The sequence below is a fragment of the Dreissena polymorpha genome, chromosome 13 (assembly GCF_020536995.1).
Source record: "Dreissena polymorpha isolate Duluth1 chromosome 13, UMN_Dpol_1.0, whole genome shotgun sequence".
Taxonomy (NCBI): Eukaryota; Metazoa; Mollusca; class Bivalvia; order Myida; family Dreissenidae; genus Dreissena; species Dreissena polymorpha.
The window spans coordinates 9,108,387-9,230,282 of NC_068367.1; the positions used below are offsets into that span (position 1 = coordinate 9,108,387).

General features: G+C 36.0%; 1 protein-coding gene and 1 long non-coding RNA gene across 5 annotated transcripts; one reads left to right on the forward strand and one right to left on the reverse strand.

The window, feature by feature from the left end:
• The first annotated feature begins 22,162 nt into the window (after nt 1-22,162).
• LOC127854920 (fibrocystin-L-like) lies at nt 22,163-120,530 on the forward strand. 4 transcript variants are annotated; one of them, XM_052390026.1, is made up of 67 exons: nt 22,163-22,413; nt 38,907-38,975; nt 39,346-39,493; nt 40,127-40,223; nt 40,556-40,613; nt 41,180-41,276; nt 41,550-41,603; nt 42,316-42,426; nt 43,922-43,992; nt 44,607-44,732; nt 45,234-45,323; nt 45,841-46,076; nt 46,475-46,542; nt 47,016-47,178; nt 48,163-48,268; nt 49,590-49,718; nt 51,774-51,934; nt 54,143-54,343; nt 55,061-55,164; nt 56,693-56,901; nt 57,177-57,355; nt 58,737-58,833; nt 61,714-61,868; nt 62,523-62,645; nt 63,434-63,548; nt 63,819-64,082; nt 64,542-64,678; nt 65,156-65,294; nt 65,698-65,890; nt 67,334-67,466; nt 68,068-68,182; nt 68,912-69,094; nt 69,584-69,681; nt 69,968-70,046; nt 70,297-71,676; nt 71,941-72,106; nt 73,082-73,223; nt 73,413-73,578; nt 74,500-74,579; nt 77,805-77,934; nt 78,986-79,059; nt 80,812-80,981; nt 82,965-83,101; nt 84,273-85,816; nt 86,104-86,272; nt 86,422-86,682; nt 87,028-87,288; nt 87,577-87,831; nt 88,562-88,732; nt 90,116-90,349; nt 91,698-92,423; nt 92,734-92,884; nt 93,322-93,464; nt 96,058-96,147; nt 96,699-96,956; nt 97,781-98,329; nt 100,072-100,092; nt 104,205-104,291; nt 106,525-106,679; nt 107,779-107,992; nt 108,536-108,705; nt 109,057-109,222; nt 109,532-109,759; nt 110,526-110,701; nt 111,003-111,132; nt 111,907-111,936; nt 118,892-120,530. In XM_052390026.1, exons 1-67 carry the CDS (start codon nt 22,353-22,355, stop codon nt 119,104-119,106), a joined length of 13,218 nt encoding a protein of 4,405 aa, XP_052245986.1. In that variant the 5' UTR covers nt 22,163-22,352; the 3' UTR covers nt 119,107-120,530. The 4 variants fall into 4 exon arrangements, with proteins under 4 accessions (XP_052245986.1, XP_052245985.1, XP_052245988.1 ...); XM_052390025.1 differs by lacking the exon at nt 111,907-111,936 and adding an exon at nt 112,683-112,733; XM_052390028.1 differs by lacking the exon at nt 111,907-111,936.
• LOC127854921 (uncharacterized) lies at nt 85,273-94,659 on the reverse strand. The gene is made up of 4 exons (XR_008037199.1): nt 94,122-94,659; nt 91,751-93,471; nt 86,088-87,860; nt 85,273-85,845 (listed from the first exon to the last, which is right to left on the reverse strand). It is a non-coding gene; the product is annotated as an uncharacterized LOC127854921 (long non-coding RNA).
• Nucleotides 120,531-121,896: the final 1,366 nt, after the last annotated feature.

Genomic DNA, 121,896 nt, shown 5'->3' on the forward strand with positions numbered 1-121,896 from the left:
AAATATGTTGCGCATATTTTTTTTAATACACTCATTTGTAAATTTCTAGCATTTTCGTTATACACTGTTTTATATTATATTTAAATAAGCCCAAACCAAGGAATTTTGATTATTGAGCCAAGAAAATCACAACATACGTATTCAAGAAATCCACTGCAGCATTTCGTTATAAATCAACACGCAATTATTTTATCAAAATGTTGTCGTTTTGTGACCCTCATTTGATCAGTCGCCAAATCGACGGCACGCGTCCCGTCCGTATTTCGAATATTGTTGTCCTGCTTCGATTGGCCGTATGTGTCAAGTGCATGGCGTTAATAGTATAGGTGTATTGATTAAACTATGAAATAAAGGTAATAGGCCATGAGAAAATGATCGCGTATTTAATGCAAAACTTTATCTTTCATTCAATGCAAAACGAACACGTTCGTCAGTTTTCGAGTTGACGTGATGAAAACCTGTATCCATCTTTTACACGATTATGTCCAAAATCCTTCTTTATTTAATTCAATTAAAAATCGCTTGCTCGTGAGAGTTGCATATTTTGTAATTCAGTTCAAACAGTTATCTATTTCAATGAAGTGAGAAAACGTATATATTCTGTCTTTTTTACCTAATAATATGTATCTATATATAGGGCAAGTAGACTTTCCATAAAGACTAGTTGATATAATCACTAAACGCACATGTTTACATTTAAATAGATTATTCCCAACGACAGCAGTAATGAAAAAATAATACCGGTAATTCTGAAACCGCATCAAATTGGTTCAATAGTACCACAGTTTTATTTTGACAAAAACATCGCGCCTTTAACCCATTCATGCCTAGCGTCCTGAAAAACGACATTGCAAACAGCATAGACCCAGATGAGACGCCGCATGATGCGGTGTCTCATCTGGGTCTGAGCAGTTTGCTTAAAGAAATTTCTGTAAGAAATATTCTAAATATAGAAATAAATATACCAGACACCCCTACTTTTGGAAATAAATTGATCCAATTTAGAAGGATGGGATAGTCCACTAGACATAAATGGGTTAAATTCATTGGCATTCATGATTCTGTCTTGAAATAAGATCACACACGTCTTTTTTTAATCCTCAATTGATCTCTTGCAAAAATAAACTTACTGATTTCGCTGAGCCTTGAAATCAATATATTACTTATTCTCATATATTTAACAATATTTACATGTACTGGCGCTCATTATCCTCTTACGTCGCAATAACAGATTACGAGATAGAGAAAATTCTGAAAGTTCACCACAGGTCTTAAAAGTACTTATGCAAATGACGACCTTATTAGAAAAATCTTAAATAAAACATAGCATTCGATCTATCTATTTATATTTGAAATAAATATTCATTACAAAACCAAAATACTCCGTTTATTATCATATCTGGCGCCACGTTTCATTTTCAAACTACTGAACCGTATTCATTTGCACCATTAAAACGTACACAAAGCACACGACACATGTTTTACACACGAATCCCATGTTGTTGCTTTTTTGTATGTAAGCCCCGGTCTTTGATACATAAAACGTGAAACAACTTCAATTATTAAAACACCGCAGATTGATTTAACAATTGATGATTAAAATCAATGTTCTTCTCATAGTCATTTCTAAATAGATCTGTTTAGGGTTACGGAGTTTTTCTCAAATATTGTATTCACACGTATTAAAAATTACTATATTTTTTATAATTATTAAAAAAATCTCTATAGCCCGCAGCAAATAATGTTTAGCCATGTACCAAACGTTATTAATATTGTTGATAGCATACCTTCTGTAGTAAAAATTATCTTAAAAAATAAATAAATTGAAACAGATGTTAAAAATGTGGCTTTTAACTGGGCTATTAATATGCAGTAACAATATCAAGAACTATCTTTAAAAAGATATTCGGCGTATATCCTGACTTTGAAATAAAGGTTGAAATTTAATGCTGCTAAGTTTGAAAAATAAAAGCAAAGAAAACAGATTAAAAAATAAGTATCGCAGCACAACCGCTGTTGTTCAAGTGTATATTAATAGCAGCTTTGATTAGCGATTACTAGTTCTGTCGGTGGTTTTATTTGTTCAATTATCGACTGATGTATAAAACTTAGATAAAATGTCAATCAGTTGCAGAAAAAGAGATAAAACATGAGCAAAATGGCCAGTTGCATCAAGAAAACAAGATGCAATTAAAGGATTGATCACGTATTATTAAGTCAGGAATTTTATTGAATGCCTTACATGATATATGCACATAGAAAGAAACACGTACGTGAATTTAGGTAAAGCTATACAGCTTTGTAAGAGACTACGTCAATTAGGCATTCAAGGGGCGGTTGAATACACAGAAACTTCGGTAAAATATTATAAATTATTTAACACAGTACATGTACAGTGTACTGTCAATATTTGGATCGTATCGGTGTCATATACGATTACATCGTCACGTTGTTCCGTAGTGAGCAAAGTAAGTACTACCGGTGTATTAAACGTTCGCTTTCATTGTTGTGTTTACCCGAGACAAAGCGATAAATAATATTTTGTACCTTCATCATTTTCATATATGGATGCATATACATGTTGTATTATTAATAAATCCACGTTAAAAGTATTATTGTCAGATATGCCATATACGATAAAATTGGCTAATCATTCAAACCCAAATTATCGATGCATATTTCAGCCATATTCAGTAAACATGTCATGCATACATAAACAATACCCATTACGCAATTCAAACTGTTTCAAATGCTTATGAATGCACTTGATTATGGTTATAAATACACTGCGGCTTATAGTCTGGTACAGAAGAGCAAAATCGTATGACAACAGCTCATTATACATAAAAAATATGGCCAGTACTGAACCTTGTACGAGACCATTACTGAACTAACATGAATATTATTGAATAAGGGATCACCGTCATAGAAATATCAATGCAGTCCATTGGGGTAAGACTTGTGTTTAATTATGTATTAACCCTTTGCATGCTGGGAAATTTGTCGTCTGCTTAAATGTCGTCTGCTGAATTTGTAAAATAAGCATTTTCTTCATTTTTTTTCAAAGAATACTATCAGAATAGCAAACAGTTTGGATCCAGATGAGACGCCACGTTCTGTGGCGTCTCATCTGGATCAAACTGTTTGCAAAGGCTTAAAATTCGGTTCCCGAACTGAAAGGGTTAACGAGTTTGCAAAGACTTATAAGTTCACACCTCAGAAACAGTTTCTCTAAGACTGCTCTAAAGTGTTGTTTACAACGAAATACATGTAGTGGTTTTCTGATTTTATAATGTAGTCATTTGCACCCCCTGTACGTCGATAATCCAAACTGAGTAGGATAATTCAAACTGAAGAAACACATGGCGACAGAAATAAAGACTTCAGTCATTTATTTCTAAGAACACATTTATTTATGTTTAGTTGTGACATGATAAACGTTTCTTTTTTATAAAATGTTATTTGCCGGATACAATGCGCTAATAAACCCATAACAATTAAAAACAATTACGTCAAGATAAAATGAATATGTTTGAAAATCTTGAAAAAGTAAATGAAATTGTCGAAAGGTTAAGGCCAAAACAATTGTAATCGAAGGTTTTTAATGCTTGGACTTAAATGTATTTACCTTTCATGAATGTATTTAAAGAAGAGTATTGGCGTAAATGCTCGAAAACGCGATATATTCCTATGTGTTTGGGACAAAAATATTCAAAGTGGATAATGACCTAACTAGTGTATGGATAATTCCAGACTAACATCAAGAAGTCGATGGATAATGACCAAACTGCCACATGTCTTTATGTCAGTTTGGAGTTATCCATTAAGTTTAATACCCGTCCTGCAAACACATGATTTTAACACTAGGTGTTGAAAGGATTTTTTAAAGGACATTCCTGATATAATTTGGCATATCTCTGTTACAGTTTCGTTCGCTCTTTTTGTCAATTAACGTGTAAATAATTCAACACATAGGTCGCATTTCATGTAAATTAGCATTTTTCAAAGACAAATTTATCGTTTTTTACTAGAAAACCATTAAATCATTGCAAAATTCAAAACGCCTGTGCGTGTCAGACATTCACTATCACATATGTAGAACAATTACGTCATTGTAGTTACTAAATTAGCAGAAATGATAAAATAGTCATCTACCTTTAAGTTTCAGTTTCGGCAAACATTTTTGTCTCCAGTTTGAATTATCCACCTGAGTTTGGATTATCGACGTACAGGGGGTGATTTGAATTACTTTGAATAAACGGTTCGGAAAAATCCATATATTTAAAAAAAAAAATTATCGTGAAAATACCCGATTCAATTAATTGACTCCAGACGGCTAATCTGTTCATGGGTATTACTGTTCCGAACTCCATTTAAATATCGGACATAGGTACTTGATCGGGAGTTTGACTAGAAGTGGGCAATTTTAATATTTGGTCATTTTTCCACACAAGTTTAAGTTTGTTATTTGAATAAAGTTCAACGCACTGTAATTTAATTAATTGCAACATGTTATTTGACACTGCCCTTTCCGGACCATTGTTGTTAAGAAAACAGATTTACTATTGACGTCATTGTACTCAACAACATTCACGGCTGAGCATTTTTTATAATTTCTATAACGACACTTGACTTACTTCTAACCTTTTAATTATACCTAGAATGACAACGCTTTGTTACACTAGACAAGATGTTTACGTACTATACTTATATTTTCCAAAAACATTTAAACATACCTTTCGGTAATATGTTATGTCAAATGCACTGCATTATTTACCAAGTGTTTTTTTTATATAAAACTAATGGAGATTTCTTTACGGCGCAAATGTTAACGCACTGCAGACGTAACGAGAGCGCCGACGACATTTAAAGTATATTGGCAAGATGCAGGAAAGTTTCTGCTGAAGTAAATGTTCAAATGAACGGTTGAATGAATGTAAATCTGAATGCTATTATTTTAAATAACGTAATCTTTTCATCATTACTATTTACGAGACTATACGACTTTTTCATTCGGAGGCTAAAGTCAAAGTACAATCTTTTTTTCTTGTTTGTTTTGTTAGTTTTACACTGTTACGACCACTTAATTTTCATTTAAGCAGAAAGGAACATTTCGTTGTTGTTGATGATGATGTTGTTGTTGTGTTTTTGTTTTTGTTATATTTACAGACTTCGTAATATACGCAAAATATAATCTGCAATCTTTATTTTGGAGCACACGTTCTGGAGTTGTCAATCTTTATTCTTATAATTTCAAATAATATGCAACATCGTTTGTTTAACCCCCTCTCTTTTCGCCCAAGATCGCAAGGTAAATATTTGACGTCACAAAGTTTAACGATATTACGGTCCTAAAAAGACTCGACAGTATTCTGCAAGAAACAAGACAATTATTTATCCGTTAAAACTATTTAAAGTAACGTACACAGTCCTAAAAAGACTCGACAGTATTCTGCAAGAAACAAGACAATTATTTATCCGCTAAAACTATTTAAAGTAACGTACACAGTCCTAAAAAGACTCGACAGTATTCTGCAAGAAACAAGACAATTATTTATCCGTTAAAACTATTTAAAGTAACGTACACAGTGAATATATTCTACAGTATGTTATATGAAAATCAAACACGACGAGATTCATTTTGTTAAAAACAGAAAACTGAGTATGCACACAGTTAGCAAAAAATGTTAGAAACATAGTTATTGTGTTTATTTGAATGATGGTAAATATATTTTGAATATATAGACTAGTTTCTATATTGCTGATATGGCTGGAAAGTGAGCGCCATTTAAAACATTAAAAAATGTACTAAGTAATAAAGGGTATAAAACGGTGAAAAATGCCTGCCTTGGCATAGGCGTCGCCATCTTGACTATCGCGTGATTACCCGATCTGTATAGTAAACTATATAATCTTTTATCAATAATTGAATTGTTTTACGAACGAAATTTGTTAAATTTTCTTAAAATGTTTTTTCTTTCAAATGAAGACAGAAAAATTCACTAAAGTGCGTTGGTGGTTTAAGTGTCATAATTAGATTTTCGACCTCAGTATGAAATAGAACTGGACTTTACGTAGTCATCAAAATACATCAAAATGCATCAAATGTGACCTTGTTCTTTCAACGAAGAGCATGTGAATTGTACATATCATCTAGGGGAAAGTTATATTTCTGAAAAGGTTCGGGACAGACACACCAATAGACGATCACTGAAGGTTATGCTAGAAAGCAAAGCATTACATAGCTGTTTAGCTATTCCAGTAACGTATTTTATTTCAACTCAATCAGATTCCACGAAAGCCATCATACTTCATACAAAAACCATACGCAATATCTCTTAATGAAAAATGACATAATATTATTATTACCCAATTCTATTCAAGCTCCCTATCAAGTGCCGATGTCTGATATTTTAAATGGAGTTCGGAACAGTAATAATAATAACAAGATTAGCTTGAGTCCATTAGAATTGAATAACGAAGCGCGCAGCGAATCCTTATACATGTAGTTATGTTGACAGTGTGTACGGTTAATACGTTGATCGTTAAACAGGTACATGCACACTAAGAAACCCATTTTGCACTGTTACAAAACTGAATTAAACGTTTTTCGATTTCAACTTCATTTAATATGTTACAAAAACATAACATATAAGAAATTCGATTATGTAAGAACGTTAAATATTAACATATACCCACTGAGGTAAATATCATTTAGTGTTTATCTTATAGGCGATACAAGTGCATCTGTATCAATCTGTCAAAAAAAACGCCTTGTAAATTACATCAATCATCTTGAAAATAACCATTAAATTCGAATTAGATAGTATTTAGATATCACACGTGGTTTCTGTAAGACGATTTAATTGATTGCAAAAATATGGAATTCAAATCCAATAAAGCGTGAAATACATCGTAAATAATTCAGTTATGTAAACGACCAAACATTAACAGATCAAAGATGTACTTATTAGATGAAACGAATAAAAGATTTAAGAAAATATTCTGCAAAATTCTTTTACTTGAAAGTACGCGCTCGTATATTTATAACTTTTATGTAAGACACTGTTGAATAATAATTCACTCATTGGATTTAAGCAATCCAATTCTATATTTCGTTATAAATCAGAGCCTTGTTATTCATAATTATTTTATTAAAATGTTTTCGTTTTGTTACGCCCGATTGACCATACGCCAAATCGATGGCAAGCGTCAGCATTTCGAATATTGTTGTCCTGTTGTGGTTTGCCGAAGGTACCGAAAGTGCCTTTTTGTAAGTTACGTGACATTAATATGTTAAGTCTCTTATTAAATTATCAAAGAAAGGGCTATCATAACAACTAAAGAGATTGCTATACTTTTTTGCAAGCAAATGTCCATCAAGCTCAAGCTTAATACGAAAACAGTGGTCACATTTTGAGTTGACGGAGTGAAAAACGTCTGTCCATATTAAATGTAAACGATTATGAGCGTTGTTCTCTAATATTTAATGCAATAACACTTGAGTTTTGGACATATTATTATTCAGTTAAAAAGTCTTACAATTACATGCAGTGTAAAATACGTATATATTCTGTAATTTTTATTTTACGGCATGTAGATACCTTTAAAAAAAATTGATAGACATATATATATGATAAAACAAAAATATGTCCACATTAAGATTCATTCAAATGGTATCAAAACTACAGCAATTATCATAGAATAATACATGTTTTCACCGCTTTTAGACAACAACATCTCAGCTATACATACAAATAGCAGTCATGATACTATCGTTTAATAAGTTCACGCTCTACTTTGTCACAGCTGCTAAGCCCGCTTTGATGTCTTGTTAAAATAAATCTACTTAATGGGCTGAGCCATTAAACCAATTTATTACTTATCGTTTAAATCTTATACAATATTTACTTGCTCAAGTAGTCATTATTTACTTTAGTCCGTCGTACAGATTATGAATTTGTTTAGCCCTTTGCATGCTGGGAAATTTGTCGTCTGCTAAAATGTCGTCTGCTGAATTTCTAAAATAAGCATTTTCTTCGATTTTTTTTTCAAAGAATACTATCAGAATAGCAAACAGTTTGGATTCTGATGAGACGCCACGTTCTGTGGCGTCTCATCTGGAACCAAACTGTTCGCAAAGGCCTTCAAAATTCGGTTCCAGCTCTGAAAGAGTTAAATTCCTAAAGGTCATTACATGTCTAACATGGCGTCTATTAATCTTAAATGTGCTTATGCAAATGCAGTCCTTATAGGAAAGATATGAAATTACAACTGTACAATATGTGTTATTTTGTATTAAATTATTAAACAATCCAAAAACAGATAACCCAAATGTTGTAACATGGAGTGTATACCTTTCATCCCTGAAACTACTTAACAATATTAATTTGCACAATAAAGCGAACATGGAGCAAACAAAAAATCTTAACACGAAACCCATGTTGTCGTTATTTAAAATTAAAGCATCGGTCTTTTTAGCGCATAAAAATGAAAAAAAAAACGGATACACAATTTGATACATCGCAGATCATTGTATAAAATAATGCATATAACGTTTTATCATGAACTGACCGTTTAGTATAATAAACAACAATTATTAATCAATGTAGAAACCATGCAAACCCAAGCGCGAGATTTTTCACGATAATCGAGAATACAATACAACAGTGGAATTTATATTTGTTGATAAAAAGAACGATTTTCTCTGATTGCACTGGACCCTATACAAAATATTTCTCTTGATTTGATTCGATGTGTGACAATTGTATGCACATTGAATTAAATCCATTGTCCAAATCGCTCTTATTACCGTATTTTGCTTAATATAGACTTAAAATCAAATTCATTTTGATAAATATTCATTTAAAGGGGCCTTTTCACAGATTTTGGCATGTTTTGAAGGTTGTCATTAAATGCTTTATATTGATAAATGTTAACATTACATTTTAAAAGCAAGCTCCAGTAAAAAATCAAAAATAAAATTTAAAAAAGGAAAAAAAAAGTAGGCCGCAGCAGGGCTCGAACCATTGACCCCCGGAATATTGAAGTAAAAACTCATTAGCCAACTGAGCTATCCTGCCAAGCATACATAAGATGTGTATATTATACATTATATAAGCAATATTCGTAGCTTCACAAATTTAAACGACAACAACAGTACTCTCCACATTATTCAATCGTTTCGCGTTGCAACGCTTTATAATTTTTAGGTTTTTATATCGTCAAAGGATGCATATAATGGCTATATAAGACCATGGCAAATGTTCAGTAATACTGTTTCCTCACAAATATCATAACTAAACCAAAAATTTGCGAATCTGAAACAACTTTTTTCAATTTTCCAAACCGTGAAAAGATCCCTTTAAATCTTTGAGTTCTTCAGTCGGAAAAGGTTGCCTTCAACATGATTAAAAATTACATATTCAAATGATGATAAATCAAGATTTTCATATTCTTACATTATATATTTTGCAGTTGCATTTTTATTTGAATAAGGATTAATATTTATTCAAGTAGACCGCTGCAACAAAGCACAGGCTTTAATTTAAAACGCATACGAGTCCGCGTTTCTAAATATTAACCCCTCTTATCGCATCTTTAGTGCGTTTTAAACTGCATTTTGTTTGCTTTTCTTTCTTTTATTAAAAATGTGTCACATGCTCTTTTATTGAATCGTCGGTGAAGTTTATTATCACTTATTAATATATTAATTGTATATTGAAAGGGGTTCACCCATTCGGCTTTGTTGTTCAAGTTATGTCTTGCTCTAAGGATTTTGTAGGATTCATTTTCTTTTGTAAACATTTTCTTCTGTAGATCTTATTTAGGCAAAGCTTTGGAATGTATTCTATTTAATTTTGATCTTGATTCTGTGATGTTAATGTTCATGTGCACCCAAATGTTCAATAAATAATTCTGTGTCAACAATGATGTTTTGAGCTGCGAGAGCATTCACATTGGTCGTTCCAAGGTGATGAACCAACTTCTTTTGTTCATGCTTGTGCGTTTGTTATGTACGAGTATTTATTGTATAGTGCGTGTTTGTGTCTCTCTGTTTGTTGATTTGTTCCATATATAAAAGACCGCACTTTATAATACAGTTTCAATTCCTGCTAGTGTTGCTGGAATTTCTCTAAATGTGTACATGTATTTGGTAAATATGATTGCCACTTGATAATTCACAACACCATTGGAATGATCTGCCTGGCAACGCTTATTTACATCATTGTCTTCTAGTTTTTCCAAAGAACACCGCCATTTACGACAAAAATAATTATTTGGCTACAACCTTATACTAGCTTTGTTTTGTTTTGTTTCGTTTGGTCTCTGTGTATAATACTGCAATTGTCTGTGAGAGGAATATACCAGTATGACTCTTTTGGTGTGCGTGAAAACAAGATATACAACCGTATCAAAGCTTCCGATTTCGCTTTGTAATTACTTCAGTGTTTTCTATATATGAAATTGCTGTTTCTTTTCAACAACTAAGGTACACACTTGCCATACCGGCTTAACCTTTTGGGATGGTATTGGTTACAGAACCATCAGACATGAATAAACACGGGGTTTTGTTAATAAATCAATGCAATATTATGGTTTCGCTTGACATCTTCAGTTCTTTTCTCAATAAATTTAACTTATATGCAAGTTATTACTGATAATAGATAATCTTCCAATAATTTTAAAGTGTCAGCTACACACACTTAGACAAGTAACTCAAACTTCTAAGGCGAATGCATTTTCCTTTTGTTTCAATCTCTCAATCCTCATGGGAGTATATATTTTCTTAAATACTTTTTGTGCAGCCGTGTAATGTTATTCCATATGATGGTCAGGACGGCAGTCATATGTTTAAGGCAGGCAGAATGATTTTGATGTTTGTTCTTTCCTTGGTGTCGTACACCAGTTACTTTTTCTTTGTGCCGTACACCACTTTCGTCTTTCCTTTGTGTCGTACACCACTTTCTTCTTTCCTTTGTGTGGTTCACCAGTTTCTTCATTCCTTTGTGTCGTTCACCAGTTCCTTTTGCTTGTGTTGGATTGGTTTCTACTACTGTATAGATCCTTTTTTGTACTTTATCTATTTATTAAGACGTATGCATATACACCCAAGCTTCTTAATTGTGCAGTTTGCAACATGTACAACTGCTTCTTTTTTAAGTGCATTTCGATGATCTAGAATAAGGAACATAGGATGCAGGCATCTTTCAACAAGAATTGATAGAGCTGATATGTGGTTTATTTCATTTAATCGTGCGTCAGTCATTATGTTGCTCTGGTCTATTTAAACAATTGAGTAATTACATTGCTATTAACTCGAATTTATATTGTGTTTTACTATAATTTAATTTGAAATGTGATGCCTAGCGAGTTTGTATTCAAATTGCATATTTACACACGTGTTTTTTTTATATTTATACTTGGCCGTGTAGATGTGTTCGACCGTTCCGTAGTATATTGTCTTTAGCATCGGCTCATAAACATCCATGTTGTCCCACGGAGCTTAAGCATAATCCAAGGATTTTGTCGAGCCTTTCATTCTGTGAGGACAATTGCTTGTTACTTTACACCCGCGAGTGTAAATAGTCTGTAATGTAATAATATATATCTTTATCACATGCTGTGCCCTGCTTCCCATGTAATACAACCATTACATATTTTTGTTATTACACATGTGTAATACAACATTTTAAAGCGTGTTCATTTGCTTAGTTTTCGTTTATTGACCAATCGCATTTTTTATTTTGCTGAAATGACGTTGCAACGTCAAATGCCGTCACAAAATGTAATCAACATTCGGGATTTATCATTATGTTTGCGTGAATATTTATTTAATTTGCTAATTTAAAAGCATGTTATAAAAATATCTGACACTCGTTGTCATATCATACCATATTTTATTAAACTCGTCCAGGAAATTCGTTAGTAATCTCGCCAAAGGCTCGCTTAATAACAAAATTCCTGAACTCGTTTAATAAAATATGGTATGATATGACAACTCGTGCCAGATCCTATATGTAGAAACATGTTAGTTTATACAAAATGTAACTATATTTCTATTTATCAACGCACAAAAAACTCATTTAAAAAATGCTTAAATAAAACTGATTCGATGCAGAATTACGAATAACAAAAATATATGTCATATAGATCGTAAGATACTTTGGCCCACATCAATCAGAGTCTTAACTAAAACAAACAATCGCACGTATGAATTAAAACGACAGCATACAATCAAAATATAGGTTCACCGGCGTTTGTGTCAATGCTGCTTCATAGTCACATTGTACGCATTAATCTACTGAATTTGGTTAGCTTTTAAATTCCTTTGTTACATATTCCTTACGCCTGTAACAATATTTATCTTTACATCGGTAAGTCACTTTTGACTTATATGGATTATTTTGTTGGACTTGCGAATGTATCGAAAGGTCAGCTAAGGTGCATTTTTATTATCTATCGATCCTGTGAAGAAAAAAAAATTAATTAGAATTTTTCTAAATTAAATTATTTACATATTGTTATGTTTATTTTATGAAATTATCATTAATTACAGAAAAAGACAACCTACATGTTATCATTAGCTGTAACATAATTCAATCTATATTGTTTTGCAATAATCATTTTCCTAATAAACACCACGCAATGCAAACATAATGTTCAAATAACAAATTTACGATTCGGTTAGGACCTTGATAATGGAGTTATCTGTCATACATGATAAACCTTTAGAATCGATAGTATTTTAATACAATCCCGTTTTAGCTCACCTGAGCACAATGTGCTCACCTGAGCACAATGTGCTCATGGTGAGCTTTTTTGATCGCCTTTTGTCCGTCTTCCGTCGTGCGTCGTAAACATTTGCCTTGTTAACACTCTAGAGGCCACATTTATTGTCAGATTTTTATGAAATTTGGTCAGAAGATGTGTCTCAATGATATTTGAGACGATTCGAAAATGGTCACGGTTACTTGAAAAATATGGCCACCAGGGGGCGGAGTATTTGTCTTAATATGTCTATATATGGCTATAGAAAAGCCTTGTTAACACTCTAGAGGCCACATTTATTGTCTGAACTTCATTTAACTTGGTCAGAGGATTTTTCCCAATGATATCTTGGACGAGTTCGAAAACGATTTTGGTAGGTTGAAAAATATGGCCGACAAGGGGCGGGGCATTTTTCATTATATATCTATAGTATGTTGAAAACATGGCAACCAAAAGGCGGGTTTTTTCCTTACATAACTATATATTTGGCTATATTAAAACATTGTTAACACTATATTGGCCACATTTATTGTCCTATCTTCATGAAACTTGGTCAGAAGATTTTTCCCAATGATATCTTGGAAAAGTTCAAAAATGGTTTTGGTAGGTTGAAAACATTGCCGCTTGGAGGCGGGGCATTTTTCCTAATATGGGTATAGTAATAACTTGTTAACACTCTTAAAGTCACATTTAATGTCCAATCTTCATGAAACTTGGTCAGAAGATTAGTTCTAATAATATATTAAACGAGTTCGAAAATGGTTACGGTTGATAAAAAATACATGGCCGCAACGGGGCGGGGCATTTTATTGTATATGTCTATATATACCTATAATAGTAAACCCTTGTTAACACTCTAGAGGTCCCATTTATTGTCTGATCTTAATTAAATTTGGTCACAATGATATATTGGACACGTTCGAAAATGGTTCCGGTTGGTTGAAAAAACCTGGACGCCAGTGGTCGGTCCATTTTCTTTATATGTCTATAGTAAGAATTTGTTAACACTCTTATTGTGACATTTATTGTCCAATCTTCATAACACTTGGAACATTTTTGTTGATTATATCTTGGATCAGTTCAAAAAAAAGTTCCGGTCTGTTGAAAAGCATGGCCTCCAGGGTCGTGGAATTTATCCTAATATGGCTATAGTAAAACCTTGTTATCACTCTATAAGTTACATTTATCTTCACTCTTCATTAAACTTGGTCAGAACATTTGTTATCTTGTTAAATGATATCTTGGGGCTTCACTGAGCAGGTCAGTTCCTTTTTATCTCATGTTAGCGACTTTGGGCCTTATAGGCCCTCTTGTTTATTTATCCCCTCGGGTGACTTCTTCTCTAACACATACACTCTCGGTCCCATGCCGGTTCCGTGTATTTGTTAATTTTGATTAAAACGGATTTGTAAAATGTTCATATCCTATTCTTCATTCGCAAGACGCACATTTTGAATGCTATTTCCATTTTAGTATAAACATAAAGTGAATATTGCTTTGTGTAGACTCATAAATAAGTAACTGACTCATCCATGTGTCACAGTGATTTAGTCAGTATTGGCTTATATAAATGTCTCTTCTGGCAGTTCCCTACATAAACAACAACCTCTGTATATATGCCATCATAAGTAAAATTATATATTTAGAGACCATATTTTCGAAATGTAATAAAATTAAATATATCCGCTGCAGAATCCCTGTTCTCTTTATATAAAAATATATTGAAGATCAAAACACGAATACCGACCACAGTTGTATGAAAATGACAATAGTAAATGAATAAATGTTGTCCAATTCCCGTATTTTAATCATATTACTATTAAAGGGATTCAAGTATATTTTATAATTAAAGCGCCGTTCTTGTTTTTACCGCGTTGCAAGTCTTCAACAGTGACATTTATACACGAATTAGTTTGATACTCCTGTTACGTCTCTCAAAACTATATATTTGAAAGGAAACTTGGAAGATGTACATAAACCTTAGGTTTACGTATCAAAAACGTCATTGCACAAAGATTACGCACACGTTTTTATGGCATTCCCGTGGTAAAATGAAGTCCTGCTGATAAGTTTTAGCCTTGTGTCGAAACAATTAAAGGGGTGGATAAATAAACAAAAACGCCGTTTAACGCTGATATCATGTGAATTGGGAAACAGATTATTGTCAATATTTGGTTCTTACCGGCGAAATATACCATTTCACTTTAACAATCTTCTATATACATCAGACTAAGAAGAACTATTAAACTTTCAATTTCGTTTTTATTTAAACAAGGCTAACCATATGTGCTATTGTTTACCCATTCTGTTCAATTACTAGTAGTGTAAGACAAATGTATTGGTCTGTATGCAAACGGCTTAATGCCAACACGAAAATGGTAAACACTAATTATGAACCTTAAGAAACAGCAGATGGAATACATACTTGTCGGTGTAGCGATTGTTAATGATACGTATCCAGCACAAAAAGGTCACGCCCTTCAATGGCGTATTACTTAAGTCTAGTGAAATAAAATACCAGATAAGTGAACATCATCGAGAAATGACATTCCATGCTTGTTTCATTAATCCTTTTTCAGCTCAACTGTTTAGAAACGGCACATACGTATTGTAAACAATTTGATCTTTAATTAAACTTTTTGGTTAATCTCAACGACCAATACCAAAATTGTCTATTCATTAATCATTTGTATGCAATAAACATGGCTTACATTCTCACATATTAATATCAATGTTTACTTATCAAACTGTTACAAATGAGGTTCATTTCCGCGTAACGATGAGAATTACATTGACATCTTATTTATAAAAATAACAACGACATTTTTTGCTATTCTTATTCCAAACCATAAATGTACCCGGATAGTTTTATTTTGCTTCGTACATATGCGCATACAGTAGTAATCTTTTCACATTAACGCATTCTTAAAAAAAAATGGACATTTAGATCTTAAGTCTAGGTAATTGTAGCAATGAGAACGCGTCATAACATTTTGCTGTATGTTTAAAAAAGCTTTTAATGGATTTATTTAAAATAACGAAACTCAAGAAACATTATCAGGAGGTCAACTATTGTATTGTATTAAAGGAAAATGTCCAAAAAGTACAATAGCAATATGGACATTACACGCAGCCCACAAGTAGGCATAAATATGATCACCATCAAAATACCCGATCAAATAAAATAAATACAAGTATCAACAAAATCCTTGCAAATTTGAAATTATTTAAGCATCATATAATACAATGACAACTCTTTAAAGAACAGTATCAGTATAGTCAATAGCGAACAACAATACGGGATACTTTTAAATCTTTTGAAATTATTGTAAAAACGAAACACAAACTTTAACATCATTTAATTTGGGTAAACACTACTGGAATGCTTAACCCTTTTAGCGCTGGAACCGGATTTTAAAGGCCTTTGCAAACAGTTTGGACCCAGATGAGACGCCACGTGGCGTCTCATCAGGATCCAAACTGTTTGCTAGTCTGATAGTATTTTTTGAAAAAAATATAAGAAAATGCTAATTTTAGAAATTCAGCAGACGACATTTTAGCAGACGACAAATTTCCCAGCATGCAAAGGGTTAATGCAGTCCCGGAATAGGACGACTATCAATCTTGTTTGTAACGCGTTTACAGATATTCTTCATAAAATAATTTTTTCCAAAGACATGTGATGTGTTCAATAACACATTTTAATATGCAACAAGTTTTCATTCGCATTAAAAAAGTCATTATTTGGAACATGGTTACAAACACAAGCAATATTTGATATATAAGTGTTTAAGTTTTCAAGTACAATCTTTTTATGGAGAAGCTTATTTAATATTGATTAACACAACATACTCTCATACTACGTCGATTGCCGTACAAAAACGGTTTCCTTCTGTCGGGAATTGATACTAGATGTACAAAACGACTCTCTTTGAATATGCGAGTGAGCCCCAGTGTCGTGAAATAGTGTGATTGATTCGATTAATTGTGAGATCATTGTATCATCTGCTTTGAAAAGCACAATTATTTACCTGTATTTATCCTATATCGTATGATACACTACTTTTAACTTAAAAATGATTGATTCACATTAGACGAACCAAACATGTTTCGCAGTGGTGTAGTGGATATGGTGCCGCCTAGAGATCGGGAGGTTACGGGTGCGATCCTTATTGTGGGAGCGTTCTTTAGATCTTCCCCATAGGTACCAAGTACTGGGTCTAGTCTCAGGAAACAGACTCGAGAGCATTATACATAAGCCTTAGCCTATATATGCAATCGAGATAAATAAAAAAGTTTAAACTAATATGACATTAGTAATGACATATTTGGCACAGCTCTTTTTATTTGATTATTTTTGTTACATTTTGTTGCATGGATTTATTGATGAACAATATAAATAAAGACATCGAGATAAAGGACTTTTCAACCGAAATCGGGCTTTTGAGATCAAAATCTTTCCTTTATCACAACTGTCATAAGTAAAGATGACGCAGCTTATCGCTGGACTGATAAGTGACAGTTGTGCACTTACATGACCATGCATTTAATCGACAGAAAATGCGTACAATCTTATACAAGTATGTGGTTATCACCTGCTCTTGATGTGCAAGATGCTTTTCTCTCGGTGCATTGTGATCGACAAATTAGGCTCAGAAAAAATCTAACTGTCAGAAACTGTTCAATGCGATCAACTCAAATAATACTTGACAGCATCGATTCTGTCGTTTGGCATTACAAAATATGAAACATGTATATGTCTGTCTATTACTTTTGTAGTGATGTTCCCCACCAAAAATGTATGCATGTTTGAGTTCCAATAATTAAAAATAAAATTGCTCTTGATAATAATACACGATTCTGCTCTGATAGGTATTTAGCGATTGAAAGTCACGTAATGGTATGGTATGCACAAACTACTTGTGCTGTTTTTTAAGTTGGGGCTGATATTTCTGCATTTAAAGTTATGATAACAGTATCGCGCCTAGTTTTATAAGGTCCATTAAATAATAAGTAAATAATAGCAGGTAGACTTAATTTTCTTGACGTATAACACTTTTTAAAACATTAATTCACAATTAAGAATAAATAATGTCAATTTAATAGCAGTTAAATAACGTTGCTTGATATTTTGCATTCTGATGTCTACATTCTGTGTCTTGGTGTCTACATTCTGTAGCATAACAACACTTGTCTTCGATATAAAAACCAATTTTTAGCGCGTAAAGTTTATAGGTTTGTCATATACTTTGAAATACTGGGGAGTATTTATTTTATAGTACTGAAACACAGTCCACATTACACACACATTATACAGAAATCATTCCTATATCGAAAGTGATATTGCTCCTCTTGATGAACACATTTTCGTATTTGTTGAAGGTATTGCCCATTTTCGTATCAATCGTAGGAATGGACTATTTTCGTTTCCTTTTGCAAGTGTTGAAATGTTCCGAAATTATATATATATATATAAAAGTATCTGTCTTAAAGCAATGTACACATAAACATAAAACGTAACATATGACTATTTCGGATATGAAGTCATGCAATTTTGAATGTCTTACCAAACATTAACCCATTTATGCCTAGCGTCTAGAAAAAAGGCCTTGACAAACAGCGTAGACCCAGATGAGACACCGCATGATGCGGCGTCTCATCTGGGTCAACACTGTTTGCTTAAAGATTTCTGTAAGAAATATTCTAAATACAAAAATAAATATACTAGATATCCATAATTATACTTATGGAAATAAATTGATCCAATTAAGAAGGATGGGAGTCCACTAGTCATAAATGGGTAACATGATCCGCTTCATTCAAAAATGGGTCTTATATCATATGCGCGTTCGCGCTCATTGATCGGGAGCTACACTGTTCTCTATAAAGTGGTTCAAGGAGACATGGTCCTATTGGAAAACAGGTAGCTCCTGACCAGACTGCGCGGGTCATATACTCAAATGGAACAAACAGGCGAAACGTAGTATTTGCAATAAATCATTATGTTGTAAACGCTGGGAGACTAGTTTATGACCTTACAACTCAACTACATTATGCTCTTTGGTTACTTAATATTTCTATTTTAAATATTCGGGTTAACCACATAGTTTGTTTGTATGAATTAATTGTACAAATATTTAAACATTTAAATAATCAACAGTCAATGGAACGATGTACGTATACTATTTGCATATTATAGATTTAAGGTATAAATCATTTTATACCGACACTGTTTTTGTTTAACTGATGTTTATATGTGTTAGGGTACTCAAATATCAAAACCTTTTACAAACACTTAAATGCTAATTAAACAAGGCCCAGAAACGTTCTCACACTACAAAATGAATTGCTTTGTGAGAAAATAGCTTTCTTTTTTTAACAATTCAAATGCTGCAGCATATAGCTACTTTTTTTCTTTTTTTATCATAATAAAACATTGTTAAATTATTTAAACGCATCCGTTTGAGAATTAGTATGTCTGAAATATTAGTAAGCGCACAGTGTTGCGGAAACTGGAACCTTCCTATATCATAAAAAAACACCGGTTCACTTTGTGCCAAACCATTCGCGGAGCAACCCTTAATTTAGGCACCTATTTTAAGGAATAATAAACTAGGATGCACTATATTTTAAACATCTAATATCAATAAGAACATGCATGCACTATGCTGTGCCCTTGAGCAATAATACGCTGTCCGAGCTTAAACCCCCAACTGATAGAGACATGTAAGATATCATGGATAATCATACTTTCAATGCAGTAATAATATTCCTTTCTAGTTTTTAACAGGATATTTAAGTGACAAATACAGGACAGTAATATTAGGAAACAAACTGCTGCGTTCTATCAATGTTAATGCCGCCGCTATAACCCTCATCAGTTTCGATTCATTGGCCTATTTTTAAAGGGGCCTTATCACAGATTTTGGCACGTTTTATAGTTTGTGATATAATGCTTTATATTGATAAATGTAAACATTGGATCTCAAAAGCTTTAGTAAAAAAATCAAGAATATATTTTTTTAAAGGTAACCCTTAGCAGGGCTCAAACCACTGACCCATGGTGTCCTGCAGTAAAAAGTCTACCACTTAGACCACTCGGCCATCGTAACTCATACAAAGAAAGATGTATTTTATACTCCATATAAGCAATCTTCGTAGTTTCACAAAATATAACGACAACAACAGAACTCTCCAAATTATGCAATCGTTTCGCGTTGCAACGCTTTATAATTTTCAGGTTTTTAAATCGCCAACAGATGCATATAATGGCTATTTTAGAGCATGGTAAATGTTCAGTATTACAGTTTCCTCACAAATATCAAATAACTAAAACGAAAATTTGCGAATCTGAAACAACTTTTTTCAATTTGTCAATTTACCAAAACGTGAAAAGGTCCCTTTTAAAGTCCTAGTCACATTCATTTCACGGTCAATGTCTACATGAGGTCAGGTGAATGTTCTTATAGTTAAATAGAAACATCACACCTGTCAATGTCTACATGAGGTCAGGTGAATGTGCTTATAGTTAAATAGAAACATCACACCTAGTAAGTAGTTTTGATGTTGATCAAAAGGTCAATATGGATTAGCCAAGAACTTTGACCATCTTAGATGACGAGGCAATAAAACAATGTATTAATAAAAAGAAACATCAGCCGTATTGTTAAGAAAGTAACATTACCCATGACATGATGCTGTATCCCATTTTAGATTGACAATACAATAAGAACAATTCTTATTTCAAAACAATAGCGATCACAGCATTTGCTTATCAGCAACATCAGCGGAACTTGAAAACAATGAAAACAATGAAAACAATACCTGTTTTTCAAATGGAATATTTATACGTTTTTCACACCAAACAGAAGAACATGCTGTTTTTTTTTATTCTTGTGGTGGATCAATCTAAAAGAAAAATACTGTTTCAAGAAATTGTCCACCCTGTCCCCATTATGTTTTGTTATGCGGTGGTCAACATGACTCACTTTTGCACGTTTTATTGTTTTGGTTATCTCTGCATAAGTGTAACCTTTGTTGTTTAGATAAATACGTGTATTCTTATTGACATTTGTTATGCTTTAAATATGTTCTCTATAGATATATATGATTTATACTATAATAATAATAATAATAATACGTTTGACATTACCTTACTTAATACAAAGTAGTTTACTTATTGCATATTTGACAGTTCGCATTGTTGTTGTCGTAATATAACTATAGATATGTTCTGCAAATTTGCGTCGCAATCACCGCATTGACGTACGTCTGTGACATTACAATGCGTGATGTCAAAGTATTAACTCCACAATTTGTTCGTTAATTCACACATGTTTTTTTCCCGTCCAAATGTTTATGAATGCATTACAATACAACTGAAGATACTTGAAAGAATTAACAGATATAAAACCTCTATCCTATACCGATACCAATCGAGATGGAGGACCTATATTTCGGGTAGGTTTGATAGTTTGCCTTGTTAACAGTTAATCAAAAAGATATCATGCCAATAAACTAAGCGCTGCTGTGGGATTTGAACAATGCATTAGTTAAATGGGTTAATGACATTGTGAGCTTTAACAAATTTTACAACTAAACATTTTGGCCTTAACGGAATGTAATTGTATCACTTTATTTAATTAGGGATAATCTGTGATTAGAAATACAATTTGTTATATTTATTTTTTAAATGTCGCACGTCATACTTGCAGTGTTTAAAAACCAAAATATTATAAATAATATAAGGTCAGAAGTCTCATAATTAAACACGTGCATTATTTATTTGAAGCAATCTTATTTGACAACACGTGTTTGAATTTACCGGTACACGAACTATGGTGTCAATCTTTTATTTGCTTTATCATTATATTTAAGAACATAATGATGCTTAATACAAATATCTTTTCAATTAACATTATTATGAAAAACTAAACTAATTGCCAGCATTAAAAGTATATTTATATAAGTGCAGTAATTATGCTCAACGAATCTCTTGAATACCCACATGCCGCACATTCATTTGCTAAAGGCACGTATTACATATCACGAAACGTTATCTGGCGACACTTGCAGCGAGATTGTTTTCAGATACAAACACCGCATACATAAACCGCAACGCATAATTAATTTTCTAAAAACACTGAAAATTAATTAAGTTGAACATTCGCTAATCATCAAGAGAGCCGCTAATCATAAATAAGAACGTCACTGATCTGGAGCGTAGCGGCTTTGATCCCGCAGTAAACCCATGAATAACAAGTGCTATTTAATATACCCGCTTTGTATATAGGTGCCAATCAAATTTGAAATCAATAAAATGGGCTGGACGGCAATCAAACCATATAAATAAGCGTAACAGATCCAGTTTGTATGTTTCGGATCGATTGTCCTGACTTGGGACATCGATGATAACAGTGTCGCAACAGAAATATATCAGTGCGGCCTATAATAATTTTTATTTTAAGAATTTTAATTAGACGGTGCAAAAGGGAGAAACAATACTAGTGCCGACTGTTTTGCTTCGTTGGCGTTGCACGTATTGCACGCAACTTCGTTTTGGAACCGCACGTAAGGACACGATGTATCTTCTGGCGGCATGCGTGTGTCTGATGTCGGGATTCGTGGTTAGTGGCACACGAGGTAAATTTTCATTGACTCTTATTATCTTGCCGTCTTGTCTTAACCCATACCTTAATGGTAATTATCATTATCATTTAATTAATCTAAAGAGTATTTCTCACGTTCTGTGCACAGCGGCCGTATGCTAGGTTTATGGACTTAATAAAATGTTGATACAATCAAAACACTTATCAGCAAATAATACAGTTTGTCACATACATGCATTTATTATTTTAAGAGAGCTTATATTGAAGATGTCGAATTCCCGGCACTGTTTACTATCGACAAATTATTCTTATATGATACATAAATATTATACGTATTTACTGCCATACTGCCTTATTTGCTATAATCTAAAATAATTTTAAAATCAAGACGAATAAGTATTTAACAATAAATCATCGGGATTGAAACCTGGGTATTTTTGGGGAATTAAATGCCACGCGCTCACCGATCGACCGATGAAACGATATTTATCGTTAAAACAATTTTGCTAGAAGAGCAAATACTAACGAAATATGTTTTATGTATCCCAAAGCAATAAGTGTTATATCGCATTTTTGAATAAAATAAATGTATTTCGATCTTCAAAAAAACACAACACAATTGTTTTATTATAAATTTCGGATTTATTTAAAATGACAACGTCAGTTATATAATATACATATCTTTATTACAACCGCTACAACTGCTTACCCGACTTCATTATTACTATTTTGTATTTGTTTGTATCATTATTTAATTATTTTAAAATTACACGTATGTTTGATAGATAGAGTACAAAGTCCGCATGTTATTAGTTTTTTTAATGAACTCGTCTTGTCCCCGCTGCCTTGCAATTTGTCCATCGCCATGACAAAGGTTTTGCGAACCTAAAAGGTTTCAATAAAACAGGACACACAGTTCACGCACGACCTCTGGTCATATAGTACTTCGACATTTGTAATTTGAAAAATCAAAGTCAAACATAGCTTGCACATAAAATGCAAATGTGGGATTGCTGTCATCCTACATGATATATTTCAACGCGTTTTCTCGTTTCTACATTCTATAACAACATGATTATTTATTGACACTTTAAGCAAAATAACTTTTCTAAAACCGCAAGATATTTTATTAGCATGCATCCACAAAATGTGTCTCAAATTATTACCACTTTTAAACTGGCCACATGCTGGGAGCACTATCAAAAGGTTAATATTTATTGTTCTCACCAAAATTATTGTAATCATGCTCCTAGGGTCCAAATTGGGTGCATCATGTGGGGTCACATGATATATATAGAATTATATTTCAAAAGAACTTTAAATCATCTTTTTACTTCGAAACCACAACGTAGTATTTGGCATATAACAATGTACAGTGGTCATCTTCAATCGGTTATAAGCCCAAGTCTCACTATTGTCGGTAGAGCCCCGGTCCATCCCGGTTTGCTAACGCCGGTCGACCGGCGAGAACCGGGATGATTCGTCGAATTTTTTTAACGCGGTCACCTATTTCCCGATGCCGCCACGGTTGAAGCCGGTCAACAACTCGGCAAAGTCCGGGTCATCCCCGGGCTAGCTACGGTTTATTCCGGTGAAGCCCCGGCAGAGCCCCGGTTGTCGCCGGTGATGCCCAGGTGGAGCCCGGTCTACCGTAACTCCGCCGGCACTCACCGGGGCTGTACCGGCATCAGACCCCGGCAGAGCTACGGCAACGCCCCGGTTTAATCGCGGTCGTCGCCGGTAAGGCCCAGGCGGAGCCCCGGTGAATGCCGGTGGCGTCCCGGCAGAGCGCCGGTTTACCGATGTACCGTAGCTATACCGGGACTCTGCCGGCATTCACCGGGGCTCCACTTGGGCACCACCGGCGACAACCGGGGCGTTGCCGTAGCTCTGCCGGGGTCTGTATTGGCCCCGATGAAGCTACGGTGCCGTTCCGGTTGTTCCCGGTGCCGTCCCGGTTGTTCCCACTGCCGTGCCGGTCGTTGCCGGTCCTTCCCGGTGACTCCTGGTTCATCCCGGAGGTATTTAACAATTTAATAGTTACCCGGTGGAGCCCTGGTTGTCCCCGGTCGTCCCCGGTTCATCCCGGTCGTCCCCGGTGGAGCCCCGGTTCATCCCGGTAGAGCCCCGGTTCATCCCGGATCACGCACCGGGGCTCCACCGGCATCATATTGAGACTGGGCCTTTAAAACCAGGCCCCGTGGTCAAAACTAGCCACGCCACACGTATAACATTTGTGTATCAAGCTGCACGCCACACGTATAACATTGTGAATCAAGTTGCGATTTATTTTTTTCAAGCGGTGTTGATGTTATTCTTTGTTACTAGCTTTATCATTATGTGGTCCGAGAAATCGGATTTTCTTGTTCTTTTTGTTCTTTACTACGGCATATTTTCTTTATATTAATTTCAACGCCGATTGTCTTTTTAAAAAGATATTTCTTGTATTTGTTATAATTTAACGTTAATTTGGGTTTCTTCTGAGTTTATCCATAATGCCTCTTTAAACGGTCATTGCCCTTACACCTAAATATTACGTGAAGGTAAATTATCACGCGAATGAATTTTGACTGACAGTGAAATAAGAATGTTTAACATAAATTTGCATAGTTAAATAAAATGTGTGATAACACTGTTTTGGAATTACTACTTTGAAATACTCGTGTCCGTTAGTGTCTGTTAGTGTCGCGTATCTCATCCCTTTTATTTGTTTAAAATCTGTCTTAAAATTAAAAGCCAATAATTGGTGACTGGTTGACGTTCATGCAAAATAACTATGATCGGTTAGTATTTAACAAGTACATGATAGTTACTTTGAAAAATAAAACCGAAAATATTTGCAATTTGCAATTGTGACTTGTAATACAATCCATTCTATTTTATGGACAAAGAAAATGTATGTGGTCTGTAGCGGAACAATGTTTTATCATTTCGATATTGCAATATTCAAGAGACCGTGCAAATTAAGTTGAATACACTGCACTATCTAAGTGTGCGCATTGGGATTTAAATCAAAATTCTAGTAAATACTAAGCTTATTAAATTACAATGAAAACACAATGTTTTCTTCTAAGCTGTTTATATTTACACTAATGCTACGTCTACGCACTGTTCCCAATGTCAAAATATATTGAACTCTGCGCATTATTTTGACGGTGTAACAGGCTGTAGAAATGTGCACTTTAGGTCAGCTGACGATTTATTGCATAAATGAGTCGCGTTCTGAGAAAACTAGGCTTATTGCATGTGCGTAGTGTCGTCCCAGATTAGCCTGTGCAGTCCGCACAGGCTAGTCAGGGACGACACTTTCCGCCTAAACTTGATTTTCGGTAAGGAGGGATTTCCTTGAAACTAAAAATACCATAAAAGCGGAAAGTGTCGTCCCTGATTAGCCTGTGCAGACTGCACAGGCTAATCTGGGACGACACTTTACGCACATACATTAAGCCCAGTTTTCTCAGAACGCGGCTCAAATATTTCTAACGTTTCCGGAGAGATTCAATGCACCACGAGCGTAGCCATGTGGTTGCCGGGAGGTCATTTGGGTATTGGAAGAGGAAGAAATCATTTTAAACGTTTGCTTTATTGGCATCATTTACTGTTGCGGGATATTTTTGTAATATTTAGAAAAGCAACGAAGCTCTTAATTAAAATCAACCTAAGTTTTAGCAGTGGGTTGTAGTTTTTATGCCTCCGGATCGAATGATTAAGGGTATACTGTTTTTGGCTTGTCTGTCTGTCTATCTGTCATTCTGTCCCAAAACTTTAACCTTGGCCATAACCTTTGCAATATTGAAGATAGCAACTTGATATTTGGCATGCATGTGCATCACATAAAGCTGCACATTTTGAGTGGTGAAAGGTCAAGGTCAAGGTCATCCTTCAAGGTCAAAGGTCAAATCTATGGCTTCAAAGCGCAGTTGGCGGCATTGTGTTTCACATAGCTCTTGTTCTCATTAACACGATAAGACATAAACTACATATGTTACGTGACATTAATCTCAATAGATTTGGCTGTCGGGCTCTGGGACTAAGCAGTCCATGCATAGCATTATGTTTGACATCAATGTCTTGATTTGAAGCAATGTGCTCATATTGTGTAGATCTTGTAGGCATTCATGTTTGACCGATAAAAACAATTTTATCCCATCCTCAAAACTTCATAAATAATGTTAATTATCAGCGATCGATTAACTCGTTTGATATTACAAACAATACATGTGTTAACGATTATAGTAATACTTTCTTTAATGAGACGTGTTCAAGCAAACGCTGAACTATTCGCATACTAGTTATAATAATAATTTAAAGTATTGTACACCATATATTTTTCGAGTAAATATAAGTTGTTTAACGCGTATGTTTAATCGGAGCCGTGTGTAATCACCGAGGGAAATCATTCAATATTCTATATATCACGATCACAGGCAGCAGTATCATAAATTTGCCCCCCCCCCCCCCCCGGGATCCTACCCCCCCCCCCCCGAGCTTACCCCAGTGGTTCCAGATTGTTAAATGTACACCTATTGTGCATGGTTTGACTTTTCAACAACGAATATTGACAAAAATACACAGTTTGAAAAATAACCCTCGTAAAGGTATTATATATATATGTATATATAATACCTATACGAGGGTTATTTTTTCAAACTATGTATTTTTGTCAATAATCGTTGTTGAAAAGTCAAACCATACACAATAGACGTCTAGGTGTACATTTAACAATCTGGAACCCTTGGGGTTAACTCAGGGGGGGGGGGGTGAGCAAATTTATGATACTGCTGCCTGTGATCATGATGCTCTCAAAAGTACAATACATTCATCTCGTTGTATATGCAATTTTCGGTGTAAGTTTTATGTATTACTTAGACATTCAAAACTTAGTATTTAAAACAAGTAGCAGGATGATAATACCTGCAGGAAATTCAAATATAATAATCACATGCCTCCATAAAAACTGCTTCGAGACAGTGTTTTTTAGTTACTTTCATAGGTTTTAAATATGGAATCGATAACATCCGTTCAGGAAATTATAGCGACGCCACCGAAGTGGCAGTTATAACCTTTTTAATCGACATATTGTGATAACACTGAAATAAGTTTGCGATGGGAATATATGGAAAAATATCATTCGATTTAAATGTGACTGTTTATGTTAATACAAAATCAAGATCTAAACGTGCGTATCCTACATTTAAGTCCTTATATGATTTTGCAACATCAACAATTAAAAGCAGCCAATGAAAATTATTTAATTACGTTGTACCTCAAATAAATTTATCCTTCTTTATTTATATGGCAGAATTATATCCGCAAATACGATATAGAGGCGATCAAGAGTATATGCACCGGCCATTGGTTTCTTTCATGACGTCATCTCCCTGGTTACACGAAAATAAGTTGTAATGTGCGTCATCGCTTTATAATATTTAGATGTTATCGATGGCGAAAGGTTAACCATCACATATTTGTCATTGATTATAACTCAAACTAGTAAAAAATATTACATATTAAATGAAACATATTTCACAATGTGAATATGTTCTCGATTATAAACTATACTTGAGTCTGCAATTACCTTTTCCATATATTTACTTCGTTTACAAAAGTAATCCCCGACGTATAGGCCATTGTACGGGATAACAAAGGGCCGAGAACGAAACAATGTAGCTGACCTCAAGTCCTGACTATACATGCCACTTTATTGTTGCATACTTTATATAACAAAAGCAAATATATTAATTTGAAACATTTAATTAACATTCTAAAAGGTCACCTTTAGTTATGTTGAAACAGTGGTCCCGCGCTGTAGGATGTAAGCAGGCTGAGAGTAAAAGCGTACGTGAGTGCAATAATTTAATAAAGAAATAATAATTAACCAAAGTAAGAAAACCACTTAAGTTGAATTGTTTGCTGATATCAAGATTACTGACGTAATAATACCGAATGTAGTTTTCATGAACGTGCTTTAAATTACACCATATTGTGTCTGCCACTTTGTATCAATTCAATTCCGACTCATTAAACTTCTATACAATTGAATTGTATTGTCAACCATAACCCATTTTTACTTTCATTATTTCCTTTCAAAATACTAATTTCTTTTGGATATTTTTTAAGCTTTCCTAAAATTGCAGTAGAAGTCTACTTAATTTGTATCATTAAAAGGGCGTTGGATTGATACGCATGGAATGAAGTTGTACTCCTTTGATTTGTTTCTAAAATATTTATATACTAATTTATTTAGCCATGATTGATTTTATGCATAACAGACGTAAAACTATTTCGTTTTATCAATATATCAGATTAAGTCAACCGAGAACAATGGTGTATTGGTGTATTTAATGTGTTCGGTATACTTGAATCCGTTTTGTAAATATAATGACAAGAACGTTAGACCAATTCTACTTTATAGTGTGTTCTTTTTCAACGATTTACCAAATCATGTTTTCCTAAATCAATTCGTAGATGAGAAGAAAGCAAGAAAGTAAATGGCTTCGGGGATACCGAAAGAACAATTATGACACATTATTGTGTTACCCGCGTATTAATGAATACTTTTTATCTCACGAGTTTAAGCCACTTTGTTTGAATTTTCTTTGATTCAAAAAACTCATTTATGGCATCACACCTGTTTCAATTCGTTCTATTTGTTCTGCTTTGATACCCAGAGTAAATTCAGAGATGGCATGACGGTGACAATGAAACATTGACATACACGCACCTAGAAAAACAGTTCAATATTATCCCTGATGCTTACCGATCAACAGTTTTCATTATAAGTCGAAAGGCGGCTGTCTTGTTAAAGATGGTAAAAAACATTTAAGTCACAACTGAATTTTTAGCTCACAACACATATAAGCTCTGGAAAAACGGAGCTTGATGCATGTGTTTATAGTGTCGTCGCAGATTAGTGAGTCACTTTCCGCTTTTATGAAATTGTTCGTTAAAGGAAATTGTTTCTAAACGAATATCCAGTCTAGGCGGAAAGAGTCGTCCCTGATTAGCCTTTGCGAACTACACAAGCTCATCTGGGGCGGCACTTTACGCACATGCATTAAGCACCGTTTTCACATAACGCGGATTATATGTATTGCCTTATTTATTTTATGCTTTCCGATGTTTTATTGACAAATAACAGTTAATTAAAACTGATATCTCACTGTTTCAAACAATGAAAAATAACAGTGAAAATTATAGATAATTTTTATTGTTTTACCCGAACTATTTTTAGATATCTTTGGTGTCCCCCCAACTTTACCAAGGGCGACTACTCTGCATTGAATGTTTATCAACACATGTGGATAAGCCTCCTTTGAACATACCTATATTAACATCGCACGAAACGGCAAAAAAAATCATTTGTAAGCATACAATAAAAAAGAAAACGTGTTGGATTTGGAATATCGATTTTAATTCACTCGTGATCATTGAAAAAATATATTTTCACTTCAAGACATGGGAAAGGCGCTGTGAAAATTTAATTTTTTACTAATGTTCCTTTAACATAACGTAAAAAAGAAAATGAATGGTTTTTGATGCTTTAACAAGGACCACAGAGACAACAAACGTTAATAAAATAATAAATAATTAAACAGGTATGTACGCTGTCAATATCGAAACTATTCGATCCGCCAGTTATGAGTTTAAGTAACTGTCATGTTTCTTTCGTACTGAGCATGTCCTACAATGCGAACTTACACCGAATTACTGACCTACAACGGATCGCTTTATAATAAATATATCAACGAATATATATCCCTCACTGCTTATATATCACATTTCCTTTGTCCTAAGTCGACAGGTGGATAAATGTCATTAATACGCAATACCAACTATTGCGTTAATGTGTGTCACAATGACATGTGCAATGTCAATGTAGATTTTTTATTTTAACAAATTCGTTTCATAGCCATGTATAGACAAATCGAAAATACATGACCCAGACTAACGTGAACATTGACTTTAAGTTATGATTCAGCACACTTGTTCGGTTTTGTAACGCTGCACATGCGCGTCGAGCACAAAAATAACATCAGCAAACACGTGTTGACTTGTGGGTTGTAGTCAATGAGACGGTGCAAAAAATAGCATGCGTATGTTGCGCGATTCATGCCACATCGTTCTGGTGCGATGGTGGGTTTAAAGAAAATCGCAAACACGTAAGAACGACAAAAATACCAGCCATAACGGCAAAATGATGCCAATACGACATTTAGGGCATTTTCGCTCTTTATGTCGGTCTGGTGCGTATTTGTTTCGGCGACCTTTAAACCCGTCGACACTCCAAATGACATGACAGGATTAAGCCACCATTAAAAAAGTTAACGCCTGACAATACTCTCTGAAAGATTGTAACGTCGAATTACTTCAGAAACAATTACTTAAAAATAAAATGTACCATTCATTTTTCCGTTAATAGATTAATTACTGCACATGAAGCTGTTTTACATTTGCAATTAATGACTTCGCAATCATTCCTTATTTGTTGGGACCACAGTTATCTTACGTATAATGTCAATGTTTATGATACGCATAGTTGGCTCTGTATCGTAAACTATCTGCGTTGACAAACTTTACTCAAACATTTTTTCTCACGTTTTGAGGTGAATATGCATTTTTCCCACCACACAACGTTCTACTTTTGATTTTATGGAGGTCGTCCCATTGCAATGATGTTTTATCGTTATACAAAAAAGATTAACAAACACGGAATGTACGTCTTTTCATTGATGTAGCCCATAAATACATATATTTGTTTAAACAAATACAATATACAATATAACGTTTGTTTGTACAAAATGATCGTTGTATATATGCTTTACAGTTAGTCTCATTTTAAAGGGCCTTTTCACGTTTGGGTTAAATGGAAAAATTGAAAAAAAGTTGTTCCAGATTCGCAAATTTTCGATTAAGTTATGATATTTGTGAGGAAACAGTTATACTGGACATTAACCGTGCTTTTACTGGAGCTGTTTAGATCCAATGTTTACATTTATCAATATAAAGCATTCAATGACAAACTTCAAAACATGCCAAACTCTGTGAAAAGGCCCCTTTTAGCTACTATAAACGAACTGCCTTTTATTTCTATAGTGATAATGACAGTGCTACCCGCTGCATAGTCTTTATACGGATAATAACATTATTTGATAAGTACATTATTATCATTAAATTGATAAGTTCAGAGTATTTTCACTCTTTTCTTCACATCAATTTTGTTTTTTACAAATACACAAAAACACTAAACCACCCGGATTGTGCCAGGTATTGATTTTGGAAACTTTATATGAATTAACAACATGTGCAACATTTAAAGCACGTTGCGATGCATTATTTTTATAAGTGTTCGTGTGTAAATGAAACAACAGCACATGAGTGTTTTGTTGCCAAGTTAACCTCCAATAATTATTTAAGTTCTTAAAATATGTTTAAAAACTGTATGGCATTTGAAAACTTGTCTCTCATTTTTTACAGTAATTTATGGCATCGATTGACGAAGTGGCAGTTATTCTCAAATTATTGAGTTCAACGCAATATTACTCATACCACCAAGTGCGCTTATTGCTTCATTGATTATTAAAAGCACATCTTCTGTCAGTGCCTACAATGTCAACAGGGCCGTTTGGACTATAAATATTACTCTTCGTCTCATTAAGCAATCCTTTCATCTTGTTATATTAGTCATTTTCAATCGAAGGGTGACCTGACAAAATGAATAATTCAGTGTTTTCCGGCAGTTGTCTTTTTTTGAAGCAATTTGTTTTCGCTCTGATGGCATGTTGTTATTGTATATATTGCGAATCAAATTGCGCAGTGAAACGAAGAAATATATCAAAAGTAATGTATTACAGAAACATATGCTAACTTATGCTTTACAATAAATTTAGTTGAAGTGAATGAAACAAATACCTTATGCAATTTTTAACTGTGGGGGTATACGCCATTTCCGCCCTTCTATATCCGCCTATATGAGATTTGTTTTAAGTTGTCTGCACACAGAGGAACATGTTTAAGTTGTCTTTTGTGGTTTCCATATTGCAATCGTAAATAATTAGTATAAATCGTTCATTTTAATAGAAAACACTGTTTGGCTAAGGTTTTGCGTTGCATGAAAGTAAATTTATGACAACATTAGACAAACAAACATCTCAAGGTAAAGTGTACATTTTTATAGTTGTAGCTTTTACACTTTTATCCGCCGACATCAGTACCAAAAAAGCACCAGTCTTGTACCAATATTGAGACAAACGCGCCATATTTGTATCTTGGTTGCTGTAAACAGCCGCATGGTGATTTTGAAACACTATATGTGGACAGAGCAAAAAAGGTTAATGAAGAAACAATATGTTAAATAACATAATGTAAACACAGATCTGCAGAAACTTGATTGTCATGAAGGCGATACGATCCAGTACGCTTCAGTATAAAATAAGACACCTTAACAGCCTTATAAGATTTTGTAAATATCACGTATGTTATCCACTCTGTAAAGGCCACAAAACAGACATGAACTCTGTTATCTGATTATTACTTGCCTAGTGGCTCTGGCGTTTGCCCAGCAACCTGGACGTCACGGATTCCAAACCCATTGTGTAGCGTCTTTTAGAATTCCTCCAAAGATTTTAAGTGCTAGTACACCCAGAACGGAATCGCTGGCGTTTCAATAAGACTTAGTTTTTCGAGCTTAAATACATATGTTAAAACTAACTGATTATAATATGACATTTCATAAAATGTGATAAGATTATGGCTCCTCGTCATTTATTTTTCTTATTAAATATAAAGCAGCATAATCTGTTAAATTCTATAAACGGACCACCAAATACCTGCCATTATCAAAGGCTTCAAAGATCCAAAGTTCAGAATAAGTTTTCAGCTTTTCCTTTAAAACCTGTAAGTATGGGCGCTTTTATTATTAAACCATAAATCCAATGAATAACAAGGACCACAAATATATGTATGTAATTTAAATATTTGGAATACACACATGTGTACGTACACATGTACATGTATTGATAATAAAAAAACAGCCATTTATATTTACTCACGTGTAACGATGACTTTATTGTTTCAATGGATACCACAAGGGACCATCAAACGAAATTGTTCTTTGTGATCCCAAGCGGCATGTTTTTGTACGTGTGAGGTTTGAGAAAAGACGACATAACATTTAATGATGATTGATGTCAATTTATCGCACCATTGAGCGTGGCGTGTATAATATTCAACATTACTCGTACGTCCAGTTATTGGGCCGCGGAATATATACGAGTCCCATAAAGTCACCATCTGGTTTGCACTGGAATATTTTTTATGGCTTTGACATAATGGTAGTTGTGTATCTTCTAATAAACGGCAGGGTAATACTGAATAAGATTATGATTCCTTTTTCAAATATTTGGAACCAGTGTCCGTTAAATTCAATACCTTTACCATAAGCACGAGCGACATATACCAATAGCGGATGCAACTATTTCAAATTGTGTTTTTATAAACCCATTATTTATCTATAAGATTTAAATGAACTTGTCAAAGAAAGTAGCAGCATATTTTTGGTTTGATGGAATGACGTCTATATTTAAAAATAACTTGGTAAATGAATACATTTTGGGATGTCAAAAAAACATGTTCATACATACGCTTTTGTCAATATTCAATCGATTGTGACAAACAGTTGATGGTAAGGCTTACTTTGTAAAGTGCCTTCATAAATATGGAAATTTGCTGTGTCATTAATCATTTGATGCTAAATATGATTCAATTACAAAACCATGTATATGGGTCTATTTATAGGTGTCTGATGTTGCGTACATTACAAATTAGATAATTAAATCACGCTAAAGGGTAATTTAGAGGACAAGTGCCACCCGTAAATTGAATTTTGTGAACTTTAATGCTTATTTGATTTTCGTAATAATAATATCAATCTGTCATTTAGTAAACGTTGTTCGGTGAATATTGTTAATATACATTATTTTACCCCAAATGACTCTCATATTACCATTCATTAAAAACAAATGTTGCACCATAATCATTTTGAAATAAGGTTGACTCACGCGACTCCATGTTGCCACATCTACGATTGTTTAGAATTGCAGCAACTGAGAGTTGCAGAGATAGTTTGAATTATGACAACGCGGTTCAAAGGTGCATTTACTAAATACCTTAAAGGGATCTTTTCACGCTTTGGTAAATTGACAAAATTGAAAAAAGTTGTTTCAGATTCGTAAGTTTTCGTTTTAGTTATGATATTTGTGAGGAAACAGTAATACTGAACATTAACCATGCTCTAATATAGCCATTATATGCATCTTTTGACGATTTTAAAACCTACAAATTATAAAGCGTTGCAACGCGAAACGATTGAATAATTTGGAGAGTTCTGTTTTTGTCGTTAAATTTTGTGAAACTACGAAGATTGCTTATATAATGTATAAAAAACGTCCAGAATGTGTACTCGGCGGAATAGCTCAGTAGGCTAAAGCGTTTTTACTTCAGGACTCTGGCAGGACTCCAGGGGTCACTGGTTCGAAACCTGCTCCGGGCAATGTTCTTTTCCTTTTTTTAATTTTTTTCTTGATTTTTTACTGGAGCTTTTATTATCCAATGTTTACATTTATCAATATAAAGCATTTAATGAATAAGTTAAAAAAATGCCAAAATCTGTGAAAAGGCCCCTTTAACATTATGTCATTATTTGTGTTTGTTTTTACAAATCAGAGCGAGGTGTCATTGATGGGTCACATAACATGCAAATCACGTACACACAGTTTTATTTTGTATTAGTGATCATCTTGAGAGCTTCAATTTCGTTTTTTTTTTACATGGACTTTGGCCAGCGTCAAGATTACAAACATCGCATGTCGCAGTAAAATAATGATTAAATGGATTGGATTTCAGAAAATAATGCAAAGAAGAGATAACGTTTACGTGTAGTTATTCAAACTTTCTGAAAATTAGATACATGTGTCCAACTTTAGTAGGGATCAACCAGCTACACATTTTCTATTTGCTATGGTGCGTCAGGTATGTCAGGCATACCAGTATTAACTAAGTATGACATATGCAGTTTACAAACATGACCACGATCTCTTTTGGGGTTAATTATGTGTTACTTTATTGGCTCAATTTTATCCGCGTTGTTTATTACGAAATATAGATGTCATATTAATAATTTGGAAAGTATGCATTCGTTTTAGGATCAAGTCATACCTGTCATGGGACCCCCATGGTTATCAATTATAGTGTTTGTCTATACACTATTTGAGGCTATAAGTATATCACCATAACCAACACCATCAAGGGAGAGAGAAAAATAAGAATAAGCCATGAGTGACGACCGAAATCATGGACCTTTGTGAAGAAGGAGAATGTTGAGACATGAGAAGTACACCAGCCTGGACTCTAGGGCAGAAAGCGAACAGGGAAGTGAAGAAAGAGATGAAAGAGGTAAAGGAGGAATGGATTGAAGAACAATGTATCATCATCGACAAAGAGATGACCGCAGGCAGCAGTAAGAAGGCCTACATCACCCTAAAACCCCTCATGAAGACCAGTCAGCTAAAGTTAGTGTTACATCAGATGCTCATGGGAATCTCCTTACAAAGAGTGCCGAAGTCCAAAACAGGTGGACTGAAAACTGCAGTGACCCCTACAACTACCCGCTTCAAAAAGACACCAGCCTCCGTTGGGACGACCCCAGACCAGAAGCGCACGACACGACGAATGTCCTTCAAACTTAAGGCAAAGGTGGAGGAGGTAGTGCGTAGTCTTAAGGCAGCAAATCTCCGTGAGCGGACAGCGTCCTTTCAGAGCTGATTAAGCACGGAAGAGAGGCAACGACTGCAGCAATGATCTGGGAGGAGAAAAAATGGCCCAAGGAGTGGACTCGGTCACTGGTCACACCCCTACCGAAATAGTGCAACCTCAAGATTTGCTAGAATTACCTCACCATCAGCATTATCAGCCATTCCAGCAAAGTCATGCTACGCATCATCCTTAATCGACTGAAAAGTAAGGCCAGGAAACTGCTGACCGAAAAGCAGACTCGAGTCAGAGCTGGGCGGAGCACAGTGGAACAGATCTTCAACTGCAGAATCATCATTAAGAAACACATGCAACACCAACGTGAGCTCTTCTACAACTTCATTGATATGATGGCCTATGGCATGTTATGAGAGGAATCAACATTGACGAAGGGCCGGTGCAAGTCATTAAAGAACTCTACGGAAACTCCAGCAGACCAGTCTTTCTCAACGGACAGTAGGGGTACTTCTTCAGTGGGCGTCCGTCGGGGATGTCTGCTCTCTCCTGTCCTGTTCAACCTTTTCATTGGGAAGATAATACATGAGATTTTCCATGGCCACCACACCTTTATCTCCATCGGTGGAAGACCTATTTCCAACTTGCTGATGGCATTGACCTCATTGTTGGCACCAGCAGTGAACTTCAATATCTCACCAACAGACTCTATGAAAGAGCCGGAGTATACGGGATGGAGGTCAGCACGGAGAAGTCGAAGATCAGGGTGAAGAGCGCTACCAACACCAGGCAGACATCACCATTAACGACAAGAAGCTAGAAGAAGTAAGCAGCTTCAAATACTTGGGCGGAACCCAGTCCAAGGATGGTACCAGTACCGCTGAGGTCCGAAAAAGAATTTCCATGACGAACTCCCTCGTTCCCTCCATCCCACTACACGGCTGGGATACCTGGATGCGTTATGCGGACACAGAACGAAGGATACAGGCATTTGAACATAATTGGCTCCGAAGACTGCTCCGTATCTCCTACACGGAGCACAAGACCATCGAGTACGTCCGGAACATGACTACAACACGTGTTGGTCCACAAGAGTGCCTACTGGCGACCGCTAAACGACGAAAGCTGGCTTTGTTTGAACAAGTCACCAGGCATTACTCTCTGTGCAAGACTGTTCTTCAGGGCACGGTAGAGGAGGTTTACGTCGAGGCCGTCAGAAGAAAAGCTGGATGTACGGTTTAAAAGAGTGAATCTCCCTTCCCATGGATGTATTACTCTCAGCAGCACACAACAGACCTGGCTGGAGTGGATTTTTGTATCGTCTCTCCTCATTTCCCCCAACGTTTAGACCGGTAAAGGAAATGATGATGATATTAGACGACACTAATATTTGACATGTATCTTGTATTTAAGTGTGAGTTGTTTGTTTTGTTTTACTTTAATGAAGTGCACTAAGCAAGGCCTTTTTAAAATAAAGTTCTTATGACGCACATACATTTATTATTTTAAAGTAAATATGAAGTATGAAAGTTATGACATCTTTCCGTGGCCGCAGTATGAGAGAGCATTTAGCGGAATATATGTATAATCTAAAAATAGTTTACCTAACCACAATAGTATGTGCATTTTCTTTATTAATAAAAAAGAGAGCTTTGAGTTATGAGAAACTTTTCTACATGTTTTACACTTGTTTTATAGTTTGCCTTGACACATGCGACATGTATGATACAGATGAATTGCTGACTTTAGCAGCTGAACCATTTATTCATTACCCCATTTATTCCTAGTGGACTCTCCCATCATTCTAAATTGGATCACTTTATTTCCAAAATTTGGGATGTCTAGTATATTTAATTCTATATTTAGAATAATTCTTACAGAAATTCCTTTAAGCAAACAGCGGGTTTACGCTGTTTGCCAAGGCCTTTTTTCTAGACGCTAGGCATAGAAACTACCAATAGTTCTGTTTTGGGGGTTACAAGTGTTTTTTTTTAGACTTAAGAGCTATATTATAGTAACGCATATATCGTTTTAGTTTCCTCTTTTCATCTGCATTCGTGCTAACCGGTAATTAATGCTCAAGTGGTCGTTGTCGGCACAGGTACTACTGAAAAGTATCCCGGGTAAAATGTGTGCTTAAAGGCACCCGGTCATGTTCTTGTGTACTTTTTAGTGTATTCCACGTACCCGATGTACACTGTGTACATCGGGTACTTTTAAGTAATACCATCGATCAAATCCGAAGATGAGGATTGAGTTTCACATCGGCTTAGTATTGAGAATATTGGTCATTGCACAAACAATCTTAAATATCAGGTATAAGAATATGCAAATATTTATCATGGTTGAGTCAGATTGAAAAACTAAAACAACTGTCAACACCAAACTAAGCATGACGATCGAACTCATCACACACCTTGAGAAAAACTCACAGTTGAGTCAGACTATAGTATATTTGTCATGCTAGGTCATTACAACTATTTGAGTCGTGTTCTGTATACATTGGGCAAAATGCATGTGCGTAAAGCGTCATCCCAGATTAGCCTGTGCAGTCCGCACAGGCTAATCAGGGACAACACTTTCCACTTTATTGGTATTTTTCGTTTAAAGGAAGTCCCTTTTTACCGAAAATCTAGTTTAAGCGGAAAGTGTCGTCCCTGATTAGCATGTGGCTAATCAGGGACGACACTTTACGCAATGCATTATGCCCAATTTTCTCAGAACAAGACACATTTACTTATGTGTAAAATTATTGCATTTCAGTCGTGACCGATATCAATCCCAACTATGTGAGCACCGAAGGAGGAGCCAGGATTACAATTGTTGGATCAGGTATGTACGAACCTATCTATGGAAAACCGGGCTTCATGCATAAAATATGCGTAATGTTTCAACCCAGATTTGCCTGTGCAGTCCGAATTACCCGGTAGGTTAGACGTACACAATAAAAGGGTTTAATGCTCCTGCAATGACATAATTATTTGTGATGGCTTCTTCTAAACAACTTACGAAGGTTTTCTGTATCATATGGTTGCTGTCATGGAATTAATTTTTCCTAAGCATGCATCAAATCACGTGTTGTCTACGGTGTTTAAAAACATTTCTATCGTTATAGTATTTTAATACAAGTTCGCAAAACAATATTTTATCTTTGTTCAAACCCGAGGTTACATGACAGTTTTGATGTTTTTGTGTGTTCCAGGATTCACGCACGACCTGTTCAACTTCGGTACGGATAATGAGGAGAAGAGTGTTGAAGTCAACTTTTTCAGTGCGGACGGGAAGATCGTCCCCTGTGACATCCACAAGGACGGATGTACCATGACTCAGATCACCTGCTACACCAGAAAGTATGTACTCCGTGTACTTGTACATATTAGTATATCTTAATATAACCATTGTTCTTGAAAACTGTGCTGAATACATGTACGTAAAGTCTAGTCCCAGAATAGACTGTGCAGTCAGCATAATTTAATCAGGGACGACACTTTCCGCTTTTACGGATTTTTTTCGTTCAACGGCAGTCTTTTCTACAAAAAATCCAGTCCATGAGGAAAGTGCCGTTCCTGATAAGCCTTAGCGGATTGCACATGCTAATATGGTACTACACTTTACTCACATGCATTGAGCCAAGTTTTCACAGAACGAAGTTTATATTAAGATATAATAATATGTTATAATAATATTAACATATCATAATATTATCACTGCTTAAAGATATACGATATAACGCGTAAACTTATGGGTGGCAGTATTATACACTCGCAAAACTAGCCATTAAATAAGAACACGTTTTTCCGATGTACAAACATGCAAAAACATAGGTCGAACAAGCATGACGCAAAAAGCACGAAACTTAATGACGTAAAAAAACTTCGCCAAACATTGGACACACCACATAACTCAAGTAAAGTGGGAAACACCAAATTTAACTACCGGCTTACGGGTATCACCTATTGAAAGTCCGGCCTTGCTGCTTTCAGGATGGAACACGACGTTCCGTACACGGTGTCCGTGAAGGTGAACGGACAGCTGGTGACAGAACTGTGTACCGCTACCCCAGAAAACTGTGTGGTTCGGGTAAGTGCGCAGATAAGTAGAACGCCTACAGGGATCCATGTCAAACGTATTAACTGTCTTATTCGATGTACATGTATCCTCTTTAAACAATTATTCGCCCATTTAAAGCCAAAATGCCATATAATCTGCAGAAGTGGACAGAAGGCTGATAAGCCATTATGGCTCTCACTAAACGAATAGCTTTTCGGAATATACATGTCTTTCTTTGTCATTGAACGATAAATCCACCTTGCACATACACAATCAAAAGGTCGAACATTGTTCTTGTTGGTCTATCATACTTACTGAACACATTACATCTAAACCGTTAATATTGAATGGTATTTTTTTAGGGTGCCTGGTACTACACACCTAGAATAAACGACCTCAACCCTCAGAGCGGAAAGCCAGGTACATTATACAAACGACTGAGTTTTTATAGTAGAGTTTACATGTCTGTTTTCTTCAATATATGTTTTTAGAGAATGCAAAAGCATATATGTGACAATACGAGCATTTTAACTATTGGGTGTTAAATAAATATCAAATTTGTGTGCCCACACCATTCACATCCGTCCTTCTGATCATTTTTCGGTCGCGCGTTGCTAGAAAAGTATTGCTGTCAGAGCGACGAAACTTTACAAACGTGTTTACCACATAAGAAATAATTATTTTTTTTATCCACATCACAACGGCAATGGTACTATTGAGCAAACATTCGAAGACCTTTTTTAAACTCGTGCAGCGCGTACGGAAGAAAATGTCGCTGTTTGAGTCACGTTTGCGCACGTGGTATTTTGGTTCATTTTTCCCATTTGTGAGAAAAAGGGACATCCGTATCAAACGGAAAAAGTCTATTATCAAATCGGTTAGGTATTGCAGTTTTTTATCGTGACATGTGGTAATTTGAAATTATTATTTGCTCAATTAAATGTTGGTTCGTGTTATATGAAATTATTACGTGTACATCTCATTAGGTAACGTTATTTTGACGGTGTACGGTCGCATCATCACGGAACGCTTTGGAAGTAACTCAGACGTCAGTTCCAACGGACGAAATGAGGCAATCCTCAGGTGAGTTAAATGGCCGGATATACTAATAACATGTTTCACAAAATTGAAAAATGTATAGCGAGTAGGTTGTTGTTTCATGGGTTTATATTTTTGGAATGTCGATACATAGAAGGCTGTATTATGAAAAAGCAAAATAAATGGGAAGATGTGTGATTATTTCAAAATATCTTAACATTATTTTATTTTATCATCGTACCCGCATTTAAGATTATTTCTGTATTTAAAAACTTGCTTACTATGTCTTCTTACATGTTACATGCTTTTTGAATACAGATCCTATACGACAAGCAACTGTGAACTGAAAAATGGAACAGAAAAGACGGATTTGTGAGTATTATCTTTGGTCTGAACGGTTAAACCCAAGTAATCAAACGACTTAAGTCCTATCAAATCAGTTTAAACCAAAGGTTTAAATCAAATCAAAACAGAAATGCGTTCGTTTAGAAATTATTAAGCCGGTAAACACATGTTATAAACATAGCAAAAGAAATGTGATGCATACATGCTTGATCTAAACGCGTTATTTAATCTCCATATCAAGAAGAAAAAGAAACGCGTATATCTTTTCAATGTGTACAAGGTACAATACAAATTCACACAGTAACAATACGTAGCTTGTGTATTCTTTTGATACAGCATGCATTCATTCTTCTTTTTTTAATTCTACTATGACCTGACGTGAAAATAATAAAGGCGCACGCCGTTTGCGTTGTACATTTTCGTATTAGTTTATAAACTCTTATATTTTTAATTACCGGTAGCCGTGTTGAGAGAAAACGGGGCTTAATGGATGTACGTTAAGTGTCGTCCCAGATTAGCCTGTGCAGTCCGAATAGGCTGATCATGGACGACACTTTCCACTTTAATGGTATTTTTGGCTTAAAAGAAGTATTTTCTTAGCGAAAATCAATTTAATACGAAAAGTGTCGTCCATGATTAGCCTGTGCGAACTGCACAGGCTAATCTGGGACAGCATTTTACGCACCTGGATTAAACCATGTTTTCTCGGCGCGATATTCGATTTCTTGCACGTTTGCAGTTACGGCCTGTACATCGACAACGACCTGAGCGGGTACCTGAAGTGCAAGCCCGAGGGCACGTTCGTTGGCAACACCAACTACACATTCCTAGTGGAGGCTCCCTTTGGACGGTACGGTAGTTACCCGGCAGATACGTGTTTCTTGTTAACAAAGTCGCATTGTTTTACGTAATGTATTAGCATGTAGCGGCATAAAGACACACATTTGTGATACGGGTAATTAAATCATGTATGGGTGTGTGGGTGCGACTATGCGTTTCGAAGTTAAGGGGGTTCCTCCGCGCCTTAGGCTGCATTATGTATGGACTCGGAGTGTAAGCCAGCACTCCTTCCTAAGTAACTTACTAGACCCACTAAACGAATTTTGAACTTCAACTGCAATTTGCAGCTATTTGGGTTTTAATGAAAGGCATCTATATTTTGGAGTGGTTTTGTGCTGTCGGAGTGCCATATTATCCCAAGGAAAAAAAAACACTTTTATGTCATTCACTAACAAAGCTCACAGGCGCCTGTAATGGGGAATAACCCGAGTTGCCGAGGTGAGAACAGCGTGTACCATTTATTGTGCTAACCGTACATCATAATATCATATATCACACAGGTGGTTAGCGTGTGGCTATGATATTAGTTTCTGAAATCATCATTTTTAATGATAATATATATATTTGATAGAGACTATTTTTTTTCAGAAAAGTTGGTTGTTCGTTATAATATGATTATTTAGCATTGAAAATGACGTTTTCACTAATTAAAGTGATATTATGGGCATTTTGCACTGTTGAGTTGAGCTGAAAAGAGTTAACAGGTCAAAAGAGCTAGTTAAAATGTGGTTACTGATCAATTATCTGTAACTCATCTTGCTTCCAGTTGTTTATAAAAATATATTTTATATTCGATATTCTTACGTGACCCACCCAGTCCTGTAAGCCGAATTGATCCGTAAAACAAAATTGTGTCTTTGTGCCGTATGAACGAATCTGCACTAAAACTAAATTTAGGTTCAAATCGTACATGCATGATCAGTTGTCAAACGAAAGTACGGTTGATATTCAAATGCATTATTTTTCTCTTTCCGTTATACTGTTTTAGTATGTTGATGCTGCATTAACAAATATAAGTGGATATATAGTGAAAACACCAAAAATAAACAACGATTGCGATAGACACCTATAAACTGTTAGATGCCCATAATATCACTTTAATATCATAGCCACACGCTAACCACCTGTGATTTATCATGCAAGTATACTTATATCACTGCTAATGACATATGGTGACATAAACGTCCAACGGGACGGGAGCTGACACTGTATTTGTTATTATCCATATGTTTATTTACTGAGTAGCAAACCCATGTCGCAGTAATAAACTTAATTATATAAATTGCCTCCCTTAACAGTTGTGCTATAACGCGATTTCTCAACAATAACAATAACAAACACATACAAGCGCTTAAAAGTATTGATGACCGCGCAGGAATGGTAATCATTTCTTACGCATGTCTCGAACACGAGACACCGTATGATTTATATCATAAACAAACCATAGAGAGGAGCTTGCTTAAATTTTATATTGCTCACTACCACTCTGTGTTCTTTTCTCACAGGAGTGCTGCAGAATGGAACGTATCCCGCGTCTCGAGGACTGACGACATCTACATGATCCAGTTTTATGCAGGTACTTATCGCTGACATCACATCCACACTTGATATAGAAGGCGTATTGTCTGTCTAAAGGTGCATTCTCCCATTATATACTTACCAGTACTACAGCATGTACTGCAACGTTACTAGTATAGATCTACCGACCTTTTACCGTGTATTGCTATTTTCTTGTTCAATCATTCCGGTATGAATAACGGAGGCTAAGACAAGTTGCATATTTGTAATTTGAGTCGCGTCATGCGAAAGTAGATCTTATGTCGGCCAGCGTAGCTTCAGACAAGCCTGCACAATCGCGCACTATGGTCAGAAGCTACCCTGTTCGCTTATGACACCATGCAGTATTGCTGACAGGGTAGCTCCTTACCAGACTGCGCGATTGCACAGAATGTACTGGAGCTACGCTCATCGCATATGGCATACGACTCATTTAGCTCCTGACCAGACTGCGAGATTGCACAGACTGCACTGGAGCTACGCTGATCGCATATGGCATACGACTCAATTATGCTCGATTTATAGTTAACATTGCATTATTTAGTTACCACTGCCATCTGTGTCTACATAATGCTTGACATGTATAGCCTATTGAGATCAGTCTCTCTGTTAACAAGTGTTTTCTTGTATCAGACATCTCTAGCCTGAGCCCAACTCAGGGAGGCACGGAGGGTGGCACGCTGCTTACAATCAACGGCGACTTATTTGAGACAGCAGGACCTCTCTCCACTTACAGACCTCTAGAAGTCTACGTCGGAGGTATGTGAACAATATCTGACGCAACACAAACAAATGAGACGCTTAACTGTTAACTTGTGGCCAATACGGTCATGTATGACCTCTCTGAAACACTCACTATTCGAAAAAAACGATGAACAGATGTCTTTGTTGACAACAACTTGCTGTATACTAATTATTTCATGTATAATCTTTTGAAGTAATCACCAATTTACCGGACGTATTTGCATTTGCGTCAACTTGACAAATATTGTCAGTGTGTACCGTATAAATTTAAGTTTGTAAGTCTGTAAGAATCCTCGTGAGCGCATGCTGTATTATAAGACATATCAAATTGCAACAGTTGAGCTGAAAATACTATGAATAAATACCTTGCATTTCTTATAAGTTCAAGTGGTTGGAGTTTCAGCAATTCATGTGATAGTGTTAATGCGTCTTAGTTGAAGTAACTGCAAATAAAGTAGAAGAAAATTATGAGGTACCTGCAAAAATTTTGTATTAACGTTAGTTACTTTTTTGCAGGGGAGGAATGCAAGATCCAGGAAGTGGTGAAAGACAGCTATGTAACATGCCTTACCCCTGCCAAGCCTGTAGCCAAGTCTGTGTACAGAGGTAGAAAACGTCGTCATGACATCTTATGAGTAGACTGCAGGTCTTTTTTCTACTGCTAAAAAGGGTCCGATAGACGGACATGTTCCCAAGACGATATAATATTCTTACTAGAAAATTCCAAATTGCAAAAAATGTAGTATTGTTTTCTCAAAAAGCCAAGTACTTCTATAGAACTCTTTATTAAGTACATATATATTTCCATAGAAATTCATGACATCAACTTAAATAATGAAATTTTTATTTTATTATTATTTTGTACAAGATACCCGTATAGTTTTAAAGGCAGCACATTTCCAAAGGTGTATTATTGTTTCTTGTCACAGTTCAACATCTTTTGAGCTTTATGAATCGCTCCATTTTAAAATAAAAATTCATACATAATAACTGTAATCAATGCAAACGAATGTAGAACAAAGTACACCCCTAGACTTTTATTGTTACTCTATGAATCAGTTTTTGTCGTACCTGTAACATGTTTGACAATATGTAACAATATGCAATCCATTCTTGTTTCCAGGAAACAGAGGTGTCACTGTGGAGGTGTTTGGCACCAGCACGTTCACCAGCAACGCAGACGCTATCTCCTCGACCGCTGCACCAAGCGCCAACCTTCACCTTGATGAGACGAGGCTGTGTGGTGGCGCGCACTCCGACAAGTGGCGCCGCATGAAGGGAATATTTGTCGCCGCATGGGATGGAAAGTTCCAGTTCCAGATGCAAGCGACACCTGGCGGTGCGGTCAAGGCTGATGGGGTAGGCTTTAGGCTTGAGCTAGGCATAGAAGCCAACATTATTGTCATGGTTGCAATGGTTACCAACACTTTTTTCAATGCTTCTTGTAGAGAAGACAAATAAGCTTTATTATAGTACATTTGAAATGATACATATTTTTCACAAAAGTGCCAATTCGTATGAATTCGATTTATTTTATCTACAGATTGCTATCAGAATACATGTTTATAGTTGAAAAATTGACATGGGTTATAATTTCACAAATGCATGTCTGTACGCTATGCATTTATTCTTTAAAGTTAGTACAGCGCTTTTATTTTTAGCCTACCTGAGCACAATATATTACATTTGCAATTATGCTTTGCACACATTAGGGAAACCATGAAACAAATGTATACCAATAGACATATTACTTACAGTACAACCTTCTTGAGACAACGGGAGCGGTGGCATACGGGCAGTTGATGGACTTGAAAAAAGGCGATGAGTAAGTATTGAATGATGGTGCAAAGTGTTTTTAAAGTGTTTTCTTTTGTGAAATATTTATTTTTGTTAAATTGCGTTATTTCAAATCTGGATTTTTTTAATTTGTGAATTGAACAATTGCTATATACAATCAGCATAAAACTAAAACAGCATGCAAGTAACTCGCAGTATGTTCAAGTTTTATTCTGTTTGATGCTAATCAGTTCCTACGGGTTGGACATGAAAGCTTTAAAACTTGAATCTCCTAAGAAATTTTAATTTACTTTGAGTTTCTAAGGGACTACAAAGTGTCAATACGCATATCTGCGTGGTAAATGCATAATTATCTGATCAGAATGCAGGGTGAAAGTGAAAATGCCAATTTTGTAATAATTTACAAATTTAATAAGGAACATATGAAACATGCATTACAGGAATGTTATTTTATATAATAAATGTAATGTAATTAAACCAGGAAGGTTCATATTTCCCCAGGGTGCCGTTTGTGGCAGTGGCAGCCCCGTCCACGGACCCGGCCGCTTGTGCTGAGGTGCGGATGGCTCACATGAATACCAAGTTCAGCAACAGCATGATCGGACGTGCAATGGACGAGAAACAAAGATTGGTGTTCACATCTACTGTCGTAAACGAAGTACAGGTATTGTGCAGCGCAAATCTTGTTTTAGTTTAAACTTATTTATTTTAGTTTGATTGCACTGCAAGCCGAAGTTTAATTGAAACACTCTCCAGTCTATTTCCTAGGTAGAACTAGTACGTGGTGTATTTGGGGGAGACATAAAGAATGCTTTCAAATGCTTCCATGGCAGCAAACCCATGACCTCCTGGTTGCTAGGTGGACACCATACCCACTAAGCATCGGCGATCTTTAAAACATTGTCTCAGCTCACCCCAGCAGGTATAGAGAATAACGTTGAGCTATTCTTGTCAGTTGTTTTCTGACCTAACTCCCTATGTTTGTCGATTATTTACTTAAAAAAACATTGGCTCTGAAATCACTTGGTGGTAATTGACATTATTTCAGGTTTATATCTTGATTCATATGGGTTCATCTGCCCAGCATCACTCCTATAGTACATCCTACTCACATACAAGAATTATCAACCATTTTTGTAATCAAGGTATAAATGGGGTCCAATAAAAGAACACCAGATCCATTTTAACAGCTTAGAGATAACTGTCTAGAGATTACAGTTATTGTCCAATCTTCCTGTTCAGAATATAAATCACAATGACATCAGCGCTGAATTCGAAACTGGCTTGTGTCAGTCAAACACTAGGTCCTAAGTGAAATTGACTAAAAGCAATGAAACTCTATTTGTCATATTATTGCTGAATCTTTATTAAACTTAGTCAGATAATTATTGTTATACCATATATTCACGTGAGAAGCTTAGGGCCCTCAGTGATGTGCTTATGATAACTTTATGTAGTAAATTAATAATGACGAGCCATGCGATGACCTCACAATTAGGATAGAAAAAAAACAAGCATACTTTAAAGTTAGGTGAGCAACACAGGGCCATCTATGGTCTCTTTAGGAATTGGTAGACAGCCCAAAAAGCAAAAAGTAAAGGTAACTCCTGGCCAAAAATAGTAATTTTATACCATAAACCATTTTCAGACGGTATCCCTGAGCGTCAGTAAGCGTGCTGCTACCCAAGAAAAGCAAAAGATATGTGACCCGGCTGGGGAGAGTTTCCAGCTCTGTATCTACAATGTGTGCACAGGTATGCAAACTGTATGATTTACATCATAAGACATTTTTTGTTACACCAGTCCACAGAGTTTTACATGTGGAACACCTTGGAGCCATGTTTTGGGCGTCTATAGCTTCAATTATGCAGTTGTGCATCGCTTTGCCAAAAGCCACAAACATTTTTTTTGTTGCAACTGCAATTTTTTTTGGTTTTTACTCACACCAAAAATGCACATATGTCATAACAAAATAATAAGAGATCATGAAAACAAATCAACAGTGATGTGTGCCATGGGCTGTTTGTTAAATTATTAATTAAGGAAGAACAATGCAACTTGTTTTCTGGTTGCTTCAATTGAAATAATTAAAAATATAACTTTGATCAGGTAACTATATTTGAAAACGAAACATTTCTGTACATAACCAATTTTGTGTGAAGTCCACATGCAGAAAGCTCAATATACCGGTAGCACTCACAATGGTTGATTGTTTGTGCTCATGCCTGCCTCCAAGCTTGTCCAGGCTTTATCATTCATCATGCAATTTAAAAATTACTTACCACAAATTACCAGCGCCATAACACAAGTTGTTGCCTATAATACTTGTGTTCCTGCCTCAAAGGTCAAAGTTCCTAATTTTTCCATAAAACAGTTGTTCCTGACTGAATTGTTTTTCTTCTGAATAATGCAATTTTTAACAGTTTGCCACAAATAGCGTTCATAAATTGTGACACATTCAACACCTGTCCCCATGCTGCAAAGGTTGAGGTCTCACTAAAAGTCAAATGTCGACATAAAACATCTTGACCAAAAAGAATATTTGTCATTCATATTGCAATTTTAAAATAACTTGCCACATGCAAGCACAAATTTCAAATTTGGTCATACGACAATATGTCTGGACTGTTACCGTGTCATTCACCATGCAATTAAATAATATACCACAAATGTGTGCCATGAGAGGATGATATGTCACAAATAGTATCAGTCTTCGTACCTCAAAGGAAAAAGTTTATCTTAAGGGTCAAAAGTTAAATGTGGGCACAAAAAACAACTTGTCCAGACTGTAACTTCATCATACATCATGCAAGTTTATAATAAGTTAAAAGAAATGGTCACCATGGGGAGAAGGTGTGTCACCCTTTGGGCATAAGTCAAGGTCACACTAAATGTCAAAGGTAAAGCATATGCATTGTGTGACTTGTTACATAAATACAAGCATAATTGGTAATGGGCACAACATATTGCTAAGAGGCATCTAGTTAGTTGTAACATATAATACAAAACAAGACACTGGGCAGTTGCATTAAAGATTTCACACCTGCCAAGCAAATTTTACTGTTTTCATCTCAGAATCTGCCACATTTTCCGCTGGTGACATCGCTGAGAAGCTGAACAAATTGCCATTCTTGGCCAGTGGGGAGACCTTCACGGCAACAGAAAACGCCAACTGCATTGACATCTTGTTCCAGTCAGAACGAGGTACTTGTGGCTTTGAAATTGCAATCATGTCACATTTAAAGGGCAAGTAATTCTTAAAGCCACAACAGATCAGTTGTATGGCAAGCGGTTCGACATATAATCCCAAGAACTAGGTTTCTCATGAGAACCTAGGTTCTCGCTTGAAGATTGCACATGGCTGCAAGAACCCAAGTTTTCAAATGAGAACCTAGGTTTTCATGAGAAACTAGGTTCTCAGTGTATGTATTTCTGTGGCATTTAATAACAAATGCTGGTAAAATGTTTCCCAATCGGCTCTTAAACAAACAACCTGAGACAAGGGTTAGTCTGTTAATTTGCTATGTGTAAGTTAAGTAAATGTGTTATCATATTTTACTTCTTTTACAAGGGGCGATGGTTGTTAGACGAGTAAATGAAATAAATAATGTTTTGCAAAAGTTTACGGTGGCATAGAGGTGACATTCACTCCTCTTTTTTCTATCTCGTGGCCACGAGTTAGCTAAGTCGGAATCTCGAGATCTCGAAATAGAAAAAAGCACTCCTCTTTTTTTCTGTCTCGTGGCCACGAGTTAGCTAAGTCGCGATCTTGAGATCTCGAAATAGAAAAAAGCACTCCTCTTTTTTCTATTAAAGAGGAGAGAATTTTCGTTATCTCGAGATCCCGAGTTAGTCAGCCAATCAAATTTTGCGTAACATGTGTAAATATTCTGTATGCATATATATAGCTGGTCAAGGCAGGCAAGGCTCTGATATAGCATAACATACTACTATAAGTACTACTATTACTACTACTACTACTGCTGCTGCTGTTGTTGTTGTTGCTGCTGTTACTACTACTACTACTACTTCTACAACTACTACTACTACTACTACTACTACTACTGCTACTACTACAAAAACAACAGCTACTACTACTGCTACTACTACTACTTCTACTACTACTACTACTACTACTATTACTACAACTGCTACTGCTGTTACTGCTCTTCCTCCTCCTACTACTACTGCTACTTCTGCTGCTGCTGTTGCTAGTAGTAGAAGTAGTAGTAGTAGTAGTCGTCATCGTCGTCATAGTAGTAGTCGTAGTCGTCCGTCGGTTGTCGTCCGGTTGTCATTTGGTCGTCTGTCGGTCGTCCATCGTCCGTCCTCCGGTCGTGGTCCATCGGTCGTCCAACCGGCGGCGTCCATCAGTCGGTCGTCCGTCTTCGTCGTAGTTGAATAGGTAAAAGTAGTAGTAGTAGTAGTAGTAGTAGTAGTAGTAGTAGGAGTAGTAGTAGTAGTAGTAGTAGTAGTAGTAGTAGTAGTAGTAGTAGTAGTAGTAGTAGTAGTAGTAGTAGTAGTAGTAGTGGTAGTAGTTGTCATAGTATTAGTAGTAGTAATAGTAGTAGTAGTAGTAGGAGTAGTTGTAGTAGTAGTAGTAGAAGTAGAAGTAGTAGTAGTAGTGGTAGTAGTAGTAGTAGTAGTAGTTGTAGTAGTAACAGCAGCAACAACAATAGCAGCAGTAGTAGTAGTAGTAATAGTAGTACTTATAGAAGTATGTTATGTTATATCAGAGCCTTGCCTGCTTTGACCAGCTATATGTATGCATACAGAATATTTACACATGTTAAGCAAAATTTGATTGGCTGACTAACTCGGGATCTCGAGATAATGAAAATTCTCTCCTCTTTTATAGAAAAAAGAGGAGTGCTTTTTTCTATTTCGAGATCTCAAGATCCCGACTTAGCTAACTCGTGGCCAAGAGATAGAAAAAAGAGGAGTGAATGTCTCCTCTATGCCACCGTAAACGTTTATGAAATAAAACAGATAAAAGATAACAGAACATTATTCTCATGGGTTGCTTGCTTACTTTAAACCTATGTATTTTAATTGATTGGATTGAAAGACTTATAGGCTTATTAAAACAATATTAAGTCCATTTCCTGGATATTACCAGTACTTGGCATTTTTTTGAGGGAAGATCTAAGGAAAGTTCTGAAAGGGGGGATCAAACCCGGACACCTGATGCACAAATCCATGATTACCTCAATATTGCTTTTTGTCAATAATCAATTGCTTTACTTTCCCAATCGCCAGGCAACATACCCCAGCTAGAGGTCGTCATGTCAGGGTCAATGTCCGTCTCCACGGTGACAGAAGGTGCTGCCAGTGGCAATGTGTTCTCATTCATGTTCAATGGAGTCCCTAGCCAGCCTATCACTTACAATGCTACGGACACTGCAGCCACGGCAACCGCAGTAAGTACATTTATTTAAATTTTTAAACCTATTTAGTTTTTTGCTAGATTCCATTGCAAACCTACGACTCATTTAAACGCTCTTGAGTCCGTTTCCTGGATAGAACCAGTACTTGGTGTCTTGGTCGGGGTGGGGTGGGATGTTCAAGAATGCTCCAACAGTTAGGATTGAACCAGTGACCTCCCAGTTGCTAGGCCGACAGCATTTTTACTACTATGTGACTGCAAGGTCTGCTCAAATTGTGAGGAAGAGTTTAGGTATTGAAGGCTTATTTTAATTTTTTTTTGAAGAGGTCTTAGCTTTTCTATTAAGTAAAATATTACAGATTGTTTGATGTGAACAAGTAAGCGACCAAGCATGTTTATTATTGTAAGGTAATTGTTACCAATGCAAAACTTGAATGTAATACCCAATGCAATGTTTTAAATTCTTATGTTGTCTTTTATCTTTTAAGTAAAATACAATATTTACATGGTTCAGTATTTCAACCTGATTAATATGATACGGATTAAGCACCTTAAAACGCAGACATGCGATGAAAAACTAAAAGTGCACAGAAACTCAAAATGAAATTGTGCTGATCCCATTACTTTGAACTCTTAATCTTGAGCAGTTCAACACGTGAACATCACATCTGATATGAGCCCCAAAATTGGGTCTTACTGCAACTTAATTGAGCAGGCCGATTTAGAGCTACGCCTTCTTCATATATCACAAGACCCAAAATTGGGTTTTACTGCAACTAAATTGAGCAGGCTGATTAAGAGCTACGCCTTCTTCATATATCACAAGACTCATAATTGGGTCTTACTGCAACTTAATTGAGCAGGCTGATTTAGAGCTATGCCTTCTTCATATATCACAAGACCCAAAATTGGGTCTTACTGCAACTAAATTGAGCAAGCTGATTTAGAGCTACGCCTTCTTCATATATCACAAGACCCATAATTGGGTCTTACTGCAACTTAATTGAGCAGGCTGATTTAGAGCTACGCCTTCTTCATATATCACAAGACCCATAATAGGGTCTTACTGCAACTTAATTGAGCAGGCTGATTTAGAGCTACGCCTTCTTCATATATCACAAGACTCATAATTGGGTCTTACTGCAACTTAATTGAGCAGGCTGATTTAGAGCTATGCCTTCTTCATATATCACAAGACCCATAATTGGGTTTTACTGCAACTTAATTGAGCAGGCTGATTTAGAGCTACGCCTTCTTCATATATCACAAGACCCATTGATGCAGCTCATATGCAACTAGCATTTTTATTGGTTAACATGCTTTGATCACACTCCTACAGAAATTGACAATATTTGAACTAAAGGGCCTGTGTTTCTCATTTCATGTCCCAGCCTCATTTTAATAATTTTAATTAAAAAGATATTATTATTGCCTAATAAACACATGCATTGTAAAATAGGCCAGTTATGTAAATGTAGTCAGTTGATGATGCCTCCCTTGTTTATGACCTCAGTTGATGGTGCCAACCATGTAAATCTCCTCAGTTAATGGTGCCTACCTTGTAAATGTCCTCAGTTGATGGTGGCAAGCTTGTAAATGTCCTCAGTTGATGGTGGCAAGCTTGTAAATGTCCTCAGTTGATGGTGGCAAGCTTGTAAATGTCCTCAGTTGATGGTGGCAAGCTTGTTAATGTCCTCAGTTGATGGTGGCAAGCTTGTAAATGTCCTCAGTTGATGGTGGCAAGCTTGTAAATGTCCTCAGTTGATGGTGCCTACCTTGTAAATGTCCTCAGTTGATGGTGGCAAGCTTGTAAATGTCATCAGTTGATGATGCAGCACATGTAATTGTCCTCAGTTGATGGTTCCACACTAGTAAATGTACTCAGTTGGTGGTGCCAACCTAGTAAATGTTCTAGCTAATGATGCCTCTCTTGTAAATATCCTACGTTGATGGTGTCCCCCTGTTACTCATCTCTATCAGATCTAGAATTAGCTAAAGAAACTTCAGCATACAGTTTATATTATAGTACTGACAGATCTGTTAAGTCCTGCCAGTCAAAAATCATTAAAAGCGACATTTAAAGTTATGGTAGCCAGAACAAATCTAGAATAAAAATTATACATTATTTTACAGTTTGATAACAAAATGCATTACAGCAATTTCATGAAAACCGATTAGTTCTGACAATGTACATGTGACATGGGATGACAAAACATAACAACCATCTCTACATTGTCAACAGATGCAGACTGCCTTGAAGGAGATGTTTGGTGTGCGATGCCCAACTAAGTTCATTACCCCAGTGAATGGTTTCTATGATGGTTTTGAGAATGGCGCAACGGGAACCACTACTGAAGTGGCTGCATTCTGCGGGCGATACTCCCTCATGAATACGGAAAACATTTACAGCACAGGCGCAGGGAAACTAATATCCGGAAAACATGTTTGTAACATTTCAGTAAAATATTGTAACTTAAGTGTATCATAAATAAAATATAAAACATAACAAACCAGGAGATCATTGCTTGTTTGAACCACTGGAGATCATTGCTTGTTTGAACCAGGAGATCATTGCTTTTTTGAACCAAGACTGTTATTTGTTTTCTTGAATGTCTGCTTGTCTGTGTTGTGTTATGCAAATGAAGTTATTTCTGTCAGTTTAGATAGAAACACAGTGAAAGGGTGTTTTTATAAATAAAACATGTAGTATGCCTACCATTTACTACAGAAACAAGATGTAGTGTGGCATGCAAATGTTGTTATAAATTTGGTAAATCATATTTTGAGTGTCATTCTATTTTCTGTTCTCAATACTATTAATGATTGGTTTCACTGTGAAAGCTCATTTTATCAAAAAGATTGATCATATGAGTTGTGTTCTGAGAAAACTGGGCATAATGCATAATGCATGTGCGTAAAGTGTCATCCCAGAATAGCCTGTGCAGACTGCACAGGCTAATGAGGGACGACACTTTCCGCTTGTAGGACATTTTTCGTTTCAATTGAGTCTCTTCTTAGCAAAAATCCAATTTAGGTGGAAAGTTTCGTCCCTGATTAGCCTGTGTGGACTGCACAGGCTAATCTGGGACGGCACTTTACGCACATGCATTAAACCCAGTTTTCTCAGAACATGACTCATATATTATGACCTCTTTTTCAGTTTTGCTTTGCTGTGAAAGGCCTTGATAACAACAAGATCTACTTGAAATTTAACGAAATGCTAACAAACAGAGGAACATGGACCACCTTCACCCCTTTCCTGGTGTAAGACTTGTTTTCGTGATACTTATGTAGTTCGCAACACATGCATAAATGAGAATTGTGATATGTATGCTAGCTATGTTATGTTAACACTACTGAAATCTCGAATTGGTCACTAAATCGTCAAAGTGGCTACTAAAATTTATCTTAATTATTTTATAATAAAGCATATGTTCACACTGCCTGATCTGAATTTATAAATAACATGCATTTTGGATAGATTTCTCAGTGCCAACATAGGCTAGTATACATGTTTTCTTTTATCATCATGGTGTACCTCTGGGAGGAATAAAACATGGCTTTTGGTTTGTCTTTATGAACAGTTATTCCATTCCAGATTATGGGGATAAACTGAAGTACATTTTCATCTTTTTATAACTTATTTGGGCCACAAGAACTGTGAGTTTTTGTCATGACATTATTTTTAAGGATTTTGTTGAGCATAACCCTCACATAATGAGTTGTGACTGCACTCTGTATGGAGTTATGGCCCTTTATTTCTATACTTGATTGTCAAGCGAAGACATCGAAGACTAAGAAAGCTCACAACCCTTATTCATGATTAGAAAGATCTCATGGAAGTTAAGTGCATGGTGCAAGAGCATTAATTTTACGCTGTTATACTTTTGGATCTATTGCTGATTGTTAACTCTGTCAGTGCAGGAACCGAATTTTGAAGGCCTTTGCAAACAGTTTGGATCCAGATGAGACGCCACAGAAAGTGGCGTCTCATCAAAATCCAAACTGTTTGCTATTCTGATAGTATTCTTTGAAAATAATTGAAGAAAATGCTAATTTTAGAAATTGAGCAGACGACATTTTAGCAGACGACAAATTTCCCAGCATGCAAAGGGTAAATGCTAATACTTGATTTTTGTAATGTGGGAACATGATGATACTAGTATTCCCAACATGTTCGTTCAACGGAAGATCAGACCAGGGATTTCAATAGCTTGGGAAAACCAGGAGTCATAATCCCGTGCTCAAAATGTTCAGGGGTCAAAATACTGAAGTGTAGATGTTTTGTTGCCCAATATCTGTTGACTGCTCTACAAATGTTGCTTTGTATAACTTTAAGTATATATTTCTGAGTAAACAAAATCCGTAAAAAAAGCTTTCCATAAACAATTACCAGTGAATGATAAGAACGGAAGACATGTGATGGGGAAGGTTTATGTTTATTTCAGAATCCCATACGTCTTTATTTCTGATTTATCAGTGAAAACAAATTACTGCTTTATTTCTGATTTATAAGAGAAAACAAACTACTGATAAAAGGAGCCTTGTTCTGAGAAAACTGGGCTTAATGCATGTGCGTAAAGTGTCATCCCAGATTAGCCTGTGCAGTCCGCCTAAACCTGATTTTTGATATGGAGGGACTTCCTTGAAACTAAAAATACCATAAAAGCGGAAAGTGTCGTCCCTGATTAGCCTGTGTGGACTGCACAGTCTAACCTGGGACGACACTTTACGCACATGCATTAAGCCCTGTTTTCTCAGAACGTGGCTCAAAGTATTCCCGATTTATCAGAGAGAACACTTGGACTGGAATCAATGACGATAACAACACCTGGGTCTACACCTGTGTCAGCCTGGAAGCTGTCTTCAGGAAAGCATGGCCTGCGGTTATAAACTACGCCGACTTCACGCTTGTACAGGTGAAACTGGAGATGACAGATCCCACCAACGACTTCTATGTAGACAATGTCATGATCACTAGCAACCCTGTCTTATCCACTGGTAGGTGTTAACTACTTTTTTATACTTTACTATAGTGATGAAAGTGTCCACTGGGTACTATACCCTCACAAGTGTGGTTTTAAACTTTGCATATCAAATCATGCACTTCTTACCCATTTTAAAGTCCATAAAGCTAACGTCAGAGTGCTGTCTTTAATTAGGATTATTCTAATATTCAAATAATTCGTTTTCACAAGTTGGGACTCATTAATTCATGAATGTAGGGGAAATAAGACCAATTGCTTGAAAAATGTGTGAGCATGATGTACTTGTAGACAAGTTGACAAAGCTGCGCATGCCAGGTGCTCAGCCCAGTTTTATAGAATCCGATCCCAAGTTCACCATGGCCGATGTCACTGTAACGTATGATGTAGCGAAGTCCAACTATGTGGTTACCATGAAACCCAATGAATGCGGTCACAACTTCAGGCCCTTGACTGTAGATGATGCACAGGTATGTACATTGATAACACAATACATTTTTACATTGATGATGCAAGACATCAATGACATAAACATTCATAACAGCAGACATTGATCGCATGAGACATTTTTGGCACAAAACAATTGTAACTCCAGAAATGTGTAATACAAGTCTTTTGTGACACAATATATTGATAACACAATACAATTATAGCACAGAATATTGATAACACAACACATTGATAATATAAGACATTTATAACACAACACATTCATAAGACTTTACATTGATGGCACAAGACACTGAAACAAAAGACATTAAAATAAGAAGACATTGATGTAAGAAGACATTGATATAAGAAGACATTGATGTAAGAGGACATTTACGGCACAATACATTGATATAAGAAGACAATCATGACACAATACATTGATATATGAAGACATTCATGGCACAAGACATTGATATAAGAAGAAATTCATGGAACAAGACACTGATAAAACAAGACATTCATGGCACAAGACATTGATATGAAAAGACATTCATGGCACAAGACATTGATATAAGAAGACATTAATGGCACAAGACATTTATATAAGAAGACATTAATGGCACAAGACATTGATATAAGAAGACATTCATGGCACAAGACATTGATATATGAAGACATTCATGGCACCAGACATTTATATAAGAAGACTTTCATGGCACAAGACATTGATATAACAAGACATTAATGGCACAAGACATTGATATAAGAAGACATTCATGGCACAAGACATTGATATAACAAGACTTTGATATAACAAGGCATTGATGAAACACAACATTTATAAAACAAGATATTGATTACACCAAACATTAATGAAACAAGACATTGATATAACAAGGCATTGATGAAACAAAACATTTATAAAACAAGATATTCATTACACCAAACATTAATGACACAAAACATTGATATAGCAAGGCATTGATGAAACAAAACATTGATAAAACAAGGTATTGATTACACCAAACATAAATGACACAAGACATTGATAGAACAAGACATTGATATAACAAGGCATTGATGAAACAAAACATTTATCAAGCAAGATATTGATTACACCAAACACTAATGACACAATACATTGATATAACAAGACATTAATGACACAAGACATTGATATAACAAGACATTAATGACACAAGACATTGATATTACAAGACACTGACAGCATAAGAGAAATTCATTCTTCCATAATTCAAGGATTTCATTATTTTTCAGCATGTCAATTAACCATGCTGTATGGTTAAGCTTACAAATTGACACGTTTTTCTCTATTAGTTGAAAGATTTGTTCACATGTCTGTCATGCATTATATGAAACTGTGCATTCATGAGGTTTTGTTGTTTTTCCTTTTCCAAGAGTGGGGCTGTAACCATGACATCCAGCAGTGTTACTAAAGCGTCCAATCCCATCACTGGTTCCTTCACGTTGACCAGCTATGGAAGGACATCAGAACGTAAGTATCACTCCATTGGTCATTTTTGGCTCAGGTACTATTTAAAAGAACGTAGGGTACTCTGAACAATACTACAACGTAAACCCAGTGCAGATAGTCACTAAAAGGCACACGGCCATACTACAGGTTTACTTTTAAGTATATTTTCCATACTCTGGGTACTTTGTAGTATTCTTAAGATGTATTATTAAAAAGGACCTGGGCAGATAATGAATTAATGACCAATGGAGCGAAAGTAACTTTCTTTTAAGGCCTCTTTGAGAGTTATTCTGTGTTCAAGTGTCTTTGTTGAAACACATGTTTTTTATTCAGATTGTGACATATTGTGACAGATTGTGATTGTGACAGATTGTTACATATTGTTATTGTGACAGATTGTGATTATGACAGATTGTGATTGTGACAGAATGTGACAGATTGTGATTGTGACAAATTGTGGCAGAATATGACAGATTGTGATTGTGACATATTGTGACAGATTGTGCTTGTGACATATGTGTATTTTGTTAACAGAGACATTAATATACAAAAACTCGCGTGTCAGTGTTTATTACATGTATTCCTCATCAGAGCGGTTCAGTGCGATAATATCCATAAGTTAAGTGCAAGCGGGATAGTTATACAATTAAAGTAATTCAAAACGATTGAAACATTCTTACTTTCATATGGTTGCAGTTTGACTATATTAAATGAGCGGCTGTGAAATATACTGCCCACTGTATAAAACAACTTTTTCTGTCATTTCATTATCATTCTACTAGTGTTATGTCTTTCAGTTCGTGTATAAGAAATTAAATAATGCAGACGATTTATTTACATGCGAACGCAGTGTACTGGTAATTGTTAACAGAGTTTCACTTTCATTTTCGCGCGGTATCAGAAAGTCCCCGGGAAACACGTTTTTTGCATGCGTATGACGCAATAAAACAATTTTTTGTACATGAATCGTATTGCATTCAATCTAAATTTAAAGTCGCTCGTCCAATGAAAGCTCTGCCCCATAATGCACTGTACTCTTAACACTTCTGAAAATGGCATATATGCGTACGGTTGTGTTTACGAATTTCTTAAACATCGTCATTAATGTTCAAGATTATTATTTTTTAAGTGATGTTGCAATTTTATTTGATTATCGGATCAATGTGAACATAAGAAAAGCGATATGTAAACTGTTATCGATACGATTCGGTTTATATGCATGTATTTGCGTCAACACAGCATGGCAATATACATGACCTATATTATCGGCTATTCTTTACCTTTTTTTTTTATAGCGCCCTGCAGTTAATGAGCTCAAAACTTATAACGCGGATCCGTTATAACGCTGTTTCGCGGCTTGGACCCCATTGACCGCGCTATATTGGAGTTACAGTGTATTTCACAAAGGACTTCACACGAGTTTACTGGTTACCGAAAGAAAAAAAATCGCTTCTGTTTCAATAAGTCATAAAAATGTCCAGATAAGTTTAAACCTATTTGTTGTAGCTTGATTGCGTCGGAAGCCGAAGGCTTATTAAAACACTCTGGAGTCTGTTTCCTGGGTAGAACCACTACTTGGTCTCTATGGGGGATCTGAAGATCTCCCCAAGTTCATATAGAATCCGTGACTTGCAAGTAGCCAGGCAGACACCATATCCATTACACAACTGAAATTGGCATTAAAAATTTCAATATTGTTGCACAAATATTTCTTACACTGCGTACTGATCCTTAAATTTATTCTGCTGGTTCCAATTAGTTCTGATCTTAATCAGCATTTTAAACTGTTTATTCTAAACATAGAAGGCATTTTGTAGAAAAATGGGGCTTAATGCATTTGCATAAATTAAAAGTTAATAAATCTGATTTTTAAGCATATTGTGTTTCAAAGTAGTCTTCTCTAAATATTAGCATATTGTTTCCTCCTAATATGAATATATTGTGTTTCAAAGTAGTCTTCTCTAAATATTAGCATATTGTTTCCTCCTAATATGAATATATTGTGTTTCAAAGTAGTCTTCTCTAAATATTAGCATATTGTTTCCTCCTAATATGAATATATTGTGTTTCAAAGTAGTCTTCTCTAAATATTAGCATATTGTTTCCTCCTAATATGAATATATTGTGTTTCAAAGTAGTCTTCTCTAAATATTAGCATATTGTTTCCTCCTAATATGAATATATTGTGTTTCAAAGTAGTCTTCTCTAAATATTAGCATATTGTTTCCTCCTAATATGAATATATTGTGTTTCAAAGTAGTCTTCTCTAAATATTAGCATATTGTTTCCTCCTAATATGAATATATTGTGTTTCAAAGTAGTCTTCTCTAAATATTAGCATATTGTTTCCTCCTAATATGAATATATTGTGTTTCAAAGTAGTCTTCTCTAAATATTAGCATATTGTTTCCTCCTAATATGAATATATTGTGTTTCAAAGTAGTCTTCTCTAAATATTAGCATATTGTTTCCTCCTAATATGAATATATTGTGTTTCAAAGTAGTCTTCTCTAAACATAAAAACTTCTCTGTAGATGAAAAGTTATGTCTTGGATCAGTGTGAGGGATTTGAATTCGTGCCTTTGACACGTATCATATATATTGTTAATTCATTTTAATTTACCCTTTTCTGCTTAGAAACACATATTTATGTTTTTGTAGTCCTTTAGAAAAGCAAATTAAATAAGAGACCTTTCTTATTAGTTTCAAGTTTTAAAGGCTTCATTTCCATTCCTAAGATACTTATGAGCAGCAAACAGCATAACACCTGAACAGACTGCGAGTGGCTTGCTGGCTGTTGTGGTTTTATGTTGCTTGCATATAGCCATTTACTTTGCTTTTGAGCGTGAAAGGGTACAAACAATGTAATAGGCCCTGCAAAGACTGGTTTCATTATTTCAGCGGTCAATCCTCAGTATACCGACAAAGAGATGCAGTCCGTTCTGGTCCACACATTTGGCAAAATGAACGTCGAGCGCACTGCTGACTCCACTTGTGCCAACATGAAGATTGACGTCTCCTTCCTCGAGATGCCTGGAGACCTTGACCTGATGAATGTAAGTCCAACTGGACAAGTACTATTGATGATTTAAGTTGACCTTAATATGTAAGTGATCATTAAAAGGCATTTTGTCTTTAATCAATTTTGGAAAATTATAGCCTTTTGTCTGATTTTTCAACTAAAAAATATATAGTTACCATAATTGTGAGACCTTTGCGACTTTTAATGCTTGGAAGATTGAACTCAAATTTTTACTGCTGAATGGCCTTAATGTGTAGTCAGTTGTAAATGAAGGAGTCCTTGGCCAGTTTTCACCAACCTTTTCTAAGACTTAAGTCAAAGAATGAAGAATATTCTTTAAATTGGGATGTACCAGAACTCTTTTATTTTAAGGCACTAAAAGCATTAACTACCTATATCTACAACAATACTCATGTAGAATATTTTGTTAATGGCATAATAATAAGTGATAGCCTGCATATGGGCCTTGTTCTGAGAAAACTGGGCATAATGCATGTGCGTTAAGTGTCGTCCCAGATTAGCCTGTGCAGTCCACACTTCACGCACATGCATTATGCTCAGTTTTCTCAGAACACGACTCATATATTCAAACACTGAAAATATTTTTTGGTTACAAATCAATTTTTTATTCTGAAGTCTAAGATTGGGTAAGTGACTAGGTGCCCTGTACATGATTAATGTATTTCAGCTCGCCACCTCGTTTTCCGCCCCCTCCTCTGCTACAGGATCCATTGAGCAGCAGGTTCCAGGCCACCTCAGCATTGTACCCATACCTGGCGACATGGTGTTCACACAGCACACAACACCACAGGTACAATATCATGTGTGCTTGTTGTTACCACACACCACAGGTAGAAGATCACATGGCAGTGTTTCTTTTACACCAGTTTGAGAAAGGGGTTTGGGCCTTTTGGATTTGGAAAAAATGCGTTGTTTTGACTAAAATTGGGACTTAAATGGATTTTTTTTTTGCTAATGAACATTTTACAATTAAGAATATATACTTTCAATATTGTATTCACTTAGGTTAAATCAATTGGGAAATTAACTAAATGTTGCATTTTATTTACCTTTTGTTTAAGACTGTATTTAGGGAAGCATTTAATTTTGAACTTTAGACATTTTCCAAATTTATTTATTATTTTGACATTGATAAAGGGCAAAATATCAGCCCCAAAATTGATTTAAAAAAAACACCACTGTGTTCTAATTGTAACTAAGATTGAAGGATTGAAGCAATATAATGAAAAAGGAAGATTGTGTTGGGATTTTCTGTTATTTGGATGATCCAATAGTCTGTAAGTATTTAACAATTGTTTCACCTGCATAGACATGTCCATATTTAAAGCAAGTCCCAAACACTGTTAGTTGATTATAATAATATTATAAAGTATACTATAAACTGATTGTTATTTAATTGCTTCTTATTCTGTCAGAGAAAATAGGACGTTCAATCCAGAAGTATCTATTTAGACGGTAAGTGAAGAGAAAAAGCAGACTTTACTGCACACAAATTAACAAAGGTACACAATTTACGTTTATCATTATAACATACATCTATTTGATTGTTATCAACCTTTATTTCTAAACATTCAACAGGTGACAGTGTACGTCAATGGAGTGCCTTCAAAGTGCGCCCTAGCAAATAACGATTGCAGCTTCACATACTCTGCTGTGGGAACCCCAACAGTCACTGGAATCTCACCCAACACAGGTAACATACCACTAAGATCTCACCTGTCACAGGTAACTTACCACTAAGAATTTGTTAATCATAAGTTAAATAGCCTCTTACTGATGATGTAAGGCAGTATGCAGGGATAGTAAATTAATATTGGGATTGAGCTTAGAATGAGCTCAATAGAATTGTACTACCTAAAGATAAATGTTTAGTGAATAGCATGCATGAATGTATATATCAAAACTGTTCTAATTCTAAATATTTACCAGTATTAATATACAAACTCAACTATTTTCCTTTCAGGAAATGAAAATGTGATGCTGACAGTAACTGGTACAGGGTTCAGTGGTACGCTAGCTGACAACAAGGTCACAATTGGGAATGTTCCCTGCACGGTAACCGCGGCAACAACAACAGAGATAAGGTGCACGCTGGGTAACGGTCCTTTGGGGAGCTACCCAGTGGTCGTGAGTGTCAGTCCAGTCGGCAGAGCCGTAAACACAGCCTCTAACTTCACATACACTGCTGACGTTGTCTCCATTGCTCCAACTAGTGCAGGCCTTGGAGGTAATAATCAAGGACGACTTTCCGTCTGCTCCAATTTGTCTGACTAAGTACTCCCAACGGTTTTCAATATTAAACATTCAACATTCGCAATTGCATGCTTTATTCCTAATGATATGAAGTTGCATAGGTGCGTAGGTGCAATTATTTTGTCCTACATTAAAATTGAAAAAAAGTTATGCCCCTCTTTTCAACTTTCCAAAACAGGACAAGTACAACTTGCTTCATATTACAACATGCGGTAGGAGATATTCATTGCTACTGTGACAAGTACTAGTTATGATACTGATTGTACCAGCATTGAAATCAAGGAATTAATACATCCTTTTTTAATAAACTGAGACCAGAATGCACATCCTGCGTCATGAATTCTGATTTTCATATGTATGCATAATCACACATTTTTGTATTACTTTTAATGAGAGATAGGTAAAAAAATGAGACTATACATGAACTTTTCAGGCAATATGGATCTTGTGGTCACTGGTACTGGCATCACATCAGGGGCCACAGTTTCAGTGGGAGGAGTGAACTGCCCTGTGAAATCCGTACAGGCACCTACCACCATCACATGTGTCCTTCCGCAATTCAGTGACCTTGTACGTATTAATGTTGATTTTTTTTAATGAAAAGACAAGAAAACTTATAAATATAGTTAACGCTGTCTGCATAAGTTGAGGGTGTTTCACCTTGAAGTGTTTCCTTCAGCCATTCAGTGACCATGCAGGTCTTTATGTTCAATGTCAGCAAGCATAATCATGTGCTGTAATAAAGAAGATCGTATCCAGCTATGTACAATTTAATTATTTGAACACTGCATTTTTATAGGAGTTGATTTTAAATTGCTGTTGATAGTTACGTAGCCATTACAAAATGTTTCTATAATTAGGACCCAAATTATGACCGGGTACTTAAAAATTTAATTAGATAGAATGTACATGCATTTTAGCAATTGAAATCCAGGCAAAACATTAATTGTCTGATTCTGTTCATAGCTAAATAAAATTTTAATTTAAGAAAATATGTTATGGATACTGACTTAGTACCATTCTTCTAGAAGCCAATATACATTGCAGACCAGCACCACATCCCAGACTGCAGTTGTCGTGGTTACCTTAGGAGGGACGGAGCTGGTTACCAAGCCGCAATTCACATACACGCCTCAGAATTCACAGATAACCAGTGTCAGTCCCAGTGGAACGCTTGGTGTGGCAGGTAATAACAAAACTGGAAATCATCTAATTTTTACGGTAAATAATTTTGATCCCTTCATGTTACTAACACCAAGCCCTTTGATACTACTTAAAATGATGCAAATAGATATTATAGAAAGCTAGTCTTGTGAGCTCAGTTGGTAGAGATCTCGACTTCAAATCCAAGAATCATGCTTCCCAGCCTGACCACATAACTGTGAGTGGGTATTTGCTATTCTACACATGGCTCTCTGTACAGCAGTTGTCTGTTACTGGTACATGCACTGAGAAATCCAGCTTACACAGGAAACAGTGAGTGGATTTACTAACCGAAATGATAACACTGAAATACTGTGGAAAAATAAATGCAAATAAATGCAAAGAATAGACAAACATGAACAAAACTAAATTATCACATTTTGCAGGAAACAACATCATTGACATCACCGGGACCAACCTGGGCACGGTTGGTACCGTGTTCCTGGGTGACAGGCAACTAGAGGTGATCTCGTACAGTCCCACGGCTATTCAAGTTCGCACCCCCTCCCCCTCACCCACGGGCGACAACATCCCTCTCATGGTTTATGCAACTGGAAGCCTAGGGGCTGTACTCAATACGTGAGTACCAGAACACATTATGGCAATACTTGGTGAAATAATCATGTACCACAGTAATTTGAATAATCTCATTTAATCACCAACATTAAAATTTTCAGAATTGTTTACAATGTTTAATTTAGAAATGTATTTAGATTTAATTTCATGCTTTATAAAATGAGTTGAAATATAAAAAAATTCAAATATCAAATGATACAACAGTTCAGGTCAGATCCTATAAAACGGGAACAATATTTCTTTCTTATTGGTTTATGTTATTATGCCTGGTTATATATTGTATACCTTCTTTTTGGAATTTATGACAACAATTAAAAAAATTGCCTCTTACCATTCTGTACTTGTGTTGTTTAAAGAGATCATTCATATAACCAAATAATCATTTAAGAATGACACTGATAGCAATTAGGGAATTAAATACTGATAAACCTGAGATTAAACAACATTTACCATACCTTCATTCTACACATTGTAAGTACAACATTTACCATACCTTCATTCCACACATTGTAAGTACAACATTTACCATACCTTCATTCTACACATTGTAAGTACAATATTTACCATACCTTCATTCTACACATTGTAAGTACAACATTTACCATACCTTCATTCTACACATTGTAAGTACAACATTTACCATACCTTCATTCTACACATTGTAAGTACAACATTTACCCTACCTTCATTCCACACATTGTAAGTACAACATTTACCATACCTTCATTCCACACATTGTAAGTACAACATTTACCATACCTTCATTCCACACATTGTAAGTAACAACATTTACCATACCTTCATTCTACACATTGTAAGTACAACATTTACCATACCTTCATTCTACACATTGTAAGTACAACATTTACCATACCTTCATTCTACACATTGTAAGTACAACATTTACCCTACCTTCATTCCACACATTGTAAGTACAACATTTACCATACCTTCATTCCACACATTGTAAGTACAACATTTACCATACCTTCATTCCACACATTGTAAGTAACAACATTTACCATACCTTCATTCCACACATTGTAAGTACCAACATTTACCATACCTTCATTCCACACATTGTAAGTAAATGATCCTCCCCCTTGGTAAACAGATCTTAATGCATTTTTGTAAAGTGTCATAGCCTGTGCGGACAGCACAGTCTAATCAGGGGTGCCACTTTCCATTTTAAATGGATTTTTGCTAATAAAAACTTCCTTTAAACCTTTTAACAAAAAATCCCATAAAAGCATAAAGTGACTTCCCTGAATAGCCCCGTGCAGACTGCACAGGCTACAACACTTTACGCACATGCATTTAACCCTATTTTCCCTGAGCAAGGCTAATATGAGAATACAAATCATGTCCCTTAACTGAGATGCAATAAGGCAAGCTTTCCAAACATTTCAAGAAAATCTATTATAAATAAAGCTCTGTTTTTTTCAGAGAACCTGCAGTGCCAGTGTTGAGCATCCCATACAAGGTACAGAAGGTGTTCCCGACTAGCGGGTCTTTGATGGGCGGCACCCGACTGACTGTCGTCGGTTCCGGATTTGGGACAGTGCCTGCCGATATCAAGGTAAATAACATCCCTTAGATAAGGCCCATATGGTAGCAAAATTTTGTACTTCCATTAAACTGTGATGCAAAATAGTGTTCATATTTGCGGATTTTCGTGAATCAGGACGGCAAATTGTACATATGGTAATTACTTAGCAAATTATGTTAATTTCATTGTGATGAAACTTAATTTGATAAAAAAAATGAGTTGTTTATTTGTAAGCTCAATTGACAACACAAATTTGAATAGTTGTTAATGAAAAATGTGTAAGAATTATGTTGTTATACATTAATCAACATTAGAAATAATTATTCTGTAGATCTACATAAAATAATTCTTAAAAATTGACTTTTAATAAGAGCATATCATGTCCTTAATGAAATATTAAAAATGGAAATAATAAAATGTCTTTGTTATATCTTAACCATTATGTCAAACCTATCAGGAACAGCAGTTAATAAATTGCAGCTACTTTAATTTTTTATTATTATGTAATGAATTTTTTTAAGTAATGATCCAGGATAATGTATAACAATCTCCAACTTTTAAAATTGAAATTAAGAGGTTGCATGTTATACATGGTTTTCTTCGGTAATATTTAAATGTTGTCTGCTCTTAGGCGCATGTTGGAGACTATAGCTGCATTGTCATGACAACCACCAACACAAAGTTCATCTGTGAGATTGAGTCCACCAGTGCTGAATACGATATTACCAACATGGGCACTACTGGTTGTATGTCACAGTATTATCAGGGCATTTATTCACAAAACCTATTTATAGAATTGTGATTTAGAATAAATATATCTTTCTTGAAACTGTTTGGGGAAAAGAATTTTAATCTTACTTAGGTCTTTACCCCATTTTGTCAACATTGGTTATCTAAGATTGTTGACAATAATGAAATTGGAAAAGAGCAATTTTGCAAACTAAGAGTTCTTGTTTTTTGAGTCTAAGTATATTCTTCATTCTTATGTCTGAAAGAGTGAGTTAGTGAATACAGTCCATGTTTTTATTCATGGAGGTATATTATAAAAAAGGAAAATTCCTTAGGAAAAGAACATCGAACATTCTTTTAAGTTTTAACATTCAAACCCTTTGAAAAGAGTCTACAAACCCCAGTTTTGACATATCATGTTCGTAATGAAAGTAATTTCAGTTTCCTAAAGTTAATCTTCCTGTTTTAGATTACTGGTTTAAATATGAGCCTCTTATTGAAAAAACAGGTTAAATGCATGTGTGTAAAGTTCTGTCTCAGATTAGCCTGTGCTGTCCACACAGGCTAATCAGGGATGACACTTTCTGCCTAAACTGGATTTTGGCTAAGATGAGACAATCCAATAAAAGCAGGAAGTGTTTTCTCTGCACAGTGTGCACAGGCTAATCTGAGACGACACTTTACGCTCATGCATTTAGCCCTGTTTTCTTAGAACAAAGCTCATAGTTGCTTGTTATCTTTATCAGTTGGTGCCTACTTCGCGTTCAGCCAGACGGAGCTAAGGATTGAGGAGGGTGACTCTGTCAGGTGGGCCTGGCAGACTGCTGGCTTCCTCAACAATGTCCAACATGGCGTTTACCAGACAGAGAGTCTTTCAAGCACCGAGGCACTTACTGGTGGCATCTCTAGTGGCAACCAGACTCGCCAAGGTAGGATAAATCTTGGTGATTGTTATGTACGTTACATTTGGGCAATTCTTAATTTATGGATCTTTTAGATAATTATTGTTTATTGTTATGTCCGTCTAATTTGGGACATGCTGAATTTATGAACCTTTGATCAACGCCTAATCAAATCTCTTTGCTTTCAGTCAACTTCGTATTTTATAACAAAGAGTAATATCTTGCTTGGTAGGATATGAACTAGCATCATTGATGTCTTTCCATGTTTGCTCTTACAGTTTACAGTCCAATAAGAGTTGATAAACATGTTAACTTTTGCAGAAGTAGTGCTTTTTCTTTAAAATTAGTAGCTTTTAAAATTCAGTGGATCAAGCAACACATGTTTACACGGTTAACAATTGCAAAATATTTTACATGAATTGACCCAGCAAATGTTAGATAAATCTGTTTGACAAATAACAACATTCTTACGGGACAGCTTATTAAAAGTATTGTTTCAATCTATGTGACTTGCAGGCAGTTTCCAGCATGTGTTCAACTCGGCTGGAACATACTACTTCTGGAGCGGTTATGTCGACCAATGGGATATCAAGGATTACCGCATGGTTGTCAATGTACGTACACATAGTTGCATTAAGTTTTATTGGAGCAAAAAATATTTATTTATTTTCGTCTCCCAGCAAATCTACAACAGTTTGAAGGTATTTATGGTCGAGATTGAAGCAATCAGGGCATCCATTTAGGGCGCAATAAAATTATATTTTGTTTGTTTAATTCAATGAAGGAAAAATGATCTTCATTTTTTCCAATAGCTGGAAAATAGTATAAATTGTATGATTTTTTTAATATTAAAATCTATGCCGTTATAGAAATGATGTTATGTACTACCTCAATTTCCAGGTTGTTCCAAAAGCTGCCAAGCTTGAACAGTTTGCCATGTCCATTGAAGGGGCTGAGCCAGTCTATGAAACAAGCTCAGGTAAACAAGCTCATAATTGAAGAGTCATTGAATGAATTATTGATTAGGGTCTCTATGTGTGCTATCTAAACAGAGTAAAACTCTGAGAGAAAACCTGTCTTTGTTGATGCTTAATTTTGTGATAATTTTTGAAAAATAATTTTTTTAGTCATTTATTTCAAATTGTCTTTATATAAGATGATAAACTGAATAAATGTTTTCATTGAATCTGTTCTATAATTGATCTTATATGACCGTAAACTTATTGCAGGAGTAGCTGATCCGACAGACAATTCTGGATGTGCTACACGCAAATCTGACATCATACCAGGTTGTACCCCTGAGACCCTTACACCCCAAAATACAGACCGATTCAACTTCCTGTTTTCAAAGTGCCGCACACCAACCTTAACCGGTGTCACATTCACCGATGCTGTCCAAGGCAGCCCCAGATCGGCAAAGGTGGACACTGCTGTGTCAGTCTCTGGCACAGAATTTGCCACAGGCGACTGTGCAAATGTAGCTTCAATTGGTGGCTGTGAATGCATTGTAAGTGGGTCGACTACTACTTCCCTTGTGTGTACCCCGAATCCCTCTTGTGAGTACGAGCTGGGTGTGCTCCTGCCAGTTAACGTTAACATCGTCAATTATGGTTTCGCAAAGTCAACAATTTCTTCGGAAAAGGATCAGAGCCTCGCATTCCTGCCGTCCATTCAGTCCATTAATCCTTCCTCAGGGTCAAAGAAGGGTGGTACGGAGGTCACCATATTGGGAAGTGGGCTAACCAACCTAGATGCTATTAAGGTCACTTTCAATGATGTAGCAGCCACATGCACCTCGGTCCAACCCTTGGTATGCCAGTCACCTCTGTCCAACACTGGTGATGTTGCTGTAGTAGTGTCAGATTTCCCAGCAATATGCTCAGGTGCATCTTGTTTGTTCACCTATGATGTTGTAAAAACACCAACAGTCACTGCTGTCTCTCCCGCTACGTTGGACGGAAATGTAATAACAACTTTGACCATCTCGGGTACTAGTTTTGGCACAGATAGTGCAGCTGTTTTTGTTAAGATAGGAGGGGAAGATTGCGGGTCCGTTTTAGTCGAGAGTGACTCATCAGCAACCTGTTCTATCCGTGCCGTGCCAGCTGGAGCAAACCAGATCATAGTCAACGTTGATGGAATGGGAAACGCAGATTCCTCTGGAAAAACTGTCACTGGAACTGCAAGAGCCAGCGTGACACCAACTGCTGGGGCTACTAATGGCGGCACTAAATTGACCTTCACTGGACATGGTTTCAAAGGGGAAACAACTGTTACTACTAACGATGGCGTAGCCTGCACTGATGTTAAAGTGGCCAGTCTCACTGAACTGACCTGTATCTCCGGTCCACATGCGGCGGGTGCTGTCAACTTTGTGATTACATCACACGGTGAAATGTTCCCAAATGTAGAGTTCACATATGATGCTAGCCTGGTACCGACTATCAGCGCAATCAATCCAGCCTCTGGGGATTCTTTAGGGAACCAGCTTCTCACTCTGACTGGAAGTCATTTCTACAGCGGTCTTGCTGTTACGGTTTGTGGCGGCACATGCACAGTGAATACTCAAACAGCAACTGAAATTGTGTGCATCACACCAGCCAAGGCAGGTGTGTACAGCATGCATGTGTTGCTATGGTTCAAATTTATTCTTTTGAAGTCAATACATGCTTGTTATCCTTAGTACTTTTATATTTTATGTAATATTAACAACAATAACATTTGTGTTAATGTATTCCTGTGTTCCAAAATTAGCAGAAATCATTCTTAAGTTGATGATTTGTGTACTGATTTATTTGATTAATTCAAAATAAGTGAACATAATGCATGAATACTGTACTTTCTACAGGAGTCTATTTTTTATTTACATGCAGATGTCAGTGTGTGTGATGTCATTCTTACTGGAAGCGGTGTAACCGCCACGTCTACGACTCAGTACACGTACATTGATAATGACGCGCCCAGAATTACCAGCCTGAACCCCCAGCGTGGTGGCACAGGTGGTGGAACTACTCTCACAATTAGCGGGACTGGTCTCAGGTAATAATTGGTTTTGGAGCTTATTTATTATCAATATTTAAAACTTTATTTTGCAATCAATTAACATCAATAAGAAGCTCTGACAAAGTTAAGTACACATTTGCCCTCAATAAGAAGCTCTGACAAAGTTAAGTACACATTTGCCCTCAATAAGAAGCTCTGACAAAGTTAAGTACACATTTGCCCTCAATAAGAAGCTCTGACAAAGTTAAGTACACATTTGCCCTCAATAAGAAGCTCTGACAAAGTTAAGTACACATTTGCCCTCAATAAGAAGCCCTTACAAAGTTAAGTACACATATGCTCTCAATAAGAAGCTCTGACAAAACTAAGTACACATTTGCCCTCAATAAGAAGCTCTGACAAAGTTAAGTACACATTTGCCCTCAATAAGAAGCTCTGACAAAGTTAAGTACACATTTGCCCTCAATAAGAAGCTCTGACAAAGTTCAGTACACATTTGCCCTCAATAAAAAGCTCTGACAAAGTTAAGTACACATTTGCCCTCAATAAGAAGCTCTGACAAAGTTAAGTACACATTTGCCCCTGTGGTTTCATAGTCATACATCAGGATGACAAGCAGTTGTTTAATGGTCAATACACGATGGTAGTTCAAGAATTATTTTGATTGTTATATTACATATAAGCAAATAATATAAGGGAATTAAAGTAATTAACTTTGCTTATATTGCACACACGCATGAATGATATAAATATGAGTTTTCCTGCACCCAACAACCTGTAGTCAGTGACAAATCTAGTAGCATAGTGACCAATAATTGTTTTCTAATATTACTCATATTTTTTTATTTTATAACTGCAGTGATTAAACAATAATGCATTACTTTGGTTATCTATTCTAATTATACAAAGCCAACTTAATCTGCTTATTTGTGTCTACCGGTATATAAAATATGATTAAATATGATTAATTTTAGTAAGAACTTAATTCGTTTTATCTTCATACAAACACAGCGGGGCGACCGTGTCTATATATGGTAAAGAATGCACTGTGAGCAGTTCTACAGCCAGTCAAATCGTCTGCTCTACCGGCGCACAGACAGCGTCAGTCCAAGCAGACGTACTGGTCACAGCAGGGGGGAAAAGGGCTGTACCGGTAAGTGAGGCTCAACTGTTGCAGTGTATTTGTTCACCATTTCAGAATGGGGCTGTCGTTGTTGGATCAGGACGAATCACGTTGTTTTGACTATTATTAGGAAAAACGTGAGTTTTTTTGCTAACAAATAAAAGTGAATGTAATGTAATGTACATGCCAAAAGAAATAAATATGTTTAAACTATTCCAGGGAACCCTCGGTGCATCATCCTTCTACTACGTTGATCTTTACAGCAGTGGCGCCACCTGGGGAGGGGGTCCTGTCCCCGGGGAGGGGGATATGGTCGTCATTCCTCAGGGACAGATTGTCCTTCTCGATCAGAGCACAGAAATCCTGGGCATGCTTCTCATTGACGGTGAGTTTGATCAACGCTCTTACTTGTTAGTGGCATATCTAAGAATTTAACAAATATCAAAAAGGGAAAGTCTCTCATTAATGTTGTACAACTTTAGGTCTTACCCTTTTTATGCCCCCCTTCGAAGAAGAGGGGGTATATTGCTTTGCACATGTCGGTCGGTCTGTTGGTCTGTCGGTCCGTCCACCAGGTGGTTTCCGGATGATAACTCAAGAACGCGTGGGCCTAGGATCATGAAACTTAATAGGATCATTTAATTGATCATGATTCGCAGATGACTCCTGTTGATTTTGAGGTCACTAGGTCAAAATTCAAGGTCACGGTGACCCAAAACAGTAAAATGGTTTTCGGTTGATAACTCAAGAACGCTTAGGCCTAGGATCATGAAACTTGATAGGTAGATTGATCATGACTTGCAGATGACCCCTATTGATTTTCAGGTCACTAGGTCAAAAGTCAAGGTCACAGTGACCCGAAGTAAGAAAAAATGGTTTCCGGATGATAACTCAAGAACACTTAGGCCTAGGATCATGAAACTTCATAGGTACATTGATCATGACTCGCAGATGACCCCTATTGATTTTCAGGTCACTAGGTCAAAGGTCAAGGTCACAGTGACAAAAAACATATTCACACAATGGCTGTCACTACAACAGAGAGCCCATATGGCGGGCATGCATGTTTTACAAACAGCCCTTGTTCAATTTTTTATGTATGGTCTAAATGTGTTCATTTGTAATGTCATTATTTGCTTTTGGAAATTAAATATGTTTGAAGTTATTAAACAGATCAATGTTTTCTTCAAGCACCGCAAATACCAGTTATTTTTCAAAAAACATATTTCAAAAGCAAATTAAAATCTCACAGGATATATGGTGTAGTGAATGCTATTTTGACATGATGAAAATAACATTTTTTCAGGAGGCCAGTTGATTTTTGATGAAAAAGATCTCACACTGAAAGCAGAGCGAATCCTGATTACAAAAGGTGGTAAGCTACAGGTAAGATCGCCATGACCCTGTGGCATACATTATAGCACATGCAAGTAAATGTCTTTAACTGACTGCTTTGTTTGTTACAATGCTAAGAAGGGACTTTAAACTCATCTTCATGCAGAACAAGCAACACATGAAGACAAGACCAAGACCATGAGCTCATTCAGTTGTGACTTCTGTCAGGGCATATCTGAGCCTTTTTCAGTGGGAATCAGGCTCAATGTGTGTGAACAAAGTGTTGCCCTAGATTAGCCTCTGCATTATGCACAAGCTGATTTTCTATCACACCTGCTTTTTTTGTTTTGGTTAAAGACAGTCGGTTCTAAATGAAAAATGAAGTCTATGCGGCAATAGTCATCCCTGAAATGCCTGTGTGTACTGAACAGGCAAATGTGGAATGATACTTTATGTGCATACATTAAGCATGGTTTTCTCAGAATGATACTTTATGTGCATGCATTAAGCATGGTTTTCTCAGAATGATACTTTATGTGCATGCATTAAGCCTGGTTTTCCCAGAATGATACTTTATGTTCATGCATTAAGCCTGGTTTTCCCATAAAATGATACTTTATGTGCATGCATTAAGCCTGGTTTTCCCATGGAATGATACTTTATATGCATGCATTCAGCCTGGTTTTCCCAGAATGATACTTTATGTGCATGCATTAAGCCTGGTTTTCCCATAGAATGATACTTTATGTGCATGCATTAAGCCTGGTTTTCCCATGGAATGATACTTTATGTGCATGCATTAAGCCTGGTTTTCCCATGGAATGATACTTTATGTGCATGCATTAAGCCTGGTTTTCCCATAGAATGATACTTTATGTGCATGCATTAAGCCTTATTTCCCATGGAATGATACTTTATGTGCATGCATTAAGCCTGGTATTCCCATGGAATGATACTTTATGTGCATGCATTAAGCCTGGTTTTCCCATAGAATGATACTTTATATGCATGCATTAAGCCTGGTTTTCCCATGGAATGATACTTTATGTGCATGCATTAAGCTTGGTTTTCCCATGGAATGATACTTTATGTGCATGCATTAAGCCTGGTTTTCCCATGGAATGATACTTTATCTGCATGCATTAAGCCTGGATTTCCCATGGAAGGATACTTTATCTGCATGCATTAAGCCTGGATTTCCCATGGAATGATACTTTATGTGCATGCATTAAGCCTGGTTTTCCCATGGAATGATACTTTATGTGCATGCATTAAGCCTGGTTTTCCCATGGAATGATACTTAATGTGCATGCATTAAGCCTGGATTTCCCATGGAATGATACTTTATGTGCATGCATTAAGCCTGGTTTTCCCATGGAATGATACTTTATGTGCATGCATTAAGCCTGGTTTTCCCATGGAATGATACTTTATGTGCATGCATTAAGCCTGGTTTTCCCATGGAATGATACTTTATGTGCATGCATTAAGCCTGGTTTCCCCAGAGTGCAGCTCATTAAACCAGCTTCAAGTTGTATAACATATGTCAGGTTGAGTTCAACTCGGTTAGACTGTTAAATGAATACAGGTATGAGTTTATTTAAACTTTCATGTTATGCAGTTTTAGTGTTCTTTTCGAACTGCTTTTGTCAAACTTGAGAGTTGCAACAATCTGTTGGAATATTTCTCAAAACATACCCAGACATTCAGTAATACATTTTATTGTTCAGCTATTGATCACTTACCTCTTATACAAACCAGGATTATATATATGCATTTCCTTTTCATTGGATGTTTTAGGCATTTTAACTATATATACTATTGCCAAACAATATAGTCCCCTACCAGCTCCACCATTGTCAGAAATTCCACCATTGTCAGATTTTTAACCAGGTTTTCCGAAGGAAAAAACTGGTTATTAGATTGGCGAATGCGGGCGGGCTGGCTGGCTGGCTGGCGGGCTGGCTGGCTGGCTGGCGGGCTGGCGGAACAAGCTTGTCCGGGCCATAACTATGTCGTTCATTGTCAGATTTTAAAATCATTTGGCACATTTGTTCACCATCATTGGACGGTGTGTCGCCCGAAATAATTACGTCTATATCTCCAAGGTCAAGGTCACACTTTGAGTTCAAAGGTCAAAAATGGCCATAAATGAGCTTGTCCGAGCCATAACTATGTCGTTCATTGTCAGATTTTAAAATCATTTGGCACATTTGTTCACCATCATTGGACGGTGTGTCGCGCGAAATAATTACGTCGATATCTCCAAGGTCAAGGTCACACTTTGAGTTCAAAGGTAAAAAATAGCCATAAATGAGCTTGTCTGGGCTATAACTATGTCATTCATTATGATATTTTAAAATCATTTGGCACATTTGTTCACCATCATGGGACGGTGTGTTGCACAAAAGAATCACGACAATATCTCCAATGTCAAGGTCGCCACGACTAAAAATAGATTTATTTTAAAACAAACTTACAAAGGGTGTTAATTTTGTTTGTTCATTTAAAAAGTTCAGTTTGAGTTGTCTCCCTTTATCAGATTTTTTTTCACAATGAAAACCTGGTTTTGTGACAATTTTGTCCCTTGTTTATATTTGTTTCCATAGCAACCAGAGTTTTTGACATAGGAACAAAATGAAATGACGTGCATAATGTCCATATTGCCAATTATCCATGTTTCAAGTTTCATGAAAAACTTTTAAAGTTATCGCAGGATCCAGAAAACCACCATTTTCAGCAATATTTCTGGTCTATTTAATGCCATAGCAACCAGAATTTTTGATGTAGGAACAAAATGAAATGATGTGCATAATGTCCATATTGCCATCTATCCATGTTTCAAGTTTCATGAAAAAATATTAAGAACTTTTCAAGTTATCGCAGGATCCAGAAAAGTGTGACAGACAGACAGACAGACAGACAGAGCGCAAATCATAAGCCCCCCACGGTGAAACCGGTAGGGGACAATAAAATTAAAAAAATATTTTTTTATACATGTCACTTTTAATGTATGTCAGTAATGTCACTTGTTCTGGAAAAAGAGGGAACAATTCATGTGCATAAAGTGTCATCCCAGATAACAGGCTAATCAGGGATGACACTTTCTTGTTTTATGGAATTTGGCATTCAATGGAAGTCTTTTCTAAACATAAAATCTAGTTTAGTTGGACAGTTTCGTGCCTGGTCTGCACAGGCAAATCTGGGATGACTCTTTACAAACATGCATAAAGCCCAGTTTAACCGTAATGAGGTTCATACGTCCGCATGTTACAGGTTGGCTCCCCAGAACGCCGCTTCCAACAGAAGGCAGTGATTGAGTTGTATGGTCACCAGAGAGACGAGGAGATGCCAATCTACGGTACCAAGGTGCTGGCAGTGAGGGATGGAGAGCTCAACCTTTACGGTATGTTGAGAAATAGAGCTGGAATATTAGGGGAGAGGGGTGGTCTCAACCTTTATGGTGAGTAGAGAAATAGGGTGGGAATAATAGAGTGGGGAGGTGGTCTCAACCTTTATGATGAGAAGAGAAATAGGGTGGGAATAATAGAGTGGGGAGGTGGTCTCAACCTTCATGATGAGAAGAGAAATAGGGTGGGAATAATAGAGTGGGGAGGTGGTCTCAACCTTTATGGTGAAAAGAGAAATACGGTGGGAATAATAGAGTGGGGAGGTGGTCTCAACCTTTATGGTGAGTAGTGAAATAGGATGGAAATAATAGAGTGGGGGAAACTTTTTCGATACATAGAGAAATAGGATGGAAACAATAGGGGAGGGGAAATAATACCTATATACATGTAATAGAAATAGGTCAGAAATTATAGTGGAGGGATAGTTCAACCTTTACGGTATGTACAGAAATAGGGTGGAAAAAATAGTTGACAGAGTACCTGTATAATACATAAGAAGAAAGGATGGAAACAATAGGAAAGAGAGGACTCAACCTTTACGGTATGTGGGAGTAATAAGGCAGAAATAATAGTGGATGGAAAACTCAACATTTATGTGTGAAAAGAAATAGGATAAGAATAATAGGGATACTGTGTTCAAAGTCTTACAGTACAAGTAATATGATCCAAGAAATTATTAAGGCGAACATTAATCCAGCCAATGTTTGTAGCGATTCAGTGTTCTGCATGGAACTGCACTATCTCATATACGCATGTAAAGCAGATAGAACAGTTTCATCTCATTGCTCTTTAAACCATAATTAAAGTTATGAATAGTTAATAAAATATACCTAAAGAAATGTCTGCTCAGTGGAAATATTTTTGAAAAATATTATACAAAAGTGTTGACTCGAAGCAAACACAAAATAATGATTATTGTCCATGCTATTTGAGTGTGCGTAGAAAATTTCATACGTTACAATAGATTCTAACCTTACTCCAAAACAAACAAGGGATATATTTTATCAAGCTCATAATGTGCATTGAACTGTGTGCCTTTGTTTACAGGTAAGGAAATAAACAACACCTGGACAAGACTGGCATCAACAGCCAATGCAGGTGCCGCAACCATCACTGTGCAGGTAGTCTTTCAATATTGTAAATGTATCATTGTAGGTGGCGTTATAACCTTGTCAGCATTTGTCACAAGGTTAGTGATGCATCTGTTTAAAGAAATCCGTCAAGTATCAAACCATATTAAGGAGTAGCCCTGGTATTATAGTGACATATTCTGGGATTTGAGCCGCGCTCAGAGAAAAATGGGCAAAATGCCTGCCTTCAAATGTTGTCCAAGATTAGCTTGTCAGCACAGGCCACTTTATAAACATTAAACATTAAACCCTGTCAGCACAGGCCCCTTTATAAACATTAAACATTAATCCCTGTTTTCCCAAAGCAAGGCTAATTTCATGTATATCTCTTAATATTAATATATTTCATATATATATGCCTCAAAAAGACATAATATATTAATATATTTCATATATATGTCTTAAAAAGTCTCAACAACTTCATATATATCTCATGTTCTGTATCAAAAAAATAATTAACAACACACATTTTAAAAGTCTCAACAACTTTATATATATCTCATGTTCTGTATCAAAGAAATTATTAACAACACACATGTTAAAAGTCTTATTAACTTCATATATATCTCATGTTTTGTATCAAAGAAATGATTAACAACACACATTGTATTAGAGGTCAGTATACATTTGTATCTATATGAAAATGGCCCATGTTGCTCATAAGTTTACCTATTGATTCCTAAAATTCAGTCTAAAAACAAATAATAATCGTAAAACCACAATGTTCTAAAGCTACTTATTAGTTTGTTCTTACTGTAGAACAATGTGTTAGTGACAAAAGACCATTTTTGCCTGTATACAAGTAAATTCTATAGTAGGATTTCTCGGGTCTGAGACTTTTTCTTTAATATTAGGATCAAGTATGATTTGGTGAATTTGGGGGCTTGAATTTGTAAAGAATATAGAAAATAATAAATCTGCAAATCCTTTTATAGCATCATAAACATTTGTTTTTATACATGTATGTTCATATTCACTTGCTAGGATGACGTGTTTCTATATGTTTGCATTCATTTGCCAGGCAGACATGTTTTCATTATGTTCACATTCACTTGCTAGAATGATTTGTTTCATATGTTCACATTCATTTGCCAGGCAAACATGTTTTCATATGTTTACATTCACTTCTAAGATGACATGTTTTCATATGTTTACATTCACTTTTAGAATTATATGTGCCCATATGTTCACATCACTTTATGTGTTTATGACATAATCAATATTTTAGCTGGTATACATTTAAACTATAAAGTAAGACTTCATTGAAAATCTTTATCTTATAATCAAAGTTATTTGGTGAAGAATGGGCCCCATTATTGACATAAAGCAAAATAGAAAATAATCCATCTGCAAATCCTTCTATAGCATTATAAACAATTGTTTTCATGTGTTCACATTCACTTGCTAAAAGAACCTGTTTTCATGTGTTCACATTCACTTGCTAAGATGACTTGTTTTCATGTGTTCACAAATACTTGCTAAGATGACCTGTTTTCATGTTTTCACATTCACTTGCAAAGATGACTTGTTTTCATGTGTTCACTTTCACTTGCTAAGATGACCTGTTTTCATGTGTTCACATTCACTTGCTAAAATGACCTGTTTTCATGTGTTCTTATGCACTTGCTAAGATGACCTGTTTTCATGTGTTCACATTCACTTGCTAAAATGAGACTTGTTTTCATATTTTCACATTCACTTGCTAACATGACCTGTTTTCATGTGTTCACATTCTGTTGCTAGGATGACATCAGTGATTGGTCAGTGGGTGACTCTATAGTGGTTGCTACCACGGGTGACCATTTCTCACAGGGGGAGAGTGAGGAGCACCTTATATCTGCCAAGTCTGGTCAGACGATCACCCTGACGACGGCCCTTAAATTCAAGCATCTTGGAGTGACAGAAACCTTTAAGTGAGTGATTACAATATCTTGGGGTTTATATGCAATTTACTGTAAGAGCATTATTTTTTTGTAGGACATCAAGTTTCATTGATTTTGTTTGTTGACCAATTCATGAATTTAACACATACACAGTGCAAAATTATCAATGCAAATTTCTTCAATAAAAAAATTAAGAAACCACACATATATGTACATGAAAGAAGTCATTCAGAGGAGGCAGTTCATATGTGAAAATTATAAGTATTGTCCAACTACAATTCTACCAAGTATGCCATTTTTAGCTCATCTATTTTTTGAAAAAAAATTATGAGCTATTGTCATCACCTTGGCGTCGGCGTCGGCGTCGGCGTCGGCGTCGGCGTTGGCGTCCGGTTAAGTTTTGCGTTTAGGTCCACTTTTCTCAGAAAGTATCAATGCTATTGCATTCAAACTTGGTACACTTACTTACTATCATGAGGGGACTAGGCAGGCAAAGTTAGATAACTCTGGCGTGCATTTTGACAGAATTATGTGCCCTTTTTATACTTAAAAAATTGAAAATTTTGGTTAAGTTTTGCGTTTAGTTCCACTTTTCTCAGTAAGTATCAATGCTATTGCATTCAAACTTGGTACACTTACTTACTATCATGAGGGGACTGGGCAGGCAAAGTTAGATAACTCTGGCATGCATTTTGACAGAATTATGTGCCCTTTTTATACTTAGAAAATTGACAATTTTGGTTAAGTTTTGTGTTTAGGTCCATTTTATTCCTTAAGCATCAAAGCTATTGCTTTCATACTTGCAACACTTACTAACTATCATAAGGGGACTGTGCAGGCAAAGTAATGTAACTCTGACTGGCATTTTGACAGAATTATGTGCCCTTTTTATACTTAGAAAATTGAAAATTTGATTAAGTTTTGTGTTTAGGTCCACTTTATTCCTACAGTATCAAAGCTATTGCTTTCATACTTGCAAGATTTATGAACTATCATAAGGGGACGGTGCAGGCAAAGTTATGTAACTCTGACTGGCATTTGGACGGAATTATGGGCCCTTTATACTTAGAAAATTGAAAATTTGGTTAAGATTTATGTTTTGGTCACTTTACCCCTAAAGTATCATAGATATTGCTTTCATACTTGGAACACTCACAAACTATCATAAGGGTACAGTAAAAGGACAAGTTGCATAACTCTGGTTGTCATTGTTACGGAATTATGGCCCTTTTTTGACTTAGTAACTTTTAATATATGGTTAAATTTTGTGTTTCGATCCACTCGAAGTATCAAGGCTATTGCTTTCAAGCTTCAAATACTTACATGCTATCATGAGGTTACTGTACCTGGCAACTTGAATTTTACTTTGACCTTTGAATGACCTTGACTCTCAAGGTCAAATTATTAAATTTTGCTAAAATTGCCATAACTTCTTTATTTATGATTAGATTTGATTGATACTTTGATGAAACTACTCTTACCTGACATACCACAATAGACTTCACCCAAACCATCCCCCGTGCCCTCCCCCCCCCTCCCCCCCCTCCCCCCCCCCCTATTTTTTTTTTTTTTTTTTTTTTTTTTTATAAGATCATCTCACAAATGACCACCACACCCTCACACTATACCCCCACCCCACCCCCCCCACCCCACCCCCCCCCCCCCAAATTTTTTTTTTGATTTTTTTTTTTTTTTTTTTTTTTTTTTTTTAAGATCATCTCACAAATTATCACCACACCCTCACACTATACCCCCCCCCCCCCCCCCGATTTTTTTATTATTTTTTTTTTTTTTCGCTTTTTTGGAAGATAATGTAATAAATGTCCACAACCCCACACTATACACCCCTCTTCACTCCACTCCTCCCTCCTTTGTGATTGAAAATGAGAGTCCCTTCACCTTTAAAAAGAAAATAGATGAGCGGTCTGCACCCGCAAGGCGGTGCTCTTGTATTTTCAATCCTGTGAATTTTTCCTATAGGGCTCTTAAGATTCTACCAATGTTCACTTTCAGCGGGGTTGATGGAGCCACTGTGAAGTTTGACTACCGGGCAGAGGTGGGTCTGCTCACCCGTAACATCGTTGTCCGTGGCAACGAGGACCCGCAGTGGACAAGGGACATCCAGGCGTGCGCAGCCGGCTTTGACCCCGGTAATAAGCACATACAGGCATTAATAGTTTTTAGTTCAGAAATCGGTTAGCAAAAATAGGCCTGTAATTATTATCTTCAGGAATCAGTAAGAAAATTAAGGCCTACATATTTTATCTTTAGGAATCAGTAAGCAAATAGAGGCCTACATTTATTCTCTTCAAAATTCAATAAGATAATATGGCCTTATTTATTCTTTTTAGGATTCAAAATAAAATATAAGTCTACATTTTTTCTTTTTATGATTCAGTGAGAAAATATAAGCCTTAAATTTATTCCCTCCAGAATTCTGTATTTAAAGACAATATAGGCCTACATTTATTATAACCAGGATTCAGAAAGCAAATATAGGCCTTATGCATTCCCTTCAAGATTCAATCAGAAAATCTTTGCCAACATTTATCCATATCAGGATTTAGACAGCAAATATTGGCATACTCTGTTGGTTTTTTTCCCATCCGGTACGCATCGATACGATGATATGACAGATTTGTAGTTTGTTTTCAGCCTTTTTATTAAGATTGATCTTGTCAGAGGCCAAAACCAAACTAAAACATTTATAGGTTATATCACCAGTATTTTGTGTGTACATAAAAGTACCGTACACTTGTACAGCAGACAACATATCATTCCAGGACTATTTATACAAAGGAATATTGAACAAAGTAAATAAATTAGTTATGTTTTTAAGTTTTTAATCTTAGGGATTATAAAACAATTTAATAGTCAGTATGTATTACAATCATGAACAGCTTTCTGCAATACTGAATAGATAAGTAATGATTTTTTAGCTCGGCTGTTTTCGGAGATAACCCGAGGTATTGTCATAGCCAGCTCGTCATGTCGTGTAGTCCTCTGTCCCCCAGCGTCTAACTAAAACCTTGACATTTTGCTCTAAAATCAACGTGATTCCACCTACAGCTTTGAAACTTCGTATGTAGATGCACCTTGATAAGTTCTACACGCCACACCCATTTTTGGGTCATTAGGTCAAAGGTGAAGGTCACTGTGACCCCCCCCCAAAAAAAATTCTGACAAGCTTTCATTTATTCAAAATTGCACCCGCAGCCGAACGTTCAGACACCCGTTATGCAGTGCTCTTGTTTAAGTTTATTTATTACAGCCATGAAAGATAATATAAAAATATTTGCAAATTTGCGTCTTCAACCTTAGGTGAGTTTGTCACTCAGACCTGCTTTGAGGGCAGGTTTGGTGAAGAGAAGGGAAACAGCCAGTTTGGAGGCCAGGTGCTGATCCACCAGACCGAGAAAGACACCCAGGTGGCGCAGGCTCATCTCTCGTACGCAGAGTTCACATTCGCCGGTCAGGCCTTTAGGCTTGGCAGATACCCCATCCACTTCCACCTTAACGGAAACATGAGTAAATCGTTCGTTGAGGGTTGCGCAATCCATAAGACGTTCAACCGCGCCATCAATATCCACGGCTCTCATAACATTAACATTCGTAAGAATGTCGCCTTCAACATCTTGGGTGGGGCGTTCTTCTTGGAAGATGGCATTGAAGTCAATAACACCTACGACAGGAATCTTATCGTGTTTGTTCGAGCTAGCTCCAGTCTCCTTAACGACGACATAACACCTGCAGCTTATTGGGCAACAAATCCTTACAATACATACACCAATAACGTTGCCGTTGGTGGAACCCACTTTGGCTGGTGGTATCGCATGAAGGAGTTCCCAGATGGTCCATCATTCACAACCACTTACTGCCCAGTACGTGTGCCCCTCAAAGAACACAGCAACAACGAGGCACATTCAAACGGATGGTTTGGAATCTGGACCTTCGCTGAATACTATCCGGTTAAGGGCGGAGCTTGCTCGGGTACAACAGGAGCTGAGCCGGCAGTCTTTAGAGGATTCAAGGCGTACAACAACGAGAAAGGCATAGAGTTCGTGGACTTCAGCTCCTTGCAGGTGATTGATAGCGTCTTGGTGCAGAATTCCTTTGCGGGATACGAAGGAAAACGCGTAATTAATGGTGAGAGGAGAAATCCTGCAACCAGTGCTACCGTCAACAACACACTGATTGTGGGCAAGTCCATGCTTCCAGATGTTCAGAATGCTTTTGGTTCAACTCAAGCTGGGGTGATCCTGCCTTACGGTGAGTCGCAACAACTGCATAAGGTTAAGTTCCTTAATTTTCCGGATGACGCTGCAAATGGGGACTCTGCTGTTGCCATAAAGTTTACAAAGATTGATGGTACGTGCAGTGACAAATGCGGTGGTTTTAACTATCAGACATCAGGCTTACAATTCGAAAATACACCCTACCGTATCCACTTCAGATGGGCTCATGAGGGAATCATAGAGGACACCGATGGGTCACTCTGCGGCACACCAAACTCTAAAGTACTGCCTAACTGGGAAACATATTATAACGCTCCCGGTTGTTCCGCAAACTGCACCGGAAAATTCAAAAATAATGATATGGAGTTCTTGGAACCTCTAGTATGTCCGGCCACCGTCAAATTCCACCGCCTGGCCTTTAACAATATTAAACCGGCATCACTTAAGGGAAAGAATTTGACCCTGACTAGCCAGCATGGCTCGAGCGTGGGCTTCTTTCGAGTCAAACGTATCACACATAAAGATGGCTGGATGGCCGTCCTCATGGGTGGTGAGACGACGACGATTACATTTGAAGGTGCAGAGGAAATGACGAACATCTCTTTCACTGGGCAGATAAACGAGCTGGAGGTAATCACCTTTCCAATGGAATTACTTCTCTTGAAATTTGAAAAGTACATTGAAAACATAAACTTTTGACTGAAAAGCTCTTGAACATGAAAGAATATTTAAGTCAAAGTAAGGTTTAAACAAATAAACAAAACCAACAGCATTGAATCGATTGAATGTAAATCTCAGAAAAAAATATGTCCACAAAATTAATGTATTATTGCAGTCATTTATTCAAAGATTTTCATCATTAAACATCATTTTATTAAAGTAGGAAAGATACCCAATTTACTTTGTTTGTATTCTAGGCTGGTGATTGTCTCATCCTCACATTGAGAGTTCTAGAAAAACCAGATATTGTCGCCCTGAATGGACAAACAGGAAAAAACCAGTCTGCAGCCCAGTTCACCTGCGCACAGGGACCTTCCTCCGGGGACTGGTGGTTCAATCCGGCCAATAACCATGTGGAATTCGCAGGTGAACATAATATTTTGAGTATTAGTTGAACTGCCAAATTATGTTTTCTTGAAATAAAGATGACTGTATTCAATAATTTTTAGTAACAAGGCATATCATATAAAGCTGTGTGTAAACTGTGTAAACTATGACACATTTTGTTGTTAAAGTAACTGGTCCTGCCCGAAGCAAGAGGGGTAGTGTCCGTGTGTTCAATACTGATATCAAGCTGGACATGAAGATAGAGAAGTGTTACTTTGCCGGCTGTGTCCCACCAACACCCAAAGACAAACAAGAGCCCCCTACTGAGCGACCCAACCCCTTTAATCTCTGGAACGAGGATATCTGGACGCGTGACCAGGCTGGACTTGTTCGAAGCAACGGCACTGGGGTCATGCCTGCCACTGGAGAGAATGTGCTCATTACTGAGGGTATGAAAATTTGAAAATAATTAAAATGGTAAAGTTGTAAAGCGAATTGATTGTTACAGTAATATGGATGAAAAGTATAGTTGAAGTCCACATTCAGTCGACTTACACTTCGAAACGCTTAATGGTTCAACTATCTTTGTTCTTTACTTCACAACACTCAAATTACATGTGACAATAATAAATAACAGTGACACATATACATATTTATAAATATGATGGTCACAGCTTTAAAAGAAGGAGCACCAGGTGATAACCTCATACAGTGTTAATAACTAACATAAAACAAAAGTTACAGTTATAACTAAATATTGGAAAAAAATAAATACATGGCTATCAAAATTGCAGACAAATGGATTGTTATAAAGACTACTACAGCAATTGAGCTTGGCACAGTTCGCGTAGAAGGAGGCCTTGAAATAGACTACAACTCTGAGGGGGTCACGTATGAGTTCAAGGTCAAATTCCTCATCATCATTGGGGGTCGCTTCCATGTAGGTTGGCCTAACAACCCCATGCTTGGAACAGCCAATATTGTGTTGTTAGGCAATGCAATGTCACCTGCCTACACCGAGATCGAAGGCATCGCCATTGGGAACAAAGCTATTGGTTTGTAACCAATTTAAACACTTTGAATCCAATTGTTACATTTGTTGCAATATTTTACGATAATTCATTACATAACACATCTTTCATTTGTAATCCGAATATGAAATCTGTAAATATTTAGGCTTCAAGATATAAGATATAATACAATTATCAGACCTTGCTACAGCTAAACTCCACAATTCTATTCCATAGCATAACTAGTACTTTAAATGGCAAAATGTCTAAATGACTGTAGAAAAATGTTCACTTTCCAATCTCAATTGTTAACAAATGTATTACTCCACACAGCTGTTTTTGGCGGTCTGGAATTACACGGTCGAGATGTCGGCGAGAGTTACACGCTCCTGACGCAGACGGCAAACATAGGGGACACCATTCTGAAAGTGACTGGCGATGACATCAAACTGTGGAGGGCTGGTGATACGGTGGTTGTGACATCTACCTCTCTGATTCCTACTGAGCTGGAGACAGTGAACATAGCTTCTGTTGACTCAGCTGCGGGAACAGTTACACTGACAAGTCCACTCAAGTACCAGCATACATGTATGTGTTCCACATTTAACCCTTTCCCGCTGGAAAGCAAAGTGAAAATTGCTACATGCAACCAGCATAAAACCAGAACAGCCTGCAAGTTAATTGCAGTTTGTTCAGGTTTTACGCTGTTTTGTGCTCATCAGTATCTTAGGGATGGGAATGAAGCCTTAAAAATGTGCACCTATTAAGAAATGCCTTTAATTAAATTTGATTTTATAAGTACTCCAAATGCTTCAAAATGCTTTATAAGTGGTAAATGGTCAACAATTGAAGTGTGCTGATCAATTAGCATGTGGTAATCTTGGGTAAAAATCAGAGAAGAGGAGCGGAAAAAACAAAATTGAGTTATGTTGTTTTTATTTCACACTCAAAATAATATCTAAACTTAAGCTTTTCTAGCACTTATGCAAATGAAAGTTTAATAATATTGTGTAATCAGATGTCAGATTTCTTTGAAAGTGTTCAAACTATTGTATATGGTTCTCCTTCATCTTTGACCTAACTACATGTGTTCAGTTGTATGTGAACTGATGAAAATCATACAGACAGACAGTCAGACAGACAGACAGAAATTAAATTTTATTATAAAATCATACTTTTACAAATCAAAATCCTTATAATCCATATATATGCTGATGTGTAACTAATTTTAAGAGATTTCTCGAATGAATGAACTCATTAATATTATCTGAAAGACAAAAACCATGTGTTGCTAGATTTCAAAATGTGTTGATTTCAGTTTACTCAGAAACTTTGAACGGTACAAAAGTAACCTTAGCAGCTGCTGTGGGTCATGTGACAAGAAACATAATCATTCAGGGGGAGAGAACTGACACCAACCAGGCTGGAGGTCGCGTTATTGCCTCTGTTACACAGGTTACTGTTGGGAGTGGAGCAGAGACACGCACAGGTACGTGGGAATTTATTGATTGAGAGAAGTTATATCAAAAATAAAAATTACGCTGTTATTCAAATAATGATTAATCAAATCAAGTTTTATGTATTGATTCATTTTAATGCAGACAAAACCATTAATTATCTTCCAAATATATGTGTATTATTGTTGATGTTATTTTCCTTAAATAGCATGTGTTTTTAACAAGGTTATACATGGGCTTACAGTGCTCTGTGAAAAAACGTGGTTTAATGCATGTGCGTAAAGTGTAGTCCCAGATTAGCCTCTTCGGACAGAACAGGCTAATCAGGGACGACACTTCCCGCCTAAACTTGATTTTTGCTAAGAAGAGTCTTTCTGTAAAATAAAAATACCATAAAAGCAGAAAGTGTCGTCCCTGATTAGCTGTGCGTACTGGACAGGCTTATCTGGGACGACACTTAACGCACATGCATTAAACCCCTTTTTCACAGGGCATGGCCATATTAATGTTATTATTAATTTATTTTGTAGATACTGGTAAGTCATTATGCACTTATCAACGTGCCAACTGTCATTTGTTTTGAGAGTTCAAAGTGTGTGCAATAAAATCTAACTCTTCTAGTCTGCTGGTGTGAAGCCAATTGTTTGACAATTCATGCTTAAGTTTCATAGTTCAAAATAATTATCGTTTGCAATGGAATCATATTATTCTGTAATTTATATACTGTTATATACTATTTTTATGTTTTTATTTCGTCTATTATGTCCCCCACCACTTTAGTGGGGGACATATTGTTTTTGCCCTGTCTGTTGGTCTGTCTGTTGTTTTGTTTGCTCCAACTTTAACATTTTGCCATAACTTTTGCAATATTGAAGATAGCAACTTCATATTTGGCATGCATGTGTATCTCATGGAGCTGCACATTTTGAGTGGTGAAAGGTCAAGGTCATCCTTCAAGGTCAAAGGTAAAAAAATTTTTATTCAAAGTGGCGCAGAAGGGGACATAGTGTTTCCAACAAACACATTTCTTGTTTGTTTCGTTATACATGTACATGTCTGATTACAAGATGATAACATTTTTGGTGATTGATCATGCTTTATCCCAGTTGTGTTCTCTTCTTTACTTTCATATCTCAATAATATGTTATGTAGTATAAACAATTGTAAAAAAATGTTATGCTGTGTAAATCTTAAAATAAGAAAAGCAACAATATTATATTGCACACACCTGCTCAATTAATAATTACAAAATTAAGGAACCAACATTTCAAAAATATTGCTTTTAACAATTATTACAAAATCTCACTAATGTACAAAATATTAATATTATAGTATACAATTAAACTATACTTTTATATAGTGCTATCAACAGTTTCAACAATCCTTGCAGCATGTTCACATGTTTCTCTTTACAGGGTACATTCGTGCCAGGTATGCCAAGTTTGACTTTATGGGTCAAGATGGTTACACGGAGTCCTACGACCCAAGGTTTGCAATTGCCTATGTTGCTACGGGACCTGTTAATGATGTCAAACCATCTCTTGTCCAGGGATGCGCGTTTGTCTCCCTTGACAGCACTGCTGTTGGAGCGTTTGGCGCAACAGATCTGGAGATTTCAAACAATGTGGTTGTTAACCCTGTTGGCAATGGTGTGTTACCCTTCATATTTCTTGTTTTTATTGTCACTTTTTATAAGTTCGTTTTGTATGGAACAGTTAATGTTTTTTATGCTCCTCCCAAAAATTTTGGGGGGAACATATAGTAGCCGCTTCGTCTGTCCGTGTGTCTGTCCGTCCGTCCGTGCACAATTTTTGTCCGGGCTATTTCTCAGATACAATGACCGGAATTCAATGAAACTTTATGGGAAGCTTCACTACCAAGAGGTGATGTGCATATTACCAGCGCGTTCTGGTCGGATGATTTTTCACAGAGTTATGGCCCTTTGAAATTTTCCATTAACTGTACATATAGTGCAATTCTTGTCCGGGCTATTTCTCAGCGACTAATGACCAGAATTCAATGAAACTTTATGGGAAGCGTCACTACCAAGAGGAGATGTGCATATTATCAGCACGTTCTGGTCGGATGATTTTTTTCACAGAGTTATGGCCCTTTGAAAATTTCCATTAACTGTACATATAGTGCAATTCTTGTCCGGGCTATTTCTCAGCAACTAATGACCGGAATTCAATGAAACTTTATGGGGAGCTTCACTACCAAGAGGAGATGTGCATATCTTCAGCGGGTTCTGGTCAGATGATTTTTCACAGAGTTATGGCCCTTTGAAATTTTCTATAAAAAATTTATTGTCCCTCCAACTACTGTGCCCTCAAGACATTTCCTTTTATCTAAATATATAGTGCAATATTGTGACAATAAAAACCTTTGGGGAGCATCACCCGTCTCCAACGGTTTCTTGTTGTTTATTGTCACTTCGTATAAGTTCATTTTGTATTTCAACCTTTATGTTTTTTGTTAAGGGTCAGTTTGTATAAGAGCTTTTTAAGATTATTTATAGGTTGATATCAACCTATTTTTCCTTAGAAGTAGCCAGATTTAACCTGTTACATAAATAAAAGTGCTCAGCAATAATCGCGCAAACAAACATTTTGTTAATTGTTTTATCATTTTTGGGGAAAGTTTGTAATTGTACATTAGGGGCAGGGTTCATGAGCAGATTAAAATGAAGCAGATTGTTTATTTGTGTGCCTATCAGCCCCTGCATCATTATTTTCATATTTTTACTAATTGATATATTGATTGTGGTAATGTTTATGTAGTATTCACATTATTTCTGTCAAACAACACTTATTTTTATGAAAAGTAAAATTAAAGTACTTTTCACTAATTTCTAGATTTCTGATAATTTATGTCGGAGTCATCGGCAAGACGTCTTTCTGCAATAAAGCATGTTTTGTTAAGGCATTGCTATTAGTGGGTGGTGCACAATTTCTAAACATCGCGAAGCTGACATGTAAAATACTACGTCAATTTCAGGCATTGTGACAACTTCCGATAACACCAGGATTGAAAACAATCTGGTTGCCAACCTTTTGTGGACTGGATCTTATGATGGACGCAATGAGCCCTTTAACATTCGCTACGAGGCGGGTATATACGCCATAGGCTCGCACGGTCTCCACATGGCTGACAATTATGTAGCCGGCTCAGAGCGTGTTGGCTACAGGGTGCCTGGCCAGGACTGCGATGACCCCTATACCCCTGCAGTGCTGAACTACGCTGTGGGCAACCTAATGGGCTACGGGGTCTTCCCTCCCCCCAAGGAGGACATTCTGAAACAGAAAGATACCCAAACATGCGTTCGAATCTCGGACATAGCTGCTTTCCGTAGTATTGATTATGGGTTCTACTACCAGAATGACCTGAATGTAAATCTTCATAAAATCATTGTGGCAGATAATCAGGTTAGCATTTTCCCTATGGTTATTGGTCCAAACCCGCTAACCCATGAATGTGGTGACCAGAGAGTGGATGTCACAGACAGCATTTTGATCGGGTCGACCGATAATTGCGCCAATATGCAGTCACCGAGCGGAGTTTACATGACCAACAGCGGGCATTGTCGAGGAGATAAGGGGCCAAATGGAGCCCGTTTGGGTCTACTATTCCCCCAGATAACTGGTGGCGGCAATGGTGCTCCCTTTAAACCATGCGGGAACATTATGAGTTACAACCCAATCTGTGGAGGAGGGAGTGTAACAGGTAAAAAAGTAACATTTATGTATATATTTAAAAATGCATGAATTTATTTGGTTATTTATTTATTTATTTATTTTTATATAGAAATTTAAAAAAAAAAGGATTTGAAATATAAGATGGGATACTATTCTTTGAAATTGAATTTTTGGAATTTCCAAAAAAATATGCACAAAGTATCGTCGTTGATTTTCTAATACTAAGGATCTTCTGCATCAAAACAAGTTCTTTAGAGGGTACAGCTTTATTATAAATGTCTAAATGACCATGCTTATTGTATTAATTTGTATACACAATTTCGTGGATACTTTTCCAGGAACCGTGTTTGCACACTTTGGACAGTGTTCGTACGCCCTATCTCTCAGCACTAATAATGACGATCTTCAATTTTATTTGTCATCCTCTTCCAATCTAAAAGTGGATGTGGATGACAACTTCCTGTTGTACTACCCACGACCAACTGTTGGGTAAGTATGCAGGATTCTACAATGAATTTAACAAAGCTGACTTATTTATCAATCATAATTTATACTGTTTTAATGTAAGTATATTTGTATTTCTTGTTTTTTGGATTAACTAACTGTGTTTCCACTTGAACTACAGGAAAAAACTACAAGAGTAATCCCATTTTAATGCATGAAAATGAGTATTTCTCATTTTGTTTAACTCATCTTAGCACAAGATCTCTGTGAGAGCTTTTGTGACATCCTTTTTTCTTTTTGTATACACTTTTCATCAAACAACACTTTCTAAATTGCTAAGCAGATTTTCTTTTCACCTTCTAAATTTCTAAGCAGATTTTCTTTTGCCTCCTTAATGTTTAAGCAGACTATCTTTCACATTCTATATCGCTAAGCCTTTTAAGTGATGAACTGTTACAAACTGTGTTTGCACTGAACTACAGTAAGATCAACCCAGCGGACTGCGTAGACATGGACTGTGATGCCATGAAGAAGGCCCTGCTGCGAGATGACGGGACGCTGGCCGGCTCTCCAGCGTATTTCATACCCAAGTCTGAGTGGCAGTGGGGCGGGGACCCTCGCAGAGGTCAGAACTGCTCAATTGAAATTTAAGTTATGGAATATAAGGAACATTCTAGAAACATTCTTATTAAGTCTTTTTTTAATCTGACAGTTTAAAGTTTTGTTTTTTCTGTGAATAATATTCAACAAAGAGTCACATACATCCACAAGATTTAAAAAAATAATTTTAATAATAAAATACAAGTATTACCCTATTTTTCCAATCTTTTGTGGCTTGATTGGTCATTTTTTGCTCATGTACTACTTAAAAGTACCCTGGGTGCTCTTATGTATACTATAAAGTAATTAGGGTACAGATGATATACTAAACAGTACTCTGGATTATCTTCAGATGCCTGTAAGCATATTTTCTCTGTAGTATACTTAAAATTCTTGCGGTACTTTAAAGTACATCTTTAGTCGACAACGTCAAATCACCATCTCCCCATCTGCCAATCAAATTTTTATCTAAACATTGATTGACCAATCAGCGATTAATATATCTGGTAGGCCAGTTGCTTACAAAATGTATGCCATTTTCCAGACAAGCGGAATGTTTTGTTTCACCTTTTTAAAAAGATTTTTGTTTATTTCATTTAACAAAAATTGGTATAACGATGTCAATGAGGTTAATGTCACAGTCGGTATCCAGAAAGATAAGTTTGAGGCATTGAATGTATACCATTTTCAAAGCCAAGACCTGATCTTGACAAGTGTGAGTGGAGGCTCCAATGTGTAGAATTACTGAAATTCTGTAACAGAACGTTAATTTATGTTAGAAAATGACCCAACAGATTGTTTATATGTAAAATTACATGAAATGTTGATACCTGCTTTGCATAACTTAACAAAATCTCCAGTGTGTAGTGCTAGTTTGTATCAGTAACAAACAAAATTATATTTTAATTATCCATATTAATAAATGCCATTGTAGAAGTGTAATGTTTTACTGATATCGCAAATACATGGGGTGGCTGTGGTGTAATGGATATGGTGTCCGCCTAGCGACCAAGAGGTCATGGGTTCGATCCCCTACGTGGGAGCGTTCTTTAGATCTCCCCCAAGACACCAAGTACTGGTTCTAGGCCCAGCAAACAGACTCGAGAGCGTTTATATAAGCCATATGCTTTCGATGCAATCAAGCTAAAAAATAAATAGGTTTAAAAAATACATGGGGTAACTTGGGGGTGGGAGCGTCGGTAACTTACTGAAATACCCGTTATAGATATCTAATGTTATGAAATTAAAAAAAACCTAATTTTTATTGCATTGCATTATAAATACCTGACACAAAACCATTTTACCAATGTTATAGGGGATGACAACAAATGTCTTTCAAAATAATCCTGAACATTGTGTAATCTACACTTAGAGACTTTTCTAACGCAACACTTTTCAAATTTGAATATGTCAATTATAATTAAAGATTTTGATTTCAAATTTTAAATGTGATCATTTGACACTATTGAGCAAACCCACAATAAAATCATTCATCCGCAATGATTGGACGCTTAAGCACATGGGGTATGTATAGTTTCATCTTTTTGCATGTGAAAATACATGCAGTAAAAGGCAACATTATTCTTAAATTATTTCAATTTATCATTGTAGGCAGGTTATAACACCAGGAAAACATCAAATTATTTTTTAAATGTATGGCTCTTATGAATATGCAGAAGCGCATCTTCATCACCATTAGTTGTTATCTATCTGTTGTAATGTCATCTTTATCACCATGAGTTGTTATCTATCTGTTGTAATGTCATCTTCATCACCATGAGTTGTTATCTATCTGTTGTAATGTCATCTTTATCACCATGAGTTGTTATCTATCTGTTGTAATGTCATCTTCATCACCATGAGTTGTTATCTATCTGTTGTAATGTCATTTGTATTCACGTTTAAGACTGCTCCAATCTGTTCTTTGATGTTCTAACATTATCCTTGTTAACATATCAACATGTGGTTTACCCTTGTTAAAATATCAACAGTTGGTTAACCCTTGTTAACATATTAACATGTGGTTTACCCATCTTCACATATCAACATGTGGTTTACCCCTGTTAACATATAAACATGCGGTAAACCCTTGTTTACATATCAACATATGGTATACCCTTGTTAACATATAAAAATGTGATAAACTCTTGTTAACATATTAACATGTGGTTTACCAATGTTCACATATAAACATGTGGTAAAACCTTGTTTACATATCAACATGTGGTATATCCTTGTTAACATATAAACATGTGGTAAACCCTTGTTAACATATCAAAATGTGGTTTACCCTCGTTCACATATAAACATTTGGTATACTTTTGTGAAGATATCAATATGTGGTATACCCTTGTTAACATATCAAAATGTGGTTTATCCTTGTTCACATATAAACATGTGGTTTATCCTTGTTCACATATAAACATGTGGTTTATCCTTGTGAAGATATCAACATGTAGTATACCATTGTGAAGATATCACCATGTGGTATATACTTGTGAAGATATCACCATGTGGTACATACTTGTGAAGATATCACCATGTGGTAATCAATTGCAAACACATCAACATTGTGTGATTCAATAATGCAGATTGATTCAACATTTTCTGGTTTGCAGGCCTCAATGACGCTAGAGTTCCAAAGGACATGCTTACTTTCCCGAATGGAACTGTGATTACAGTGGACCAGCTTGCTCCAAATGGCAGAGGTCTGTTCTGGAAAGATTAAAAGGGCAATTTGTGTTAGCTTTATCAAAATGTCAGGTAACTCCCAATATCATTTACAATGATAGACAACTGTTTTTATATTTGATATGCCCTAAAAGGAGGGTATGTAGTTGTATCACTGTCGGTGCGTGGCTGTATTGGATGGTTGTGTGTATTTATGGGTAAGCGTGTCCCTTTATCCATATGTAGTGTTTGAAATATAGCAGTAACATCCCTAGGAGGAATTCTATAAATTTATTAAGATTATTTATACCCATGACCTGTCAATGTGTCACAAACAACTCACATGTGTTTTTATCAAAAAGGTCGCTAATCAGGTTCTAAAGTTGTGTATTTTTATTTCCTTTCTATAACTTTGAGACGCTTTGGAAGGATTTGAATATTTCTGGGATTTGAATATTTCTTGGCAACATAGGTTTTTGTTTCTTTTAAGTACCACTTTTGCTTTTCTTTGCATTATCATTTATTTTTAAACCATGTTATCTCAGATGGCTGAGAAAAGATCTTGAGTTTAGTCATTGATATTTTCCAGGTATTTCAAGGGTGGCAGGTCAATGCACTCTAAAGGGATCCGCTTCCACATTTGAGTACTACAAGTGTGCAAATGTAAAATATGAGCTGCTAGTGATCGAGAGCCTGGACGCGGACACGGAAACCAGACGCCTGTCTCCCGTGGCGATCCTACAGGATGGCTACATTGACCTTATCAACGGACCTCAGGATCATGGATGGTGTAACGGATACACATGCCAGAAACGTGTGTCTCTGTTCCATGCACTTGTTCGGCCTGGTGAGTCTTTTACTTTTTGGACCAGTTTTGTCAGATATTTACTCATGGATGCCATCCAATCAAATAACTTTTGGATCTTTATTTCGTGAACATGAACATTATTGATAATTAACTAAGTTAATCATCCTTATAAAATTTCCAGTATTTGCATTTATACATGAAAAGCTTGGTTACCCTTTTCAATCTTTTCAAGAAAAAAACAAAGCATTTGCATGTTTGATGCATGGTTTATTTTTGTAAAAGAATTCAGTTTCAGTTTTGTTTGTTTAATACTTTGTTCTATACCCATTAACAAGAAGCATTCCAATTTAAAGAACCAGTATTTTCATGTATGGTATATTTGTGCCAGTTTATTGAAAAACATGGCCTGGAGGGGGCCGGGCAGTGCCCCTTTAAAAAAAAGTTTTTTCCAATCTGATAATTGCTCAGAATAATGATATGTTTTTTCATGATAACTTAACAGAGTTAGAAAATGATTGAGGTCCCTTTAAACACATAGCCACCCGGGGGCGTGGCAGTTTTGCCTTCATGTAATCTATGAAGCCTTGTCAAACTCTTTGCCCAATCAGCATGAAAATTTCTCCAGACTTTCTTCTTATGACATCTTATATATAACTAAAGTCAACAATGGTTCTGGATAAAAAGCAAGGTAAGAAGCTATATTTAAAAGACAAACACTACAAAAGCCACTCAAAGATGTTCAGTTCCTTTAGGTCTCACATGAGCAACCTAGGGCCTTTGGCCCTTTTGCTAATCTTTTTGCGTATGCTTATGATTAAGTTTTTATTGTCACTTTCTATTCCATTATGTTAAACAATATCCAGGTCTCCCAGTGTCCGTGTACCTAACAAGCGTTCAGCCAGACAAGATGCGCTACTTCATGATGGACGGCCAAGCGGACTCCTGCGTTGTAGTTTCCTTCTACTACCAGAACCCCAACCGAATTGACGTCTACACAGACGGAGGTAGCCATTACGAATTGCCTAAGAACGGCAAGTACGAAACCAAGGGAGGTAAACAAATCTTCAAACTTCTCAACGATCCGGGAGTAGACTATATACCCACATGCAGCGATCCCCATGGGTCCAACTACATTGACAGAGATGCCCGGCTGCAGTACTTTGTCCTGAAAGGCAATGCAGAGATTCAGTTGTCTAAAGCCAATGTGGTCATTGTATCCTTCGGCCTGCCAGCTATGACGGTAGAGGAGTTCTTTGGAGCAAACATCGTCGAGAACCTCGCTGCTATGCTCAACATCCCTCTGGAGAAGGTCCGTGTTGTCAGCATTGTGTCATCTGCAGGTTCCGGCCGCAAGCGACGTTCAACCTCGACTCTGGCCGTTGTCTTGGAGATCGGGGATGAGCCACCAGCAAGTAAATTGAAATTTTATCTTAACCTTTACTCCTTAAATACGCATTTTGACCTGTTTGTAATCCATTAGAAATCAAATTAAACAGTTTCAAGTATTAAAAGCTTCATTTCCAACCCTCAGAAACTGATAAGCAGCAAACAGCATAAAGCCTGAACGACTGCGAGTAACTTGCTGTTCTATTTTTATGTTGTTGCATATAACCATTTTCAAATTGTTTCTGAGTGGGAAAAGGTTAATTAGATTTGAATAAGATTGCGTTATTCAATATTTTTTACCAGATTTCATTAGGCCTTTTTTTGTCAAGATTTTATTAGATTGCTTAAAATTGTATTAACGCATTTCCTGAATCTTTGAAAGCAATATTAATTCATTCAAAAGTCTTTATTTCGACAATTGTGGTTGTTTATGTTTGAATTATAATTAGATCAAGGAAAATCTAGCTTTTTTAATATGTTAAATAAAAAAAACTGTTTGATTCAATATTGAATTATTTAAAGGAACAATTTTCTGTTAAATGTACTTAATTAAATCGCATCAAATGCATTGAAAAAAAAGATGAAATTTTATTGGTTTGGTATGATAACAATGTTCAACAGTCTGTGCAACATATTTTTAGGGTAACAGTAAAACTGCTGTATCTTGTTTACATGTTAGTATGAGACACAGTAGTTCCACAGGCCAGCGTTGTTTGACAATGAACAAATATTGTTTTAATGACCATATGTAGAGTGTAGAAATGTAGAAATTAGAGAATGTATATGGAGGATAACACATGATTGAAAATTGTAGATTGTAGCTTTTTAGAGAATGTAGAATGTACATGGAAGATCATACATGATTGTATTATTACTAAGATTTTAATTAAATTATTTACCATACGCAGAAATTGATTTGTTGTTCTGTTTGTTTATTTATAATTCTCTTAATTAGATATTATTATGCCATGTCTTAAATATATTCTTCAGAACATTTGTAATATCCATGCTTTCTCTTAGATATTCCTAATTTTTCTATTAAGCAGTTTAAGTTTAGTAAAATGATGTTGCATAATATGAAACATTTTAATCTTCTTCAAGAAGTTCTTGTGTCAAATTTTTTTAATTAAACATCATTATTTTATCTTGGTTTCTGCTGATGATTGACATAACATTTGCTATATTTGGTTGACAGGTGTTGATGGTAATGTATTACATGTATTGATTTGCAATAATACAATTGATGCATTTGACTTCTAACCAATTTAAACAAGATGTTAATATATATTGGCTACTTTCAACACATCTTCAGTTGACTCTTTAGGTTTATAAAATGATTTAATTAACTGACTATAGAATAAAACAGGTCATAAACTCATATTGACTAATGAAGTTAATTTAACAGAAGATATGAGCTTTTTAATTCCATTTCCTTGATACTTTTGGTATATTTTAAGCTTTAAATACAACAATTAAAATTTTGATTTTGTTAATGATAAACATTACACATATGATTACAATTAGCATTATTGAACTGTTATGATCTATTTATTTGTATATCCACTTTGTACTGGTCAAACAGTTAAGCCTGGAAACATGAATAGGCTAACTTACTTCTGTCATACAACTGGAACTCTGGTGAACATTATCCAAAATCAAATAAAAAGAAAACACAATTAATGGTTGATCTATTTTCTGAGAAAACTTAATATGTTAGACTTGACATTATGAAAATACCTAAATATCAGATATCTTATGTGTCTTATAGCTGATACCTCATCAAACACTGGTAGATATAAGCAGTGCTCTGTGAAAAGGGGGTTAAATGCATGTGCGTAGAGTGTCGTCCCAGATTTGCCTGTGCAGTCCCCACAGGCTAATCAGGGACGACACTTTTTACCTAAACTAGATTTTTACTAAGAAGATACTTTGTTTAAACGAAAATTATCATAAAAGCGTAAAGTGTTGTCCCTGATTAGCCTGTGTGGACTGCACAGGCTAACCTGTGGGGACTGCACAGGCTAATCTGGGATGATACTTTGCGCACATACATTAAACCCCCTTTTAACAGGGCATGGCCCATATATATGTGTAGTATATCCTACAATTTACACAGTCATGTTCACAGATTGAAGCAATGATAATTGTTATTTGTCACAAATTCAAAAATAAAAGGCAAAAAGCTTCCTAAGAAAATAGACTCTTCTGACAATTTAGTACTGTTGTTAACCCTTTGAGCGCTGGAACCGGATTTTGAAGGCCTTTGCAAACAGTTTGGATCCAGATGAGATGCCACAGAACGTGGCGTCTCATCAGGATCCAAACTGTTTGCTATTCTGATAGTATTCTTTGAAAAAAATCGAAGAAAATGCTTATTTTATAAATTCAGCAGACGACATTTTAGCAAAAGACAAATTTCCCAGCATGCAAAGGGTTAATAATATTTGTTGTTTAAATATAATGAATTGAAAGAGTTAAATTAATAAAGGGAATGCTATACTGTGGAGTGTTTTTTTTATAGTTTATTCCCAAAAACATGAAAATAAGTGACTACAGTACAATTATGTAAAATTGTTCAAAATAGTTCTGAGGTATTTCAGAGGAGTGTAAATCATTTTGTCAGAAGGTCTAAGGTTTAAACCTTGATGATTGTGACTTATGTCAGTGAACCTGGTTTTCTTGTAAAAATATTTGTGGTCTTGAGCTTACATGCTTAAATTTGCTTACAAAATATAATTATTGTCATTTTTGAAAATAAAAACAACGCCAGAATCTGTGAACATGTATATCCTATTAATATTATCATACACCATCAAAGGTGGACTGTTCCTATGAAGATCTTCCAGCTATTCCTATCCTTTGATGACCATAATCAATAAAACTTGAATTCTTGCTGTTAAAATATTGTGTGTTTTAAACAAAATCTACTTCCAAATATGTACCAATTAACAATTCGGTAAATCAGGAAAAAGTCTTGTCAGTCCAGCTTAGAGTGTATTTTTTAATATATGTTGTATTTGTTTTGTTTAAGTATTTATGTTACAATATTACAAATGTACTCACATTCTGCATGTTCCTAAACTATTGTTTGCTTGAAATCACTTAAATTTCCTCCGTAAATCTGAACATACATTATCTTTAAAATGCTGTGATATTTAAAATATTTAATATATTTAGTATGATACGTATTTGAAATATTTTAATAATATTTTTTAATATTTATTTTATAATTGTGCATTTGGTTTGAATTAAGTACAATATGTTCCTTGTTCATAAGCTTTTACAGATGGAATATTCATTGGCAAAGGCATTTGTTTACATATAATTCAACAAAATTGTAAATATTGATATGTGCAACAACAAAATAAAAACCTTTGATTGTGCCTTACCTATTTGTTAGCTCACCTAAGCACAATGTGCTTATGGTGAGCTTTTGTGATTGCTGTTTGTCCATCGTGCATCGTCCGTCGTCAACATTTGCCTTGTTAACACAATAGAGGCCACATTTATTGTCCAGTCTTCATGAAGTTTGGCAACAAGATTCATCTCAAAGATATCTTGGACGAGACTGAAAATGGTTACAGTTGCTTGGAAAACATGGCCTCCAGGGGGCATATTTTTCTAATATGGCTGATATGGCTTTAGTAAAACCTTGTTAACACTAGAGACAACATTTATTATCCGATCATTATGAAACTTAGTCAGAAGATATTCCCCAATTATCTATTGGACGAGTTTGAAAATGATTCTGGTTGGTTGAAAAACATGGCTACCAGGGGGCGGGGCATTTTTCCTTATATGGCTATAGAAAAAACTTTGTTAACACTATAGAGATCACATTTATTGTCCGATTATCATGAAACTTGGTCAGAAGATTTGTCCCAATGATATCTTGGATGAGTTTGAAAATGTATCCAGTTTGTTGAAAAACATGACCACCAGGGGGCAGAGCATTTTTCTTTATATGGCTACACTTGTATATGGCTGTAGTAAAACCTTGTTAACACTCTTGAAGCCAAATTTATTGTTTGATCATCATGAAACTTGGTCAGAAGATTTGTCCCAATGATATCTTGGATAAGTTTGAAAATGGTTCTAGTTGGTTGAAAAACATGGCTGCTAGGAGGCGGGGCATTTTTCCTTATATGGCTATATATGGCTATAGTAAAACCTTATAACACTCTTAAAGCCACATTTATCGTCCGATCTTCATGAAACTTGATCTCAAGATTAGTCCTAATGATAAGTTGGATGAGTTTAAAATTGACACTGGTTCGTTAAAAAAACATGGCTCCCAGGGGCGGGGCATTTTTCCTTATATGGCTTTTGTAAAACCTTGTTAGCACTCTTGAGGCCACATTTATTGTCCGATAATTATGAAACATGGTCAGAAGATTTGTTCCAATGATATCTTGGACGTCTTTGAAAATGGTTCCAGTTGGCTGAAAAACATGGCCACCAGGGGGCGGAGCATTTTTCCTTATGTGGCTAGAAAGGGCTATAGTAAAACCTTTTTAACACTTTGGAATCCACATTTATTGTCCGATCTCTATGAAACTTGGTGACAAGATTTGTCTCAATGCTATCTTGGACAGTTAGAAAATGGTTCCAGTTTGTTGAAAAACATGGCTGCCATTGGGCGGGGCATTTTTCTTTATATGGCTAAAGTTAAAACTTGTTAACACTGTAAAAGTCACATTTATTGTTCAATCTTAATAACACTTGGTCAGAACATTTTTTGTAATGCTAATTTGGATCATTACAAAAATAGTTCCTGTTTGTTGAAAAACATAGCCGCCCGGGGTCGGGGAATTTATCCTAATATGTCTATAGTAAAACCTCATTAGCACTCTTGGGGCTTCACTGAGCAGGTCAGTTCCTTTGTATCTCAGGTGAGCGACTTTGGGCCTTTCAGGGCCTCTTGTTTTATTAAGGATTCATAAAAAATATTGACATAATACATAATAATTTTCATAAATGATGTTATGTTCTAACACAATTTTTTCCTTAAATTTTGTTTAACCCAATCCCCAATTAACAATAAAGTGGATGTGCAACTTTTACCATTTTATGATCCTAATGACTTCAATACTTATGTTTTTACCTGTTGCATGTATACACCTGTGTAAGGCATTTATCCTATTTATGGTGACTTGCACATGTATATATTTGTTTTGATTCTGATAATTCCTTTAAAATAATATACTCATTTCTTTAAAGTATTAACACTTCAGATATTGTTTGAATATGCTGTAATTTAAAGTTATAACCATATAACTGTTTAACTATATATGTTTACAACTGTTATGACTTCTTTTGCATTTAGATTACATCAAAATATGAATGTAACGGGTAGTTCTGATAGCTTTCATAATAGTTGTGTAAGTACATGTACCTTTTTCATTATTTCGGAATATATCACTTTTGGTAGAAAATCAAAGTTCATATCACATTCATCTATAGATTAAGATGCTTTTAGTACGACAATATTTGATATTTTGTACTATATTTTTTTAGAAATGAACTGGCCCCTGTCACATAGTCAAGGATCTTAACACAAATTTAACTTCTGACAGCATTTTGTACTTTCAAATAATGTTTTTATGATATGTCCACAAAATGAAGGACATAATACCAAAAATAAATACATAAAACCCTTAAAAAAGTTATCATAGATGCTAGTGCTTAGTATTGCTTCTTTTTTTTAAACTTTAACGTATTTTAATCATGGACAATATATCAAATGAATTCTTTGACAAATGTATCTTAATGCATTATCTAATGATGTTAAATTAGATGGCCTTAAGATATATATTATATTTCACACACAATCTCTACATCAACATCATAGAACATTTTTCTGTTTTAATTGTAACCCATGGTTACCGCTGTACATTGCAGGTGCCACTGACAACACAGAGCCTGTAGTTGACATTGCTGACCTTGTGATGACCGCCTGTCAGGACGGTAGCCTGGACACCAGCTTGAGTGAGTAGCAGTTTAAACCTATTTATTTTAGCTTGATTAAACGCTTATTTAAACACCCTGGAGTTCATTTCCTGGGTAGAATCAGTACTTGCCTATTGTGGATATCTTAAGAACGCTTCCACAGTGGGTAACAAACCTGTGACCTCCTGGTTGCTTGGCGTACACAATATCCACTACTTCACCTTGAGTAAGATTTGATCAGCCAACATGAATGTTGAACAAACTTTCAGTCTCAGTTTATAAAACAAACTATAGTCCAGTGACAAAAAAGTAGGAACTGGGACTTTTATATTAAATGCTTTTATGTATTTGGTCTACAACCATCAACATGGCAAAATCCCTTTTTTGCTTTCTGATATAGTCACAATTTACTGAGGGCTTATTAATTCAATGGTTGCAGATTACAAACCATAACTTGGATCATCTTTAACATCACAACCATCAAGAACCAATCTTTACCCACACAGTTGCTCTTAAAGACTAAAGGTCTTTCAGTGCACACAGTTGCTCTATATAACATCCCACATGTTGCAGCTACCTCTATATAACATCACACTTGTTGCAGGTACCTCTGATATCCATATATATACCGTAATTACTCTATGTTTTCGGACACTTAAAAATAATTAATTTTTTTCGTGTCCAAAAACTTAGATACAAAAAATATTCACAACATACAGGTGTCCGAAAACATAGAGTCGAAAATTGAAGTGTCCGTAAATAGCGCCAATTATATCAACGACTACCCGTAATAGCACGCACTTGTAAATACCATGCAGTATAGTACAAATTACAGTTATATATGTTTGCGCTGCATTTAAAATAATTTTAAATGCTTCATTTATTTGACAGAAAGTTACTACAAGGTTGTACTTTGACCAACGAGTTCAAAGATGAGCATGTGATGTACCGATACTCGCTAGTATGAACCTGTAATTAACGAAATAAAAAAGCAAACTATAAATTATTTGTTTGTTCATTTCCGATAGTTGTTGTCGAACACCTTCCATTATTCGTAAAACTTGCGATCCTGGGTGCATCACACTTTGAAGCGTTGAGTATTTGCCACAGTTATTTTACTGAGAAGGTAATTGTCATAACTCTTATGCTATCAGGCGAAACCATTGTTTAATACCGGTTTACAAGGTTATTTACCCAATAACGCAAATGTAATGGTCCGTTGCCCTCAGGCATGCACCTGCCATGTTTTATGATGTTAATCTGGTTGTAAAACCCCATGATCGAAGTGTCATTAGATATCGAAAACAGGACCGAAATTTGGTAAAATAGCGCTGTAAAATATACTGTCCGAAAACTTAGAGACATTAATTATGGACGATAACTCATGTGTCCGAAAATTAAGAGTCACGAAAAATAATTATTTTTGCTAAAACTTAGAGTGTCCGAAAACATAGAGTAATTACGGTATATAACATCCCCCCTGTTGCAGGTACCTATGTATAACATCCCACATTTTGCAGGTACCTCTATATAACATCCCACATGTTGCATGTACCTCCCTATAACATCCCCCCTGTTGCAGGTACCTCTCTTTAACATCCCACATGTTGCATGTACCTCTATATAACATCCCACATGTTGCGGGCACCTCTATATAACATCCCACATGTTGCAGCTACCTCTGGTATCTATATATAACATCTCACATTTTGCAGGTACCTTTGGAATCTATATAGCATCCCACATGTTGCAGGTACCTCTATATAACATCCCACATGTTGCAGGTACCTCTGGTATCTATATATAACATCTCACATTTTGCAGGTACCACTCGTATCCATATATATAACATCCCAATGTTGCGGGTACCTCTGGTTTTTATATATCCATATATACAGTATAAAATTCCACATGTTGCTGGTACCTCTGGTATCTATATATTACATCCCACATGTTGCAGGTACCTCTGGTATATATATATAACATCTCACATTTTGCAGGTACTTCTATATAACATCCCACATGTTGCAGGTACCTCTGGTATCTATATACAACATCTCACATGTTGCAGGTACCTCTGGTATCTATATATAACATCCCACATGTTGCAGGTACCTCTGGTATCTATATATAACATCCCACATGTTGCAGGTACCTCTGGTATATATATATATATATATATAACATCTCACATTTTGCAGGTACTTCTATATAACATCCCACATGTTGTAGGCACCTCTGGTATCTATATATAACATCTCACATGTTGCAGGTACCTCTGGTATTCAGTGTGAAGAGATCATCATTGGGGGTCATGTGTACCAGCCTGTAGAGCCCGCTGGTCTGCGGTTCTTGCAGACCCTGAAGCCCTCACATGAGGGTGTGCCTTTCACCGTGCAGCCAAAGGTCCGAGCATACGACGACAACGTAAGTGGCTGACTTGATTTCATACGAGCTGCCTTCTAGGAAGACTGGGCTACATGTGCGTCAAGCATAGTTCCAGGTTTGCCTGTACACTGGGCTACATGTGCGTCAAGCATAGTCCCAGGTTTGCCTGTACAGTCTGCACACTGGGCTACATGTGCGTCAAGCATAGTTCCAGGTTTGCCTGTACACTGGGCTACATGTGCGTCAAGCATAGTTCCAGGTTTGCCTGTACACTGGGCTACATGTGCGTCAAGCAAGCATAGTTCCAGGTTGCCTGTACACTGGGCTACATGTGCGTCAAGCATAGTTCCAGGTTGCCTGTACAGTCTGCACACTGGGCTACATGTGCGTCAAGCATAGTTCCAGGTTTGCCTGTACAGTCTGCACACTGGGCTACATGTGCGTCAAGCATAGTTCCAGGTTGCCTGTACAGTCTGCACACTGGGCTACATGTGCGTCAAGCATAGTTCCAGGTTTGCCTGTACACTGGGCTACATGTGCGTCAAGCATAGTTCCAGGTTTGCCTGTACACTGGGCTACATGTGCGTCAAGCATAGTTCCAGGTTTGCCTGTACAGTCTGCACAGAAAATCTCTTATTAACAAAAATCCAGTTAAGGCAAAACGACTTTATGTCTATGCAGACTGCACTTGCTAATCTGGGATGATACTGTATGTAATTGCTTACTAGTATTGTCATGCATTATTTCACATACGGTTTGGCTCGTTCAGTTGAAGGAGCACTGGAATGTTGTCTTTAGTTAAGAAATTGAAAGCAGCCTAGCCACTTTGTTTGCATTGGCATTGGTCATGCGCCCCTTGCAAACAAAGTTCATAGGAGCTGTAATGGAGTCACTCTGATAGCATGTCAGTTTGTTTACATTTTTTTTAGTGGGTTTTTTGGTGCATGTTATTTCTAAATTGCTTTAAATATGAGACACTCTTTTCATGATGAATGATCCACAAAAAAGTGACATGTTCAGTACTAATGTGCCATTGAATTTGCAGGAGCATAGAATGTTCTCATTATGTGGAGCCAACTTTATTTGCATTCCTTATTTATCTGAAAAAGTTTTAAAAGCAAAACGCACTGGATTTTAGGATAACCTGATCGACAACATGGGTATAGTTGAGGACCCGTGGAAGATCACAGCAACCCTTCGGGCGGGTACCGGCCACGCCAACGCTGTCCTAGGGGGAACAGTAACAGTGACAACAGCCAATGGTTGGGCTAACTTCACCGACCTGCAGATCTCACACAAGGGCAGTGGGTACATCATTGACTTTCAGATCTCCTACCCACTCAGCGCTGCAGGTTCGTACATAGTTGTTCCTTGCTTCATTGACTTTAAGATCTCCTACCCACTTAGCGCTGCAGGTTCGTACATAGTTGTTTCTTGCTGTGTACATTTTAAGGGATTACTTTTGCCTTTTCTATTTAATTGATATCTCCTACCCGCTTAGCCCCGCAGGTATGAATATACATGTAGTTGTTCTATGATCGTCATGTATGTACATTTGAAGGGGATAATTTAACCTTTTATGTGAACATAGTTGGTCTGTGCTTGTCATGTATGTACATTTGAATTTTGGGAATAACTTCGATTTATTAATGTAATTATGTGGAAAGTAAGACATCAAAATGTGTATTCTGTTTATAGAAATTTTGATTATTAATATAGCATTCACGTGACAAGATGGAGCATTTACTTATCAATCCATTTTAAGACTTTGTGAGTACAATTTCAGCCACACCAAACAGACCTCATACATATGGATAAAAAAATGAAGAAAAGCATTTTTGATGATTATGACATTTCCCATTTTCTGACGCATATTTTCTCTCTCTCGTCAACAGCGCTGAACTTAAAAGTCTCGACGGATCCGTTTGACGTTATGGCCGTTCCTCTTACGTCAGGCGTCCACTCCATGACGATGGACAACATTGTCACCAATGAAGTCATGACATTGACCTTAGAACTGCGTGATAGCACCACCAACAAGCCCATCCCTGACATTAACTGGCGGGTAAGTTTTATTGAATAGCTTTTGGTCTATTTTGTTTATTTTGTCTAAACTAGTAAGACTTTTACCTGTTGGCCAAGAATGTTATGATGTTATGACTTTGCATGATTTAGATTTCCAGCATAATTTCCAAAGTAGATTTGGTATGAGACATGCTTTTTCTATGTAATTATTTCTTGATTAAAGTTTTATATATAAATGATATCATATTTTGTGCATTTTCATTCATTTTTCAATGGAATAACAAAAATAACACATGCAAACAAATAAAAAACTTCAGCAAATAAAAGATTTCATTTAAAACCGTTTGCTGGTGCTGATAATGTTGTTGACCTCTACATTTACCTCTCCTAGGGTCACACATTCGCGGCTTCATGCGATACTCTCATGGAGTTTGAGGAAGGTTCCCTTACAGGCACACTCAGTGGCCAGTTTGAGCCGAGTACCGGTCATGTGGCCTTCACAGACTGGCGCTTCACTGGATACGGCCTTGTGTACATCAGCTGTCAGGTGGAGTCAGGTGGGTTCACTATTCACTTTGAACTGACAGAAACATGTACAACATATGAGAAACTAAAAGTCTTGTAAAGGTTAATGGTGTCAAGAGAACAGGCTGGTCTGGAGCCAAGGGCCTCTTATAGCATGTAAGATCCTTTTTTTACTTGACTCGGCTCACATAGGTTATGTAAAGGCTTATCACTGATAAGACTCCATTCCCAATCATTTATGCACAACTTTGTAAAGTATTTATGTGATTTTCCCCAGGGAACAGTCTCAGCCGAGTATTGCAACCATTTGTTCACTTTGCAAAGCATTTCTTATTGCACAGTCCCAGCAGAGTACGACTTCTACTCATTCCACAAGGTTGTGGTTCTGAGCCCAGCCCAGGACGCCATCGTCGTAACGGCAAACAGCATCGTCACTGTGCGCTACAACCTTGACTACGACCTCACATTGCCTGATGTGGCTGCAGCCAAGCAACTGGAACAGGCGACTGTGAACTACTTCAACAAAAAATACCCCGAAATCATCATAAGTGACTCCAGTATTAGCAAGGGTATGTGTTTGATTCGATAAGCAACCAATGTCAAGATATTTATAAACAAACGCTATAGGGCTTGTCACAAGTTACTCTGATGAAGCCTTGAAAATGATTAGCAAGCCATGATAAGTTGTTCTTTTACGAGAAATACCCAGTGATCATTGTCATTGACTTCAGCATTATCAAGAGTATATGCTGTGATTAAGGGTTGGTGCACTCACTAGAGCTAAATTGGTTGTTGTCGGCTCAGGAACTACTTTTAAAATATCCCTGGTACTCTTAAGTATGCTACAATGTACCCTGGGTTACAATGAAATTATTGTTAAAAACCTTTTTTCAACCAACCATTCCTTTAAATAATCACATTTTAATTTCTTATCAAGTGTACACAACATTTAGTAATATGTAAAGCAATTGTGTTAAAAAAATTAATCGAAACTTATCTGCTTATTTTAATGTGGTAAAGTTCAAACGACAATTAAATTTGTTGATGTTTAGAAGTAACCTAAATCCTTTATGTCATTGTGGCATAGTGGATATGATGTCTGCCTACCGACTGGGAGGTATTGGTTCAATCCCTACTATGGGAGCGTTCTTAAGGTCTCTCTTAAAGACATCAAGTACTGGTTCTACCCATGAAATAGACTTGAGAGTGTTTCAATAAGCCTTTGGCCTTCGATTCAATTGAGCGAAACTAAACAAGTTTAAACTAAACTTAGTAACCTAAAGTGGCCTCCACAGATGCGCAGACACTGAAATCTGTTTTTGCTTCTTGATACAGGAAGTATCATCGTGACATTCACTGTGGAAGGCAGGACTGCGAACGTGACAAGTGTTCTCAGCAGCATCTGTACCGACATCTCAGCCGGGACACCAATTCAGATTGCCAGTAACAACCTCACACTTGATGGTTACATGCTGGTGGATGGCACTGATTACTACTCATCTTGTACCTCTGTAAGTTGGATGGTTGAAGTTGTTGTAATTCAGTGTTTACATTGAAAAAAACGTAGAGATATTAGTTGATTGTTTATTCCAATTTGTTGTATTAATGTTATTATTATCTTATTGTTTATTCAATAAAGATGAGAAAATGGTTGATGGAGATTTTTTCAACACTTCTACTATATGAGTTTAAAGTATTCGCACATGATCGGCTTTTGACTGTAAATAACATTCTATGTTTATATTCTTGTACATTTTACTTGTGCAATGCATTTAAAAATGTATACATCTATGTTCACCTAATGACCAACAGGAGTCAAAGAAGGAGGGGTTACATCCGGGTTACATTGCACTGATAGTCATCTTGTGTCTGTTGGTGGTCGCAGCAGTGGTGTTTATTGTCGTCTATAAGGTTGTCATCAAGCCCAAATCCAAGACACACGGTAGGCATTTCAAACTTACATGTAGCACTCGCATGTATGGTTAATACTAAGCATCCTTGAGTATCTAATTCTTAATTAATGTAATTAAATATATAGCTTATACATATTTCCTGCTTTGTATGTGACTTAATTCTAATAATTCTTATTTAATAATAATAACAATAATAATAATAATTCTTATTAATAATTCTTATTTAATAATAATAATAATAATTGTATTATTTGTATCGGCATGCTTGTTTTATTGTCCCCTACCGGTGAAACCGGAGGGGACCTATGGTTTACGCTCTGTCTGTCTGTCAGTCTGTCTGTCACACTTTTCTGGAACCTGCAATAACTTTAAAAGTTCTTCATATTTTTTCATGTAACTTGAAACATGGATAGATGGCAATATGGAGATTATGCACTTCATTTCATTTTGTTCCTACGTCAAGAATTCTGGTTGCTATGGCAACAAATAAATAAAAAAATACTGACAGTGGTGGAGTTTCACCAGTAGGGGACAATATTGCTTTGCAATCTCTTGTTACAATTAAACTTAAAGAACTTGTGAAACCATTTTTTTCTCCGGTTAACACGCAGAATAAATAAACATCAGTATTTTTGTCCAGTAAATTATTTTTTGTTGATGTACAATTGACGGGCTTTAGAAGGCCTTTCTTCATAAGTAGTATTCTACTTGTGATTAGAATGAGACAACACTGCTGCATTAAATTTTCTGTAAGTAAAGATATTTCATAATATTTTATCACTCATATTGTAAATATACTGTAGGTCAACGATGGGATGTTAAACCATACGCTGGTAAAGCAATTAGGCCTTAGTCATGGGAATAGATCTGTGCATTTAAACCCTTTCCTTGCCTTAACTAAGTTTGACATGTATCTTTGTGGCAGGGTGTTTAATTTACCTTCATTGTAGTATCAGCCCTTGCTATTGTCAGTTTATTATCCCCTGCCATAGGCGGAGGGATATTGTTTTGGCGTTGTCCGTCCATCCGTCCTTTCCTTCCGTCCGTCTTTCCGTCCGTCCGGAGCCATATCTTGGAAGTGCTTTGGCGGATTTCATTGAAACTTGGTATGAGTATATATATGGATAAGAGGATAATGCATGCCAAATGGCATCGACACCATCTATTAATAACGCAGTTATGGCCCTTAGAATCTTGAAAAAATGCTTTTTTGAGTGTCAAATATAACATTTTGTGTCAAAAGCATATTGGCGGGCGGGAGACATCAATTCAACGAATTAGCTTGTTTTCTTTACTTTCTTGGTTAAGTCTCTACTAATGTTACACAATGCTAAAATACTCTTCTTTGCATATTTTTATTTTGCTTTATACTTTCTTTGCAGGCAGCTTTACTAATCTATTCTTCTGATTTACTCTATGAAACAATTGTTAGTTTTATAGACTCAAACACCTAATTATGCCTTTTGTTTTGTTCAAGTTTTTGCCTCTTCTAATGTAACTGTGTGATTGGCTATGTTTACGTCTGTGTTAATTGTAGTGTTTTCTGACATTCCATGCTTTATTCTTTGAAATTGTGCAGACGAGTCTTCACACAACCCAGCTGATAGGCGAACTGGATTCTACTACATAGGTTAACAGCATGCCCACCTATATATTGTGCTTAGATCAGAAAATTAGATATCTATTACACGATGAAGCTATCAGCCTGTATTATTCAGATTCATATATAAAGCAAATGTATATAATATTGGTATACAATATATTGGGAATGAATGTTGCATTTTGAATAGAGTCGTATCTCAAAACATTAATAATTTCATTTGATTGTTTTGGGGTTGTTAGCTTCATCTGTATACTGTGTTGTCAGAAACGCACCATTATATATATGAACATATCCAAAGAGGTCTGAGAAAAATAGAGATTAAGACTGCTGCCATATTTGAAACTTACCTAAGAAGCTAGTGCTCATGGGGAGCTTAAAGGATACTGTGTTGTTCGTCGTTGCTTGTGTGCACAAACTTGTTCTTCTTATGACCTCGTCTCGCAAACCCCCTTAAAAGGATTTAACAAAACTTCAGAATGATGATTGGGTGACCCTCTTTCAAAGTTTCGGTCTGTTGCATGTGTAGGCCACGAGAACTATAAATAGATTTTACAAAAAACAACAATAATACAAAAATCATCTCTGAAACCTCAAGGTTCAGAGGTTTAATAGTGTATGCTTCATTTTCTTATGGTTCTCTGCAAAGTTTATTCAAATCATGCACCTGGGGTAAAAAATGGTCACACCCCAGGGTTCATAGCATTTAAATAGACTAATATAGAAAAACAATTTTTTGAATCTTTTTCTTTAACAACAAGGCTTGTGTGTGTAATATTTGGCATCTAACACCAAATGCTGGTTATCTACCAGGTTTGTTCATATCATGTCCCTTTGGTCTAAATTTGCCAGCCCTGGTTTTTAATAAATACAAATCATGTCCCTTTGGTCTCAATGTGCCAGCCCTGGTTTTTAATAAACACAAATCATGTCCCTTTGGTCTAAATTTGCCAGCCCAGATTTTAATAAGCGCAAATCATGTCCATTTGGTCTAAATTTGCCAGCCCAGGTTTTTAATAAACACAAATCATGTCCCTTTGGTCAAAATTTGCCAGTCCAGGTTTTTAATAAACACAAATCATGTCCCTTTGGTCTTAATTTGCCAACCCAGGTTTTAATAAACACAAATCATGTCCCTTTGGTCTTAATTTGCCAGCCCAGGTTTTTAATAAACACAAATGTCCCTTTGGTCTTAATTAGCCAGCCCAGGTTTTTAATAAACACAAATCATGTCCATTTGGTCTTAATTTGCCAGCCCAGGTTTTTAATAAACACAAATCATGTCCCTTTGGTTTTAATTTGCCAGCCCTGGTTTTTAATAAACACAAATCATTTCCATTTGGTCTTAATTTGCTCGCCCAGGTTTTTAATAAACACAAATCATGTCCCTTTGGTCTTAATGTGCCAGCCCAGGTTTTTAATAAACACAAATCATGTCCCTTTGGTTTTAATTTGCCAGCCCTGGTTTTTAATAAACACAAATCATTTCCATTTGGTCTTAATTTGCTCGCCCAGGTTTTTAATAAACACAAATCATGTCCCTTTGGTCTTAATGTGCCAGCCCAGGTTTTTAATAAACACAAATCATGTCCCTTTGATCTTAATTTGCCAGCCCAGGTTTTTAATAAACATAAATCATGTCCATTTGGTCATAATTTACCAGCCCAGGTTTTTAACAAACACAAATCATGTCCCTTGGGTTTTAATTTGCCAGCCCAGGTTTTTAATAAACACAAATCATTTCCATTTGGTCTTAATTTTCTGGCCAAGGTTTTTAATAAACACAAATCATGTCCCTTTGGTCTTAATTTGCCAGCCCAGGTTTTTAATAAACACAAAGCATGTGTCTTTGGTCTAAATTTATTATATGCCAGCCCTGGTTTTTAATAAATACAAATCATGTCCATTTGGTCTAAATTTTCCAGCCATGGTTTTTAATAAACACAAATCATGTCTCCTTGGTCTAAATGTGCCAGCCCTGGTTTTAAATAAACACAAATCATGCCCCTTCTGTCTAAATTTGCCAGAACTGGTTTTGCCAGAACATGAAAACCAGGAGATGTTGCAGTTTTCTTTATATTACTCAAGTGTAACATTGTGAACACCCTTACAGTAACATTTTTTGCCCAATCATCATGAAACAAGGACTTAGAAAATTTGTTCTTATGATATATAGGCTGATTTCTAAAATGGCTATGGAAATATCACACAACTTACGCAATTCGTAGACTAACGCACATATTTTAAATTCAGTCTAGTTCCTTCAAATTCTTGCTACATTAAAATTTGATATGTTTGAAATGAAATTTATAATATAATAATACATTCTAAGTAAAAATTAGTTTGTCTCAATTTGAAATAAATAACATTCAATTATTTTAAAATATGTGTGTAAGTCTAAGAGTTTTGCATAAGTTGCTTAGTAAAACGGTACCCAGTTCTTTAGGATTGCAGGTGAGCAGCCTAGGTCCTAGTTATGAAATACTGCATCATATCTTGTCTAATTATCTTGTAATAAGGTATTGTATCTTTCTAGGCTAGACATAGTGCATGGTTTCACACATTTAATACCCAACTTGTTAAAAAAACACCAAAAAAAACTATATCTCAACAATATTGACCTTCTGGCACACATGAACTCTACTAGCATAAAGGTTATAGCCAGGTTAAGGTTTGCGAGATATAACCAAAGAATTTTGTTATTCTGATCTCATTAAAAACAGTGTTTGGGTTATTTTACATTTTTCGGCGTAAGCTGAATTAAGCCAGCTTTTCACCTCTCCTGACCTTTGTAAGTGTCCAATAAAATTCAAATAAAATTTCCCGCGGCTAGGTACAAATGAATACCCTTCATTTATTCCATTGGCTGATTTGAGTATTCCACCAGAACATTGGAAACATATCCGCGTCTTTGTAACACTGTTTTACTGCATGAAACAATTTTATTTCTAATGAAAAGGCTTAATAGATAGAACAGTTTTACACTCAATTCTCGACATAAATACAGTTTGTGCGTACACCTTTTATTTTCAGAGAATTACCAGCGCAACGCGTTTATATTTAAAGGCTATGTTCTCATATTTAGTACTTACTTCCATATTCTTGTCAACATGTTAACATGTAAAAGTATAAAGAGCAGTGGAAGCGACGCCTCACTTTAATACATTGCATTTCAACCCGGGTCAATTCGCGGCCAGTGTATGAATGTCAGAGTTTATATACAGGTCATCTCCGGAGTTCGCGGCCAGTAAAATAATAGTTATATAATAAATACGCTATCCGTGAACTAGGTGACCTGGAATTTTCTTTAGACCAGAAATATGTAGATTCTTAATGTGTTTTCAACAAAATAATGATAAATATTATTTTTGATTAATTTAACAATAATTATTCCACCATATTGACCAATGTATTAAGCATGAGCGCGATGATTATCGATGCTGTTAATAATCGAATCAAACCACTAAAACAGGTTTGTTCGAAGAACGCGCCTATAAATACGGATACTTCTCGTGTGGCCGGTTGACTCGTATGTTTTAATTTCACTTCCATTCTTCTTTTGGTTTTCTGTTTTGTATCTATAGGTTTATGACCAGCAATATGTAAAAATGTAAAATAAGCCGCGAAAACTCCGCGTAACATCCCGTACTGCGTGTGATGCAGCTAAGAACTGCACAGAAAAAAGACATTCGCTATCCTTGATCTCATTCATTGAACTATCAACGCCGTATATCTTTTTTAAAGATATTTCTTGTTTAAAATACAACTGTTTTAAATCCACAGGGTATATTGTATCGTAATGCATATTGGTTGAGTTTGGAAAAAGGTCTATTGTGTATAATAAATTGTTTGTTCAATAAATACTTTAGAAGCATGATATTGATAATAGCATGGGCCGTGAAATTAAAATGGGATCAATTACAATTTAATCTTTTTTGCGTGTTTTATTTAATTGTACTGTAAACAGCAATTATAACTGACTGATATACCAGAACTTTTTTTCAAAAATGTAACGGTATTCATTTGTATAACCACAATTCATTTAAGCAAGATAAAAGATAATCACTAAATCACTAGCCTCACTTCCCCTGCAGATCTTTGTCACATACAGGTGGCAAAACAACACTAAATGCATACAATTTTACAAGCCATTTTTTCAACTTTATCAAAGCCACCACCCCATTACCCCACTACATTTGCTTGGTTACCCCTTTGCATGCTGGGAAATTTGTCTTCTGCTAAAATGTTGTCTGCTGAATTTCTAAAATTAGCATTTTCTTCGATTTTTTTCAAAGAATACTATCAGAATAGCAAACAGTTTGGATCCTGATGAGACACCATGTTCTGTGGCGTCTCATCTGGATCCAAACTGTTTGCAAAAGGCCTTCAAAATTCGGTTCCAGCACTGAAAGAGTTAAACAACATTCTCCTTGCTAATGTTTTATGCTGGACTACTTGTAAAATTACTGAGTTGTTAAGTAGATAAGTTTAGCAACAGTGACAGTGATTTGGTTGTCAACCCCCGTTAACATATATTGTCATTGTTTTATTTTGTAAAGGTAATCATCCTCTGTGATTGTGCTTGGTGCATAATTATGTGAAAAAACGTAACCTTTTTTTGAAATACAGAAGTACAGATAGTCCAGTCATTGGGCTGGAGCATAGTCCAAAATGGTAAAGTACAACATAATGTGTCCCAGACCCAGTAATCTCGACAAGGTCCTGAATGTGATACTAATGTGTTTCATGTGGGCTTTGAATGAGTTTATAAGTTTTGAGGTATCAACATGTAAAAGAAATGAACTGTTTTTATTATTAGAGCAACATCATGCAAAACTGGGTCTTATGCCAGCATGGCTGCAGACCAGCATGTGCAATTGCAAGGATCCTCTGTAAAGTCAAGCAATGGTTTATGGGCACAGCGGTGAAATCTGGGCTTAAGCAACGCTGACATCATAAGACATAAAACCCATTTTCGCACATCCTGGGTCATTTTATGATGACATTCATACTAGTATTAGTAGACTCTATGGTATAAATTTGCTCCATACACTTATGTTGGTGTATGTATTAGTTTATAGGTTTGTTAATTGAAAATAAATAGCCACTAAAACTATTCCGTTAAAAAATGTTTATAAATGTCCTTATTATTTGTTAATGTTTTAAGTCGCTGTTCATAACAATAAAAACATTTTCTTTAATAAATTGCCAAGAATATATAAATTACATAGCAGAAAAACAAACACTCAATTATATTACTCGAAATGTTCTTAAAATGCACCTTTGGGATGTTTTGGATGTATAAGTATCTATTAATGGTCACAGTATTTTATTTGAAATAGTTGATGTTGTTTTTAACCATCACTTGCCTTGTTGGGAAACCACTGATTACAACTGATCTGTCTTTTTCCTCTAACACATGATGGAGTTATTGCAGGCGCTTATTTCAGGCACTATAGTGACAGTTCTGGTTTAATATTTAAATATTATGAAATATGTAAAATAGTATTGCCTTACAAACATATTTAGATATTAACTATGTATGCTTTGTATATGCCCCTGCTATTTTCTATATATCAGGCACAGTATTTGCCAACCTATTTCACAAGCTTAATATTATGTATAAACTCTTTACCACTTAGATAGGTATTTTGACACATTTGTATTCACTTAGAAAGTTAAATCTATTTAAAGACTTTTCTTACTATATTTAAGTTTTAAAGGCTTCATTTCCAACCCTTAGATACTGATGAGAAGCAAACAGCATAAAACCTGAACAGACTGCAAGTTACTCGCAGGCTGTTCTGGTTTTATGCTGGTTGCAAAAGCAATTTTCACTTTGCTTCTGAGTGGGAAAGGGTTAATTATACTGTTTGTCCAAAAATGCGTTCTATCATAGTATCTTCAAACAAATTTATTTATACTGATTTTTGTATGCTTAAGCAGTATTATTTCCAACTTGATTTGTAAACAATGTTCAAAGTCAAATATCTACAAGAAACGTGTAATTATAGATATTTGTTCAAAGTATAAAATATGTTATTGTCTGTTATGATTGATTTTTAATTTACTGTTTATTCTAAAGTATTCAAATGTGTGGTGAACATAATAACTGCTAAAAACCAATAAACCATACTTGAAAAATGCAACGGCCCCCACAAGCTTTATCATATAATGTTTTTCACCAGACAATGGCCGCACCGTGTTCCTGGCCGCCGGACTGACCGGAAAGCATGGCTTCTACACGCAGACGCAGGCCGCAGGGCGTCCCGAGAGCTCCGCTCCGCCCATCACCACCCTGTACGACGAGACCCCCGGCTACACCATCATCCGGAGGTCGCCGCTCCCACCCGACACCGATGCCGAAGTCGCCATGAAGAGGGCCGTTACCCCCACTGATTAAACTGGCGAATTTCGGCTCCTGACAACAAGATCGTCCTCAAATGATTCCTAGAAGAACTGATACATTTGAAAAATGAAAACGAATGTTTAAAAGTCCATGATAAAAGGCGTGCATAAATTCTACAATATAACTGTTACATGCTAGCAAGCAGTTAATTAACATCTGTCGTACCGTCAATTATTGCGTAAATTATACATTAGTTTGAGGACAGTTAAACATTTTCAAAATTACATCTATGCTGTGGTTTATCTAAACTGAACCCTATATTTTTTATTCTAGATGTATATAGATAAGTTTCCCTTTCTGTGATATAATATATATACATATATATATATTAAAGTAGCAAGTAGAATTTTATGTATTTTATCCTTCACACTTTCTTATTGATCCGTCCATTTTCTTAAAATCAAAATGCAGAATCAAAATTTTAGATCTAGACTATTTACCCATAGGCTAGCAGTAAGCAATTAGCCATTAATTGATAAAAATTGCAACCGAAAAAAAGAAAGAAAAATATGATAAATGTTAATTAATGTAGTCCTGTAAACCGAATTTTTCCAGTGCAAAATAGCCCTACAAAGAGAAAAAATGATATTATAACATAGAAAATAAAGTTTGATACATTGATCTTGGAATTTCTTTATTAACAATTTCTTAAAGAACTTTCTCTGGAAGTGGATTGTAATATTGAATCAGTGTTTACAGATCTAATGTGTGAGCTTTTTATTCAACCTTTTGTGCCTTAGTGACCATGTGAATGTCTTTCTAACACCCTTTTTTTCTAAGCACTTGTCCCACCGTTGAGTTCTATTGCTGCACGATTACAATCAACGATCATGAACAACAACTGTCATAATACTGACAATATTATCATGATAATCTTTCCTCAAAATCGTTATTTCGATCGATTGTTTCGTTTTTAATTCAAATAATTGTTTTGACCAAAACTAAAATTATCTAAAATGCGTGTGTTTTGTTTTTAATACAAGGTTGTTTTGTTTTAATATTTTGTAACTGGCTTAGCAAATGTTTTGTTTTAATCTTTTGTAACTGGGTTACCAAAATATTCGACGTGTTCAGGCAATGCATTTTTTTCCAAATGTATGTATATTTTAAAAGATTTTAAGACATTCTTCATTAAGTTTGAAATAAGTTTAACATAAGTTAATATCTTTAAACATTTTGCCTGTTTATATAAATATGTATGCACTATACAATGAGAATAAACGTTCAATAACAGTTTAATGCTTAATGTTTTGTGTTTTCTATGTTAGGGCATTTACATTTAAGTATATACATTTATGTATATTTTAGACTTTTGTTAAAACTAGTTCTTTATTTTATTGTTGTTGTTTTATTCTAACTTTAGTACAATCTGATGCTGTGCGTCTTACTTAAATATTAAATATAACTCTCAGAAAATACTTGCTTTCGTTGTTTATTATAAATCGTATATTTCTATGAACATTTCATTCATTTGCCCAGGTAACCATATTCGTCATTAACACAATGTTACTAGGGTAAAGTGATCGTGAGTCGGACAGTGTTTTCAGTTTCGAACGATTTGAGCTATATTTAGAACTGTCAGGACGGTTTCTTCAAACTGGTACCCAGCCTATTATTCTTGCTACGCATTTCAACCGTTTTTGCAGGCAAAACGGTTAAGATTGCGCCTATATGTGTAGTTGAATACAGCTACTCCAGTTCGATTGTGAGTCGGACAGTTTTGATATTGAGTCGGACAGTGAGAGATGTCAGGGTAAATGGTCATATATTATATGGTTTTATACTATTTTAAGTCAATAATGCAAAAATATTTGTTTTATTAATGCTTTTTCAATATTTGGTTTATATTGAAATGAATTAATCTAATTTAATGATGTAAAATTACTTATATACTTACGTTATCGACCAGTGGTTGCTTCTCCCGCTTTTAATCTCGGCGACCCGGGTTCGACTTCTCTCTCGGTGCATACATGTTCGATTGGTGGTTGCCATACTAGACCAGCGAGGTTTTGCTAAATTTATTTTCACACTATTCAAGAGTATCAGGTTAATATTGGGCAACTATATAGTTATATAGTAACGATGCCTTGCTTAATGCACTACGTGTGTTAGCGAGTGTGAACATGAACGTCTATGAAGCCCATCAAGTATCGAAAACAAGTTGAAGATTGAAGATTCGTGTTTTCAAGCTAAAGACAAAAACAATGTACATCATAATTTCTAATTCGTATTTATGAGTAATCCAGTTACAAAACCACTCAAACATGTGTGTACGCGACTTTTTTTTCATTTGGTGCATTACATGTCATGGCCGTGTGCCTGTTTGCTGCAGTTACCTGAGGGCTTCGCAAGGAGAACTCAAGGTTCCGAGCTTTCAACTTTATCAATATCCACAACATATCCGAAAGCCTGCCACGCTTAAACGATGCGCCTTTCTGATCGGCAAAAATCTTCACGTACCTTGAAATGTTACCTTTACTAAACCCAAAACCCCTGGCCGCTTATGAAGTGGCGGCCTCAATAAGAGCCTTTTCATCAGTCGAGGACATTTTGGGCTTTTTACCCCAGGTAGCGCCGTGCTTTACCAGTCACCCTATCAGGCAAAGACGATTTGGGAACATTATATTCATCGCGGCGAACAGACATCCCGATTATATGGAGCCACTGAAGTATCAAAAATTAAGCCGATACGTTTTAAATACATTTATTTTATATATTGGCAAAGATAAACAAACATAAGGAATAAAACATTGAAAATAAGAAACTGTCAACTGTAGCTGCACT

Coding starts and splice junctions, on each gene's coding strand:
- LOC127854920 (XM_052390025.1), top strand. CDS start 22,353: ATGTATCTTCTGGCGGCATGCGTGTGTCTGATGTCGGGATTCGTGGTT. Junction 80,982..82,964: donor GGAGTGACAGAAACCTTTAA/GTGAGTGATTAC, acceptor GTTCACTTTCAG/CGGGGTTGATGGAGCCACTG. Junction 88,733..90,115: donor TGGAGCAGAGACACGCACAG/GTACGTGGGAAT, acceptor TTCTCTTTACAG/GGTACATTCGTGCCAGGTAT.